General features: G+C 43.1%; 3 protein-coding genes and 1 long non-coding RNA gene across 6 annotated transcripts; 1 reads left to right on the top strand and 3 right to left on the bottom strand.

Annotated features, from left to right (window-relative positions):
* Nucleotides 1-12,384: 12,384 nt before the first annotated feature.
* On the bottom strand, nucleotides 12,385-40,395 carry VXN (vexin). The gene is made up of 6 exons (XM_050941387.1): nucleotides 40,301-40,395; nucleotides 34,246-34,301; nucleotides 20,361-20,508; nucleotides 17,243-17,304; nucleotides 15,902-15,990; nucleotides 12,385-13,226 (listed from the first exon to the last, which is right to left on the bottom strand). The coding sequence occupies exons 1-6, from the start codon at nucleotides 40,365-40,367 to the stop codon at nucleotides 13,040-13,042; spliced, it is 609 nt and encodes a 202-aa protein (XP_050797344.1). The 5' UTR covers nucleotides 40,368-40,395; the 3' UTR covers nucleotides 12,385-13,039.
* On the top strand, nucleotides 23,553-58,543 carry LOC127045428 (uncharacterized). 2 transcript variants are annotated; one of them, XR_007772697.1, is made up of 6 exons: nucleotides 23,553-23,768; nucleotides 34,258-34,435; nucleotides 44,126-44,264; nucleotides 46,897-47,015; nucleotides 50,750-50,831; nucleotides 58,112-58,543. It is a non-coding gene; the product is annotated as an uncharacterized LOC127045428 (long non-coding RNA). The 2 variants fall into 2 exon arrangements; XR_007772696.1 differs by having other exon boundaries at nucleotides 46,897-47,030.
* A 4,655-nt stretch (nucleotides 58,544-63,198) lies between these two features.
* ADHFE1 (alcohol dehydrogenase iron containing 1) lies at nucleotides 63,199-99,206 on the bottom strand. 2 transcript variants are annotated; one of them, XM_050941042.1, is made up of 14 exons: nucleotides 98,795-99,206; nucleotides 92,523-92,560; nucleotides 88,806-88,849; nucleotides 88,570-88,623; nucleotides 85,756-85,910; nucleotides 85,073-85,269; nucleotides 83,653-83,730; nucleotides 80,259-80,364; nucleotides 78,970-79,122; nucleotides 75,482-75,580; nucleotides 74,191-74,269; nucleotides 73,946-74,042; nucleotides 69,805-69,962; nucleotides 63,199-63,348 (listed from the first exon to the last, which is right to left on the bottom strand). In XM_050941042.1, exons 1-14 carry the CDS (start codon nucleotides 98,848-98,850, stop codon nucleotides 63,265-63,267), a joined length of 1,398 nt encoding a protein of 465 aa, XP_050796999.1. In that variant the 5' UTR covers nucleotides 98,851-99,206; the 3' UTR covers nucleotides 63,199-63,264. The 2 variants fall into 2 exon arrangements, with proteins under 2 accessions (XP_050796999.1, XP_050797000.1); XM_050941043.1 differs by lacking the exon at nucleotides 88,806-88,849 and having other exon boundaries at nucleotides 98,795-98,855.
* Nucleotides 99,207-103,939: 4,733 nt separating this feature from the next.
* Nucleotides 103,940-105,427, bottom strand: RRS1 (ribosome biogenesis regulator 1 homolog). Its single transcript, XM_050941169.1, has one exon. It carries the CDS (start codon nucleotides 105,253-105,255, stop codon nucleotides 104,218-104,220), a length of 1,038 nt encoding a protein of 345 aa, XP_050797126.1. The 5' UTR covers nucleotides 105,256-105,427; the 3' UTR covers nucleotides 103,940-104,217.
* Between the last annotated feature and the right edge of the window lie 27,992 nt (nucleotides 105,428-133,419).

Below are 133,419 nucleotides of genomic sequence, written 5' to 3'. Positions count from 1 at the left end.
TGAAGGTACACAGGCATGTGCCCCTCCCCCTCATTTAAAGGCTCAGGAATTTTTGAAATTCCTTTTCCTGTTTGCTTGGTGTGCACAGTTCACACCACATCTTCCCAGCTTTCCACAGTAGATGTGCTCCTGCCTTGAGAACACTGGAGCTGTTGGATCTGCTGGGTCTGTAGGGAGAGGAGGCTGTAGGAACTTTGATACATATGGGCTGATTGCTAGTGGCATGCAGGAGAAAGGGCACAAAAGGGACACACAGCACAGCTGTGCTAAGATCAAGGAGCTGAGGCACGCGGACCAGAAGGCAAGGGAGGCCAACCTTTACTGTAGACATGCCGCTTCTACAAGGAGCTGCATGCCACCCTCTGTGGTTACCCCACCTCAGCCACCAAGAACCCTGTGGATACTTCGGGGAGACTGGAGGCAGCAGCCAGTGGAGTCAACCCCGAGAACCATAGACACTGACTCTGTGGGTGCTCTGGGGCTGGAGCACCAATGGGGAAAAATTAGCGGGTGCTCCGCACCCACCAGAAGCCAAGCTCCCCCTCCTCTCCTCCTCCTCCCCCTCCCCAGTGTGCGCTGTGTCCTCACTCCTCCCTCTCCCTCCCAGAGCTTCCTGCCTGCCACCTAACAGCTGTTTGGCAGTGCTTAGGACTTTCTGGGAGGGAGGGGGAGAAGCGGGGATGTGGTGCGCTCAGGGGAGGAGGTGGCGGAGTGAGGGTGGAGCAGGGGTGGGAAAAGGCAGGGAAAGGTTGGGGCGGCCAGAGTCAGGGTGGGGGGTGTTGCTGAGCACCCAGTGGGCAGAGGGCAAGTCGGCACCTATGCTGAGAACGAAGTGATAGATGAGGAAGTGGAGTTGGAGGAGGATGTGGAACACACAACAGGGTCATCCGGTAGCACGGTAAGTCAGGATTTCTTTTTGAGTCCAGAGTGGTCTTGTCAGTCCCTGCTCTCCAACTCTGGCATGCCTGAAGCAGGGGACATAAGCTCTGGTATGCACGCATTTTGCTTTGATAATGCAGGATGAGAGGAGATTGAGTTCTCAGGTACCTTGTTGTATGGTGGAGGAGGGATAAGGGATAGAAATTAACAAATAAATTATGCAGCTACGCAGTGGGTGGAAGGGCCTGGCGGAATAGTTTAACATACACGAGGATGTCCTGAGAATCCTCCATAGAGATCTCTAGGAAACTTACCTAGAGGTATTCTGCAATCCTCTGTTGAAGGCTCCTTGGCAGAGCTGCCTTGTTTCTCCCCCCACTGTAGGAAACTTTGCTGTGCCACCCTTGCATCCTGGACTACCCTCAGGAGTGAGATTGGGTTCGATTACCCCAGTCTGTGGAAAAAGGTGCCAATATACAGAATAGTCTCCCTAGTCACTTGTAGTGACCCTCTTTGCAAACCATCCAGAACCTTTGTCCTTTCTTACCCATTCCTCATTCCGCGCCCCACCAAACTCACCATTTTCCAGACTCTCGCCAAGCTGTGTGCTAGCCAAGGCACAGTGTGTGTAACTTTTGTGATTCATGACTGTGAGCAAAATACTGTCTCTGTTCATTGTTGCTTTGGCTTCTGCAGCTGTGCCCTTGAGGACCCACTTCTGTATACCGGCGGAGTGCCTCCTTTAGATAAGGCAGTGAACCAGGAGGAGTAAGGAGGATATGATTCGCTCAGTGCTGCAGTCAACAGATGTAGCACATAGTGAAACAGGAGCGTGGAGGGAGACAATTTAATGAAAGACTCAGGCTGGATAGCCTGGAATGGACATGGGCAGGAATCGATGATAAAGCTACTAGAAGGCCAGACAGAGATGCTTAAGTCTCTCATTGCATCTGTGCTCGACTTCCCCTGCAGTCAGTGCAGAACTCTGTTCCATGCCCTTCCCAAACTCCTCCACCACATTCCTCTCGCATTCCCAGTTCCCTCACAGTAACCTGTGCACTCAGCCTTAGTGACTGGTTTCACAATGAAAGCCGGAGTTACACGCAGCTTTGAGAGCCATAACCAAGAGAGTGTTCTTCATTACCATGTCCTCTGTTTCACAAAATTCTTGTTTTGTCCTATTGTTAAACTTTAGTCTTTGAAATAAAATAAGTCTTTATTTATGTCATACATCCATCCATCAGTGCTAACATTCAAACACAGTGGCTAGAGCAAGAATATTTGCTCAGTACTATTAATGCTCAGGAACCAAGCACTACCGGGATAATTCAAGGCGACAAGCAAACATTGCCTGGCCGAAAGCATCACATACACACACGTTACTGGGAATCATTGTCAAAATGCTCCTTCAAAGCCTCCCTTATTTAAATAGCTACCTGCTGTATCTCTCTAATGGCTCTGGTATCTGACTGCTCAAAATCAGTAGCCACCTCAGTGCTCTCCCCCTGGGGAAGCTTTTCCCCCCTTTGCTTCCCAAATGTTATGTAGAGCACAGCAGGCTGCAATGTCCATCGGAATATTTTTTTTCTCATTAAGGTCTAACCTGCCAAAAAGGCAGCACCAGTGACCTTTTAATCATCCAAAGGCACATTCAATGGTCATTCAGCACCTGCTGAGGCTGTTGTTGAAGCGCTCATTGCTTCTGTCTAGGTTTCTGGTGTAAGGCTTCATGAGCCATAAGAGCCAGGGGTAGGCTGGGTTCCCAGGATCACAATTGGCATTTCCACATCCCCCCCTTTGAATCTTCTGGTCCAGAAAGAAAGTCCCTGCTTGCAGTTTTCTATACAGGCCAGTGTTCCTAAAGATATACACCTTTCCTGACCAACTGACATTGATGTCAGTGAAACGGCCCAGGTGACCCATAAGTGCGTGCAAGACCATAGAGAAGTAGCCCTTCTAGCTGATATACTCCCTCGCAAGATGGCCTGGGGCCAAAATTGGGATATGCATTCTACCTATTGCCCCTGCCACAGTTAGGGAATCCCATTGCTTCAAAGCCATCAAGTATTTCCTGCACATTACTGAAAGTCACAGTCTTTCATAACAGGAGGTGAGTAATGGCCCTGCACACTTGCATCACCGCATGCCTTCATCTCCTACCCCCCATGGACTTTCCAACTCCAACCTGATTCATGACTGACCAGTAGCAGTCTGGAGTTACTAGCTTCCACACAGCGATCACCACTCAATCTTCCACAGTGAAGGAAGCTCTCTTTCTGGTCCTTTCTGTGCTGGGGCAAGTTCCACACACAGTTCCAGAAAGGTGGATTTGCACATCCAAAAGTTCTAGAGCCACTGCTTGTCACCCCATACATGCATCACAATGCAATCCCATCACTTGATGCTTGTTTCCCGAGCCTGGCACCATCGGTCCACTGTGTGGAGCTGCTCTGTGACTGCCAACAGCAATCTTGAATTATTTCTTTCCATGGCACGCAGCAGGGCAGGTGCCACTGATTCACTTTCTGATTTGCAATTCATGAAATACTGCACGACCAGCTGGGCTGTGTTCATAATGCTCATCACCAGATTGATCAGCAGTTCAGGAGCCATGCTTTCAGGCAGAGAGGGTAGGCACACAGTTAACAAGGGCTGTTGAAAAATGGCACAAAATGAAGTCAGAAGCCCATGGAATGATGAGATGGAAAGAATTGCATCATGGGATGGTGAGCATGCCCCCATGATGCACTGTGATCCGTTCTCAGAACTCCCAGCAGCAGAGGGTGGCGAGTTGTATAGTGAGTAGCTACCCATGATGCAACACTCTCTCTGTCAATGCACTGACGTAACTTAAGTCGACTTAACTGTAGCGTATACATGGCCTTAGTTGAGATGGGCATGAGCTATTGTTGCTGTTGCTAAGGTTCGAAGTAGGGCTGTCAAGCAATTAAAAAAATTAATTGTGATTAATTGTGCTGTTAAATAATAATAGAATATCATTTATATAAATATTTTTGGATGTTTTCCACATTTTCAAATATATTGATTTCAATTATAACATGGAATACAAAGTGTACAGTGCTCACTTTATATTTATTTTTATTATAAATATTTGCACTGTAAAAATAAAAAATTGTATTTTTCAATTCACTTACTACAAATACTGTAGTGCAATCTCTATCATGAAAGTTGAACTTACAAATGTAGATATGTACAAAAATAACTGCATTCAAAAATAAAACAATGTAAAACTTTAGAGCCTACAAGTCCACTCAGTCCTACTTCTTGTTCAGTCAGTTGCTCAGACAGACAAATTTGTTTACGTTTGCAGGAGCTAATTGTAACCCCCAAGGAGATTACCTAGATTCCTGGAGCTCTGTCTACACACTGTCCTGATGCACACTGTCCCTGAAAAGGAGGGGGAGCTAAGGCAGACTCAGAGTCTGCCTGGCAACCAATAGGGAGTGAGATGCCCTTCCCAAGTAGCTCAGGAAAGGGGAGCAGCCATTTTTTGAGGCAGTCTGGAGCCAGCCAGGGCAAAGGCAGGACTGGCTGTGTGGGGAGCTGGTGAGTCCCAGGTCTCAATGCAGGGTTCCTCCTTAGAACAGGCCTGTAGGGACCTGAAAGAAAGATCCCTCAGCTGGGCTTTTCCCTCTCCACTGTTGATTCCTGGTTTGTAGAGTTTTGCTGGGAAACTTCCCCAGCCAGGCTGAGTTAGCCCTCCAGCTCCCTAGGTGAGACCAGTCACCACATGGTCAGCTGTGCTCTGTCTGCTAGTCCAGGGCTGCTGCCTGCTGGAAGTGTGTCTGGATGCTGGGCTAGGAGACTACAGTTTGGATTTTACTGTAGTTGTGTAATCTGCACCTTGAGCCCTGCACCCATTTGTGGTGAGGGGAAATCCTGGGACCAAAGCAGCCGGATTTCTGCCTGAAGAGGATCCCTGCCAACAGAGATCAGCCCCTCTGCAGTGACTGAAGAGTCCAGAGTCATCTTTGAACCTGACGATCATTCTTGGAGTTTGTGAGTGCACCATCTTTTAGTTAGTCAGGGAAATTGTTCTGGGGACTCCTTACTCCCTGAACTGTGTCCTCAAACCAGGGAGTAAGGATTTGGGGATTTTATAACCTGCTGTGTATTAAACCTGTGGAGGGACTTCCACCTCCCCCGACTTGTGAGTCCTTTGGTCTGACCTGAACCCAGTCAGCCACACTGCTGAACCACTGCAGAGAAGACATCTTTGTCATAGGTCATCAAGGGCCACAACAAGTACGTGTACCAACGGGACACTAATCCTACATTTGCTACATCAGGTCACATGACTGGGGAAAGTCACAGGTATTATCAGCATGGGCACCAGTGACCCTCTTATATTTGTCTCCTGTTTAATATAATTACTGGGTTGAATATTTTGTATGTATTTGTGTTATTTCTTGGGAGTCTCCCAACTATCTGGCAAGTAAGTGGAGATTACCTTGTGGTTAGAATTTTTCTCCCAAGCTGCCCTGGTGACCCTGCCTGGAAGGAGCGAGGGGGGTGGAGGCACTGCCAAATAAATTCATAGGGAAAAATAAAGAAGATACACCCTGCTGAGTGAGTGGCGGGATCCAGAAGAACCCAGACCTGTCCATCAAAACCTGTTAGCAGATTGGTGTTAAAGAAGGTAACCAGGTGGAGAGGGGGCATTACATAATGCTGCCCACTTCATGCTTACAATGTCACCTGAAAGTGAGAACATTCTCATGGCACTGTTCAAATGGCTCAAAATTTGAATCTGTGACCAAACCCCCCAACTCCATGAGGCACACAAAACTTGAAGGCACTCTGACCATGCAGATTGTAGAGCACAGAGTCAAACTTTCAACAGAAAGTTGGTCTTCACCTTAACTATAGCAGAGCTGGCACCCTGCAACATAACAATTTAACCATAAAATAAAAACGCACCAAAATTAGTCCTAAACTGCCAAGTTCAGCTAGACAGTGTTTTATGAAGCATTTACTGTATGTTTAGTGACTCTTGTTACTAGGACAACTGGTTTGACAATGATGTCATTGGTTCCTGAGGTCTACCTTGCTTTCACTGGCACAAGAGGCTAGCAGGAAATGCCTTGGAGGGCTGTTTTGTTTATGAAATGTCAACTCTCTGCTTAGTTACACTCAACTAAGCAAGTGAAGTTTCCTTTGAGGCGCACTACATTTAAAAAGTGCACAGTTCATCATGTGAGGTGGGGTATTTGTGCACTTGCAATTGTGTTGTGCACCCTTTTTCTATTACACAGTTCAGTGCACAACCTAGAAGAGGGAGGCATCGGGTGAGTGTTGCCCTTTGCCATTTCACCCTGATACAAAATGTGACTAGGCAGCAGGAAAATATTAGTCTAAAAATAAAGTGTCGACAAAGTACTTAGGCAGAACTTGCAGGTGAATGTACAATTGATGTTCAGTATTCACTCAGTATCCGACGCAAACCAGGGCATTCAGGGCCTGACAGTCTCCACAGGGTTCAGTGGGCTTCAGATCAAGTCTTCAGGTCTTGGTCAGTGTGCTGAGCCTACCAACAAAGGTACTAACAGTGATGTCGTCTTTTGTGACTAAGACAACCTGTCCCCCGGGAACAGACAAGAAACAGTATAGTGCTGAACTGCTCTGTTTATAAGCTCAGCTGCGGCTCCCTTGGGTTTGTGAGTTGTGTCACTCTGTACACTTTACAGGGTGGTTGGTGTTCTCCCCCACCCTCCAATTTTAGTTCCTCATTTTAATGAGACGCCCATTAATTTAAATAGGAGTCAGCGTTCAAGCCTAAAAGTTGGACCTGATCCAATAATTTATAATGAATAATTTAGTATATTAATTTAGCTTCTTTCTTTTATTTTTGGACTGGTCACAAAAAGTTTATGATTTTTCTCAAATATCATTGGACTTTATTGTATTTTTTACATATAATAGTCTGTAGAGTGTCCACAAGTAGCTCTTTGTGCAAGTGTTTGATATGGGACATTTGAGCTCTGTTCATAGCGTCTGGACACATAGTGTCTTATAGGTCAGGTGGGGTTATAGCTGGTTTTTGACTGGCTGAGTGTCACTGCTGGAAATTAGAGTTACGGTACAAACGTTTGAGTTAAAAATTAACTTTCTGCACCTATTGGTCACAATTTCCCCAAACAGTGCTGTTCCTGTGACCATGCCGGGTTGACTACTCATTCACTAGAGTAGTCATAAAATGAACATAAAAGAGGAAGCTAGGTAGTAGGCAAAGCAAATTTAAGATTTTATTCAAGCTAATGTTTGTGGACAAAAATGTTGAGATAACTTCCCAGCTTTGCTAGCAATATAGTTTATTTCAGCAGTGATAGGCAAATAAGTTACGCAAATTTTCATGAGCAATAGCCCATTTTCAAAATTAAATATTGTGAAGTAGTGATGAAAAACTAGGCCTCAGTTCCCTGAAAATGAAAAAAAAAATACTGACTTTCAATTGCTGGACAAAATAGCACCATACATTTTTCTTGCTGCTTTATAATCCCCTGTATTAATGCACTGAAGCTGACGTACTTGGTCGTTTTAACCTTTTTTCTGTATATTGTCCATCTGGAAATTCATATGTTGTACTGCACACATGCTGGTATTGTTACCAAACTGAAAAATTATGGAGTCAGCTGAATTCCTAGAAAAAGCCAAATGTCCTGGAAAAATTGAAATCTGTGGCTTGAATGATTCATTGAAAGAAAACTCCATCTATGGCATTCTAAATGTAGACCCCACCCATATTGTCCTAAGGCTCTGCAAATCTTTGAAACACTGCTAATGAAAATAAGTTTTAACTGAAGCTGTCTGGGATAAAGGAAGCTAGACTGAAAGATGAGGCCGGTCGTGCTGAATTCACTCGGAAAGTCCAAGTTGTGAGATGATGTCAAAAAGTAGAGATTTTTCATTCTCTGTTACATCCTGAAGCACCAGTCCTGCAGTCAAAACCATTAGCATGGGACTCCCGTCTCAATATGATATCCATGCTGGTGGATCTGACTGTAGGATTGAGGCCACTGATTGTTTTGTGGTTCAGCACAGCTTGTTATGCTTTATTAAGGTTAAGGCACAGAACCAGGAGTTCTGTACTCTGCCACAGTCTTTGTGGGACACTGGGAAACCTTTGCCTTGGTTTTCCTCATCTCTTGAATGGAGAGGATAATACTTATCTCACTTGGGCAGGGGGGAGAGGAGGAGGCAAAGCTGAAGCCCAAGGGCTTCTGCCCTGGGTGGGGGGCACGTAACCTTAGCCCTGGGCAGTGGGGCTTGGGCTTCAGACTTGCTGGGGCCCAGCACCAACACCAGCCTTGGTGACCCCATTAAAATGGGGTTGTGACCCACTTTGGGGTTCCGACCCACAGTTTGAGAACCCCTGTTAAGGTACCCCAAGAGTTGCCTGTATTTTCCATGAAAGGAATACATTTTTTTTGTAAAATAATCAAGACCCACATGCTGCCATGTGCTACCTATTTGTTTTATTTTGTATGAAGAGGACATACTTTATTTCAATCAATAAAATAGATACTTGCTATGATATAAGAAATCACCACAGTAACGTTTGGAGTACAAATTAAATAATTTACACTGTTTGTCAGTCTCCCACTGTCACACAGATCGCAGTTACAAATTAAAAGAGAACATAAATACAACACATTTCAAGATACAGTGACTGTTAGATACAACATGTTTTAGCTCTTCTTCCCCATCCCCCTCTTCCCACACTGCTTAAAGCTGCTATTTAACAGACCCAAATGCTAAAAGATAGACCTTTCAATAGATGTGTTTGATGCTTTGGATTAGGGGCTAACGTCATGGAGCTGTATGGATCAGGTTACCAGATATGCAAGCATTAGCCCTTTCTGTTTCCCCTCGTCCTGTTAGTGAGGTGGTTTTTGTCGTTATGTTTGGCTCAGTTTAAACAGGCTAGACCGAAAAAAGGGGAGCTGATAGACATAGAGCCTGCAAATACGTATGCACATGCTTAACTTTATGCAGCTGAGTGGTCTTGTTGAGCTCGATACAATTAAGCATGTGTATGCTTGCTGGGGCCTATGATAGCACTTCCATGTGCACGGCTTAGGTAATTGTGGGAAGTGGCGTGATGGGGAAATCACTGAAGAGCTGCTGGTGCCTCGTGGAAAAACTTGGGAAACAGCTCTAGTGGCAATAGTTCTGTTTTCAGAATAAGTTACCGTTGTTTCTCTTTTATCCTCTTTTATTTCTCAGGGTATTTGCATTAATGGCTTGATCCTGCAAGGCGCTGAGCCCCCTCAGCTTCCACTGAGGTCAACAGGATTGCAGGGTGATCATCTGATCAGTCCCTAGAAGAGTGTAATCGAGTTAAATTATTAATCTGCTCCTGTCTTCCCTCCCTTAGCAGAAATCGTCTTTTGTTTACTCTGCAACCAAGTGTGGTCACAGAGGATTTTGACTTCAGGTGGGTTATAATGCCCCAGGAGTGTTACAGATTAGGTGTGCAGCACTCCCAGTGCACGAGACGCTTTACAAAGTGGATGTGCCTTTGCAGAATAAAGCTTGTTTCCATACAAATCTCCTGAAGGCTAAATGCTAATGGCATCCTCTGCTGGTGAGACTGCACTCATCTTTCCTGAGCAATTGGCAATAGCTCTGCTCCTCCACAGCCATGGCCCCCAATCTACCTCCTGCACGGCCCCAAGCACAGGCATCTAGGGTATGGCTCAGAGGCTAGGGTCACTGCTACAGTACTCCAGCTAGGATGCTCCTCTCTGGTTTACAGCATTAACTGCTGCAGGTCTTTCTGTGAATAAGTTGCTCAGCAGCAATGTTCAGCCACAGACATCAGCACTGGAGATGTCTCCCTTCATTCAGCATTAGATGCCTTCTCCCATTGCACTGCCCGGCAATCCACCCCTTTAATACCTGGCTACTATCCTATTTCAGCAGAAAGCATGGGCAGCGTCTGGGCCTTTTGAGGCAGGGCTAGAGGCTCTCTTCAATCTTACATGGAGCATGCAGAGAAATCTGCCTCTTTCCCATGTTGGGGATCCACACTTCTGGACTGAGTCCGTGGGTGAATCCCGGACCAGAGAGCATTTTGCCTTTAGTAAGAAAGAAAAAGCAAAGAGAAATGCAAGAAAGAAAATTTCATGTTAGGCGGAATTGTTTCTAAACAATGATTTTCAAAGGTTTTCTAGAGCAATTCAGCACCTCTTTCTAAAGGACGCAGCTGTGAGGGAGGCCAAGTGCACTGGATAGCAGAGGTACATTATGAAGGTCTAGTTTCTCCCTGTTGAAGCTTGACATGAGACCCTGGAGTGGGATCTGTCTATCTGCTGAAAAGGAAACACCTTGGTAGACAGTTTTTAACAAGCACTTTCAAGCTGCTCCATGTCTCTCATACACTCTTCTTGAAGACAATAGGTGTGACGGATTTGACCAGTTTGCTGATGGCTTAGTAAACTTGATCTGTATATTGGTACCCTCTAGGTTGGATGGCCCTAAAAAGAATGGGGAGCTCTTACCACATTAGCTGAGGAGGAACTGGGTGGGGTGGGGCAGAGATGCTAGCTCAAGACAGAGAAGGGGAGTTGCGCAGTCCCTTGCACCACCTTATTTTAGCCTCTGGCTGTAGGAGTCATTCAAAGATTTAAAAAAACAGAGGACATTTTTCCTCTAACAAATGCAAATGGGGACGTGTGTCTTACTTTTCAGCTGTCACATTTCCTTTATTAGGAATAGTCTGATCGCATATTGCTGGCATTTGACATAATCTTTTGATCACTTTCTGACTCTGAGACTCTAGGCTGCCTCTAGCTTGCATCACAAGAGATGCTTGTAGAAATATTCTTTAAAGTGTAGAGTTATGAACACATTTGTACAACTTTTTATTTAAATGTAAGTCTTAGAGCATTAAGAGATGAGCGTTGAGATGCAAAAGCTCATCCTTGTAGGTGTTCATTTTGTTCACAGGGAGGTGCGCGTCAGATAAAATCATGTTGGAGTCCTGCACTGGGACAAATTTAAATCCCTTCATTCTGGCAAATGAAGGACCTGATCCTGCAATAACCAGTAGGAATATTCATGTGATTTAGGGCTGCAAGATTGTGCCCAGGATTTGTCATTCTTTCAGTTTTTGCATATTTTCCTCTGGGATAGAGAAAAGGAAACAAGGTTGGCAGCTCCTAAACTGCGAGAAATGCATAGTCAGCAATTTTCCTCCATTTGAGCAATCCCATTAAAATCATTAGCTTACAGCAGTGTTTCTCAATGACCGGCGTGTTGACTGGCGCTGGTTCCTGTGATCTCCCTGATGCAGTTTAGGAAGGCAGGAAGCTGGTCCTTGGTATCAAAAAGGTTGAGAAACACTGGCTTATAGGATCAGGCCTCTTGTGAACAAACCTACTTTACTGAGTAGTCCAGTTTTGCAATCTACACATCCTTTCTTGCCTCCTAGCATCTCACGCACATGGTGAAATTTTCTGCAGCACAAAGTTACATATTACAATTATACCTAGCACTTGAGCAGGTTCTTCAGAACAAAGTGTCTGCATTTGATGTGCCATTGTTGGTACAGTTTGATCTGGACAGGAAATTTTAATAGACTGATCATTTGTCATGGATCAGAGTTTCAGTAAATGTGCACCTGGAAGTCACTCAGGCCCAGAGCCTCAAAGGTATTTGTAGGTGCCTAACTCCCATTGAAATCAATGGGAGCTAAGTGCTTAAATAACCTCAGTTCTGTCTCTCACTCCCTTTGTTTACCCCTGTCTAATAAGCATCAAAAGAGAATAAAAATGTATTGGTGCATGTCCATCAGCAAAGTGTACCTGATTTAAGGTTTGGTTTTTAACTCCTGTACCTCAGAGAAAATGACATTGGGGAGGGCGTGAATTCAGTGGTGGCAGTGGTACAAAATGAACTGCAGGACTCGACTTTAATGGCACATTGTCATTGATATGAGGTCTCATAGCAATATACAAAGCTTCTTGTAGGCTTTTCTCTTTGTGAATCTAAGGGCTTGGCTACACTGGAGAGTTGCAGTGCTGGTGGTGGGTTTACAGCACTGCAACTTAGTAACTGTCCACACCTGCAAGGCACATCAGCGCTGCAACTCCCTGGCTGCAGCGCTGGCTGTACACCTGGTCTCCTTGGGGTGTAACGATTGCAGCGCTGGTGATGCAGCGCTGCTTATCAAGTGTGGCCACCAAAAGCGCTGTTATTGGCCTCCAGGGTATTAGGAGGTATCCCAGAATTCCTGTCCACAACAAACCGGAAGAATGGCTGAACTCCGAGCTCCCCGGAGCAACTTATCTAAAAAACAAACACAGCTGCTCTTTGCTCCTGCAAGCGATGAGTGGAGGCAGGGGAATTGCTTTGGAATGTTCACAGCTGTTTGCTTGAGGAGAGAGGGGAGTCCGTGTTGAGCTGCTGCTTATGTGGTCTGAAGGCTATTTAGGAGTGCATGATTTGCATTTAGTGAATAAAAGAGAGGTGGGAGAAGGGGTCAAAACTTTTAAAATGATTGAAGGTTGGTGCTGTGTATCTTCCAGTCCTTAGAACTTGCAAGGCAGGGAGCTGAGAACAGTGTCAGCTCCAAAAATCCACTCTCTCTGTCTCCCCCACGCTCCCTGTCACACTCCACCCCACCCCCCTGTTTTGAAAAGCACGTTGCAGCCACTTGAACACTGGGATAGCTGCCCACAATGCACCACTCCCAACAGCGCTGCAAATGTGGCCACACTGCAGTGCTGGTAGCTGTCAGTGTGGCCACACTGCAGCGCTTTCCCTACACAGTTGTATGAAGACAGCTGTAACTCCCAGCGCTGTACAACTGTAAGTGTAGCCATACCCTAAGTTAATTAGGACCACATGAGTCAACAGTAGTTTTAGCATTAGCAAATCAAAAGTGGAATCTGTTACAACTGTACTGGTATCAGAAATATTCCAATAAAATATGGGCTGTTGAATTAACTCACATTCATCTTTTATTTCCATTACCCTTCCATCTATCCAGGTTAGGCAAATGCCCTGAATAGCACAAGTAATGTTATGTCCTCAGATATTCATCAACAGAGTTACATCCATACCCAGGGAAATCCTGAAGCCTTCTGCCCTTCCTAAAGGAATATTCATCCTGCAAAAGCAAAGCTGAGGCTTGTCAGTCGGCCTCAAAGGCACTGTTTGTTGCCCCCAGATATTCTGATTTCTTCTTGTGCTTCATCCACATTTTCCTCAAGATGCCGGGTGTCCCGCACAAGTTGTTGCCAGTCAAAGGTAAAGAGGCATCTGCTTCTGGGGCGAGGGTTAAGTCATGCTCAGCGTTCTTCCTTGAGTGCTGTCTGTGGCTAGAGAACAAAGCAGGACATACAAAATGTTTCTCTCTTGTGGCCGTTTGCGAGGTTCATTTGTATTTTCAATGACTAACTAAACAAGCTGAAATAACCTTGTTTTAACATAAGGAAAAAGGCTGCTTAAACTGGGATGTAATTACATTTGTTATAAGTAGATCCCTCTTCCAGCCTCCTGTTCTTTGGACTCTCTCCAACACTGACCCTCTGCGCCAAGTGAGCAAAATATGGATTAAATATAAATACAATTAAAATAGTGAAACTAACACTGCAAACCTGAGTGAACAGCTGGACTGTATTTTGTGCAAACATCACCTCTTCCTCTGACTCCTCTTTGACCTCATTGTTGTCATGGCTAGAGGCTTGATTCCACAAACCTCCCTGCCCATGACATCAGTCCCAATGGAATCACATCCTACATTACAACCCAATCCTGAAAATACTAATGGGTACAGTGTTAACTACTCCCCATTAAAGCCAATGGACTATGGCAGTGTTTCCCAAACTTGGGACGCTGCTTGTTTAGGGAAAGTGCCTGGCGGGCCGGGCAAGTTTGTTTACCTGATGCGTCTGCAGGTCCAGCTGATCGTGGCTCCCACTGGCCGTGGTTCGCTGCTCCAGGCCAATGGGAGCTGCTGGAAGCAGTGGCCAGTATGTTCCTCGGCCCGTGTCGCTTCCAGCAGCTCCCATTGGCCTGGAGCGGTGAACCGCGGCCAGTGGGAGCTGTGATCGGCTGGATCTGCATACATGGCAGGCAAACAAACCGGCTGGGCCTGCCAGGGATTTTCCCTACACAAGCAGCGTCCCAAGTTTGGGAAACACTGGACTATGGGAAAGGCTACGTTTATGTCACGGAGGTCATGGAAGTCACAGAATCTGTGACTTCCAGAGACCTCCATGACATTCTCTGCTTCAGCTCCAGGGGCTGCAAGACTCTGGAACTCGCAGCCAGTGGGGCCCTGGCAGGGTTCCGGCAACAGGGGCCCCCTGCAAGGTTCAGCGACAGGTGACAGACTCCTGAGGGGCCCCTCAGGGTTCCAGCGATGGGCAACAGCCTTGTGCGAGGGAAAGGAAATGCCTCAGACGAGTGGCTGGGGGTGTCCCATTTTCTCTTTGGGAATATGGTCACCCTGCAGCTCCCAGCCACCATGGCCAGAGGGGGAACCCACAGCTCCCAGCAACACAGGAAGCCATGGAGCCGCAGCAGCAAAAGTCACGGAGAGGTCACAGCTTCTGTGAATTTTTGTTTGTTGCCTGTGACTTTTACTAAAAATAACTATGACAAAATCTTAGCCTTAACTATGGGTATGCCTACACTGGAGCTGGAGGTGTAATTTCCCACATGAGTAGACATGCACATGCTAGTTCTGATCAAGCTAGCTTGCTAAAAATAAAGAGTAGTCATAGCAATGTGTGTGGTGGGAGGGGCTAACCACCCTGAGTAATATCCTATCCCAGACTGTAGGTACATACTCAGGACAGCTAACCCCTCCCACCACTAGTACCACTGCGGGCTTCATTTCTATTTTTAGCACACTAGCTTGATCAGAGCTAGCACAGGTATGCCTATTCAAGCTGAAATTCACATCTCCAACTCCAGTGTAAACAGCCCCTAAGTCTGGTGGTAAGCACTAGGCCCAGTAGTGTTTGTGACATCCTTAGATTGTAAGATCTCTGCAGCAGGGACTATAGGCCAAATCCTCTGCTGATGTAAACTGGCGTAGCTCCATCTATTTCAGTGGAGATACGCCAGAGGAACAGGCCCCAGGTTTATAATTTGAGTGTAAAGGCATGCCCATGACATGTCTAAATAATGATGAGAATAAATATGGGCTGGTTGTTACTGCCTCCACATAGCAATCTATTTATCTACATTCATCTCTGATGTAACTTGATTGACAGATTAATTTACATGAGGAGTCCAATTGGCCCAGAGTAGCCATTTTCTATTTAATATAATTTATCTATTTAGAAAATATAAGGAAACTGCACCTTATGGTGGCTCAGTGCTTTGGGCTAAATTCTGCAGATGACTTCAGTCTGAAGTCATGTAATCAAGGAGTCTGAAGGATGTAATCAAGAACAGAACTTGGCCCAGTATCTCCACATAAGGACCATGGCTATTTCTTTTTCTTTCTAAGGGAGACCTTGGCTTGAGTAAATTGGATTCATGATGTCACACTAGTTAGATGTTTATAAATAATTAACTTTCAGAGTGGCAGCCGTGTTAGTCTGTATCAGCAAAAAGAACAGGAGTACTTGTGGCACCTTAAATTTGTTAGTCTCTAAGGTGTCACAAGTACTCCTGTTCTTTTTATAAATAATTACTCAGACATCATTAACTTTTTTTCTGATTAAGCAAGAGAAATTAAATTGACATATGTCCCACACTTAAAATAGCCTTAAGATCTGAAATGCCTAGGTTTATAGTGCATAATCAATAAAGTAACACCTTAGGCAAATATTTTGGAAATTAATTACTCATCTACTATAGATCATTGAGATTTATTACTCCAGTCATGAGTAATTTGCAACTGACTTTTTGTATGTGTGTGTGAACTGATGACCTATGCTCTGGGCCACCTGCTGCTTTCCATTACAGACAGAGCCTTAAAGCCCCAGGCAGAACTGCACTAGGAGTGGGTGGATGTAGTGAAAGGGGACTGACTTACTCTTCTGCAGAAGCACTGTCCTGTGTAGCTGGCTCTATGGCTGCAGCCCGTTTCACTGTGATATGGGTGACTGGGGATGTCGAAGGTTGCTGGGGAAGAAAAAGGTCATTAAGAAACTTCTACACATTTCTCTAATGAATGGGGACTGCAGGTTACTTGGGGACTTAAGGGGAGAGGTTTTTAAACCCTTAACCACAAAATAATCCTTACTAATATGAATAGTCACTTCTATAGATGCACTCTTGTGAGCAAGGATTACTTGCGTGAACAAGGGTTGTGAGACTGATGCCTAAAAAACCCTGTAGGTTTCATTGCTTTTTGGTAAATAATTTCTTCAGTACTGAGGGACAACTACTCACCTGCTGTTAGTGGGTGCAAATCCATATTGGGCCCTGACTGTGCCTGTAAAGTGGGGATAATGATCCTGACCTCCTTTGTGAAGCACCTGGAGACCTACTGATGAAAAGGGCTAGATAAGAGCGAGGTATTATTACTACCACTACTTCAGGCTGCAACTAGAGTGGCTAGTTTTGCTGAGGATGTTGGACTTAATTCACTGTGGTCACTATTGTTTAGTGGCGCCACTTTTCTTAAACCAATGTATATGTGTCACATAGGATTAAACTGAGAAGACTAGACCTTCCTTCTTGCGTTTTTCTAGGGTTGTTCCAAGAAGCAATCATTAAAAATGTCAGACATTACTTTTGCGAATCTAGTCCAATTTGACCAGTTTAAATGCAGGTAGGTGACGTGATTTTTGTATTGGGCGAAAAAGTAAATTCTCTATTCACTTTTTTCACACCATTCATAATTTTATAGACCTCTACCATATATCCCTTTAGTCATCTCTTTTCTAAGATGAACAGCTCAAATCTTTTTTAGTCTCTCCTCTTACGGAAGCTGTTCCATACCCTTGATCCTCTTTGTTTCCCTTCTCTGAACCTTTTCTAGTTCCGCCATATCATTTTTGAGATAGGGTGACCAGAACAGGGCACAATATGAATCCATGGTATGCCCACACTGTGAATACAGTGCAATTGTCATATTTTCAGTCTTATTTTTTATCCCTTTCCTAATAGTTACTAACATAGTCTAAGTCTTTTTGACTGCTGCTGCGCTTTGAGCAGACTTTTTCAGAGAGCTATCCACCGTGATGCCAAGATCACTTTCTCTGGTTATAACGAGCATTTTAGAACCCATCATTTATCTAGATTATTTGGATAATTTACACTGGATTATTTTTTCCAGTGTACATTAGTTTGCACTTCTCACCATTGAATTTCATGTGCTAGTTTAAAGGACATCACATACAGGTAGCTGGTCTTACTGAATTTTACTTACAGAAGATTTACCATCCAACTGGTTATCACAGGACTTTGATGACTCTTGTTCAGAAATTCCCCCTGCAATGCATAATTAAGATGCTATTATTGGTAATTATTTTTCCCTTGGACTTTGTGTAATTAAAAGATTATGTGGAAAGAGCCAGTAATTAGAGAAATAGTCCTATTAGATTTCACTATGGCCAGTTGCAAAGATCTATATCACAAAAGGGCTGACTACCTTTTGTTATACAGGAATGGGAGGACTTGAAATTGCTAAAGTAGACTTGCAATGCGGTAGGGCAAAATCACTCAATCTCCCATTCTTTGGCTTTTGAAATGGTAACTTCATTAACAATGGTAGCTATTAAAAATGGACCAAACCTTCAGGTCCTTACTTCACGTTTCATTGTGCATGGCCTTGTGTGGAGGCAAAAAAGGAAGCTGCAAAGAACATCTCTCCCACCTCCATCGATTCAGGCATTTCCATACTTTTGAGAGCTTCACTTTGCTACCGTAATAATGTTCTTTTAACATTGTTTTTGTGTGTGTATTTTCCTAGATTTTTTTTGAAAAAGGAAATAGTAAAAACAGATATTCCATCATATGGCATCATATTGACACCCATGTGGTTCATCAGCAGGGTTGGATCTCCTCCATTTGAGCCAGGGAGCCACAGATAGAAGTAGTAGCTTGTCATCCTCTGTGTGGACTAGATCTAGAGAGGTATGAGAGTGCAGATATTTGTTGACAGCAGAGGAATGGTGAGACTCAGGAATCTTGAGTTCCATTCCAGGGTCTGGAGGGGAATGCGTTCTGGTGGACACAGACACTTCTGCCCATTTCCCACAAGCTTGTCCCAGTCTGCTCCATACCCTCCAACCTGTCCTTCTCCTAGTCCTGCCTTTTTCCCCATCCCTGACTCCTTGTACCAGTCTCATTCCCCTCACCTACCCATTCCTCAGGCTTCTCATCCCAGTCCTACTCTCCCTGCCTGCCAGTCCCAGTACCCCTCCCCTGGCTCCTTGTTTGATTTCTCCCTCACCCTCCTCTACTGTCCCTCAATCCAAGTTTTACTCCTAAAACTCTTCATCTGATCTGTGGGTATGTCTACACTACCCACCAGATCGGTGGGTAGGGATCGATCTATCGGGGATCGATTTATCTTGTCTAGTGTAGACACGATAAAATCGATCCCCGATTGCTTTGCCGTTGACTCTGGAACTCCACCACGGGGAGAGGCGGCAGTTGACTCGCTGCCATCCTCATGGCCAGGTAAATCGACCTAAGATACACCGATTTCAGCTACTCTATTCGTGTAGCTGAAGTTGCGTATCTTAGGTTGACCGCCCCCCCGAGTGTAGACCTAGCCTAAGTCTCTGCCTCCTTGCCCCAGCCTCCTACCTCTCCCTGGCTCTAGTCCCAGTCTCTTTGCCCAGCCACTCCCAATTCTTTCGCCACACTCCAGCTCCTTCTCAGATCTGTCTCATTCTCCACTTTCACCCTTCATTGGTTCCTAGTCCGAGTCCCCTTGTCCAGTCAGTCTCCTCTTGAGCTACTATCCTATCTGTTTCCCAACTCCCAGCCAACTGGCTGTCAGTTCCCCATCATTTCCCTTAGTGGCTCCCAGTCCCAGTGTCCTTGCCCAACCAGCCCAGCCTCCCCTTTCCCCATAATTGGCTCCTAGTTCCTGCCTCCCCTTTCCAGCTCCTAGTCTCCTTGCCCAGCTAATACCAGTCACAGTTTCTCCCCACCTCTAGTTCCAGTCTCCCCAGATTCCTTGTCCCAATCTACTCCTTTCCCTCCTTGCTGGCCCAGCTTTTGTCTCTTCTTCATTCAAATCAGATGCTGCCTCCTTCAAACTGCCTGGGTGCAAGGGGCTCACTGAGAGCACAGGACAGAAAGGTTCTCTGCTATCAGTTCCAGTGTCTGGCCTCAACTAGGCCTGGAGTATCCATTACAAGGAAAGTCCTCCAGAGCCCCAGTTGCTCTGGGCTGGAGCATGCTGTCACTGTGGGGATGGTCACAGTGAATGTGCACCCTTGTTAGGCTTGAGCAGGCTCAGTGAAATCTACGAAGTCTCTACTGATCATGTGTGAACTGTGTTTTTTCAAAGGCTTACAACTTGGCCAAATTTGGGTGGATTGTCATGGGCAGCTAAGGGCACATTTATGACACACAGGCCACCTCTCTGCCAAGTTTCATGACTCTGCTGCAAAGCACATGGGCACTTAGAACTGTTAAAAAAAAGTTGCAAGAATCTTTTAACAATGGCAAAAAAAAATTATTTTTCTCTTGCCTGGTTCTCAGAAACAGCTGACCTGTTTTGTACTTCTGGAGGATTTCTGTGCCATTGCACATGTGCAGAATTCATGTGCCATGCAGATTTTTTTTCCCCACAGAAAATACATTCTTCAAGAAAGGTATTGTGGTTATGCCTTTCACCCACCAGGGGCCAGGTTAGGAGGCACAGGATATGGGGGGATGGACAGTGTGGGTCACATGGGGCTGCTGGGGGTCACAGTATGAGGTTCAGAAGGGCTAGTTGGGGGGACAGATGGGTGGGGGCTGAGTAGGTGAGGTTGAAGGGGGAGCAGGGCCACATGGGGTTGGAGGGGAGAGGTATCAGTGTGGGGGTGCAGGGACACGAGGATGAGGGAAGGAGGTGCAGGGACACATAAGGATGGGTGGAGGAGCAGTGGGTGAGTAGGGGTGCAAGGACACTCCCTGAAGCCTTTGCAGTGCCCTTGAGGGGTGTGGGAAATACATTTCTGTATTGTAGTTTAAATTAATTATTACTTGGAGTTTTGTATTAATATGCCTAGTAAGGAATCTATTTGTCAAAAAACATTTTCTGAATCTTTTTTGTTGTCTGTATTGTTACAGAAATAGCCGTTGATAGGTATTTTGAAATAAATTACCAAAAGAATACAAACTGGCATATTTACATTGTGTTATTTTACAAATAAAATATGCAGAATTTTGAAGAATTTTTAATTTTTTGGCACAGAAATTTTTTGAGATAGATACCCATTTTAATGAAAACTTCATGCAGCTAGAAGGCTGCAACATCAAACAATGTTCTGAGCAATCAGCACAGAGATGGCAAAGTAATGAAGTCATAGCTGAGGACTTACTGTGCTTGGCAGGACAGAATCCTTCCTGTTCATTCTGCAAGCGGCCAAAGTTCCTCACCACATCTTTGTATAGGACTTGGGTGAGATCACCTTGGCTTGGAAGCAAGTCCTCTGTCCTATAGGGCCGATAATCAGACACTGTCACCACCTACGGGAAAGAGACAAAACTGTCCAATTAGAAACATCCTTCATTGGAGCTATGTATGAATGTAAGGCATTCGAGTCATTACATTGGAATCTCTGTCATTGGTTCTGTTGCATTTAGTCCTTCAACTTGTTTCCCCATAAATGAAAGGGGAATATTTTGATTTTGAAGTGTGAGCATGAGGAATGATAAACATGTTGGAAAATAACCTGCATTCCCTTTGCAGTTGCAATATGTATGTGCATCTTTCCGTATTTATATCAAGGGCTAAAGTGCACATTTTAAAAATTACAGCTGCTTTTGAAAATGCTGGTTTTTGGATGCCCAACTTGAAACACTGTGGATATAATTATCCATAGCCTTGTACCTTGGGCAGACTTCTTCCCTGTTCGTCTCAGTAGGAGCATCCTCTCCATAGACTACAGGGGTGTTCATGTGGTTGCTTGCTTTAGTGGCCCCTTGAAGAGCACAACGAGCTTGCTTTTGCTTGGAAGAAGTCAAAGGGGAGCTCAGAAGCTGGGCTGCCACAAGAGGGGTGAAGGCACACGCCACAAACCAGGCAGGAGTCTACCATGCACTCTCCCGAGCCATAGTCAGACACATTATCCATTGCACCACTGGCCCCTACAGCTTAGCTTTTCTCTGGGATGGCCATGCTGCCTCTATGAAGCAGAATGGTAGCGTGAGGGGAGACCTTCGTGCTCTCAGCTCTGCTTTCCTCTCCCAGAAGACCAGCAGAGAATGCAAGAAGAAAGGCAGCGGTGGGCAAAGACAACAAATGGGGAGGGTTTAAATTCTCATAGGCTATTTCCTAGATTCCCTCCACCCCGCATTCGGGGCTTCATGCTTCAGCTGCAATGATGGTTCTCGGGACTTGAGCCCCACACATTTGAAAATATTTACCAGCCCTCTTCCAGACAGCTCCAGCTGATTTAAATCCTGATTCCAAGGATGCCAATAGCCGTAGGCCTCTTACTGCTGCTCAAGCAGTCACTACTGGCTCTCATTTAGTTGCTGCAATTTCCCAGGCCCTCTGTAGCAGCTACTCATACTCTGCAAACTCCCAAATGCTGTGCCCACATATTAAGTGGAGTTTGATGATAGGAGCACATTATCCACATTCTTGAGGATCTGCATCAGCTATGACTAAAGGTGCATTCAATCCAAGCTGTAACAAAACCCTGGATGGTTTGGGACCTGGTTATCTGAGGCCCCATCATACACTACCACAATCTGGTCAGCAGAGACACGCAGACTGCACCATTATCAATTGGATGAAGCTGCTGCTGGCAGGGCATTCTCCATTCAGACCCTCAACTATGGATTTCGCTTTCCTCCTTGCTCTGCCAGAGGCCAGATGTGTTAATTTTCGGGCACTCTGCAAAGCCCTTCTTTTCTCCCCGGCACTGGGGACAGGGTAGGGAGTGGATTGCTCTTCCCCGGATGTATGACAGAGGATGTGTCACACTCTTCTGTCATACTGGAGGAACTTCAGATCCTTTACTTTGATGTTGACCTCAAGAGAGTGTCTTTGGTAAGTAAGATGCTAGTTGTGAGAGCAAGAAAGAGTATGTGATTGGTTCTGATTTATGCAATTTATGACATGCAGGTGGATTGCTGCATCTACACAGAGCCTCATTGACTTCAGGAACTACCTAACGTGTTATTGTAAGAAGGCAAGATGTAGACAGGCCAGGAAATCAAACCTACTGCAGCCCAGTTTAGATCTAAACAAGATTTGACACTTCTTTAGGTCATCAGGAACATGTTGGGTAAATCACATGGATTATTTTGAAATCACTTTTCTAAATATAACAGTAAATCAAAATCCATGTGGGTTTTGCAGTTATTCAGGTGAATTGCCAATTATTGGCAGAATCATCCACACCAAACAGCATTACTAAGCTGCTCTCTAAATATTTGATTACTGTTTATACTATGCTTTACTGGGTTATCCTGTTCCCATGCTTGTGAATCCTGAGGCCAATTTCCACTGACTTCTGTTACTGAGTTCGACCACTGAGAGTTATGCTTTAAAAGCAGTGAGGCAGTACATAGCGGTGCTGTCTCGTAGCCCTAGTGTTAAAATTAGCTTGAAACAAGTATGGAAAAGTGGGCAAGGTAGGATCCAGGAGTGCTGTACAGTAACGTGTGGGCTATAGCAACAACACACAAAAACACTCTTGGACAGTGGTTCTCAAACTTTTGTAGTGGTGACCCCTTTTCCACAGCAAGCCTTGGAGGGCGACCCCCTCTTATAAATTAAAAACACTTGAAAAATATTTAACACTATTATAAATGCTGGAGATGAAGCGGGGTTTTGGGTGGAGGCTGATACCTCGCGACCCCCCAGGTAATAATCTTGCGACCCCTTGAGGGGTCACGACCCCCAGTTTGAGAACCCCTGCTCTTGGAATTAACAAACAGCATTCCCATTCCAAAGAGCCGAGCAAACAAACAAAAGTGAAGCAATTAAAGACATGACTTTGATTGCAATTTTGTGGCTTAGCTTCTGAAGATTTATGCAGTCAATGGAAAAATGCCATATTTTATGAGCTACGTTCTTGTCACTGGGCAGATTGGGCATTACTTTTAGCAGTAGAAGTGCTAGACTGTACTGCAATATTTACCACTTTTTTCTGCCATGTAATCAAATGTCAGTTTCAATCAAGACTATTTTTATATAATTCCAGTTCACATTTTGGGGGATGAAGAAGGGAGAATGGGAGGAACAGATGAGGGGTGGAGCTATAGTGAAAATGTCAGAAGGACAAAAACAAGCATATGGAGGGAATGTTTGAATTTTTAAATCATGCATCTTTTTTTTTAATTTCCATGATTGCCCTCTTGGAAAGGATTCATTTTAAAGTGACTGAGGTTACCTCACAAGGTCAGTCACATGAATGTATAAATCACTTAATACAGCACTGGCATGCTCAAGTGCTGCTGCTATGAAAGAACCTGGCAGGTTTCCAGATTGCTTGCTATTTTTGCTCTTGTCTGGGATTAAATTTGTGCATCCACTGTGATTACCAAGGTAGAAGACATCATGCCATTCCAGGCAGACCTACAATGCTAACAGTAGGCAGATGTACAAATGAAAAAAAATATAACCACTCCTTTTCTTTGTGTGGAAGAAAAAGTTAACCATCACAATATCCTCAAAGGCTTGTATTTTCCAGCACATACGATGCTATTGGATGATTACACATTAGCTGCAGTCAACTGCACTAAACTGAAACATGGAAATCAACAACTACAAGGTTGGTGGTTAGTTATTTTTGAAAGCCCAGTTTATGTCCTTATTTGCAGTGCACAGACTATCCTTGTGCTGTGGTACTCTGATTGTAAACATGGGATCATCAGCACTGACAAAAGAGGACAGTCAAGAGGGTTATTCTTTAGGAATGGAAAAAAAACAAACTATAAATAGGCACAAGATTTCTTTAAAAAAGTGACAAGACAGGCACACGCAGCTCAAATTAAATGTTGCAGAAGCCACTGCCTGATTAGCAGCGACAAATGTATATTGAGATTATAATGATCACGTTAAAGGATAAAAATAGCAGAACAGGATTGTGACTAGAGCGGGTTAAAAGTTTCTGTCAGAAAATGCTGATTTGGTAAAATCAAAATGTTTTGCAGGAATGTCTTGATTTTTGTCAAAAATTTCAAAAGGAGATTACCTAAACATTTGATTTTGATCAGGTTTAAACTAATTTAGATGTATTTTGCTTCGACTTTATCATTTCAACTTTTATATTGTATATTAGTCAAAACAATGAAGTCCAAATGAAATGATAAAGTCCAAATGAAGTATGTCACGGTATTTTGTTTACGGAAAAATTCTGAGATTTCAACTTTTTTGTCCTGATTTAGGACAAAACCAAGTTTTGAAATCTCTGAATTTCCCATGGAGTGGAAATTCCCTTTTTTGACCATTTTAAATTATGATTTAGGATTGTAGGAATGCATGTTTGAGAAGGTTTTTACTCAAACACCCTGAATGTAGACTTTCTGCTGGGACAGATCCTTTTGAGGTTCATGTTCCATTTAAGACCATCCCCTTAAGATATGTGGATGCAATGGGCTGACTGAGCAACCAAGAATAGGCACTGGGATTGCAAGAAATGTAGTGTGGTGTTGTTTTCAGTCCATTGATAGGTGTGCTACACTGCAGAAATAGGGAGGATTCCTGAAGCAGAGAGTGGAGCCTGCTGACTCTGGAGCACAGAGTGAGAGAATAATCTAGAAGGGAGGGAGCAGCCGGGGAACTGGAGAAGAATGTCTTTGACAATGGAAGATGGTGGTGAGAGATTTCTATGTAGGGAACTCTGCAGAAGAAACAGGTCTGGGGCAAGCACAAATACCTTCCAGACAAAGTCCCAAAGCTGATAAAGAGGGGTCTGCACAGGCTGAGAGAAAGATAAAGCAGAACTGTCAAATTTGGGTACGTCTACACTACAGAATTATTCCGATTTTAAATAAACCAGTTTTATAAAACAGATTGTATAAAGTCGAGTGCACGTGGCCACACAAAGCATAATAATTCGGTGGTGTGCGTCCATGTACCGAGGCTAGCGTCGATTTCTGGAGTGTTGCACTGTTGGTAGCTATCCCGTAGCTATCCCATAGTTCCCGCAGTCTCCCCCGCCCATTGGAATTCTGGGTTGAGATCCAGTGTTGTGGGTGATTCTGGGTAAATGTCGTCAGTCATTCCTTCCTCCGTGAAAGCAACGGCAGACAATCATTTCGCGCCCTTTTTCCCTGGATCGCCTTTTGTCACTGTCACTGTATGTGTACTGGATGCCGCTGACAGAGGCGGTACTGCAGCGTTACACAGCAGCATTCATTTGCCTTTTCAAGGTAGCAGAGACGATTACCAGTTGTTCTGTACTGTCTGCTGCTGTCATGGGTGCTCCTGGCTGATCTTCGCTGAGGTCGGCCAGGAGTGCAAAGACAAAAATGGGAATGACCTCCTGGGTCATTCCCTCCTTTATGTTGTATCTAAAAATAGAGTCAGTCCTGCCTAGAATATGGGGTAAGTGTACTAGAGAACCAGTGTATCAGAGAACCAGAGAGCACAGCCGCTCCGTGTCAGATCCCGCAGAAATGATGAGCTACATGCCATTCATGGGAGGTGCCCCTGCAACAACCCCACCCGTTGCTTCCCTCCTCACCCAACCTTCCTGGGCTACCGTGGCAGTGTCCCCCCATTTGTGTGATGAAGTAATAAAGAATGCAGGAATAAGAAAAAGACGGTTACTCACCTTTGTAACTGTTGTTCTTCGAGATGTGTTGCTCATATCCATTCCAAGTAGGTGTGTGTGCGCCGCGTGCACGTCCGTCGGAAGATTTTTACGCTAGCAACACTCGGTGGGTCGGTTGGGCACCCGCTGGCATGGCACCGCTATGGCACCGAATATATACTCCTGCCGACCCGTCTGCTCCTCAGTTCCTTCTTGCCGGCTTCTCCGACAGTGGGGAAGGAGGGAGGGTTTTGGAATGGATATGAGCAACACATCTTGAAGAACAGTTACAAAGGTGAGTAACCATCTTTTCTTCTTCGAGTGCTTGCTCATATCCATTCCAAGTAGGTGAATCCCAAGCCTTACCTAGGCAGTGGGGTCGGAGTGAGATACTGCAGCGTGTAGAATCGCAGAGCTGAAGGCTGCATCCTCTCTGGATTGTTGCACCAGGGCATAATGGGAAGTGAAGGTATGTACTGAAGACCACGTAGCTGCTCGACATATCTTCTGGATGGGTACTCGAGCTAGGAAGGCAGCCGAAGAGGCCTGAGCCCTGGTGGAATGGGCTGTAATATGCCCCAGAGAGGCATGAGCTAGGTCATAGCAAGTACGGATGCACGCCGTTACCGATGATGAAATTCTCTGAGAAGAGACGGGTAGGCCTTTCATCCGATCTCCCACTGTCACAAAATGTTGGGGCGTTTTGCGGAAGGGTCTCGTGCGGTCAATGTAGAAGGCGAGTGCCCTACGGACGTTGAGGGAATGCAACTGCTGTTCTCTACGAAACGTATGCGGTTTGGGAAAGAAGACCGGGAGGAATATGTTCTGGTTGAGATGGAAGGCCGAGACTACTTTAGGGAGGAACGCTGGATGCGGACGTAACTGCACCTTGTCTTTGTGGAACACCGTGTATGGTGGGTCCACCATCAGAGCCCGAAGCTCAGAGACTCTCCTAGCTGATGTGATGGCTACAAGGAAGGCTGTTTTCCACGACAAATACAGGAGCGAGCAGGTCGCCAGTGGATCGAATGGAGGAGTCATAAGTCTCGTCAGGACCAAGTTGAGATCCTAGGAAGGGGCGGGGCATCGTACTAGGGGGTATGGACGCTCCAAACCTTTGAGGAACCTTGAGACCATAGGGTGGGAGAAGGCAGAGTAAGTACCTTCTCCGGGATGGAAAGTAGAAATAGCCGCCAAATGCACTTGCAATGATGAGATAGCGAGGCCCTGTTGTTTAAGGTACCAGAGGTAGTCCAATATAGTGGGAATGGGAACCTCCGTGGGTGATGTGTTTTGTGCTTGACACCAGCAAGAAAAACACTTCCACTTGGCCAAGTACGTAGATCGGGTGGAAGGTTTTCTGCTGCCCAGGAGTACTTCTTGCACTGGGGCAGAGCAACGTAACTCCGACTGGGTTAACCATGCAGAAGCCACGCTGTGAGATGGAGGGAGTGCAGGTCCGGGTGGTGAAGCCTGCCGTGGTCCTGCGTTATAAGATCCTGATGCGGGGGCAGAGGGATCGGGTTGGCTATCGAGTGGTCCAGCAACGTGGTGTACCAGTGCTGTCGGGGCCACGCAGTGGTGATCAGGAACAGGCGAGCCCTGTCCCTGCGGAGCTTTAAGAGAACCTTGTGCACCAGTGGGAAGGGTGGAAAGGCATACAGCAGCTGGTCCTTCCATGAGATTAGGAAGGCATCCGATATCGAGCCCGGGGCTAGACCTTGGAAGGAGCAGAACTTCTGGCACTTCCTGTTGTCGCGGGAAGCGAAGAGGTCTATATGGGGAAAGCCTCACTTCTGGAAGATGGAATATAGGACGTCCGGGCGAAGCAAACACTCCTGAGACCGAAAGGATCTGCTGACATGGTCTGCCAGGGTGTTCCGAACTCCCGGGAGGAACGATGCTACAAGGTCTATCGAGTGGGCTATGCAAAATTCCCACAATTGGATCGGCTCCTGACAAAGGGGGGAGGATCGAGTCCTGCCCTGCTTGTTGATGTAGTTCATGACCGTTGTGTTGTCGGTAAGCACCGAAACACAACAACCTTGCAGGTGTTGTAGGAATGTCTGGCACGCCAGGCGGACTGCTCTCAGCTCCCGGACGTTTATGTGCAACGCTAGCTCTTGAGGTGACCAGAGGCCTTGCGTGTGACGATGGTCTAGATGAGCCCCCCAACCGAGAGACGACGCGTCCGTCGTTAGGGTCACCGAGGGCTGCCTCGGATGGAACGGCAGTCCCGCACAAACCAGGGAGGGTGTTAGCCACCAGTTGAGGGAGTCTAAGATGCTCTGAGGAATGGTGGCCACCATGTCTATGGTATCTCTGGCTGGACGGTACACTGAGGCGAGCCAGGTTGGAAGGGGACGCATGCGTAGTTTTGCGTGCTTGGTTACAAAGGTACATGCAGCCATGTGACCAAGGAGGCTCAGACAGGTGCGAGTCGAGGTCGTCGGAAAGGTTTGGAGGCTTTTTATAACGGAGACTAGTGCCTGAAACCAGGGCAGTGGCAGGCAGGCTCTTGTGAGTTTGGAGTCCAGAATGGCCCCAATGAATTCTATTCTTTGAGCGGGTACGAGAGTAGTCTTCTCTTGATTTATCATCAGGCCCAGTCTCTCGAATAGGTCTGTGATGATGGCTACGTGCCGGGTGACCTGGGCCTCGGAGGTCCCTCGAATAAGCCAGTCGTCTAGGTAAGGAAACACATGTATTCGCCGATGACGGAGGAAGGCGGCCACTACCGCCATGCACTTTGTAAAGACGCGAGGGGCCGTGGAGAGGCCAAATGGAAGGACCGCAAACTGGAAATGTTGGCGGTGCACCGTAAACCGTAGGTACCGTCTCTGCGGGGGGTAAATAGTGATATGGAAATATGCGTCCTTCATCTCGAGAGCAGCGCACCAGTCTCTGGGATCCAAGGAAGGGATAATGGTCCCCAGGGATACTATGCGGAACTTCAACTTCTTCAGAAACATGTTGAGTCCTCGCAGGTCCAGGATGGGTTGAAGATCTCCCTTTGCTTTGGGGATTAGGAAATATCGGGAGTAAAATCCACTGCCCCTTAATTCCTCTGGTACCTCCTCTATAGCTCCGATTGAGAGGAACGTGCGAACCTCTTGCCAGAGGAATTGCTCGTGAGAGGGGTCCCTGAAGAGGGACGGGGAGGTGGGGTGAGAGGGAGGAGGCGAAATAAATTGGAGGTGGAGTCCAAATTCCACCGTGCGTAGGAACCAGCGATCTGAGGTTAACTGGGACCACGCAGGGAGGAAGGAGGAAAGGCGGTTGGAAAACTGAAGGGGATCCTGGGAAAGGACTGGTGCTCTGCTTTCGGGCGCACCTTCAAAAGTTCGCTTTCGGGCCCGGCGCCGGTTTGGCGGGACCGGTATTGTGTCCGCCTTGGGACCCAGATTGTCGCCTGCGGTTCCTGCTACTGCGCCTCCTGCCAAAGTCTTGACGCGGTCTGGGCTGGGGGTAAGGGCGCTGGGGTTGGCTACGGAAGGACCTGCGTTGGGTCTGTGGGGTGTGCATCCCGAGGGAATGCATGATCACCCGATTGTCCTTAAGACTCTGTAGCCTAGGGTCCGTCTTCTGGGAGAAAAGGCCCTGGCCTTCAAATGGCAGGTCCTGGATGGTGTGTTGTAGTTCAGGAGGTAGACCTGACACTTGCAGCCACGAGATCCTTCTCATAGTAATTCCCGGGCCGGTTTCTGTGTTGAGGGAGGCCTGCAGGGACGTCCGCGCCACTTTCTTTCCTTCCTCGAGAAGGACTTGGAATTCCTGGCGGGAGTCTGGTGGGACCATCTCAGTGAACTTACCCACTGACTGCCAAGTGTTATAGTTATATCTACTGAGCAGGGCCTGTTGGTTCACCACCCTGAGTTGGATGCCCCCTACAGAGTAGACTTTACGTCCCAACAGGTCCATCCGCCTAGCCTCCCGGGATTTTGGGGCGGGGGCTTGCTGGCCATGGCATTCTCGCTCATTGACGGATTGAACCACCAGGGAGCATGGAGGAGGATGGGTATATAGGTATTCATACCCTTTGAAGGGTACCACATACTTTCTTTCCACCCCTCTGGCCGTAGGAGGGATAGACGTCGGAGATTGCCAGATTGTGTCCGCTTTGACTTGGATAGAGCCTATAAACGGCAAAGCTACGCGGGTTGGGGCATCCGCCGACAGTATGTCTATCACTGGGTCCTCAACTTCAGGGACCTCCTCCACCTGGAGATTGATATTTAAGGCAACTAGCCTCAAAAGATCCTGGTGAGCTCGGAGGTCGATAGGGGTCGGGCCCGAGGAGGATGTACCGGCCATTGCCTCGTTGGCTGAAGAGGAGGACGACAGACTCGGTACAGTGGTTCCTGGAGGGACTCTTGGTCCGGAGGTACGTCAGGGTCCGGGAGGGCCTGAGGGTCCAGTACCTGAGGAGAGTGATCTGTCCCCGCTGGAGGGGGGCGGCTAACAGTGGCCTCTGGTGTGCGATGTTCCGACGCGGCGGAACGTGATGGTACCGTGGGCTTGCCTTGGGCCTGGTGATATGCCCAAGGCGTCCAAAAGGACCGCTGATGAGGATCTTGGTCTGGACCTTGAGCCTCATGGAGAACCCGGCTGTGCGCCTCTGAATCAGGATAGGTGGCACTATCCGTGTGCGATGACTCAGACGCGTGCCTCGATGCCCATGGTGGAGCGGAGGCTGTTTGAGGGTAAGCCCTGTCTCTAGGGTACCGTATGTCGTGCCTCACCGGGGAGCGGTACCGGGATCCGTAACGGTACTGAGAGCGTGATCGGGACCTGCAACCGGCGTAGTGCCAGGAGGTCGACCGGGATCTGGACACTCTGTGATGAGAGCGGCTGCAGTGCGAACAGTGCTGGGAGCTGGACCAGTGCCAGGAATATTGGTCCAGAGAGCGGGACCTCGAGCAGTGCTGCGAGTGCGACCGGTACCGGCAGGAGATCGGTACCGGGACTGCGAGCGGCGCCTGGATCTGGAGCGATGGCGAGATCGAGAGCGCTGATGGGATCTCGATCTTGAGTGCTGTCTGCCTGAGGTTCCGATGGAAGGTAGTCTTTTATGGCCGGCTTGCCTGTCGATTGAATAACCCGCACTGGTGGTGCCAGGGGTTGAGGCAGGGCGGGCTCCGTTAAGGCAATAAGTTCCCTCGCCGTTGCAAATGTCTCTGGTGTAGTGGGAACGAGAAGCTCTACCAAGGCATGTGCCGGGGAGCTGTCATGCACCGGACTCGACGGCTCTTGCACTGCCGGAATCAACGGTGCGGAGGTTGTCGGCGCCGTGGCAGCTGGTGGTGCCGGGCGGCTCAACTTAGATTGTTGCTCAGACTGCGGTGCAGATACTGAGGCTGCAGGAGCTTTAAGCTTCTTGGCACGTGGGGAGAGGGAGCGGTGCCGGGCCGGTTTCTGTGCCAGTGACGGTTGGTGCCAAGCTGTCTTCACGGTGCCAGCACTCTCCGGTGCCGATGAGGCACTTCTCCCTGGCACGGACTGTCCGGCCGGCGGTGCTGAAGGTGGAGGAGTGAGGGCCGCCTCCATTAGGAGCTGCTTAAGGCGAAAGTTCCGCTCCTTTTTCTTCCGCGGCTTGAACGATTTGCAGTTCCGGCACTTGTCTGCAAGGTGGGATTCCCCCAAGCACTTGAGGCAAGAGTCGTGGGGGTCTCCCGTGGGCATCGGCCAGTGGCAGGCCGAGCACGGTTTGAAACCCGGTGAGCCAGGCATGGGCCTGGGCACTGGGAGAGGGAAAGGGCTAATTCCCGATCCTCTGAACTATATACACTAACTACGTTTACAAAAATTTATTAACTAGAACTACAGAAAATAAACTATATACACAGTAAGTATTAGAACGAGCGAAAAGCTAGGGAGGTGGAGATCAGCTACTGTTCCAACGACCGACACGGGCGGTAAGAAGGAACTGAGGAGCGGACGGGTCGGCAGGGGTATATATTCGGTGCCATAGCGGCGCCACGCCAGGGGGCGCCCAGCTGACCCACCGAGTGTTGCTAGGGTAAAAATCTTCCGACGGACGTGCATGCGGCGCGCACACACCTACTTGGAATGGATATGAGCAAGCCCTCGAAGAAGAACACTGACTTTTTAGTGAGATAAAATGAGGGGGAGGCAGCCTCCAGCTGCTATGATAGTCCAGGCAGGACATTAAATGATGGAGGGGAGAGGAGCCCAGCATCCCGCTGCTATGATAGTGCAGGCAGTACAGAATCTTTTCTTTAGACATGAAAGGGGAGCTGGGAGGGCTGATGGAACTCAGCCCCCAGTTGCTATGATGAGAACGGTTACCAGCCGTTCTGTACCATCTACCGGGAATGACTGGGAGTCATTCCTATTTTTACCCAGGCGCCCCCCGGCCGACCTCACCTGAGGCCAGCCAGGAGCACTCACTGGATGATGACAAGGATGGCTACCAGTCCTTTTATATGATATCATCTGCCACCAGGGAGGGAAGGGGAGAGGATGCTGGTATTCAGTGCCGCAGCACTGCATCTACCAGCAGCATGCAGTAGACATACGGTGACATAGAAAAAAGTCAAGAAACGATTTTTTTCCCTTTTCTTTCACGGGGGGGGGAGGGGTGGTAAATTGACGAGATATACCCTGAACCACCCCAGACAATGTGTTTGACCCTACAGGCATTGGGAGCTCAGCCAAGAATGCAAATGCTTTTCGGAGAGTGTGGGGACTGTGAGATAGCTGGAATCCTCAGTACCTCTTCCCTCCCTCCCTCCCTCCATGAGCGTCCATTTGATTCTTTGCCTTTCCGTTACGCTTGTCACACAGCACTGTGCTGTGGACTCTGTATCATAGCCTGGAGATTTTTTTTCAAATGCTTTGTCATTTCGTCTTCTGTAACGGAGCTGTGATAGAACAGATTTGTCTCCCCATACAGCAATCAGATCCAGTATCTCTCGTACGGTCCATGCTGGAGCTCTTTTTGGATTTGGGACTGCATCACCACCCGTGCTGATCAGAGCTCCACGCTGGGCAAATAGGAAATGAAATTCAAAAGTTCGCGGGGCTTTTCCTGTCTACCTGGCCAGTGCATCCGAGTTCGGATTGCTGTCCAGAGCGGTCACAATGGTGCACTGTGGGATACTGCCCGGAGGCCAATACCATCGATTTGCGGCCACACTAACCCTAATCCGATATGGTAATAGCGATTTCAGCGCTACTCCTCTCGTCAGGGAGGAGTACAGAAACCGGTTTAAAGAACCCTTTATATTGATATAAAGGGCCTCGTTGTGTGGACGGGTGCAGTGTTAAATCAGTTTAACGCTGCGAAAATCGGTTTAAATGCATAGTGTAGACCAGGCCAAAGAAAGAGCAAGAGAGACACACAATAAAGGGACTTGGAGGGCACTATGAGCTGGCTAGATGGATTTTGGGAGGGCAAGGGAGGGAAAAGGGGGCCCTAAGACAAGAAGGCCAGGCCCAAATAGCTGTGCCAGAGTATCTAAGCCTGGCAAATAGCCTTTCACAGGGGCTAAGTATGACTTGTGTTATTTCCACTGCAGCAGTGTGGAATAGATACACTCAGGCTTGGGACCCCCAGGAGCTGTATGGACACATAAGTAGACACAGTCCCTGCCATGAAGAACTTACAGGCTATTTAAGGGAAAGCTGCAACAAATGAGTGTAATAACAGTAGGAGGGAAAGGAGAAGTGAGGATGAGGGCAGGATCACACAGCTGCACAAGCTGGTGAGGGTTTTTCACAATAAGCTTTTGAAAAAGTTTAATAACTAACTGCTCAGACTCCTTTGGGTTCACTTGTTAGCTCTCCTTCACACCCACACAAGGGAGTCAAAAGGTGTAAGGATCCCCACTACTTCCCTGCATGGGCTATCCATAATTGGAGCTTATGTGTGTGCATGTGTGTATCTGCGTGTGGGGCAGGGAGGGGGAATCAACTGCTGTCATTCTTTAGCAGCTGGGTGAGGAGTGGGTAATCAGGAGTGGACACAGCCTTGGCTCCAACCCCCAGTGCACAAGCCAATGCTCCCAGTGCACAAGCTAATGGTCCAGCACTGGTACAGAGGGGAATGCAAGCTGTGCTAGCAAAAAGGGCTGGCACAGATTGCATCTCTCTGGATCAAGGAGGAAGTACCAGAGTGTGAGTCTCAGAGGGAGTCACAGGCTGGTTCCTGAGGTGAACTACCCTCCCAGCTCCTTCAGACAATCATTTTCTGAGAAGATATTACATCATTTATTTTGTTATAATGTTTAAAATTAATTTTGAATAATTTTGCTTGGAAAAAAACCAATCTTTTTGAAGAGTTAAAAAAACCTTTTTCTAAATACCTGCAATTTTCCAGAAACTTTCTAAAAGTTTTCCCCAACTCCAGACACCATTTCAGTTCTATGCTCCCCATGCCCCAACCTGGAAAGGTCTGCTTTCCTATGCATGAGACTTTCAAGGAGAAGTTAAGCCAACTTGAATACAAAAAAATGGATACTTTTCTTACTCTCTTTGTTAGGATGTGTTGTGTGCTTTTGGCTTTTCTTCTGGCTGGACTACATGCTGCAAAGAGAATGAAAGAAACACGATCAGTGTGCAATAGTGGCTGACACAAGAGACGACAGCTTCAGACACACATGTATATTAAGTATTATTTAGGTTTTTGTTGATTAGTAATAGAAACTGGCAAATCTCAGGTTGGTGTAACTTGTTATGAGATCATCAAAAATGCAAGCACCATTTATTTGAAATGTCATTACCAGCTCTTATGCGGTGCCTTTGTAACACTAACAGACTGCAGATGGTGGTGGGTGGGATTGAACCTGGGGCCTTTGACGTGTAGTGCATGAGCCTCTGCTGCATGAGCTAAAAACCTTATGCTGCTTTGTGAAGGCTGTAGGGCAGATTCATTTCTCTCACCCTCTCTAAGTGGTCTCAGTGCCATTAGATGGGACAGAGCACCACACCCAGGAGGTGTATGGGTTATATCTTCACTCTGCCTACAATAGCATGCGGTGCTGGGACATGTTTCTTGTTCCACAGAAAGAACCATGGAGTACCAGGCATAGCTGGCAACATTGGAATTGTGTTTTGGTGGATGTAGCTGGCAGCACCACTCTCTCACAATATTTGTGATAGTCTTGAAGTGCCATATAATTACATGAGATTCTTGGCCTTCGTTTAAAAAAAATGTAAATTGCTAGCTCTTGTAATTCAGGAGAGAAGCTGGAAAAAATGTGGTCACAATGCACCCGAAAGACACAAAAACTAGAAGATAAATAAAAAGAAACCAGAAAGTGGCATTAGTAATATCTCAAGCAACTATTTTTAAGCCAATGTCATGATTTTTTAAATTGAGGTTTGCAAGGCTGTAGCAGTGATGTTAGGTGAAATATGCACGTGAAAATAGTTTGTACACATTCCTTTTACTCATGAAATTTAGGAAGTGGATACAAAGTCTCTATAGTAGTAGATGGTGCTGCTAACAACGTCTCCAAATGAAACTGATTTTCTTAGAGGAGGAAACGGGCTAATACGGCTTTCAAAATCTACAATGCATTTACTTACATCAAATGCCACCAAGAGAAGGACCTTCAATTGAAATGACCTCGCAGAGGAAACACAAATCTCTTGCTTTCTTCTAATTGGGAAATAAACACAAGAGGGGACATTGCCTGGAAAAAACATCCCTCCCAGATTTTCAGGATCACTGCGTAGCTGCCATATTGTGAAGTCTTCATTAATTAGCGCTGTGTGAGTAGTTCCTTTCAAATTTCACCTGGTTTCATTACCCAGTTGACACAGGTCAAGCTAATGACATTTTTGGAGAGGGCCTAGGCCCAGACTCAAGTGAACATGGGCCAGTTTATAGTTTTATATGGAGATGAGAGGTAGGTTTGAACTGTGGACTTCAGAGCCAGGTAATCTAGCTGTGCTGATGGAACATATTTGTGACACAGTGTACCTCAGAATGATGCCTTGTAACCCCCATAGTCATACATCACTGTGATATTTTGTACAAATCATGCCATGTAAGGTATCATATGAAGAGTCATGCTCTACTGAAACCCAGTGTTCTGTCCAAATATGCCTATCATTAGCGTGTATAAAGTTATAAGATTGTGTTGTATGGGTGTTACTGAAATGTGCTGTAAGTTTGCTATTGACATGTAAAGGAACTGTGCCTAGGTGGGTATTTCTCAACTGTGTGACTCAACTATCCAAGCCTCACACAATGGAAACTGCTGGATCACTGTGACTTGGGGGCTGCTTGTTCACTGTGGCTCAGCAAAGCCAACCAAGCCATGCCTGGGCTAGGGTCTGCGAGGCACATGGGCTAAGGGAATAAAACAAGTGACAGTAGCATCATGTCTTAGCCTTGCTTTTCCCACACCTTTGCGGGACACAGCTGGGATGCCAAGAAGACAAATATCATCAGAGGAGACTGGTCCAGGTTTCAGGGGGAAGTCTGTGCACTAAGGACTGTAACATCCAAGGAGTGAGAATATTGCTTGATCTAAATACTGTCTAGTGTAATAAGGTTTAAGATTTAGATTGTGTGCTTATTTTTATTTTCTTTGGTAACATCTCTGACCTTTTATGCTTACCACTTATAATCACTTAAAATCTATCTTTCTATAGTTAATAAACCTGTTTTATATTTACCTAAAACAGTATATTTTGCTTAAAGTGCTAGGGAATTCTCAGCTCAGTTACAAAGGCTTGTGTGTATCCTCGCCACATTGAAGGAGGGATGGATTGGGTTATAAACTTACAATACAGGCTTCTGACCAGGGCAGAATGCTGCAGCTCAGGGATGCAAAGTCAGGGAACTGGAGGGATTTTCATGCAATCTAGCAGGGTATGGGGGTCCACCTGCAGTTGTGCTGAGTGATAACAGCTTCCGGAGGGGTTTGCTGCTTGTCACTAGCAAGACATTGGGAAAGACAGCCCAGGCGGTACCTCAGTTCCGGGTTGTACTCCAGGGATCCCATCACAATATTAATGACTTTTTATTAAGCTATGAAAATATATACATTATTGCCCCTTTGGCTTGATCAGTTAATCACTATTCTGGGCCTAGCTGTATTGTTTCTGTTCAAAGAGAAAACTGATAGTGTGTGAGAGAGAGAGCTTTCTTTGGTGCAATCCCTTTTATTTGCAAAAAACGTAGACAAGTCCTGTTACCCTGAACACAGTGGAAATAAAGAACAGCAGGCAGTGTCCTTGCTCACAATTCTAAGCCTGCCACTGCAACCAGCACTCTGTCCAAAAGAAACTCTTTTTTTCTTGGAGCCATGCTATCCATGCTTCTCTCACTGACTGCTTGATTCTGCCACTGACACACAAACCTGCAATCCAGACAATGCACTTGTGTTTTTGCCATTCATTCCCAGAGAAACCCCTCTTATTCTCCCTGAGTTAGTTTTTGCTCAGGAATTCCATATGGCCAGTGCTATGGGTAGTGGCTTATATGCACCTATATCAGTGCATAAATGAGCTCAATTGCTTCTTCCATTTGGCTAGAATGGAAGGCAGCTAGCATACCCAGCTGCTTCAGTGAGGGCTTTGCTTGCCCATAGATCAATGACATGCTTACTGGTAGCCACCAACACCCTCCAGCACATCAGTATGTTTAAGCTGAATGGTCTTGTGTTTCCTCGCCCCATCCCCTACTTGTTGCCTTTCTTTGGATCTTTAAAGCTAGATGGTAAACTTTCTGGGGCAGGTTTGGCCCCGGTCTTACTCTTTGTGCTGTAAAGTGCCTCGCACACATTTGCATGCTGTGCAGTGAGTAGGAATAATTAATCATTTCTCCAGCATTCAGACATGCAGGATTTGGTGTTCTGGTTCAGGCCCATTACAGAGAAAGGTGGTAGGTTGCAGCTGCAAAATTCAAATCCATATCTTAATCCAGAGCCAAACTTTGAGAATGGGGGCGGCATAGGGTTATACGGGCCTGCAAGGTTCATCAAGTCTAACTCCCTGTTAAGATGCAGGATTTGTTGCGTCTAAGCCATCCAAAACAGATGGCTATCCAGCCTCCTTTTGAAAACTTCCAGTGAAGGATCTTCCACAACCTCCCTAGGCAGTCTGTTCCGTGGTCCTACTGTTCTTAAGTTAGGAAGTTTTTCCTAAAGTTTAATCTAAATCTGCTTTGCTGTAGTTGTTCGAGGAGGTTTGGGGTCCAGGGATTCTGTTCAGTCTTAAACTCTGGTCAAAACCACATGAAGCCTGCAGTTTTGGATGGTTTGTTGCAAAATCAGGTATAACTCTTAATCTCCAGTTGGAGTTTTGCTTTGTGTTCTTGGAATCATTCAAATTCAGGGGTTACCAACACAAATGAATGTTTGTAAGGCACTTTGAAGATGTGCTAACTCTCGGTATTATAATTTGACTAATGAATCATTTAATGCTACGATTCTGGCTTTCTCTATACTACTATGAGGTATCGTTAATATTGGACACTCATCTCTCATTAATAACACTTTGCTCTTACACAGATTTTTTTCATCCAATAGTCTTGAAAGGGCTTTGCAGAGATGAATGTGTCTGACCATGCAGAGTTTACAGAGAGGGAAACTGAGGCACAGTGAAGTTAAGATCAAAGTTTTCAAACTTGAGTGCTTAATGTTGGGCACCTAGACCCATATTAGTGGCTTAATTTTAGAGGTCCAGAGTACCTGTAGCTGTCACAGAAAATCAGGTCACTATTTAGATGTCTTAATATGGATTTAGGTGTCTAACTTTAGCAAGCCAGGTTCAAAAATTTTGGTCTGTATTATGTTTCCATGGTTATACAATAAGACAGTAGCAAAGGCAGGAATAGGTCCAAACTCCACTGATTTCCAGGTCCATGCTCTAACCTCGTCTAGACAATACTGCCTCCCTATAACACGTGGTGCTTGCTCACTTGACTCACTACACTGAGAATGTTTTTCCAGGTAAGAAATAGTTACAGGTATGTATAAAATGTGACACAGTGTTCAGCTGCAGGAGGGGGGCTGTATAAGCATCAGTTAAAATAATACACATGCCATTAAGCGGTTATGGCTCCAGTTTCATCAAGTTTATTGAGTGGGAGGGAATTCACAAGCATCCCTACAATCCTTTGCCTTGTGAGGTTTATATTTGAAAACAGTGCAAGAGGGAGACAAAATCAACTGAACAGAGTGAAGGGGATTTTCTATAAATGATATAAATAAGCTATGGCTCGTTTTTGAAGCTGCCCAGAGGTGTCCAATGAAATGAACAAACAACCCCCCCACCCCTCCCCAAGTCTAGATTTCACTGGGTAAGTAACGGCTACATTCACTAATGCCTTACAAACAAAACATTTTATCAAAGAGGAGGCAGACAAGTTTAACTGATAGGTAAATTACCCATGTCTCTCAGGGCAGTTAACCTATTTAATGTCTTACTGGACAGTGCAGGGTAGTGTTGAGTTTCCATATTTTCTCTGATTTGGGAAAATATTTTGTTATTTGAATTATGTCGCTGATGCCCAGATACTCCATGGTGAGTTCCTGATAAATCTGTGGGCACATTTTCAGCTTATTTGTGAGCCACTGGCCAAATCATTGCATGTGTTCTGCCAATGTAAGCAGCAATTAGCCTACATGAGCTGAGGAAAGGAACCGCATGAAAGGGAAGGCACGGTACTGGCAAACATACAGCTACTTGAATAGCCATTGAAGTATGAGTGAATCATGAAGCTAGACATTAGTGACCTACTTGCACAGGAATACAATGACAGCAGGGAAAACAGCGGAGAGACCATTGAACCTTTTTTTCTTGATGGGGGATATAAATTCTAGCAGAAACATGCTTCTGTAATTTGCCTGCTGAAAGGATGTTTATATGAATGATCCACAGAATTTAACAGATGAAAACAGTTACAGTGCTGGCCACATCAGTGAGTCTATTCATGTTGAGAAAATAAGCAGCAGAGTGCCTGCATTTACAGCTTGCAAATGCAGATTAGATCTGTCCCCCACAAATAGTTTTTCATGCTATTATCTGGCTTCTTTTGGTATAAGCAGTTATTGAGTTTAAACTATGTTCTTCACTCAAATGCATACTGTGTTTTGTCTGGTATTTCTTCTTCAAATTATCAGATGTAAGTCAGGTTAATACACATTCATTCCTAAGACATGATTTTGGAAATGTTCCCTTTATTGATCCAGCAGACACTTGCTCAATATATAGCCAGTTCCGGTGAGTGAATAACTCTTCATGGAATTACATTGTTATTTTCTGTGTCATAAACCAGCCTTACTGTTGTGAGCTATGCCTTACTGATCACCTATTCAGAATATAAACCAAATCACATGGCCTCAAGAACATTCATCTCACAGTTTTTCCTGTGGAAATATTTCACATATCTACATTATCCAGGCACCTGCATGCATTAGCTTCAGAGCAACTAGAGAACACAGAAGTGCAAGTACAATACAGTAAAACAAAGAGATGAGTTTATCACTTGAAAGGATTTCTCTACCAGTAAAACATTCTAGATAAAAGACAGCACTGTCTGCTACTCTGCTTTAACACGTACTCACATTTGGATGAAATCACAGTGGTGAAAACTTCTAAATTTTCATCACTACAGCTGTAAATCTGGTGCATTTTTCACCTCTCTCTTCCGACTGCCTGTCGGCTTCATGCAACTGCTCTGAACTTCTGGTAAATAGGTTTCACTAATCCAATCTGGCTCTGTGATCATTGTCCAGATCTACAAAAGACAGACTGATGCTGTGATCTCATCTCATTCCATATTCTTAATTGTAACATTTTCTACTACCATCTGTCTTTATATGAATTCTATGAATGCAAAGATTTAATTTAGCTGTTACTTAAGCCTTTGCCACATTTTGTTTTGTGTCCTTCCTCCTATACAGGTTGCCAAAGCCTCAGGAATAAAAGTGGTTAGTAATGTAAGCAAGCTAGGTCTGTTTTGTACAGCTGGTGAATTATCAAATTGGATATCTGTTCTTTGAAAAGCCACTGCTAGGCATTCTTTTTATGATTTTTCTTAGGTTTCATGTTATATATTCTTTTCCATTTTTAAGTCTCTCCATATAATGGGAATCCAGTAATTGACACATGTAGTAAAAAAGTATATTGTATTTCTAAGTTTCTATAACTGCCTATGTACAGACAGATCCTGGTATCTTGACCAAAATTTTCAAACATGGGTGCCAAAAGCTGGGAATCTAAATCCATATTCAGGCACCTTAATAAATGGCTAACTGCCAAAAGGTGCTGAGCCCACATTGAAATCAAAAGAAGTTGTAGCTCTTCAATGCTCTGAACATTTTTTGGTGTGTAAATACAGATTTAGGTACCTATATTTGAAAATTTTGGCCCTAGCTACCACGTGATGGGTGTATTAGAAATGCCTTGGATAGATTTGCTAGAGCACTCACATAACTAGTGTAATAGCTACCCCTAATTACTGTGCTACTATTATATCAGTCCAGTGGGAGACACATTCACTACCAGCGTGCAAATATAATTGACACAGAAGTTAAGCTAGCCCTCCGCCAGAATTGTTAACATCCATTAGTGTATGCGGAGTTCTTCGTAAGCTTGAAAACTTCTCTCTCACACCAACAGAATTGGTCCGATAAAATATATTGCCTCACCCACCTAGTGTAACATCCATTATTGACGTCCCCAGATGACAGGTGCTAGAGAAATACCGTCTGTCACTGTCATTTTAATACAAACTTTTTTCTTTAACCGCCCCCCGCAATATTTAACCAATTATAATCCTGGACTAAGAATCGTTTCAGCTTTAGGGGTTTCATAAGAGGACGAAGAACAAGCTGGCATCACTCGTTACCTTCCAGGGCAGTTTCCTGCTGTTTCATGGAAGCAAAGCTATTAGGTGATCCATTGTTACAGAAAATGCTGGAGTGTTTAAAACGATCAGCGGGACGGCAATATAATCAACCAAAAGTTCAATTCGTTTTTGATTTATTGTGCCACATGTTCTGCTTGTATGACTGATGTCATTAACATCAGGCTTGGCTAGCGTGTTCATCTGTCTCTCTCCAGACAGGGACACACTCAACAGATGGGGAATTTCACGGCCACAAATGGAATTGTTTATCCTTCTATTGTTCTTGTGTCAAGCAATCAAACCAAATCCATTACCCACCAATCAAAAGATCAGTGCACCATCTTTTCAGCTGCGGAGGAGGTTATGCAGTGGGGATTTAAAGCTTTTTAAAAGGATTTAAAAAAATAAGCAAACCCAACACTGAACTGTAGATATAAATGGAAAGATAGAACAAATTTAGCCTTTTTTTAACCTGCAGATTTTAGGAGGACTAGGAGAGGAGACACTTCAAGGTTTTAGCCAGTAAGTGTTTTTCTAATTTGGAAACTTGAGATTTGTTTTTTTGGTTTGATTGTTTTTTAAATCACATATGTAATTTGGCTTTTGTGTATTTTAAAATAAAACCAGTGATTGGTATTTCACTATTTTCCTCTGGGCTTAGAGGTGGAAACAAAATGTCAAATTTAAGAACAAAAAGCTGGTTACATGTTGGCATAAGGCTTTATAGCCTGGGTCTTGAGCAGGCATCTCTGAACATCCAGTCCTACAAGAGACAGTGGATCACAGTTACCCTTGTGTGGAAAACCAGCACCAGGTCTATGCACCACCTAAGACTGCACAATAGGAGTACAAACCTTAACAAGTGCATAGGCCCTGTGCTGGATCTCTGCATACGGATTGATTTCACCTAGTTCAGAAAATGAGCCTTTTGCTTCATTTTCCTCCACTTCCACAAAAAGATGACCAAGCACTAAGTATACTCAGGGTCTAATGTGACCTCCAGAGCTGAGGAACCGGGAGTCAGGGTTTAACGGATTCTAGGGCAAATCACCTCTCTGTGCCTCAGTTGTTCTAGCTATACAATAGGTAGGATATGACCTATGCCACGAGGATATTGCAAAGCTTGACTGATATTTGTCAGCTGCTTTGAGATCCTTAAATGAAAAGAGCCACAGTAAATTAAATGTCAGGAAAAAATTGCCCATGCTTACTACATGAACATTAGAAGTCTGTTGGTAGAACAATGTCATAGAACTCAGTATGACAACCCTCTAGAATAGGTCACTCTGGGTGGTTTTTAGGTCCAAATGCAGAATACTGATTCTTCTCAAAATGTTACAGTAGATGCTATTCTTCCTGTGGGTAACTAGCCACTGGGACCTTAGGAAGGATATTTGTAACTGTGATTTAAAAAAACCCCCAAACCGGCAAGCTTGTTCTGTGTGTGTACAGCACCTAGCATGATGAGGGTCTAGGCCATAACTAGGGCTCCTCGGTGCTCCAGTAAAATATACAATATATAATTATGTACGAAGGGCCTGATTCTTCTGTCCTTACTCACACCAAGTTTGCCTTATGCTGCATATAGTTCCATTGAACTCTCAGACTTTCTGCCACATTGGGTGGAAAATCTCACAAGAATTACTTGACCAGAACTAGAAAAAAGGCCTCTTTTAGTTCTGGATTTGGCCTGGAACCCATCTTGTAGGGACAAGCTCAGATGAGGGATCTGAATCTGTATCTCCCAAATTCAAAAAAGTCTAGAAAATAAAGTTCTGGTTTTTGCCCATTGCTAACAGTGCTGCTGGTTGGCAGCCTATATGCCAGTTCATGCCAAGGTCCTGATATATCAATTGAACAGTGACAAATACAGAGCTGAAATCAGTCTGGCTCACCTCTGTGTTAGTATTGTCAAAACAGGCGTTAGAATGATAAAAATCTGATTGACGTTTAGACTTTTCATGCTTCTGAGTTGCTCCATAAATTAATGTCACTTACAACATTTGTCCCCCATATTGTGAGGTCATATTTGAGGATTGTGAACCTCTGAGAAAGGTTGATCTTCAACAGAAAGTATTACACCGTTCCCCAGATCAACTATTGTGGCATCTTGCATCTGCCATTTCCCTATGTATCAAAAAGAGGATAAAAGATTGTTTTTTGTTCTGCTTTCCTCTCCATGAAGATGAGTCATGCAAGTGGACTCTCCTATCAGCTGAGTTTGCTGCTCAGAGCACATGGCAGGAGAGGGATAAAAATCCCATACACTTGGTATTGCTAAGCTACTTGGATTTGGGGGAGCAAAGTGGCATAAGCAAGAAATCCCCAGCTGCTTAGCCTCATTTTGGCCTACAGGACATATAGAGCTTGCTGATTATAGAAGCTTCTGTTACCTTTTGAAACTTACGTTTGTAACTCATTAATGTGTGTGTGTATGTATATATATATATATATATACACACACACACACACACACCTGCTTTAACCTTGTAAATAACTCATTTCCTCTTCCTAGTTAATAAATCTTTATATATTTTAGTATAGGATTGGCTATAAGCATTGTCCTTGGTGTGAGATTGAAGGTACAATTGACCAGGGATAAGTGACTGGTACTTTGAAACTGGGAGTAACCTGAATATTGCTGTGATTCCTAGAGTAAGAGACCATATTCCACAAAGGTAAGCTCACTGGGATGGTGAGATACATTGGAGTACGCAAAAGGACTGAGTGTGTCTGCATGTGAAAGTGATAGTTATAGTCAAATTATAGTACTTGAGGAATTTACACTTGATAACTAGTTGGCGAAATCTATGTCTAGACCTCAAAACCAATTTGGGATTTGTGCCCTGCTTCCTAACAGTGTTCCCGGAGTCACACTCCGGAGTCACTACAGGCAGTGTCACAATAACTATAATATATGATTAACATAATAAATTGACTGTGCATGGTTCTGCTGCCTCCAGCAGCGGACTCAAGGAAATGAGTTATTGGCTTATAATGTGCCTTCCTTCCCTGAAGATTCAAAATTCAATCGGGAAGCCAGTGGGCAGGGCTTAAATGTTGATAATTGTGATGGATCTCTGCCCACCCAACACTTTAATACCCAGCAACATCAAAAGATAGCCACTGTGAGATTCAGTGGTGGCACAAGCTTTATCATGTGATTTGATTACGAGGGGCTGGCAATGGGGGAAATGAGGGAAGCCATGGAGCTCACAACCCTCTCTAGATCAGACAGACCTCAGGGTTCTTTGGACTACAGCCTTGTACACAGGCTAAGGATGGGCAAAGGGCTTTACTTTGGGTACAGGGGGATATAAACATGCATAAAACTCTACAGTTGAAAGGCTGATTTTGATGTTTTACAAAATCTTTAAAAACTGCTGATTTATGCAGATTTATGTTCTTTCTGGGCAGTTTGCCTCCCCTCCCACTCTGGTTTCTGGCCCCTTCAGCACAGCAGGGCTGAGAGTGTGATTCTACAAAAGGCACTGAGTAGTTCCATGTCCAGTGTGACTTACTGTTCCATGTTAAATGGGCGCAGTTTACAAATAAGCAGAGGGTTTTTTTCACTCCCTTGCAAGCTCATCCTGGTCTCTAAGACTCAAAGGAGGGTCTTTCTTTGTGAATAATAATGATTCTGCAGGCCAACTTAAGCCCTGAATACCTGAGCAACCTCATTGTCTTACAGCTCTACCCGCTGTGACACCAGCGCAACTCCATTGTCTTCAGTGGGTTTTCACAGGGGTAATTGATTTGACCTTAGCAAACCATTTTGTTGGAGATGCACAAGCAGGGACAGAACCCAGCTCATGCTCTCTTAGCTGTGTTGACACTGCAGGGTGACCATTACTGAATAGCATGACAAATGTCTTTTCTGCGGGAGGGTCATTAAAGTGAGTAGCTACCATGCTGAATTCACACCAGGGGCAGATCTGCTAAGTAAGACGGTACCACTTTTACAGTCACTCTGGCTGCACTTTCAGATCCCCAATTCCACCTCTCTCAAAGGGGGCACGTTAGTACTATTGATCACATTTATGATGGCCATGCTAAGGCCCAACCAAACACGGAGTAGCAGACTGTCCCCACCCAAAGAGCTAACGATCTTAAGTAGACAAGACAGACACAGGGAGGGGATAAGGGACTTAACAAAAGCAGAGTGAACAATGTGGTGGCAACAAATGTGATGTTAATTCCATGATTACCGTCTCCTTTTGAAGGGTTAGGTGGAGGGGCTAAGCTAAATGGAAAGAAAAATGAAGGGAGAAGAGACATTGAAGGGAAAGCAGCTGATTGGGACAGAGCTGGGGAGAAGAGGAGGGTCAGGGGCCAGGTGTGAAGTGAGGTGGAGGTGAAGAGACTGAGAGGGTGGTGGTTGGAGTGAAGAGCCAATCAGCATCAGGCAGTCAGAACTAGACACTTGTCCAGTGTCACAGACACTGTCAAAATCATGCCATTGTCACACCCTCAGAAACTGCACCGTGCAGCCAGGGGACTTCTCTGTGGAATTGGCACTGTCCCGATCCCTTTTTTAGGCAAAGGAGGAGGGAAACCTGTCCTGTTGAATGGGTCATTGTTAATTACTTGGAAGGGAATCAACTTAAAAAAAAATCTCACTATTGAAAAACAAAACAAAACAATGAAATCCATTAGGGAATTAAAGACACTGAAACATCAGAAATCTTCAGGCCCTATTTATGCTGGCTTCACAAAACATGCTAGTACCTCTAACAAACTCAACACCTAATCCTGCTCCCAGTAAAGTCAATGGCAAATATCCCATTGGCTTCAGAAGCCTGCTCAGGGTTTCCCTGGCCTGTGTGGATGGGAGCTGTTACCATCTCAAGTCTGTAACCTCATTGTTCTCATTAGAGCCTATACTCTGTTGCATAACAGGTAAATCTAATCCCTACTGAGCCACCTGAGCCTATTTCTTACTGCTAACTTGGCAGTATGATAAGGCTAAACCACAAGTATTTTTGGAATGGGAGTGAACTCAAATGTATGCACAATTACCCACTTAAAAATAAACTGAGACAAAACTACATATGTATGGTGTTTGCACAGACTCTCTAACACTTGCCTCTGCAGGCCAAAGCTGCAGCGTTAGCGCTGGGTTTTTTGCTGGAAAAGAACAGTTAAGTGTCATCTATTGTTCACAGAAATGTGACCAACTGTAACAAAAAGAAAAATAGTAACAAGTGCACCATGCAAGAATAATAGTATAGACGGATGTGGGAAATGAAGCTAGCCAATACCAGTTACTAATGAGTCAGTGCTAGTCTGACAGTCTGCTTCTTTCTCTAGATAAACGAACATGCTAAAAAAAATTAACATGCTGCAAAACAGTCTTATCTTATTCCTATAATGGCTTACAAAAAAAAGTCTTTCAGAATTATAAGGAAAGCCTCGCAACTCAAAGATTTGTAAGTATATAACAGGTTTGTAAAGTGAGTATTTAAATTTGTGTTAATGTGAGTAAAAGTTATTTAGAAATTTTAAAACCATTCTGAACTTCCCAGTCAGTAACAAGAAGCCGGGCAGGATAAGGCCGAAACGCTACTATTTTAAAGGAAAATACCAACTGAAATACAAGAAAAATGTAAACAGAATCCCAGCAAAAGCTTCAGAGCATCACACGCAATAGTTACATAAAGATATTGCAGGGTTCTAGAGAAAAGCCGCTAGTTGGGTCATCTAAGAAAGAAAGAGGCATAAATAGGTAATCAATGCGTTTACAAAATTATAGCCCCAATCGTGCAAAAGCCGTATGAAGAAGTCCATATGACTACTCATTGTAAGAAGTGCTAGGTAGTTGCAGGTTCAGATTCCTAATAATCCATCCCAGCAATGCCCACATCATTGCGTTTCGAGTTAGTTTTAAGAAAGCTAGAACCCCAGACCGCATGCCCCTGGGAGCAGAACGCCCAAGGAGTTTTGCACATGAAGACCTTGCAGGCTCAGGCCCTGCACTGGTAACGGACTAAAGGCATTTAAAAAAAAAATCACCCAAAAGTCTGATACATTCAAATAATACTGTACTAACAAGCCATTACAATGCTGCTGGAAAACAAACTCTCATTAAATCTTTCAGACTTGTTTTGTGATTTTTTTTTAAAGCAGCTTCATCTATATTGATCCAGTGATGACTTTTTCCCAGTCAGCAGGAAATCAGGATCATTTTGGCACCTATTGGACACATTTTTTGCACTATTCTGCTTAACCAAAGCTTAGATAACACTGAGTATTGGCTCATAATGTGGATGATGTCATTTTTTAGAACAGTTGGGAATGTGGTTCCTGCACCTGTGTAGTTGGAGCTATTTGGCATAATGACACATTGGGCCCCATACCACATGGCTGTAAAATGGACTGCTTGTATACCTAGGCAAAGATCACTAAATGCCACATATTGCTCTTCCATGGACAAGCCCAAAAGATGATGCAACATGAACTGAAACCGCTATCTTTGAATTTACCGACTGCCCGGGCTGCCTTCCCCTTAGAGTGCAGGATTCCACAGCCACATGCTGGGGATGGGCATGTGACCTTTGGGGTGAGCAGATATGTTGGGAATAAAGAGGAGAGGCCATTCTCATGGGCCTCCCTTCTACCTTGCTGTCCAGCCTCCCCTTTCCACAGGGTAGAATGGCCTGGAAGGGAGCTCAGCTTCACTACCTTGTGGTCCAACCTTCTCTGTCCCCGTCAGCCCATACTGAGGATACGATGCTGTACATGAGAGGAGGGCTGCATGCAGCAAGGAGCAGGAAGCGTCAGGAAACCTAAATCCCACATCAATGAGCCTGCTGCCAATTTACCCCCTTCTTCTAAGTGTCTCATTTGGTTCTCATACATCCATATTTCCTCAAATGTGCCCACATGTGGCTGCCCCTTTCCCGTCCTGCACAGCTGCAAATAAGGGAATAGGTGCGCATTTTACCATAGTATAAATAAGAAGCTAACTACAGAAAATAAACAATGGAATTGACACTTACCGCCACTTGGCTGCCTGCACCTAGCATGTCACCTTATTCGTGCCCATGCATGCCCTCCTGTAGCAGCTGCATGCTTTCTGCTGTATGCCGCACAATGACATGCAAGATCAAGAACGGTGTCTTTGTAGGACTTCAAAGCCGGTTTTCCCCTTTTGTTTGTATTCTACTGTTAAAATAAGACAAATGTAAAACAAGGATGTGAAAAATACCACTGAGAATGTCACTAACCGTTGGCATCAGCACTTAGATACCACAGTAAAAGGTGCATTAGAAAATACCTACCTTGGAGAGAAGCATTACACCCACAAAAGAGCATTTCCTATTAAGGCTAATGTTCTGTCCTTAACTTACCTCATGGTGTCTGAATAGTGAAGCGCAGATGCTATGGGAGATCACCCAGCGTTATCAAACCCCTGCAATACCTAGGCACAGTTGGCTGAATTTAGACAGATTGGTGGAGAATCTCCTTGTCTTTGAAACGTTAACCTCTTATGGTAGTTTTTGCACAGTTTGTATGTCAATACCATATACTGCCATCAACCTAGGGGGAATTCTCATCCTTGTTAGTGAACCTATACTCTGTGCTGAAAGGACTGAGATGGTTATTTGATTTCTTCGCTGATTCAGTCCTTGGCAGTATCAGGAGAGAAGCTAATAAAGGTGTCAAAGATCTTACTTCTTTAAGTACATGACTTGTTTCTAGGAATCGGATTAAAGTAAATCTCCTCAGAGAGAGATTTGTTAATGCTGCAAATACATAACAAGGAGGATTTCCAAGATCATAATCAGGGGGTGAGCCAGTCCCTTTCAAATCTCCTTGCCCCCAAGATTTTTGATGTACAAGGAGCTGATGATCCTTACTTGTCATTTTCTTCTGACTCATTCGCCATTAAACTTAAAATGCTTATCCTTATTTATCCCCTATGGTAATCCATTCAGTTACTCTATAAACCCCACTGCAACTATTGCACAGAGCTCAGTTTAGGATGGGGTTTACTAACATAAAACAGTAAAGGGCTTGTTGGCTGTATACCAGTGATGGCATCTTCTTCAGAATAATTACAGATTTGTAGATTCTACATCCTTTGGATTTCAATGTGGTTATCTGTAAACACCTGGTGCGTTCCTAGAAATCCTCCTAAAGCACAGCATTGTCACATTGCTCCTTGTTATTTTTCATTCCAGGCCTAGGCAAAGTTTGAAAATCATCAGCAGTCCAGCCAATTGAATGGTGATAATAAATTGTAAAGTATGAGGTTTATTTTTAAAACATGTTGAGACATATTAGCCCAAAGAATAAATATATCACTGGATCCTTCAGTAGGAGAAAAGTAAATGCCAGTCATCTTTACCTAGGTGGGGACAAGCCCTATTTTTAGTGCAAACTATTCCCCACTTTCCCACTGTGCCCTGCTAGGAAGCTATGTTTTTCCAATGGAATTCAAAGCCAAGTCTTCCTTTTTTATATATAATTATCCCTATTTGTAGCTTTGAAACGCCTGGAGGAATAGGGAGGGAGTTAGGGATGAGAGGCACATGGAGCTAATCCTCTCCTGAAACACACAGAACTTATCATATCACATTTAAAAACGGATTAAAGAATAAAAATGCAAGAACTTGAACCTAAGTTCTCATGAGGCAAAAGGAGAACATGTGGGACATGTGATTCTTCACTACCCTGCACAGTCCGCAAAAACTTAAACCTGCGTAAAGTGAGCGGCTGTATAACACTTCTCATTCAGAACAGCAGCCTTTAAATCCACTTTATGCAATGACTACATAAATTGCAGTGCAATGGAGAACCAGGGCCATTAGCTTTACTGTGGACAGCCTGCAAATCCCCAAATAGTTCTGATATTAAAGAACAAGAACATCCTGTCATATAAATTGTAGACATCCATTATAACGATCAAAATGCATTAAGAAAAACTCTGTGATATTTCACTCAACTAATTGCCAAATTACAGTCAACTGTGATCCAAATTAAACAAAAGCAAACTGTATCAAAACATACCTAATCATGCAAACAGACATGAATCAACCATGTCAATAACTAGGGTGAACAATGAAAATGCTAGGTCAGTGCACTGCAAATCAACAGCTAAACAATGGGAACGTGGTTTACCTTGCATGCACCAATACCAAATGGATTCTTCTTCTTGCAGATGAAGCATCACTAAGGGTCTAATCTTGCACCACTGCAGTCAAGGAGAGTTTTCCTATTGACATTAATTGGTGCTGTATCAGGTAATAAAAGAACACTGTTTGGTACAGATCAGTAAATTGCTCCTGTCTTCACCACCATTACCACCAAGTCCGGAACCCTTGGAAACATATTAAATCTTTAGGATCAGATGTTCAAGCTGTGAAAATTCCACACATACCTGTGGGTGCATATTACTTGATTGTACAAATGCCTCATTTGTGTATCAGATATTCACATGCATGTTATGCACATGCAAGTATATGCTCACCTTGCTTTGAAAATCTCTCCCTTCCTGTTAGTGCTATATTTTGTCAATTGCATCATTGTATATAGCCTTGTTAATTACATCACAAGGGTAGATCTTATACTTTAAATATAAAAGGAATGCTTATGAGATGTGCCAGATTGACAGCATCAGAAAGTGACCTGGGGAGGGGGGCAAGTCTAAGATGGTGGAATGAGCTCTCACATGATCTAAAAACTGCCTTAAATGCACAACTTTCCATTCCAAATGCAAGGCTATTTCTTTGACCTTGCCTTCAAACATCAACACACACAGCAAAGGCCAGAGAAAATAGTTGTTTCAAAAACAACAACAAACAACAACAACAACAAAAAACTCCCAAAAAAAACCAAAAAAAAACCCAACACCGATTTATACTTATGCTTCAGATCACACTATGGAAGGACCTGTTTTAATTTAGCTGGAATAAAGTCACACAGAGTCAAATGTGTTAATGAGACGCTGTCATTGTCCTATATCAAACAGTGACAAACAAGGTTTGGTATACAGAGAAATCAGTCTGCATAGTACCATGGCAAACACATTAGGAAATTCATGTCAAAGGTTAGAAATGTATTGACTGAAACACACAAAAGGAGAGGAACCAAAATGAGGCAAAGAGTACTGAAGCTGAAACCGAGTGATTATGCAAAACAATCAATCAATACCTAACAAAGTCCCTTTTTGGAGATGATAAATATTCGTTATTGTCTTTTATTCAGTCAAACAGTCTTTGGTAAGGAAAAAGGGTTAGTTCTGTTGTTCAATTCTGAGTCATTTTCCTGACTGGAACAAATTGATAAATTAAACAGTAATAAGTCACCAGGACCAGATGGTATTCACCCAAGAGTTCTGAGGAAACTCAGATATGAAATTGCAAAACTACTAACTGTAGTCTGTAACCTATCATTTGAATCAGCTTCTGTACCAGATGACTGGAGGTTAGCTAATGTGACACCAATTTTTTTAAAAGGCTCCAGAGGCGATCCTGGCAATTACAGGCCAGTAAGCCTACCTTCAGTACCAGGAAAATTGGTTGAAACTATAGTAAAGAACAGAATGATCAGACACCTAGACGAACATGATTTGTTGGGGAAGAGTCAACATAGTTTTTGTAATGGGAAATCATGCCTCACCAATCTACTAGAATTCTTTGAGGGGGTCAACAAGCATGTGGATCTAGTGTACTTAGATTTTCAGAAAGCCTCTGACAAGGTCCCTTGCCAAAGGCTCTTAAGCAAAGTAAGCTGTCATGGGATAAGAGGAAAGGTCTTCTCATGGCTCAGTAACTGGTTAAAAGACAGGAAACAAAGGATAGGAATAAATGGTCAGTTTTCAGAATGGAGAGAGAGAGAGTTAAATAGTGGTGTCCCTCAGGGGTCAGTACTGGGACCAGTCCTGTTTAACATAGAATCATAGGACTGGAAGGGACCTTGAGAGGTCATCTAGTCCAGTCCCCTGCACTCATGGCAGGACTATGTATAATCTAGATAATTCCTGACAGGTGTTTGTCTAACCTGCTCTTAAAAATCTCCAATTATGGACATTCCACAATGCCTTCCTTAGGCAATTTATTCCAGTGCTTAGCTACCCTGACAGTTAGGAAATTTTTCCTAATGTCCAACCGAAACATCACTTGCTGCAATTTAAGCCCATTGCTGTGCATATTCAGAAATGATCTAGAAAATGGGGTAAACAATGAGGTGGCAAAATATGCAGATGATACAAAATTACTCAAGACAGTTAATGCCAAATCAGACAGCAAAGAGTTACAAAGGGATTTCACAAAACTGGGTGACTGGGCAACAAAATGGCAGATTAAATTCAATGTTGATAAATGCAAAGTAATTCACCTTGAAAACATAATCCCAACTATACATATACAATGATGGGGTCTAAATTAGCTGTTACCTCTTCAAGAAAGAGATCTTGAAGTCATTGTGGATAGTTCTCTGAAAACATCCACTCAATGTACAGTGACGGTCAAAAAAGCTAACAGAAAGGGATAAACAATAAGACAGAAAGTATCATATTGTCTCTATATAAATCCATGGTACACTCACATCTTGAACACTGCATGCAGATTTGGTCACCCCAGCTGAAAAAAAGATATATTGGAACTGGAAGAGGTACAGAAAAGGGCAACAAAAATGATTAGGGATATGGAACAGCTTCCATATGAGGAGAAATTAAAAAGACAGACTTTTTAACTTGAAAAAGAGATGACTGAGTGGGGATATGATAGAGGTCTATAAAATCATGACTGGCATAGAGAAAGTAAATAAGGAAGTGTTATTTACTCCTTCTCATAACACAAGAACTAGAAGTTACCAAATAAAATTAATAGCAGGTTTAAAACAAACAAAAGGAAGTATTTCTTCTCATAACACACAGCCAATCTGTGGAACTCCTTGCCAGAAGATGCTGTGAAGGCCAAGACTATAACAGGGTTCAAAAAGGAACTAGATAAGTTCGTGGAGGATAGGTCCATTGATGGCTATTAGCCAGAATGGGCAGAGATGGTGTCCCTATTCTGTGTTTGCCAGAAGCTGGCAATGGGCGACAGGGGATGGATCACTTGATGATTACCTGTTCTGTTCATTCCCTCTGAAGCACAGGACATTGGCCACTGTTGGAAGACAGGGTACTGGGCTAGATGGACCTCTGGTCTGACCCAGTATGGCCATTCTTATGTTCTGATGTTCCTACTTTAGATAAAACAGACAGGAAGAAGGGTGATAAGAGATATGTTAGTAAAGATGGAGAAAATCCAGCTTTTGCTGGGGTGGCTGGTCAGTCACAGACAGATGTTTTAGGCTGGCAGAAGAACTATGAGAGCTGTTTTTCTGGTTGGTTTGGTCAGGTCCCTCTCCTTCACTAGTCCTTCTCAGGCTGTGCAGAGCTGGACCGGCTGTCTCATCTCACCATGCTGGTGCTGTGCAGCACAAAAGCCAAGAGAGAGAGACTGGACAGGAGGCAGTTAGTGGGGGAATGGAAAAGAGCACACAAGGGAGGGGATTCTTTATGTGTCTGGCTGGGGTTCTTGCTGGTGCAGTGATGATGTCCTGGCATCCCCATGGGAGTAGCAAGGTCTGGTGTCACGGTGACAATCCTTTCTGCAGTGATGGTAAAAAGGTTTTCTTGTCCTTCCCAAAGTCTCTTCCACCAGGTCCCCAAAAAAGGCAATGTGTGGAATGGTCCATCCTCTCATTATTTTGCTCACAATTAGGCCTAATTTCTGAAGCACCAATTTTGGTCCATTAATTTCTGGTCCTCTGCTCCTCTGGTTTACCAGTCATAGTCTTAAAACAATCCTTGAGTGCTATTAATAAACCCTTTAAACGAGTCCAGTCTTCTTACATCTTTTCCTTACACAATTTTATAACACAGTTCATTGTGACCATTCATAAACCTTTACCCACCTTTCACCGGTTAGGCTAACAATTAAAGTAGGCTCCATTTATTACAACAGACTACCTCAAAGGGAGAGTGACCCTGCTTCCACTGAAGTCAATGGCATAATTCCATTGGTTCTAATGATGTAGGAGGAAGGAAGTTCAGTCTCTGTACCCATTTATTCCTTGGCCTCTCTCCTGAGACTAGCCATAAGAGCACCAAATGTGGCAACTGTGTTTATGATACAGAGACCTGTCTGCTGGGAACTGGACTAAGATCACCAACCCACCGCACAGAGGCTACTCAGCAGCCATGATGGTCATTGGAGACCTAGATAGGATCTGTGTTAATGACCTAGGGGTGAAAAAACAGCTTTGTTTATTGTTCCCAGTGGCATCCAGTTCCCTGGCTAGAGTAGGATTTCTAATATAAACAACCATTAATCTTTCTTAAGATGAAAAAGGTCAGAAAAGCAAAATTTGCTATATGTTGTCATTTTGTTTTTATGGAAGAGGAAAGCAGTTTTTTGCCCAATATCTATTTAAAATATACATCCATATTTTCAGTGATGATTTATTCTTTGTCCAACTTTCATTTGAGAAGAGACAAACTCTACACAAAGAGTAAACCCCCCACAGCTGTGTCCACAGCAACATTAACAATGCCACGCAATGGCATCCTTTAATCGCATAGAAGCAAGTGACACCACCACATAACGAGGCAGCAATGTATTGGCGCCTTTGACAATCAATCTTTAAAATATGTTATCCATTTGATTGCAGATGTAAATCAGCATCTCAATGTTACATAGCTACTTTTAAGCTTTATGGTTAAACATTTACAGAAAGCCTCCTACTAAAAGCACAAAACTACAACTGATGCACCATGGAGGTGGCTAAATTAAAATGACCAAAGGTCAGAGTGTAAAAGTTAAGGTTCCAATCTATACTGCATATTCTGTTTATATTCTGATATATATTTTATGACACAAAAATATTAAGCTAAACCTTTAACCAGAAAACAGGAACAGAACTAGGACATAGGCCTGATACACTGGTGTAACTATTGATTTCAATGGAGGTTAATACAAGGCATTAATACATTTGCCCCAGTGTAGCATAGAATCAGGTGCTATGTCTTTACAATGTACCCACATTAACCTTGCTTTTGGAACTTTAACTTTTGCACTTACCGATTTTTTTTTCAATTTATTTTTAACTGTGCAACCTTCATGTTGCATGAACAGTTTTTGCCTTTAATTCCCACATTTAGAGAAAGGAGGGGGAAAACCTGCAGCTATCTAATATTACATTTAGAGCTGGTCAGAAAATAAGTATATTTTGAGATTCTTAAAAAAAATTCCAATTTTTTGAGAAAACAAAACCAATTTTTTCAGCTTCCATTTTTAAAACAATCTTTTTTCATTTCCTCCCTCCAAAAATATAGAAAATTTTGACACTGCCCCTCAGATTTCTAAGAAAATTGAAAAAGGTAATTTTTCTCAGAAAGTTTTGAATAATATTTTTTGACTTGCTCTCATATTAGCCTGAAAATGGTTCCATTTAGACTTTGAAATTAACACTGCATTGAGATGAATGGGATTATGGAAGATTGGTTCTTGGCTTTTTTAATTTGGCTGTGAATTTTTTTTAACCAGTCTATATTGTGATTACCATTACAACATGAATTTTTTTTTTAATGGAAGTTTAGAATGTACAGGATACAGAAAATTGTCAGGAAATGTTCATTTCCAGCAAACTGCAGTTTTTCTCCTGTTATTGCAGGTTTTTTTAAAAGTTGTCTTGTGTTTCATTAGGACATTTAGGACAAAATTTTCAAACCGTGGCTTCTGCTTCATCACATGCACAACTGTGTGAGGGAATCCACTGTGCACCCTGGCACATAAGTGATAGAATATGCATGCGCAAACTTTTCTTTGAGCAAAGTGAGTCTGAATGAATTACTGTACAACATATGCATTCTAAGAGACTAGTCTGCAAAAACTGCATGTGCAGTTTGAGGCCAGATTGTCTGGAGCCAAATATTCAGAGTGTTAATCTCATTCCCACTAAGTGTCCCAGCTGCAGCAGCCTCTGTTCCTGCCAGTGGAGTTAGTTTATTCGCAAGAGCATGTGCAGTGATATGGCAAAGGCTTTTCTAAAAATCACAACAGCTCATAAGTGATTTCATAATTTTTTTCATTTTATTTTTAAATCTTTTTATCAAAACCAAGTGACAGGCCTTGTTTAGGGCTAGTCCAATGTCCTTGCTTAATTTCATCTTTCAGAAGTTTTTGTTACAGCTCTCTTTTTAAAATAGTGTGGTTAATATTACACATATATTTATTATGGGATAACTGCATTTGTTCTCTGCCCCATGATTCAAAAATTGTAGAATGGACTCTGTTCAACCTTAATTTAACAACAAAAAAAAAAAGCACCTCTGCCAGCCACTTCCCTTTGAAAGTGTCCAGTATCAGTCAGGGTGATTATGGAAAATAATGTGCAGGGAAGGGGAGATGTGATCATGGAAACTATCAAATGCTTCCTGATTCAGGTTTGATACTTTTAGTTTAATAGGATCTGCTCCTTAAAAATATATGGTCTTGAGTCAGGAAAGCCTCTAGGCATTTTCTTAACTACATCCTTATTCAGGACAGCACTTCTTTGCTTAACTGTAAGCACATGCTTAAGTGCAGCCCCAAACAGGTCCTGACTTGGGGCCTACCAATGGACAGTGTTACCTCAGGCACAATTCATTTGTAAGTCCAACATTAGGATTTTTGACTAGTATTGCTTTGTACTGGATGGGGCTTAGATGCTTTGAGAGCAGCACCATACAAATAGGTTAAGTAAATACATCATAAAAATATAAAATGGCTTAGAAAATGTCAGCTTTAATAAAAGCTCTGTTTCACAGAAAGGATAGTCACCTGCAGACCAGAGCCAACATTAGTTATAATCACATTTTACAAAGTTAAAAAGAGTGTTAAGATTGCAAAAAATAAGCTTGCAAAAAATAAGCATTCAATCTGGTATATAGTGCCTATGAAATATACAATATCTGTTTGCACCTATGTATATTTTATGGGTTGTACTAAGGGATGCTTCAAATGCATCTGTCCTGTACAGGAATCTGGGCATGCAGCAGAAAGGGTAGAGGACATATAATGCTCCCTCCGCACACTATCAGCGGAGATGTCGTGCCAGAAAGGGACCCGTCTCCTCTTGAAATGCTGCCAGAGCCTGTCAGTGCTTGAGGAGATAAGGAGCTTGATTTTTCTTTTATTCATTCAATAGTGTTTGTAAGCTTTTGGTTTTGCCATTTGTTTTCTGTCTTTGTTTGCTTTGTTTTGTAGCTGACCTAAGTTTCCTTCCCTCTGTGAGCCAGGAATGGGCTGAGCCCATTGGGAAGACATACCTTTTGGTCCTTCAGTATCCTGCAGCAAGTTGTTCCTGCCCCCTGCCCCACCTGATGCAGTGAGGCCCCAGGGGTTTTATTGCTCCTTGGACAGGGTGGTGGGAATGATATACATGAGTGCTGGAGCACCATAGTAATGTACATAGATATAGTTGGGAGAGTAGTTACTTAGCCTTGCTGTATGTCTTTTCATTAACATCTCCCCTGTCCTTTGTTTTTCAGATCTGCAGAATGTGAGAAATGTTGCTGACTCAGCACCTGGCCAGAGGCTTATAGCCCTGGCAGCCCCATTAAAGTAAATATGTTATGATGACTACGTGCAGGTCTAAACTACTGCTTAAGTCGATTTAACTGGCATTGTTCAGGGGTGTGAAAAATCCCCCTCCCCCAAATGACGCAAGTTTTGTGCTGTCTACACCGGCACTATGTCAGTGGGATATGCTCTCCTGTTAACATAGCTGACACTTCTCATCGAGGTGGAGTAATTATTCTGACGGGAGCGTGCTCTCCTGTCGGCATAACATGTCTTCACCAGATGTGCTACCGTTAGGCAGCCGCGCCAACGAAGTGCTATAGTGTAGACTTGCCCTAAGTGCATGTGCTAACTGACCTTAGATTTTGCCCTGTATTTTCCAGAGCTACTCACATAAGACAAAAAAGGTTGTCAAAGATTAACCTGTGTTAAGTGTTTTTAAATAAAAGTATTTGTCAATCTATTTTTGTCTCCTTTGCTGCTCTGGGCATTGGACTTTTTTTAAAAATAAAGATCCTCAATATACACTGCATCTGATGAAATGGGTTTTAGACCACAAAAGCTTATGCCCAAATAAATTTGTTAGTCTCTAAGGTGCCACAAGAACTCCTCATTGTTTTTGAGATTTAAATGTAAACTATCCATAAGAAAGTCCTTGAATCCACGTAAACATCAATCAAGCTCTACTGCTAACAATATGACATTCAAAATATGCTGATCTTGTAACCATTTATAATAGGACTTAAACTCTCTATATTGAATATTCAGTGTCCAAGGCATGGTCTACACTGGAGGGCAGGGGAAATCAATCTAAGTTACTCAACTTCAGCTATGTGAACAACATAGCTGAAGTCGACATACTTTGATCTACTTACTGCGGTATCTTCACTGCGGTAAGTCGATGGCTGATGATCTCCTGTCGACTTCGTCTCTCACCCTGGTGGAGTACCAGAGTTGACGGGAGAGTGCTTGGTGGTCGATTTATTGCATCTAGACTAGACGTGATAAATCAACCCCCACTGGATCCAACTGATCCAGCTGCCCGTTGATCCAGTGGGTAATGTAGACAAGCCCCAGATAAGTGTTCAGACAGAGACAGTACAGTAGATAGGATGCTCTTTATTTTTGGAAATTGGACATTCTTTTCAATTATCCACAATGCAATGGTTTGTCAACATACTGTCAGCTCATTGAGTAAGCATCTAATCAGGAATAATCATATTGCCCAGTGAAGCTAATGAAATCTTATTTCCTCTGAATGGTTTGGATTCACCAGGTACATTTCAAGATTCAAGTTAACGTGACAGTTAAAACACAGTTCACAAACCTTTTCACATGTTTATATTTGTAGGAAATACATAATTACTTATTTGTATTGCAATAGCTCCCAAAGGCACCATCCAAACTATACAAGATACATTATGGAAGGCCTTAGAGTTTGAGGCATTAACATTTTTATAAATCAGATGATGAACAAGTGGCTCAGATTTTCTACACGTGCCCAAACAATGAGTGTTCATGAGTTGTAACCACACATGCACAAGTCCCATATTCATGAGTGCAAACTGGACCTGCACAAAGATATATGCACACTTTTGAAAATGTGGACCTTCAGGTACGGAACAGTATATTTTATTACATTAAAAACCTGTAACTCAGTGGCAGATAAAACTGCCAATAAACTGTACTCGTATCCTGGATCCTGTTCTGAATTTAACACCACTAGCACTGTTAAACTGTTACTATTTGAATAGGATGGTGTAGACATGTGGACTCACCCCTGCAGCACCTCCTGCTGGTGACTTCTGGGAATTAGCTCATTCCAGCTTGGGAGTGCCCTCTGCAGGCCGGTGATCCACCTTACCTGTGGCCCCCCATGTCCCTCCCAGGACCCCGGTGCCCCATTTACCTGGGGTGCTGCTCCCTGGCAGTAATCCCTTTTAACCTCAGGGTCTCCCCCTCACAGGGGAACCCCCACCCACTATCGCCACCTCACCTCAGTATATGGCTACTGCCAGTCATTGTCCAGCCCCACACCCTGGGGCAGACTGCAGTATCAGCCTACTCATCACAGGCAAGGTTGGGTTTGGACCTTCTGTCTTTGCCTACCTCTGGGCTGCCCTCTGCAGTCCCCAGTACCTGTTGGCCTTGTGCTAGGCCACAGCCTGGGGCTTTCCAGGCAGAAGCTCCCCACCTCCTCTGACCTGCCCCAGCCCCACTCAGGTACCCTGTCTCTAGCTCTCTGCAGCCAGGCCCATCTCCCTCTACAAACAGAGAGAGACTGTTGTCTACCCCGAGCTTCTCTGCTTTTATAGGGCCAGCTGAGTCTGTTTGGGGCATAGCCCCAGCTGCCACCACTTCCTCCAATCAGCCCAGCCTTTTAGAGCTGCTTTCTCCAGCCACAGCCCCCTTCCAGGGCTGATTTAAGTCCTTTTGGACAGGAGCAGGGTAACCACCCTGCTACAGATGGATTCATCTCTCTTGATTCTTCTCACAGAGTTTTCAGCACTGGCTAATAATTTGTAGTAGAAGGATGGTCTTATGGATAATGCGTAAGACTAGGTGTCAGCAGACTTGGGTTCTATTTCTGACTCTGCCACAAGCTTCCTGTGTGACCTTAAGCAAGACATTTAATTGCTCTGTTTATCAGTCTCCTCATCTATACAATAGGGGTAATAATATTAGCTTACCTTACAGGCTGTTGTGAGGCTTAATTCATGAATGTTAGTAAATTGCTTTGAGTTCCTTCAATTAAAGGGGTTATATGTAAGTGTAAAATACTATTAGTAGTGAAGCCATTCTACTAATTACTTGCATACCAATATAAATGGTAAATAAGAACCATGACAGAATGAAAGACCCATTTTCCTTCTTACCCATCAAAACACCCAGGAGAAATAACATACCTAACAAACTCATCCGCTGTTCAACTGGAAGAAGCTACATCCCCTCCAATTCCAAAATGTCTGGCTAGAAGATAGAGTCCCACAAATATTGTCTCCTCAGTGCATTGTACCATTTCTATTGCATAAGATGAAACTTCACAGAGAGGAAGAACAGAAATTATGTATAAATGATGCAACAAAAAGGTTAAGTGCAGGGTGAGTCTTTGTTGAGATAACAATGTAATATAGAAAATAAAATCCACACGTGAAACCAGCTTTCACAATTGACGCTCTTGTTGGCGTTTTCACTAGAATGAGCAAGGAGGCAATGGGTATGAAGTGACAGGGAAAATGAATTAGCTTCTCAGAATAGGCTGAGGGATATTGGCAGAGCTGTCTGTATAACCACTGTCCATGCTTTACTCATACAGTGGATAGACAGAGGACCTTCTGTCTGCATCGCTATCCATCCAACCTTGTACCAAGCACTAAAGGGATCTAAAAACCCCACACCCAATATACTTACATCATAAGGTCCTAACGTGGTTGGAAGGCACGAGTCTTACTGAGCCAAGATTAATAGCCATAAATGTACAAGACATCCTTCCTTTACTTCACTGGAAGAGTTGCATGTGGGGTGGCTGCAGAACAGAATTATAATGAGGCAAAGAGTAAAAGTAACTGAGTAAAGGAACTAACTAGCATGTTATGCTTTTCCTACACTGAGCTTGTGCTATGGCAACTGCATGAAATTGGATTTATTAAACATCAGAATTTGTTTTTAAAATGAATACAGTATGAGTATTGTATATACTGCTGCCGGTGTGCAGTACAATGCCAATGAAATCTGTGCCTAATAGAAATATTTTTGAATTAAAAAAACCCTTTTCTCTCTTCTGTTCTGTGATATAGACATGTGCCAACTTCCAGAATTTGCTGAAGCAAACTGTGACTATGACATGACATTAAAGCCTTGTCTAGTTGTCTAGTACAGAGAAAACATCTTATAATGACTGATATTTTTTGCTTAAGAAATTTTTGAAAACTGATCTTTTTGGAAAACTTTCTGCCAAATTTGTCAACATTAACAAAATTTTCTATTTTGTGTGAAAAAACTTGCTGCACCATTTTTAATTGCTATTTTTATAAAAAACATTTCAAAATGATTGATAGTTTTCTTTTACAGAAAACCCAGTTTTCAATAAGACAACATGGCTTTCAATAAATAAAAAAATTGGTAAAAGTTTGATAAAATATTGATTAAAATAGCAACACTAAAAGTCACAGAGTTTTTGTGAAAACCAGTAAATGGATTCAATTTAAAACTCCACAAAACAGAAAAACTTTAAAAATCTCTTCAAAATAACTTTCCTGTTTTCCAATATTCTCTGTATAAGACTGTTGTGTGAGGCAGCAAATGCTATGCTATGCTACGTAGGCAGCAAAACTCACTACCCCAAAGGGACTCAGAGGATGAAAAATCCAAGAAAGTTTTAAAAGATTTTAGTACTTACATATGAATTTTATCCCCCTTCTGCCAGTTTGCTTTCTCAGTTGACAGGTAATCAGTTAGCTAACCTGTCGGAACAAGCAAACTTATTCCCATGCATAACTTCTGAATGAAAAGACAAAAATGCCTGGCAAGCCACTTTAAAAATAAATACTGTGAAACAAAAGTGTTGTGATGCCTTTTTCCACTTGTTAAAAAGTTATATATATTTTTTACCCATGAGGTTAACCATCTTTATATATTAGGCCCCAAATTGAATGAGATGGTAGAAAAATCGTAAGGTGAACCTTCTGAATTGAGCAGGTTCAAATTTTTGAGAATATTGCCTGAGGAAGAGTGGCCTGTTTTTCCTACACAGTTTATAGTTTTGTTTTTTTTTAAAGACAAAAATAGTCATAGAATATTATAATACAAGATAAAATTCACCCCCTGAACATTTTCAAAAAATGTCCATGACAAATTATCTCCATTTTTTGTCCAGCTCTCAAGCAAGAGAAAGTCCTTTGCAAAGCTTAAGATCTGAGCCAACAACCTTTACATGAGTAGCCCCTTTGATTACACAATCAGCCCCTAAATCACAAAAACAGTGTTGAACTGAACATGAATTACTTGACCCGTTGGCAGCGGATAGTAAAATACAAGCATCAGAGTTCCATGTTCCTTCATTATCTGAACTGGTTTAGACCATGTTAGTTTTTATTACTGAAGAACGTGCAATATATTTAAACTAATAAAGTTTCATGGATGCCTCAAACAGGGCAGATAGCTCTTCTTCGGTCTGGGGACGAGGTGATAGTTTAGTCACTCTTTCCTGAAATATTAAAGTAAAATTGGATTACATAAGGCTTTTTGCAAAATAAACAGTGTTGAATATACAGCAGAATGTCACACATTACTCAGCATTAATGACTGAAATCCACACTATAGATTGCACAGAATTTTGCAAACCAGCAAAGCATTTAATAAAAGAAACAAGGATAATGCATCACCAAATGTATTTTAATCAGTTATTTTAACAAAGTGTATTTTAGTTTACTTTACACACACACACACACACACACACACACACACACACACACACACACACACACACACACACACACACACACACACACACACCATTAAGTTTGTGAAGTCAAAAACTAGGAAATGCCAGAGATAAGGTTGTCTTTCGAACCTTCTTCCACATATGATTAATAGATTCCAAGGCCAGAAGGGACCATTGTGATAATCTAGTCTGACTTTCTGTATAACACAGAACAGAGAACTCCACAATAATTATTTTTGAACGAGAACATATCTTTTTAAAAATAATTCAATCTTGATTTAAAAATTGCCAGATCCACCAGAAACCTTGGTAATTGTTCCAGTGGTTAACTACACTCACTGTTAAAATTTTACTCCTTATTTCTAGTCTGAATTTGTCTAGCTTCAACTTCCAGACACTGGATAAGGCATGTTTTCTAATACTTTAAATCATCCTTGTGGCTCTTCTTTGAACTCTCTCCAATTTATCAATACCCTTCTTGAATTGTAGACACCAGAACTGGGGATGTCAAAAGGCAAATATCTGTCATGAAGGCCACCTGCCTGCCAGGGCCAGCTTTAGGCCTATTCCACCAATTCCCCCGAATCGGGCCCCACGCCCAATAAGAATCCCTTCCCTGGTTAGAGGCGCCTTTCTAACTTTTACTCACCCGGCGGCGCTCTGGGTCTTCGGCGGCACTTCAACGGCGGGTACTTTGCTAGCTCCAGATCTTCGGCGGCACTTCGGTGGCGGGTCCTTCAGTGCCGCCGAAGACCTGGAGCGAGTGAAGGACCCACTGCTGAAGTGCTGCTGAAGACTTGGAGCACTGCCTGGTGAGTACAAGCCCCACGTGGTGATTTTTTGTTTTTGTTTCTAAAGTCATTCCTGCTGGGGCCCTGTTGAAACTGTTCAAATTGGGCTCCACGGTTCCTAAAGCCGGCCCTGCTGCCTGCCAGATTTCAAGCCTCTGCTCCAAAGTACAAAGGAACTAGAGCTATCCAGAGAAAAGGTTGGCAGAATTTACATGGACAAGGCCAACATATTTTCCCCTTGCTTTGTTCTTGAAAATGGCTGGATCATTTTAGGTAGAGAACAGGTACAGTATAGCGCAGGGTCTCAAACACGCGGGTTCCTGTGGCCCGCAATGACACTCAGAATTTGTAAAATAATTAATAATGCAAATAGGACTTGATACCGTACATGAATTTCATACGTCATTGATCATTTTAATAATAGAGCAGATAAACGTTCAGACGGCCAGGGACCAATTCTTAGCAAAAATACTGCTAACAATGGCTGGTAACAATGAATTTATGCACATAACATTAACTGAAAATGATGTTTCAGGTGCAAAACTGACATTCTTTAATTGAAAAGCACTCTAAAATCCAGCTGAAAAGATGGTTAGAGTGTTGGGAATTGAAGCATATTGGGAATAAGAAGGAACTTGTCGAAAGGTAATGTACACTGGCATCATCGTTGTTTACATAATGTCGAGATTGTTGAATGGGGAAAAAAAATCAATGAGGATTATTGTTTATGATGAAATTTATTTACTGCTAATATTTGTTATTAAAAATATTCATTGCGGAGTGTGATTCTCGTATAATATTATACAAGTACAGTGAAAAGGCCAATGCGCTACAAGAATTGTTGTCCGAAAAACATGGAGGACAGTGCACTGCATCATGGTCACAATTTACCTGTAAATCTATACACCTCTACCCCGATATAATATGACCTGTTATAACACGAATTCGAATATAACACAGTAAAACAGCACTCCTCGGGAGTGGGGCTGTGCGCTCCGGTGGATCAAAGCAAGTTCGATATAATGTGGTTTCACTTATAATGCAGTAAGATTTTTTGGCTCCCGAGGACAGCGTTATATCCGGGTAGAGGCGTATTTAGAACAGTCAATGTACAATATCGAGCCCTATTTTTAAGTGTGTTTACTTAGTTAGTCTTTCTGATGATAATGCCATTTTGAACTGAAATAATTCAAAAGTAAATGTGTGTTTTGTCATTTGAGAGAGGTGCATTACTGAGTGTTTATATTTTATTAAAACTCCTCGGAAATGACTTCAGCGTCAAAAAAACTAATGGAAGAAAAAAAGTTTTCCAAGATAAACAGGAGAATTTATATTTTTTTCTGCAGAGACAAAAGATAAAATTCAATGCCTTATTTGACAGCAAACGATTGCTGTTCCCAAGGAGTATAACGTGGGTTGGCACTATGACACGATGCACCGTGAAAAATAGGATGCATTCGCCCAAAAAATCTGAGAGGAAAAAGTTCAGCAACTTAAAGCAGCATTTGCCAAGCAAAGAAATTTCTTTTCAGAGATTAACAAGTCTAGCGAAGATTCATTAAGAACAAGTTTTGTGATAAGCAAAATGATAACTAAATCATCACAACCTTTTACAGAAGGCCTATTCTTGAATGCCTTGTGAAGGCCAGTGAAATTTTATGTCCTGATAGGAAGAAAGTTTTTGAAGGCATAAGCTTGTCTGCCAATACAGTTGCCTGCAGGATAACTGATTTAGCAGATAATGTGCAAAAACAATTGATTCAAATGGCAAAAGACTTCAAAGCATTCTCAACTGCTCTTGATGAGAGTACAGATGCATCAGATACTGCATAGTGTGCAGTGTTCATTAGAGGTGTAAACTGTAATTTGAATACAACTGCAGAGTTGCTAGACTTAATGCCACTGAAGGGTACCACAATGGGATGCGACGCATTTCAAGGACTGGAAGAGTGCATTGAAAAAGCTGCGCTGCCATGGAACATACTTGTATCTTTGGCTACAGATGACGCGCCATCAATGTGCTCTGAAAACGTTAGTGTGGTTGGATTATTGAAGACCAAACTGAACAGGCTCAATATACCAGGAATTAGCTTCACCAGCATACATTGCATTTTGCACCAAGAAGCTCTGTGTAGTAAAAGTCTAAAAATGAAGGAAGTTATGGATGTAGTAGTTAAAACCATTAATTTTATACATGCACAAGGGTTGAATCACAGACAGTTCACTTCTTTTCTAGCAAGTATGGAGAGCGAATATGGGGAACTTCTGTATCACACTGAAATTAGATGGCTGAATTGTGGAAATGTTTTGAAGGGTTTTTTGCACTTAGAGAGGAGATTGATTCCTTCATGAAAATGAAAAACAAGGAGGTTCCACAGCTTGCTGATTCCACTTTTATCTGCAACCTTGCTTTTCTAACAGATGCAATTGATCACCTGAATGCACTGCACTTGAAGCTTCAGGGTAGAAAACAGGTGATAACACAGATGTATGACAGTATTAAATCATTCAAAGTCAAGCTTACTTTGTGGGGGAAAACAGTTGACTGCTGGCAAGTTGGTCTATTTCTCAACTCAGAATGCCTTAGGAAAACTTGAACTCAAATCCTTGAAAGAATATGCAGAGATCATTTCGAACTTACACAAACAGTTTGATGTGCAGTTTAAAGATTTCAAGGCACTTGAGCCACATTTTCAATCTTTCTCCACACCACTTGCTGCGGAAATTGACAATGTTGCAGAGGAAATGCAGACGGAGCTAGTGGAGCTTCAGGGTGACACCATTTTGAAGCAGAAGTTGACAGATTTTGGAATTCCAGAATTCTACCAGTTTCTTTCACAAGAAAGATTTCCTATGTTATTCTCTGCTTCCGCAAGGGTAATGGCAACGTTTGGAAGTACATATATACGTGTGAACAGTTTTTCTCTTCCACGAAGATAAACAAATCTGTGTTAAGGTCAAGGCTCACTAATGAACATTTGCAAGCAACACTAAGATAGGTCTGATATCCTGAGACAAAACAAATACTGATGCTCTGGTTCATGCAAAACGCTGCCAGCTAAGTGGCTAAAAATGAAATGACTGTCAAAATTAGCACTGACTTTTTGCATTACAGTTTTTGAAAAGTTAATACATTGACTTTTAATAGCATACTATATTACTCTTTTTTTTTCATTTTTGACTATACTTTTGTATCGTTGTATGAAAAGTGATGCAGCTCTGGGGCCAATGTGGCCTCTGTGGCCCTCGTGATTTGAGTTTGAGATCCCTGGTATAGAGAAAAAGCTAACACGCCTTACACAGTGTTAAAAAAAGGCTTCACATTACTTAGGACAAAACCTAAGATTCTACCTAAGTTTACCACTAGTTTAACACTAAAAAAATTAGTTATTTATGGTGCTCAATGGTGTCATCAGGCCAATTTTCCTGCCCATCAGTGGAGCGCACAGATGGGCTAAGAACACCTGTCCAAGCAGATGATGGGAGACATGACAACTGTAAAGGGCCACAATGTTCCCAATGACTCTGGATGGAGTGCAATGAATAGAAGCTCTTACTATACCTTCAAATAGATGCAGCTTGCACTCCCTTAACACAGCCCTGGTAATATTGCCTGTACACAGAGAATGGAACTGTGGCTCTGTCCTTCTGAGCTGGTAAATTCTTGTGCCAAGGCTAGTCATCCACATCCCTGGTGCTCATCAGTGGTTGCAGCCAAATTATGGCTGCCTCTTGTATCTTGTATGTTTACATGGAGGCGAGGTGGGGCTAGCAAATAGGCCCTTGCTGACGTCTCCTTTCAAATCCACCCTTCCCGCCCCCACAGCCAGAACACCCACACAGGACCAGCCATTATTTTGGAACATAAACTACTTCTCCAGATTTCCTTGCTGTGTCATAAGCAGGATCATTTTCAACAGGTTTTCTCAAAAATGAACTATTTCAAGTGTAAACATTCATGCTCCAAGGTTTCAAACCTCCAAACCGGCTGACTAAAACCTGTTGATCATTTTATTTCTCTGCGGCATGCATTTTATGGTGGTAGTACATTTGGCCATGTTTGTTTATTTGTGGTCTCAATCTGGACCAAGGTGTTTTGCGAATATTAATAGGTGGCATTGGTGTTCCAAAGAAAACTGATGGCTGGATCAAAAGAAAAAATATCAAAGTGTTAACTGTTTGAAATCCCCTTGTAGGTAACGTATTACACAGGCAGTAGCAAATGAATTTGGACCACATTATACTTTATATACTAAATCAGGGTTTGAAAACACATTAGCTCACCCCGTTACACATGCAATCACTAATTACTGCTGCAAAAGGACAGTAAATTAAGATGGGCTTTTGAATTAATAATCAGTTACAGATGAGAAAAAAAAAACAAGCCACAGGTGAACCTCAGCAAAGCAACAACAAAACATATACCTCCTTGGGATGTTGTGTTTATAATTATCTGTAAAAAGTAATATTTTAAAGGACCAACATATTTATTAACACAAACTGTCAAAAAGGCCTGTCACACACATTTGGCAGGACATCAGATTGGGAGCAAGAGACCTCGGTTTTATTGCAAATTTGCCACTAATCAGTTTGACAACTTGATCAAGTCTTCCCCTCCTGTAAAATGGGAATGAGGACATCTTTTTTAACAGGCTTTGAGGTTTATAGATGTTTCAGAAAGTGAACATTTTTTATTTTTTTCAGCATGACAAATCTTCATAATATGTCCTCATTTACTTGGGAATTAATGAATTTTCCTCTAATTCCAGTTCATCTTACTTGAAGTGTTTTTTTGTGAGTATAAAAATGTAAAGGGTATTAAAAGTGTAAACTGTTTCATTCCAGGAGGACATTAGATCAAATTCAGCTGGAGGGTAGTGGAACAAAGCCATCTAGGAGAGCATTGAAACTCTTTGGTAGGGAAAATCTAACGCAAAGCAAGTTTAATCATTCTTAGCACATAGCAGTCTTATAAAAGCATCAGATAGAAACTTACCTGCCTGTGTAATTAGAACAGCTAGATAAAAAATGGGAACACTTTTCACAAAAAATTCTGCAAAAACATGTTCCTTTTCTCACCTGAAAAAATGTGCATCTTGGATTATTTGACCAGCTCTAATAATTAGCCTGTCCTTGTCTTCAAACAAAACACACACACACACAGATCTGGTTTGGGCATTGGCCTGCTAAACCCAGGGCTGTGAGTTCAATCCCTGAGGGGGCCATTTGGGGACTGGCCCTGCTTTGAGCAGGGGATTGGACTAGATGATCTCCTGAGGTCCTTTCCAACACTAATAATCTATGATCTATGAACAGACTTTCTCTATCATTCTCTCCATTTAAAACTGCTAAATGGAACATTTATGTTAAAAGAACATATTTTAAAAGTTTGCTTTTTAAGAAGAATCACCTGTGCTTTCTGTCTTACCTGAGGGAGAGTGCCTTTGACTAAAGCAGGGATATCTGCTTTAGAATAACCAATTGCAGCTAAGCCATCATCAACGTTCAGATCAAATAAGAATTTCCGGAGCGTGTCTGCCAAAATAAGCCCAGCATCTTTGATTTTGGCAGCGCGGATGTCAGCTCCTAAAATAAGACAAAGGCTTGACTGTAGGGTGGAGAGAGAGGAGGAAGCTGTTCTGGATTTAATTTAATCATAATAGCAGCGGCATATATCCACATATAACAGCCTGCTCGCTAAAGGCAACCCCAAATAAAAAAGGAGAATCTCTATCTTCATTTTGCAGTTAGACTAGTTTGTAGAGATGGAATAAAACAAAATCAGGAGAGACAAGTTCACTGCTGCTAGAAAGACTAACTGCCCTGTCAAGTTAACTTCCTCTTCCACTGTGCTTGCCTGGAAAAGCACTTCTCAGTCAGACTAATTGCTGGAAGCAGCTGTGGAAAGGAAGTTAGAGCAGATCAGTGTCAGTGGATTGTCCCTAAAAATGAATATTATGGCTAAGTGCTATATACTCATTTTTTCAAAACCTTGAGTTTGCTGACATCTAGAGGATGTGTGAACCAATGACTAATGATTCCCTCCCACTTCTCAATTTTATGTTGACAAGCATTCAAAGAGAGAAAGGGGGGAGCAGATGGAAGGGTGGAGCTACCTCAGGTGTTTGGATAATATATTAGTTAGTATGATATAATAAAATATATTAGAATAAATAGGTAGATTAGATAGAAGATGAGGAATTACAGTCCTAGAAACAGCTATGAAAAGGAGGTGAAAGAGTCAACATTTATGGAAAAGCTACAGATGTTTCTTATAAAAAGACTATTCCCCCTCCCTCCCTGGGTGTCCATAGCTCCTTTAGAAATGGGAAAGATGTACATGCATAAAGGCAAGAAAAACACCTCAAGTTTTATTTTTAACCATTTGGGCCAAATTCATTCCTAGTGTAAAGTCAATGGAGTTACACCAAAACTGAACTTGTCTCATGCAGTTTACTGAAAGACGAGTAAATGTGAAACATAAGTACAGGAAAATGCACTCTGCTTTTCCAAGAACTCAGGACAACAGTCAAAACAGTTCAAAGCTAACAGGAGGACAACAAACTCATTTTAGGAGGCGTAGATGTTTGGATAGTAAAGTAGCAAGATGGCAGTGGCTATAAGGGATTAGGCAATGAAGCACAATGGAGTCTTATATGAAGTTTCATGCTACCGGAATTATTGTCACGCAGTCAATGGCCATTCTCTGTGTTGCAGTATAAAGGACAGTTAGAATATAAGGGCTTCAGGGAACGATCAGATAGTAGCAAAAGAGAAGGAAAGGAAAGAAAAGAATGAGGAAGAGAAGAGGAAGTCTGAAAAGACAGACTAAAAAGGCGATGAAAAACATCCCAAATGTTATTGTTCCAGTGACCAGTCTTTTGCTAACCTAAAGAATGCATCACTCTTCAGGCTGCACTTATATTTCCTTTACCACAATAAATCTATGGCCACACACCCCTATTTCTATTAGGAGAGGCATTAAGCTGTTATTTGGCTGTACTCAAATCTGCAGCTGTACATACACATAAACATGGCTGTTTGTTACTACTTTACCGCTAGGCATGGTGTTTGGCAACTTAATGTATTTGAATCAACTACTGCAGCCACTTGGACATCGAATTATGGTTCCAAAGTAAATACCCAAGATGAGAATCAACAAGTTCACTTATACACACTTGATTCATTTTATACAGAATCCTTTATATAACAGCAAAGCAGACAGTAACCAGTTGAATTTCCATTGAGGAAGTCAAATATAATTAAGAATTGCAATGCCAGATACTCTGAGCTGGCCATATAGGATACATATTTTTAGTATTTTCTCAAACAATGTATGAGACAGAGTATTACCGTTTGAGTTATAGGTTATTATTGAAGGGCTTCTTGTAGGGACGTAGGAATTGCTATATATATAATCAGACGATTTGTCCATCTAGTCCAGTATCCTATCTCTGAGTGTGGCCAATAACAATTGTTTTGGAGAAAGGTGTAAGAAACCCCATATCCAGCAATTACAGAATCATCTGCCAATAGGGGAAGATTCTTTCTAACTCCATGAGTCAATGAGTGGCATATGTTCTGAAGTGGAAGTGTCTAAATCCCTTCTGTTATATATATCCTTTTTAAAGTAAGTATAGACATTCTCACAATCCATCTAAAGGTCTAATCTTTTCTTGAAACTTACCAAGCTCTTGGTCTCTGGATATTTGGTAGCAAATGAGTTGTACATGTTAATTATCCACTGTGTAAGAAAATATTTCCTCTTTCAACATGTTTCCTGCTTGCAAGTGTTTATTGTATTTGTTTTATAATCACTTCCTTTTAGCTAATGCAGATGCAAGTACTTAAAGCTCCCTATGCTTTATACTATCTACTCCTAAGTGTCTTCCTTTCTTACACACCAGAGACATCAGTCATGACTAATCTCTGCTAAATGAAATCAAGCTAATCTTCATTTCATACATGAGTTGTTTTCAATTTGAAAGTTTTCCAGTTAGAAAGAAGATTTCTAGGGTTAGCTCCTCTGCCGTCATGTGCTACATTACCAGCAGATTCTGCCTGTGAGCCAGCACACCCAGCTGCAGGATGATCACCCCAGAGCAAAGATGGAACAGGTGGGAATATAGAGCTAGAGCAGACGTTCTGATATGACCTAAGTTTCCAGCATAAGAAGAGTGGCCAGCGGAAAGGGGAGCACGGCTGGGATGTCCTTATGCTGCACCACTTCCTCACTATAGTGTTGGCCCCTTGGAGTGTAAGTTGAGGTCTAAAAAGACAGAGGATGAAACCTAAAGGCTCCTTTAACTTCTGCCTGGAGACCCATGGATCCAGGATTGGGGGAAGTGACAAAGGTGAGCTTTACCCCATCTTTACACAAACTATCCCCCCTTGTGCTGTGCCCAGCCAGACTCCAGGATCTAGCCCTAATTTTTAGATTCTGAACTATCACAACCCACTTTTTAATTCTTTATATATCGAGATTCCCCCCCCGAAAACTAGTTTTGAAAGAACTTTGTGATGCATGGCTAGAAAGGGGAAAACATCCTGCAAAATAAATAACCCTCAAAAGACATGTGGGAAGATAATGTTTGTGTTTTTCTGTTTTTACATATATATGAGTAGGGTCAAGGATGTAATCAACAGTCCCTGTCTATGCTGTATTCTGATAATTCAGAGATCAGAAGAACATCCTAGCATTTAAATGAATTGTAAACACGGGATATCTCTGTATTTATCTCTCTTTGAAATGTATTGAGAATGGTAGAGGAACAAGCAAGTGGCCTTATGTTAATTCTATAGCTAAGAACCAGTGATGGACTGCCTTCAAAGTCACGCTAATTAGCTTTTGAACTCCAGCTTCTCAATAAGGACATGAAATTGGATAAAAGATCCTTGGGTCCTGATTCTGTTATCTCAGATCTGCTTAGGCTTTATCAGGGGAAGTTTGAGTCGCAAGAATGAGGTCCCAGTTATGCCGGTATGCCCTGAATATGATGTTTGGACATTGGACTATAACCTATGAACTATATCTAAAATAACTCTTTGCAACTACAGAGCTTACCATCTCGGATATAAATCTGCACCTAAATGAACTGAACTCATGTCTGTATATATATATTGATCCTTTAACCATACTCTCTCTCTCTTTTGTTTTTTAATAAAGTTTAGTTTAGTTGTTAAGAATTGGCTGTAGTGTGTATTTGGGTAAGATCTGGAATATTCAATAACCTGGGAGGTAATGTGTCTGTTCCTTTTCTTTTATGTGATAAATAAGATTTTCAGGAATCTTCATCATATGTGATTTAGGTACCTAGATAGAGGCCTGAGGCTGGATCACTTTAAGGGAACTGTGTTGTTTGGACTTCTGAGTAACCAGTGAGGTAACAAAGAAGCTGTTTTATGCTGGCTTGGTAAATCTAAGTATTGGAATATCTACCAGCTTTTTGGGGTTTGTCTGCCCCATTCTTTGCAGTTCACCCTAATTGAGTGATCATAGCTGGCCCCCATTGGGACCCTGGTCAGAAACTTGATTTGTACCACTAAGTTTTATGAAGAGAGATTCATACCTAGTATCTCTGCAGCCTCCAAGTGCCGTTCGGGGCACATCTCTGCTGTGAAAGTAAATACTGCGGGGGAGGTGAGTACCACAGAAAGACCATGTGGCTGGAGAAAAACAAAACACAGTGCACATTAGACAGACTTCTCACTGCTGCCACAATAAATTTGTTAGGCTAACAATTTAAAACTTGTTAATGTAAGATAAGTATAAGAGCTACGAATATGTAGGAAAATGAAAATAATCAGTTCTTACCACCAGAGGATGATCGACATTATAATCCTTTGCTCTGTAACTCTTCACCAAGCCAGAAATAGGGTAAGACATTCCATGGCTGGAGAAGAAAGAAAGTGGTCAGGGAATGGGCCTGGGACTCAGGAGACCTCAGTTCAATTCCTTGCTTTGTAACACTTCCTGTGTGACCTTGGACAAATCACTGAAGGGCAGAATTTTAAATGTATTTAGGCGCTTAAGTCCCACTGAAGCCAATGGGAACACTTCAAAAATCTTCCCTTAGTTGCTCTGTGCCTTAGATCCTGATCTATAAACTGGAGATCACAGCACTTCTCTACCTCACACATTAAAAGATCATGAGGAGTTCAGATACTGGGATAATGGGGTCCGCTCAAAGTACTGTAGACATTTTTCACCTTACTATCAAAATCTGGGAGCTTCTTATCATGCTAACAGTGCTTAAGGGAAAGTTTTGAAAGTTTATTTACAAAGGGGATTTTACTTGATCAAACCAAAGGAGTGCAGAGACAAGTTCAGAATAGATTAATATTTATAAGAATTTGCAATTATTTTTTATAGAATTTTGGGTTTAGGCCTTGATTCAACACATTAAGCCCATACATAACTATGAGCATGGGAGTGGTGCCACTGACTTCAATAGGAACAGTCATATGTACTTTACTGAACTGAAGATGTGACCGTCATTAGCTCATTTGGATGGGCATTAACATTTTTGTGGATATAATTAAAGAGCTTTAAGTAATTACAGCTCATTTTAGCCTGCAAAACAATTAACCCAGTAACAAGTTTTATTGCATGTGGCCTTGATTCACGAAAGGCAGAAGATTTTTCCTCTGGGTATGTTCACTAGCTTGTTATTATAGGGGTGTTATTGGTGTTTATTACAGGGCTGCACAACTGAGAAAGTTAAAACATATTATTTATTTTTAGAAGAGTGAACAATGACATTTGATTTTTTTATATAAAAAAGAAAAACATTATGCAACCTGTGCCTACAAGCAAGGTAAAGTAGGTCAAATTTTGGTCCTAGAAACTTTCATAAGACTGGACTGTGTTATTCTTATGAATAGCATGTACCACCTTACTCCACAAAGGGTCCTATCAACTTCAATAGGATTACTCATGATATAAAGGTACTCTTTCACGTGAAAAGGGTACGAAAATCTGGCCCAAAGCATCTTATCACATGACTAGCTCAGGGACTGCTCTTCTGAAAGCTTCCTACGCAATTTGAAACAAACACTAAAGAAACAGGGTTTTAGAAAGGGGCTGACACACATCCTCTACTCACCAAAGATGAACACCAGCATTTCCAAAGCCGATGCCAGCAAAAGCACTTGCTAGGTGCATGTTAGCCCTTGCTTCATGATCATCTGGCATTCTGACAGCTCTGTGCACAAACATTGAACACTAAGAAATCCATACCTGCATTGACACACTCAGGAGAGGGGAAAATGCTCATTTGGGGGTAATACAATTGGAACTAAAATAAAAATGGAAAAAGAGCTGGGCAAAGGATCAGATAGAAAGAGAATCAAAGAGAAAGTCTGTTTACACTAAACTGCTTCAGTAAAGGCAAAAAACTTACCCTTCACTGTACAGCAGTTGTGTAAATGAGATTGTAGTGGGGTGGCTGCCCCACTCCAGGAGAGCAGGGGTTAAAAGCAGCCCTTGGAGAGGGCTGTGGCTGCGACCCAATTGGAAAAGGGGTGAAGAGCTGCCACAGTTGCGGCCACACCCAATCAGGCCACACCTGGCCCTGATATAAGGGCCAAGGGAGGAGCTGGGTCAGTCTCACTCCAGCCTTGGAGTGGGAAGGACCTAGCTGCCTGAAGGAGCACAGGGTACCTGAAGCAGAGCAGTGTTGGGGAAGGGCAGGCAGAGCTGGGGAGCTCTGGCCTGGCAAGTCCCCAGGCTGAGGCCTTGTTGAAGGCCAAAGGAGGTACTGTGGCCACAGAGAGATGGCTGGGCCAACAAAGGCAGCAGGTTCCCCCCTTGCCAGTGATAAGTGGTCATCACAGACTGAAGTTTGCCCCAGGGGAGCACTCCGAGTGCTGGAATCGAGCTAATTCCCAGATGACCAGCAGGAGGCGCTGCGCCGGTGAGTCTGCAATCTGCTACAGCAGGGGTGGCCAACCTGAGCCTGCAAAGGAGCTAGAATTTACCAATGTACATTGCCAAAGAGCCACAGTAATATGTCAGCAGCCCCCCCGCATCAGTTCTCGCACTGCCAGTGCCTCCCACCCACCGGTAGCCCTGCCCCTTTCTTTCCTCCCTGCACCTCCTGATCAACTGTTTCATGGCTTGCAGGAGGCTTGGGGGGGCAGGGAGGGGGGAGAAGGGGTAGAGTGGAGGCAGCGCCTGTGGCAGAGCCAGGGGTTGAGCAGTGAGCACCCCTCTCCCAGCAAATTGGAAAGTTGGCACCTGTAGCTCCAGCCCCGGGGTCGGTGCCTATACAAGGAGCCGCATATTAACTTCTGAAGAGCCACACTTGGCTCCAGGGCCACAGGTTGGCCACCCCTGTGCTACAGGGACACAGTCCTCTATGATTGTTGTGATGATCAGGGTCCAGACGCCCCGGGGGAGAACAGGGGACTGAATTCCCAAAAATAAGCAATTGAATCAACTGACTGTATACAGTATTACTGTACTGCAAACGTGTATCGAGAAAGGTTTTTTCCGAAAGACGGTGATGCACTGGTGATTAATATCATTGTGAAATGTATGTATTAGAATTGTATGGGGAAATATTGATACCTTTTAATATTATGCTCTGAAATCTGTGACCAAACAAAAGGGAGAACCAGTTGTCTACCAGCCAGGAGTGAAGGCAGCTATCTACCTGTCTCCAGTGTAAATTAAGCTTTATGGAATCAAAACAATGGAAGCCCCATTTACACACATCAGTAGGGGACTTGGAAGTCAACAGGAAGGGTAGAACAGCAGAAGATCACCCTGATGGTGGGGACAAAACAATGAATTTTTGGTAATGGAAGGGGGACAAAGAGACATTTTAGTTATCTGTCACTTAGGGAACAGCACTCTGATTCTGGGAATGTTGGGCTAGGGATGCTGGCAACTTGTAAGAAAGAAAACTGCTTAGACAAAGATTGTAACATGCTGAGATTAAGTTTTAGTTATGAGAAAGTTTTAGTCTGATGTTGGTTTTATTTGTAACCTTTCCTATCTCTTTTCACTCTTATTTGTAATCACACCACTTTGTTAATATACTTATTTCTGCTTTATCACAAAACCATTTCCGTGCTGACAGTTAAACTGAAACGTGGGTTTTCAGACAAGCCACCAGGCTGGTGTGCACTCTGTCTCTTTGGAGGCAGCGAACTTGATAATGTCTGTGAGGGTCCACTGAGAGGGGCTGAGCACTGCAGGGGAGACGGTTCTGGGGAGATTCAGGGCTGGAAGGGCAGTTGGTGTCACCCAGCAAGAAGTAACCAGGCTGGTGGAAGCCAGGGGGAGGGTAGGTGCTGTGAGTAGGCTGCTGGTGCCAGGGCTCTGAGCTAAAGCTGCACGGAACAGCAGCACCCAGGGTTGCAGGATAGATGGTGACACAAGCCCTTTCTGGTCTGGGTGATCTTCCAAAACATTACAATTTTTATTATGGTATAGAAACTGGAATTACGGCCACTGTTCCTTCCCTTCCCTGGTGTAGGGGTTCCTCCCTACTAGCATAAGTGCAGATCCTAGATCTCCCCCAGCTCTTCCCTCAACAGCATCTGATTTGGTGCTGGCATGGAGCCCACCTTCAGAGGATTTGGCCACTCTCCCCTCCTCGGTCTGCTTCAGGACTTTGATACAGAGACTCTCATTGGCAAATTCAACTCTAAAGGTATAATAAATAGGATGTCAGGATAACTATGTGCTATAAAAGCCTTTTAGATGGAAAAGTGTTGATTCTCAGATTATAAAAATCAGAACAGCTGAAAGTTACTCACAGGCTCAATCTTTGTCTCTCATTGAAGTCAACAAAAGCCTCTCCATTTGGCCTGTACCCTAAATGAGCTACTTTCAAACATACATATAATTTTAACACCTCACAGGTGAACGTTTACTTCACCTTGATGTACTTGCATAGTATTTTGTATAAATGTCCTTTCACTACATTGAAAGCCATAGAGACAGATGATAGCAGTACTTATGTGTCCTGCCTAAGGTTGTTATGGAAATGTGAATATTAAGAGGTACATTGCTCTAGGATTTAGCTGTGCAACTCATGACTATACATTGGAGATTCTCAACTAAATCCTCATGCATTGCTTTAAAAAGTCACCGCTGAAGATCAACTTTGTTCAGCCAAACCTAGTTCCAATTTTACTGGGCATTTTCTGCCATGCTAAGAACAAATCCAGAGTCTAGGATAGAAAATGATGTCCTAATATAGCAATTCACCTAATCTCTGTGTATGTCCACACAGCAAAGAAAAACCCATGGCTGGCCTGTGCCAGCTGACTTGTATTTGCGGGGTTTAGGCCACAGGGCTGTTTCATTGTGTAGACTTCCAGGCTTGGGCTGCAACCTGAGCTCAGGAACCTAGAAGGTTCTAGAGCTCGGGCTCCAGCTTAGCCCAGATGTCCACACAGCAGTGAAATAGCCCTGTACCCCAAAACCCCAAGTCAGCTGGCACAAGCCAGCCATGGATTTTTCTTTGCTGTGTAGACGTATCCTCAGAGTCTAGCACTCAGGTCCTCACCAGCATTCTTCTTGGCAGATGTTCAGGATCAAACCTATCATCAAGGTGAAAGGTTGCTAGGCATACATTACCTTTTCAAATACTCTGCCACAATGCGCAGTGCGTGGACAGCCCAGACATCACTGATAGGGTTGCTGCCTTGGTAAGCAGGCCGATTGATTGGATTTGAAGGGCAGGGACTGCGCATCTTGTAAGGAAGAGCAGTGTACGCTTCTAGTGCGTGGCTAAAAGGAAAAAATACTTAAACAGAAAGGTTCCATTTTTCTCCTATACACAATCTGTCCTGCAAGGGATTCGGCATTTTACAAGCTCAGTTCCATTGAACAACATTGAGCTCCTGAAAAAGGGGAATTCCCTTCTTACAGGACAAGAGAGATTTAAAGACTCCAGGACTATCATTACCTTCTTTTAAAGGCTGACCTTAAAAAACTGAGAGTATGATAGTCAAGAATACTGGATGGACAAGTCTCCTAGGTATGGCAGTCATGAAACGTAAGCATTATTTACATTTTTAACCAATCAAAAAGCATTTAAAGACAAACCATTTAGAGCTTAAAAAATAAATAACTAAACTCCATTAAAAATAATGAATTTTTCCAGACAGTATAGTCAGCTAATAGTTTGAGAAATACGACAAATATAACTTTCAATACATTTGTCATCCTATTTTAACATGCTATTTCCTTAAGGTGTGTCTGCATAAACTAGCAGCCATATCAATGAATCCAATCTTCTGCATATCTTGTGCAGTTAAAATACTTAATCTATGATTGTTCCAATGTATCTTTCAAAACTTTGAAGGATTTTTGTGCTAAGCAACATAATAAAAGCACTGGTTTGGAGCAGCTATAACACAAACTGGGCCAGTCTTGTGAGTTGAGGGAGATTGAGACCTTGTCTGCAGCGCTCAGCACCTCACAGACTTCCACAGAAAGGTTTGTCAATGTGCTTCAGTCCTGACCTGTTAAGTCCCTGCTATTCTAGTCTCCGCTCATGAGAAGCAGATGACTGTCAGACAGCCTAAATTAGGTTTGCCATGTGTTGCCTGTGCTCCAGCAAAGCATTTAAAGCTTCAAAGCTGGCCTCAACAATTCACACTTCTGATAGTTGGTATTTTGGTCCATGCATCCAATGTACATTTCATCTTATACAATGGAGTGAGGCACTTGGATTTGTTTCAAAGGGTGAGAAGGACTGAGGGGAATGGTGCATTGAAGAAACAGGAAGGTGGGACTGAGACAGACTGAAAACGGACATGTTAGGGAAAACTGTCTTTTTCTCCCTCTAAAGTACCGTATTTGTTTTTCTAAGTTAAAATGACTCCTCCCCGCAAATCCAGCACCCCACATAGGCTACTTACCAAAGCACATCAAAGCCACTGTTGGCCACTACTCGCTCTGGCATATGGATTGTATGCAAAGGATCAATCATACCCAATGTGGGCTTAATGGCTCTAGAAGCAATGCCTAAAACATGTGAATTATAAAAGTGTGTTAATAAAAAGGATTGTCATAAACAGCACAGAAGAAAGAGTCTTAATACTCAAATTGTAACAGAAAAGTTAAAGTCTCAGGACAAGTGATTGCCATTAATAATAAAAGAAGGAAAGGGAGAGCCTGAAATGCATATGCATCTAAATTCTATTGAGAAAACTGACCAAGATTCTGAAAAATATTCACTTTATCAGTCTTAAAAACAATCTTTCTGGGGGTCTGAATTACACAGGTAATGGGACAGATTTTTCACCTCTAAATCAACTATTCAAATCCATTTTAGGAAGGTTGGTTGCTGAAGAGTGCTACTAAATGCTGGCTGATGAAGACCCTAAAGTGAAATGAGCTTATGCTCTTCATCTTGTCCCAGGTTTCTACATCCCCAAAAAGTGCACCCTCACTGGCAGACTCAGCAGAAGGGTGAAGATACAAAGACTGAATGGACACAGAAATTGAATTATCCACTCAGCCCTACAGTGATCCATATTTTCTGTCCAAGCATAGGAGAAGGAGGAGACTGTCAACCAGCAGAAATAGAAATTGATTCCTTCCAAACAAAGAAGTCAGACTTGGTGGAAAATAATTCAGATGCTGATTTACCAATCATTTCTGCACACCTATACAAGGATTGCAGGTCTCGAATCCAGGTCTGCAGCCAACACCCAGCAGCTCACTGCTATCAGCAAGGAATGTGGGCTGGTGGACTCTAGCTCACCAGAGACACTACCCATAAAGCTCCTGATTGGAGGAGACATCTGTCCTCTATGATTGGCTCAAACTCACTATTTAATCCAGACAGAGGCTCAAGATGTTGTATGAGCAGCTAAGTGAATTCCTGGCTGATTTCTACATTGGACTCTGCCCTCCCACCTGAATCCTGATCCCTGCTTTGTTCCTGCCCTCCTGACTTTCCAGAGCCCTGCTTCTGTGTCCCCGTCCCCAACAATTGACTCTGACCCGTGGCCTGACTCCTAACTGCCTTCAGCTCCAACCCCTGGCTCCCAACTCAGACTTCAACCACTAGTCCTGAGCACCACCGCTGCTCTAACCACTAGAACTGACTGCCTACATCCCAGTCTTTGACAATCTACTTATTAGAACCCCTTTACCATTCCCAGCTAATGTAGGAACTTTGCCTTTGTCATGGCCTAATTCCCCACTCTGAACCTTAGCGTCCAAAAGATGGGGTACGAGCATGAATTCCTCTAAGCTCAATTACCAGCTTAGTACTTGTAGTGCTGCCACCAACCAGGAATTCCAGTGCCTGGTACACTCTGGTCCCCCCAAAACCTTGCCCGGGGACCCCCAAGACCCAGTCCCTCTGGATCTTAACACAAGGAAAGTAAACCCTTTCCCTCATGTTGCCTCTCCCAGACTTCCCCTCCCTGGGTTACCCTGGAAGATCACTGTGATTCAAACTCCTTGAATCTTAAAACAGAGAGGAAAATTCACCTTTCCCCCTCCTTCTGTCTCCCCCTCCCAGTCTCTCTCTGAGAGAGAAAGTAATCCTAACACAGAGAGAAATTAACCTCTCTTTTCCCCTTCCCTTCTTTCTCCCCACCAATTCCCTGGTGGATCCAGACCCAGTCCCCTGGGGTCTCACCAGAATAAAAAAACAATCAGGTTCTTAAAACAAGAAAAGCTTTTAATTAAAGAAAGAAAAAACAGTAAAAATTATCTTTGTAAATTTAAGATGGAATATGTTAGGGTCTTTCAGCTATAGACACAGGGAATACCTCCCAGCCTGAGTATACAAGTACAAATTAAAATCCTTTCAGCCAAATACACATTTGAACTCCTTCCAGCCAAATACACATATGTAAATAAAGAAAACAAACATAAGCCTAACTTGCCTTATCTACCTAGTACTCACTATTCTGGACATATAAGAGCCTGTATCAGAGAGATTGGAGAGAAACCTGGTTGCACATCTGGTCCCTCTGAGCCCCCAGAGAGAACAACAACCAAACACTAACAGCACACACAAAAACTTCCCTCCCTCAAGATTTGAAAGTATCCTGTCCCCTGATTGGTCCTCTGGTCAGGTGACAGCCAGGCTCTCTGATCTTGTTAACCCTTTACAGGCAAAAGAGATATGAAGTACTTCTGTTCTATTAACTCTTACTTATCTGTTTATGACAGTCTTTATTTCTGATTTGTCTCATTTATTGACTTTGGTCAAGGTTACTAGCCCTCGCAATGCAGCTGATTTTGCATGCACAAATAAAAATCCGAGGGCACAGGATGGTTATCAACTGGAAACTTGTAGTTTTTCTATGAGCTTAAGGGGTCTGCTATACTGGAGACTAGAATGTTTCCTGCAGCATGGAGCCTGCATGAGTGGTGACCCTTGCCTGGAGTGAAATCCCCAGGGCAACCCTTTGCCTCTCAGCTGGAAACTCTCCATAATGCCCCAGCAGCTACATTGTCAAAGTGATTGTGGAATGGCCCAAGCCACACTGCTTTTTAACCTAATTGCTCACAAGTAAGCAGCCATCAGACAAGCAGAAGGAAAATTTGGTTCATTTTCTAGAATGAATTGATGTTTTGCTGCATTTGGTATCTGTGTCTTGATACTTTCGTGATGGCTCTTTAGACATGCTAATAATAATATTTACATGCTTTAGACTGACTGAAATCACAACTAATCTGAGTTAAAACTCCTTAATCTTCTCTGCTGGGCCACCATATATTGCAACATACATGGTACATTAAAGCCACCCAATGTTAAAATGCCACAGCAAAATCTCAGACTAGCTATAAAGTTTTCAGATGACATTTTAGCCTTAATCCTATTTTCCAGGGATGAAAAGGTCAAAGTAATACAGTGTCCCTTTCTTTTGCTGCACTGCTGCCATGAGGTCCCGAGAAGTCAGGAAAACAAACATTTGGACCCAATTATACAACAAAGAACTAGGGGTCTTAAAAACAGGAAGACCAAAAAAAAGGAAATAAGGAACAATTGGCTGAACCCAAACATAAGCAGAATTTTCCTGTGAACTTAACATATTCCACCAAAGATTTTACTTTTCCTTATGCCTTCAAATCATGAGCTGCTGTATTATAGATGCATATCATTGCTAACATCCTTTAAAATGTCATTCAAGAGAGAAAGCTTTAATCTGCTGAGATTTGTCTGTAGCTGTTGAATACAGTGACATGAGACAGCTGACATTACAGAAGGTGTTTCTTTATCTTATAGCAGAGGAAAATGATGCAAGTTTGGAAAAGAGTCTAGGTAAGTAATAGACAAAGTCTTACCAGTTTTTACTTTTAGTTCTTCGTAATCAAAAATGGCAATGCCAGTGGTTTCACTTCCAGTTCCAGCTGTCGTGGGAACTTAAAAAGAACAGACAATTGCAATAATGCAACAAAAAAATGTTACTCACCTGTCACCAGAGTTTTTGGAAATATACTCTTCACAGTCATGCTCTTTGGATATGCTGACAGTGCAACTGATAGCACTATGGAAGCATCCCAGGAGCAGGAACGTGCACTCAAAGAAGATAGTATTTTAAGTTTAAACTTAGCATAAAACAAAGCACAATGTTATATATAGAGTAGCACAGCATTTTTATCAACTTTAGAAATGGCTTTTCTAGCATAGGTGCAGTCCAGGACTATTACATACTTGTATTGTGGTAGCACCCAAAAGCTATAAAGAGTTTTGTGGCTCCATAGTGCTATGTGCTGTACAAAGGCATAGCAAGACAAGGGATGCTACGGACCCTTTAAATTACCATTAACATCTACTGCTGTGCATCCAACCTTAAACCAGGTTGTATTCATCCCTGGTGGAAGCAAATGAACATTTTGTTAATAAAAGCAGCTCTCTTCACATTTGGAAGCTGGAACAATGATGATTTGGGCTTAATGTGTCTCAGTTTGTATATTTAAGCAGCTTTTAAACTTTACTAATCACCATTCTTTGTTAATCGTCCACATCGTGGGATCAATTGCACACGGTTTTATAAGTGTGAAAGAAAGGGAGGGCTGTTTGAAATGGAAGATAATAAAGGTGGTATGAACAAAGAAATGTGTCCATTACTTAGAGATGATTCAAGCCCATTAAAGTCAACAAGAGTTTTTCCATCACTTCAATGGATTTTGGATCAAGCCCTAAAACCAGAATGTAATAGGTAATGAACTGGTTAGATAAATGTATCACCAATTACCGTATTTGGGACTAGGCAGGTCAATGCTGATATACTGAACCCTGAAAACACACAGTGATCAAAAAAGGAAAGAAAATACTGTCCAATTACATAAGTAATAAAATGCATTCCTTATAGCATAAGGATTATATAGTTACTAGTGGGCTGTACAGATCAGAGTATTTTATATTCCTCCCATCACAATGTACTTTGGTTTGGTATTGTATACCAGAACCAGTTAACAGATCTAGGTCCAACGGATCAGACAGAAGCAGTCATTTCATCCTCTGATCCCCTGAAAGGAGTAAAATAACTAACTCAAAGACGAGCAGCTGGTGATGAAGAAGAAGATCCCATTCCCATTTAAATCAATGGCAAAACTTCAATTGAACTCAACTGGAGCAGAAGCAGGCCCAAGGGGAGGGTTAAATGTCAAAGGTAAACTTACTTCAAGAGGAAGACCTTACACAGAGCCTTGAAGGAAGAAAAAAACAAAACAAAACCACACCGCATTTCTGCTTCTTTACCTGCAATGAATGGCTTGAGAGGCACAGTAACAGACTTTCCTTTTCCAATGGGGGCATTGACGTAATCTAAGAAATCCGATTCAGGACTGGATGAATACAGGTTGGCAGCTTTACAAGTGTCTATTACAGAACCACCGCCCACAGCAACATAGGCATCAAACTCCCCCTTTCTAGCAAATGTGATGGCATCCATGAAACTTAAGGAAGAGAAGATTTTGTCACTAATCATGCAATTTACAGACTTCTGCAAACACTGTTAAGCTCAATGTACATGTCATTGACACATCAGAGGCACTATGGGTACGTCTACACTGCAAAAAAGATGCTGCAGCAGCAAGTTTCAGAGCTCAAGTGAACTGACTCAGGCTCATGCTATCGGGCTAAAAATAGCAGTGAAAGTAAATATTTAAGTTCAGGCTGGAGCCCAGGCTCCCAGACCCTCCCTTCTCCCCAGGTTTCAGAGCCAGGGCTCCAGTCTGAGTGTCTACGCTGCTATTTTTAACTCTGCAGCGTGAGCCCCATGAGCTTCTGTCAGTTGACCTGGGCTCTGAGACTCATTGCTGGGGGTTCTTTTTTGCAATACTGATGCATCAAAAGATACTACAGTGATATGTATAAGAACCTAAATAGATACTTTGAGAATAGAAGCTTTTGGAAGCATATAAAAAAACCAACAACAGTACCTCTGATCCGTTGGCTCCACTCGGACATCATCATACATTTGAAAAGTGATTCCATTTTTTGTCAAGGAATTCAATACTGCTTTTACTGGAGGGAGCTGGCAGAGGTTCTGATCTGTCATCACACAAACTTTTCTAGCACCCAGATTGTGCAGGTCCTACAATGTCAATTAAAAAACAAAGTCTGAAATCTAGAACTACATTATTTAAACCCGAATCCAATTAAACTGAATTATTTGATACAAAATACTAAATTTGTAATAAGCTCTTTCATCACAAATGTATATAACATCTATACAGTAAAATAAAATGTTTCACACATGCATATACGGTTATAGAAAAAGGTGTAGTTTAAAACATAACTCAAGCACATAGAATTGAGGACACATGCAAGATAACGGAAGTACACTAGTAGCTGCCCCCATGAATGAACAGCCAGCAAGCCAAAGCCACAGAGGTGCTAGTTAAGTTTATAGAAAAAAAAATCATCTTTGATTTCAATCAGTATTTTACAATTACATTTATTTACACAGTCCAGGAGGTCTAAGAGGGCAACACCAGAGAATTGATCTAGCCTAGATTTTCAAAGAATGCCTACAAACCAAGTACCTAAAGCCCAGATTAAACAGAGTATGTGCCTAACTGTAAAAGTTAATTTTTCTGACATAATGTGAACAAAGTGGACCAGATCATCTGGGTCTATGAATTGAAGCTAGGTCTCCTATATGGCAGTAACTTTGCATTGCAGCATTAGTGAAGAAGTGTGTCACATTGCTCAGCACTGTGTGATCATGTATTTGAAGATCTTATTACAACACATACTTGCAAGGGGGCCAAGTTAAGGTTGCTATGAAGACTAACACTTGCCTTTCCTTAATTTTACAAAATTAAAATCTGAAAAATTTAACACTGCATTGATAAAATATAGCTCACTGTATGCAATTTAATTTTTTTTTAAAATAAGTGATTGGAAAGAATGTGAAAATAGAATACCAGCTCAGCCTTCACTACAATAATTACTGCTATAGAATTCTATCATCTACATAAATTCTGAAGTTTTTACTGATCATGGTACAGTATTCAGTCCTCAATACTATTGTCCAATGACAGCAGCTATATTTAACTTATTCTTGCTATGTACAAAACAATTTCATTTACAGTGTTTACATTGAAATTAAAACTGGCAATGCATAAGTGTCAAGAAGGGGTAATAACTGCAGAACCTGATAACAAAGACGGTGCAAAACACAAGAAGTTAATCATGACACTTGACTCATCCTGCACCATTGATAGCAAGGTGGGGGAAAAGCCCTGACTTCAGTGGCACAGGATCAGAGCTCAAGGTGAACAAAAATTAAGGGCCCCAATCAATGCCCAATAAAGTTAATGGAAACTCTCCCATCACTTCCATGAGCAATGGCTTAGGTCTTAAGTGACTGAGGTCTTGACATTAAGGCTGAGCTGGGATTCAGGAGATCTGAGTTAATTCTCCAACTCTCGTTGAGACTTCCTGTGTGACACTGGACAAGTCAACTCAATTCCCTGACAACGTGCAAAGTTGATGTAAAATGCTACTATTCTGATTTGATGGTATTTTACAACCATTTTACAATATTGCAAATGACTATGTGGTGCAGGGCAACAAAGAATCAGGCCCATTATATCTAAGCCTCGTTTTTTCCATCTATAAAACGGCTTGATAACACTTCCTTTTTCCTCCACTGTGTCTGTCTTCTCTATTAGACTATAAACTTTTTGGAGCAGGGAATGTCTCTCACTACAAGTATATACTACATCTAGCACAACAGAGCCCTAATCTTTGTTAAATAATTCTTAATGTTAAGAAATCTAATCTAGGGGCAAATGGAAATTTTGCTCTGAATCTAAAAGGAAAGGCAGGGCTATGTACTGTGCTAACAGGTGAATATGGCTTTTTCTGTCACTGGCAGTACTCTAGTGGCCTGTTTCCAACATCTATTCCCTACCCCTGCAAGTGCAACTGATATCAATTCCCGTAATTTATCTCATCCAGAATGTGTTTATACATCTCTTATTATTTGAGTTTGACACACCATTAACTTTAAGATTATGTAAAATCTTCTGCAGGTGACAAACTGAAAAGTTCAAGAGAATTGTTGTTGTAGGGGAAGTGTATTCAGCAGGCTTACCCTGAGCAGGAACTCCACACACTAGAGGGTATACACACTTAGTATGCAGTGTTTAGTATGGTCTCACCGTCTTTCCCTTTAGGTTCCTTTTTCACATGCGCATTGTATATTCAAATAGCTTCATAAACATCTAATCAGAGAAATGCATGCGCTATATTTTTTTATATTAAAAATGTATTTTTCTCTTGGTCTGGAAAGCTGAGAAATATTTTTAAATCTCCTATTTATTGTTTTTAAAAGGTTTCCAAAATTTCACTTATAGGCTGAAGATGGGCAATTTTCAGCCCCAAAAAGCTTTTTTTTTCTTCTTTTTAATCATTAAGAACAACAGAGTATATGGGTTAAGAATGAAAGTTTCAATACTATTATCTAGGCGCTATGGCAAGACAAATAATAATTAATGACACCACCACACTTGTGTTTACCACTACATATTTGCATATGTGTAACTCATATTATAACTATTTGTTACAAAAAAGTATATTTTCAGTTCCTGATACAAGATATTTAATCTTAAGTCTTTTAAATTTGATGTACAATACAAACATTTCTGTAATCAGCTAAAATTAATGTCAGTTGCTGGTAAATATCATCATTTCATTGGAAAGTAACATTTCATAGGTGAAAGATGTACCAGATAAGAGCTTACCATGCCTACTTCTTTAGTAACACCTTCTCCATATCTGATATTTGACACAGCCATCTACAAAAATAATTGAAGAATAGTTGTTTTAGAAATATAACTACATGGAACTCAATCCAAATGCTTCAATTGTGAATACACCATTTTAATAATTGAAATACCTTTTATAAAAGGCCACACTTAAACTTATATAACATACCAAATCTTCTCTCTAAATGGAAAATGGTATTTGTTAAATCTACCTCAAAAGCATAGTCTGTTCTCCTCAAAGCAGCATGTTCAGGAGCTGGAATGGAAATTAAATAATAGCATTAGCAGGAAATTTGATATGTAAAACAAGTCTCCATTACAATTTTCAACAGTTTCAGCTAAGGAACTCCCTGGCTTTAAAATGTGATTTTTAAAAAATGTATTTACATATTGCTCCTTGTTTGACTTTTATATTTCCATTTTTTTGGGGGATTTGCTTGTTTTGGGTCTGAGTTTTCCAGCCCTTACTCATGCTGAACACTGGCTCGAACCACTACTGGTCCTGCAAACCTATCCATATAAGTAGTCCCATTGACGGGCTAGTTTGATATATGTTGACATAATTGAATAAGAGTGGAATTTTTTTAAAAAGTTAGTTCTTTGTTCTTACATGCTCTGAATAAGTTATCAGCAATTTTGCATGTATTTATAGCTAAAATATTTGCTAAGAATCTCAAAAGATGAAAGATCCATTTCAAATGATAATACAGACTCCAGTATTTGCACAGCACTTAGATTCCACGACATGTGTGTTATATCCAGATCTAGGAGATAGGTATACATTGGCCTCCAGGGCAATATTCATTACATATAACACAACACATACTTGGGTAAAAGGCACTATTTGTACACAAGAAACTGAAGAAAGATTGGAGTCAGGATTTACAATGGCCCCTTGCTCTGAACTAGTATGGAAATCCTACACTTTCAGTCATCTCATCTCCCCATTGCCAAATCTTTCTCGTACAAGCTATGGAAAGATCTGCATACTCACAAGTTTGCCACAAAATTGAATAAAGAGAGTTTCAGAGAGACAAAAAACAAAACAAGATAAAATATTCTGCTCTCCCAGCAAAAGATCAAGTCATTCCATATGAATGGTATATGAAGTGGAAACTTACTATTTGGATTCAGATCCAATGAATGAAGCCATGATAGTGAGCCTACAAGTGCTTTGCGTTGCATTTGAGTGCTGATCCACAAGAACAACACAAACATTAGGATCCCTTTATGTGCGCTCTATTCAAGCACAGGCCTGCTACAACCAGTTCGTCCATTACTGCCCCTTGCCAGGCTGTACACGTTTCACCTTTTCTAGTATGGGACTCTGTTGCTGTTTCAGTAATTAATTTGTCAGTCTGAGGACAAGTCCAAGCCCCTTACATCCATTTCCTTTTGATGGTAAAATAGAAGTTCTGCTCTTGTATTCTTTGGTACAGCTTAACTTTCATTAAGGACTTTATTGTGCCATAAAAACTGTATTGTTTCTGCAGAACACTGGCATGAAACAGACATTTTTCAGGCAGAAGTTGCTATTAAGTCATTCCCCACTTTTTAGAGATCTATAAAACTGATAATAGCCTTGCTACTCTGTATCATCAATTTTTGCTGTAGACTGTTGAGTATACAGGTGAGATTCCTACACCATGTAAACTTCACCTTCACTCAGACCTGTCTTGAATTAACTCAATAGGCCACCAAACAGTTAGTCAGGAGACCTCAGATCTACTTCCAGCTCTCCCATTTTCTTGCTGTGTGATGTTGGGCAAATAAATTTACCCTCTTGGTGCTTCAGTTTCTCCATCAGCAAAATGGTGATGGTATGCATCTTTGTAAAGCTCTTGGAGATCTCTGACTGAAGTGAATTGTATAAGTGTTAAATACACCACTACCTCAATATAATGCTGTCCTCAGGAGCCAAAAAATCTAACCCGTTATAGGTGAAACCGCGTTATATCGAACTTGCTTTGATCCGCTGGAGTGCGCAGCCCTGCCCCCCGGAGCGCTGCTTTATCGCATTATATCCGAATTTCCAGAGCCCCAATCCTGCAACTAGGTGTATCTGAGAAAGTACTTTCCATGTAAAACTCCATGGCACAAGGATCTACTCTATTGAAACTAGGGTGACCAGACAGCAAATGTGAAAAATAAGGACAGAGAGTAGGGGGTAATAGGAGCCTATATAAGAAAAAGACCCAAAAATCGGGACTGTCCCTATAAAATCAGGACATCTGGTCATCCTAATTGAATCTGATTGCAAGATCAACAAGGCCTAACACTGGAGATGAAGAGTTAAAGACGCAGGTTCAAATTTTCATAAGTGGCTAATGACTTTAAATGGCTCAATTTTTGAGAACCCAGCTTGAGTTGCCTAACCCTTGACTCTAGCCCTAAATTGACCCATTCAAAATCACTAACCACTTATGAAAATGTAGGCTATAGTTTTAATTTCTATTTATAAGAGCAGTCTATTCCAATCTCTTGGCATATTTCCAGCATTTTAAAAACATACTTACAGGATTTATTCAATGATTATGAAAGGACACTTCATATATAAAAATGATGAAAGCAGATTTAATACTTATAGAATTAAAAGTGAAATATATATATATATATTGTATCTGTAATGTTTATAATGTTCCTTTATACATGATTGGGGAAAATATCCAATTTCATATTAAAATTAGGGCTGTAAATTAATCACAGTTAATGCATGGGATTAACACAAATCAAAATAACTAGATTAAAAAGGTCATGATTAATTGCAGTTTTAATCGCACTGTTAAACAATAATAGAATGCCAATTTAAATTTATTATAAATATTTCTGGATGTTTTTCTACATTTTCAAATATATTGATTTCAATTACAACACATAATACAAATATTTTTCAATTCACCTCATACAAGTCCACTCAGTCCTACTTCTTGTTCAGGCAATCAGTCAAACAAGTTTGTTTACATTTACAGGAGATAATGCTGCCCTCTTCTTATTTACAATATCACTTGAAAGCGAGAACAGTACTGTTGTAGCCAGTGTTCCCTCTAATTTTTTAAGTCCACGTGCAAAATGAGTTTTGATATGTGCACCAATATGGAGGTGATGTATGGCAAGGGTGGGGCCAAGGGGTTCAGATGTGGGAGGGGGCTCAGCGCTGGGGCAGATGGTTGAGGTGCCTCTCTCTGATTGTGGCAGCTCCAGTGGGGCTGGGCTGGGCCAGGCCAGGTCAGGCCAGGGAAGGGGCTCCTCATCCTGCTTGCGTGGCCCTTGATAGCCTGCTGCGTGGCTGTGCAGCTTAGAGAGAACTTAGGTTGTAGCCAACGTTGCAAGGTATTTAAATGCCAGATATGCTAAGTATTCACATGCCCCTTCATGCTTCGACTTGTAGGCTCTGAAGTTTTATATTGTTTTGTTTTTGAGTGGAGTTATGTAAAAAAAAAAATTCTACATTTGTAAATTGCACTGTCACAATAAAGAAATTGCATTACTATACTTGTATGAGGTGAATTTAAAAATACTATTTCTTTTGTTTACCTTTTTACTGTGCAAATATTTGTAATAAAAAAATAAAGTGAGCACTGTACACTTTGTATTGTGTTGTAATTGAAATCAATATATTTGAAAGTGTAGAAAAACATCCAAAATAGTTATAATAAATTTAAATTGGCATTCATTATTGTTTAACAATGAGATTAATTGCAACTATTTTTAAACTCATGGTTAATTATGATTTGAAAAAAATTGTTTGACAGTCCTAATTCAAATGGTTTTTACTTGTCTTTGGTATCGATTACATACACTTTCTAAGTATGCTATATTTATTATCACTTTGCCCTACCTTTGTTGTAACTTTTATTGAATGCAAGCCTGAATTTGAAAAAGTGAAAATGCAGAATCATTTGGGACACACACATTAAGGATAATCTTACCTTGAGAGTAAGTGTGGGAATGAGCCGGACACTGGCATCTAATTAAAAGCAAAAGAAATATCTGTTTAAAAAAGAAATAGGAAAGCAAAGACTTTAACAAGTCTACATCTAAGAGCAATCGTCATGACTTGTAAGGCCTGGTCTACACTACGCGTTTAAACCGATTTTAGTAGTGTTAAACCGATTTAACCCTGCACCCGTCCACACAACGAGGCCCTTTATATTGATATAAAGGGCTCTTTAAACCAGTTTCTGTACTCCTCCCCGACGAGAGGAGTAGCGCTGAAATTGGTATTGCCATGTCGGATTAGGGTTAGTGTGGCCGCAAATTGACGGTATTGGCCTCCGGGCGGTATCCCACAGTGCACCACTGTGACCAATCTGGAAAGCCATCTGCACTCGGATGCACTGGCCAGGTAGATAGGAAAAGCCCTGTGAACTTTTGAATTTCATTTCCTGTTTGGCCAGCGTGGAGAGCTCACCAGCACAGGTGACCACGCAGAGCTCCTCAGCACAGGTAACAATGCAGTCTCCTGAGAATCGAAAAAGAGCTGCAGCATGGACCGCATGGGAGTTACTGGATCTAATCGCTATATGGGGAGAGGATTCTGTACTAACAGAACTCCGTTCCAAAAGATGAAATGAAAAAACATTTCAAAAAATTTCCAAGGCCATGATGGAGAAGGCCACACCAGAGGCTCAGTGCAGTGCTGTGTGAAAGTTAAGGAGCTCAGACAAGCCTACCAGAAAACCAAAGAAGCAAACGGAAGGTCCAGGGCAGGGCCAAAAACATGTCACTTCTACGCTGAGCTGCATGCATGCAATTCTAGGGAGGTCCGCCTCCACTACCCCACCCGTCCATGGATTCCGAGGTGGGGGTGGTAATCTCAGCCATAGCTGAGGATTCTGTGGACGGAGAAGATGAGGAGGAGGAACAGGAGGACCAGCTTGCAGAGAGCACACAGCACTCTGTTCTCCCCAACAGCCAGGAGCTTTTTCTCACCCAGACGGAATTACCCTTCCAGCCCTCCCAAGCCACTAGCCCAGACAGTGAAGCCATGGAAGCGACCTCTGGTGAGTGTACCTTTGTAAATATAAAATATGGTTTAAAAGCAAGCATTTTTTAATGATTAATTTGCTCTGAGGACTTGGGATGCATTCGCGGCCAGTACAGTTATTGGAAAAGTCTGTTAACATGTCTGGGGATGCAGCGGAAATCCTCCAGGGACATCTCCATGAAGCTCTCCTGGAGGTACTCTAAAAGCCTTTGCAGAAGGTTTCTGGGCAGGGCAGCCTTATTCCATCCTCCATGGTAGGACACTTGACCATGCCATGCATGTAGCAAGTAATCTGGTATCATTGCATGACAAAGCCTAGCTGTGTATGGTCCCGGTGATTGCTGGCATTCAAACAACATCCATTCTTTATCTCGCTGTGTTATCCTCAGGAGGTTGAAATTCAGGAATTTAATTAAGGGGACAGAGATGGCCATTCCTACTGGGCTGTTTGCCTGTTGCTTAAAAGAAATCCTTTCCTGCAGGTAGCCAAGCAGGGGGATGGGAGGGTGGGGGAATGGCGCTGAGCTTTTTCGCGTTTGGCTAGCCGGGATCTTCCCAGCTACCAGCCACGCGAGGAGGGAGGGGTAAAGCGATCATCCCAGAGAATTGGATGGGGGGTGGGGGTGGTTTCTGCTGCTGCATGTTAACAGGAAAGAAGCAGCACTGAACGGGATTTGCTTGGTATTTGGGAAAGGAGGGCACTGTGTATATGAAGGCTGCAGAAGCCGAAAGACAATGGCTTACCATGGCTGCATGCAAGCTGAATTCTGCTGCCTGGACCTGCATCTGTGAGATCTCTAACACCAGAGCCGCAGGCACTCAATATTAAGATGCAAAATGCGACCTTGTAGTCAAATCACATGTGCTATTTAAGGTGAATAGTGCTGTTCACCATGAAAGAGAATAAGCATTGTTCTGTAAAATGTATCTTTTTAAATACTTCTCTTCCTTTTTTCCCTCCTTCATGCAGCTGCAAATTTTTCAAGCCTCCCTACTCCATCCCAAAGGCTATCTCAGATAAGGCAGAGGAAAAAAAAGATGCGAGACGAAATGTTCTCGGAAATCATGGAAGTGACCCGCAATGAAAGAGCTCATCTGAATGAGTGGAAGGACATAGTATCAAATTACAGGAAAGATGCCAGTGAACGTGAGGACAGGAGGGGCGCTTGAGATGAGAGGTGGCGGAAGGAAGATCAGAGGTGTAGGCAGGAAGATCAGCGGTGACAGGATGCAACGCTGGGGCTGCTGCGTGATCAAACTGACATCCTCCGACGTCTGGTGGAGCTTCAGGAACAGCAGCAGGGTCACAGAATGCTGCTGCAGCCCCTGTGTAACCACTCTCACCATGTTCCATACCCTCCTCACCCAGACGTGTAAGAATGCATGGGGGGAAGCTCCGTGCACCCGCCCCCTCCACCCTCGTTGACAGCCCAACCAAAAGGCTATCATTACTTTGAAATTTTTTTAGTGGCCTTTTCCTTCCCTCCTATCCTCCTCCCAAACCACACCCGGGCTACCTTGTCAGTTCTCTCCCTCTTTTTATAATGACTTAATAAAGAATACATGATTTTTAAACAATAGTGAATTTATTTGCTTAAGCAAGCTGTAATCAAAGGGGGAGGGTGGGTTGCTTACAGGGAATGAGTCAATCAAGGGATGGGGTTCATCAAGGGGAAACAAACACAGCAGTCACACCGTACCCTGGCCCGTGAGGAAACTCGTTTTCAAAGCTTCTCTGATGCACACCGCTTCCTGGTGTGCTCTTCTAATCACCTTGGTGTCTGGCTGCGCGAAATCAGCTGCCAGGTGATTTGCCTCAGCCTCCCACCCCACCATAAAGGTCTCCCCCTTACTCTCACAGAGATTGTGGAGCACACAGCAAAGCAGCAATAACAATGGGAACGTTGGTTTGGCTGAGGTCTGAGCGAGTCAGTAATGTGTGCCAGCGTGCCTTTAAACGGCCAAATGGACATTCTACCACCATTCTGCACTTGCTCAGCCTGTAGTTGAACAACTCCTGACTACTGTCCAGGCTGCCTGTGTATGGCTTCATGAGCCCTGGCATCAAGGGGTAGGCTGGGTCCCCCAGAATAACTACAGGCATTTCAACATCCCCAACTGCTATTTTCTGGTCTGGAAAGTAATTCCCTTGCTGCAGCCGTTTAAACAGAGTAGTGTTCCTGAAGACGCGAGCGTCATAAACCCTTCCTGGCCATCCCACGTGGATGTTGGTGAAACGTCCCTTGTGATCCACCAGTGCTTGCAGCACCATTGAAAAGTATCCCTTGCGGTTTACGTACTGGGTGCCCTGGTGCTCCGGTGCCAAGGTAGGGATATGGGTTCCATCTATTGCCCCACCACAGTTAGGGAATCCCATTGCAGCAAAGCCATCCACTATGACCTGCATGTTTCCCAGAGTCACAACCTTTCGTAGCAGCAGCTTAATGATTGCTTTGGCAACTTGCACCACAGCAGCCCCCACAGTAGATTTTCCCACTCCAAATTGATTCCCGACTGACCGGTAGCTGTCTGGCGCTGCAAACTTCCAGAGGGCTATTGCCACTCGCTTCTCAACTGTAAGGGCTGCTCTCATCTTGGTATTCTGGCATTTCAGGGCAGGGAAAAGCAAGTCACAAAGTTCCATGAAAGTGCCCTTACGCGTGCAAAAGTTTCGCAGCCACTGGGAATCATCCCAAACCTGCAAAACTATGTGGTCCCACCAGTCTGTGCTTGTTTCCCAGGCCCAAAATCGGCATTCAATGGCTAGAACCTGCCCCATTACCAGCAGGATCTCCAAAGGGCAGGGGCCCGCGGTTTGAGAGAATTCTGTATCCATGTCCTCATCACTCTCGTCGCCGTCCTGCCGTAGCCTCCTCCTCCTCACCTGGCTTTGCAGGTCCTGGTTCAGCATAGACTGCACGAGAATGCGCGAGGCGTTTACAACGTCCACGATTGCGGTCTTGATCTGAGTAGGGTCCATGCTTACTGTGCTATGGCGTTTGCACAGTTCACCCAGGAAAAAAGCACAGAACAGTTGTCTGCTGCTTTCACGGAGAGAGGGGCGAGGCCGTACCCAGAACCACCTGCAACAATGTTTTTTGCCCCATCAGGCACTGGGATCTCAACCCAGAATTCCAAGGGGCGGGGGAGACTGCGGGAACTATGGGATAGCTACGGGATAGCTACCCACAGTGCAATGCTCTGGAAATCGACACTAGCCTCGGTACATGAACGCACACTGCCAAATTAATGTGCTTAGTGTGGCCGTGTGCACTCGACTTTATACAATGTTTTACAAAACCAGTTTATGTAAAATCGGAATAATCTCGTAGTGTAGACGTACCCTAAGTAATTTATCTTGCCACAACAGCTCACAAGATTTGTCAAAAACAGGGACTGCCATCTAGTGTTCCACATGGGTAACGATGTTTCTTTATTACACAAATGCTGAATTGTTAGACCCTAATTTAAATGTGTCTGAGTGCAGCTTAGGTCTGATTTTGGTGCAGTTTAAATTAGTTCCTCAAACCATTTATGCTTAAATTGTACTAGGAGAATAGGTGCCTATGGAAACACCAGAGAACATGCCTAAAGTAGAGAGAACACTTCCCTACCTCACAGGAGTCAGAGTACATAGTGATAGAGGCCACAGAAGAGGCTAAATAGGCAGATTACAAGAGGGGCGAGGATCCCAGGGAAGAAGAATCACTCCACTGGAGGGTGAGGAAGATGGGATGGTAGTAGCATGAAATTTGCATTAAGCAAAAGCTTCTTGTGTTGTACTGATGGATCCCTAAGGAGATGAGTGCGGAGCAAGCCCTGCACTTCTGTCGGGCTGGTGTGCAGCAGCCACAAGGCACAGTTAGGTCTGAGTACTGTGAAAGAAGATGAGGAAGTAACTGCTGCTAGTTCTGGGGACACGAAGGGTATCCCCTATCTGAAGATGTTAAATGATAAAAAGATACCTTTCCAAAGCTCTAGGTGCTCTAATGATTAATTAGACAATACACTGATTTTGATTACACTCAGTTTTAAGAGTGGCCAACTATACTGAGACCATCAATGCCAGTGTCAATTAGAGGTGATGGTTTCTGTGATGCACACAACTGGGAAATATATGGTTTCAGCTGTCACTTACCATTTCACTACTACTGCATTTACAAAAGAAAAATAATCATAGTATGTCCAATATTGGGTTACTTGCCCTTCTCCAGATTAAATAAGTAGTCTTAAGAAAAATGCAGACAGTGTTACACAGAGGTTGGATAATCTGCACTGAGGAGTCTGGCTATTAGCCAGAATGGGCAGGGATGGTGTTTCCCTATCCTATGCTTGTCAGAAATTGGGAATGGGTGACAAGGGATGGATCACTTGATGATTACCTGTTCTATTCATTCCCTCTGAAGCAGCTGCATTGGCCACTGTCAGAAGACAGGATACTGGGCTAGATGGACCTAGTATGGCCATTCTTATGTACTTTGGCCCAAATCTACACTTATGTTTAGACTACTGAGAGGCAGTCAGAATGGACAGATGTATGATTAGATTTGCTCACCCTGGCTTTTTTGAGAGAGTATTTCTTCAGGTGATTTTGTATTAGTAGTTTGTAACATCATGTTTGAAAGCCTTCATATGACACCCGTGCATTTTCCTACTTTGACACATGCAGTGCACAGGCTAATGCCAGCAGCAAGGCCTGAGCACAAGGTTTTGAGGTGAATGAGAGATATGATGCAGATTTGGATTAAACAGCAAAACTAGTTCTGTCCATTGAGAACACCACGACACATAGTTAAAGAGACTTTCTTCCTTTCCTGCAGCAGGCGTACCTGCTCCTGCCCCTTCACAGCAATAGACATAAAGAGAAAAGGCAGCTGAGGAGTTAGTCATTTCCCAATGCAGGACAGAGGAGGCAGACACGGTTTGCTGGATGTGGGGGTGGGACTCTTCTCCTATGCATTCACGCTGCTCCCAGAAAATACCCTACAAATGGAACAAGTCTCTAAACTGCACACAGTCCTGCCTCTGTGGAGCTTGCAGATCTATGAAATGTGTTGCTTGCATTCTCTGGCTCTTACTAAAGAGGCTTCCAAAATTGACTTGTCAGCCATCTCATGTCACCTACTCTTCCTTCCTTCCCTCCCTCCCCCCCCCCCCCCCAAGCCCGGGGGATCAGGGAAGGGGACCGTGGCAAGCCCAGGGGCAAACACTCACGCTGCGCGCTGCAGCTGCCTCAGCAAGTGAGCGACTCTTTCCCGTCCTCCTGCCATCGCGGCGGCTGCTGGGTGACGGCAGGGCACCAGCAGGGCCTGCCAGGAAAGCGAGCGGCAGCAGCTCAGCTGCACACAGCATGCATGGGAGAGCGAGGGGGCAGGCGGGACTGCAAGTTATTTGCTGAACTCTCTCCCCTCCCCTCCCCTCCCTGTGGGCTTTCCCTGGATCTGGCCTCCACATGACAAAATCGGCTGCAGGGACACAGGCTAGCTGGATCGCTTTGAACACCCGTCTTTGGCTACCTGCTCCATCTGAGCTAAGGCAGAGATTCGAATCACTGATCTATGTATTTGGCTATACCAGGGTTTTTCAGCCTTTTCTCATTTGTGGACACCTTTAAAAAAAATCAAAATAGAGGGGCAGATCCCTTCGGAAATCTTAAGTCTGCAGCCCCTCATGTGTCCACAGACCAGAGGCTGAAAACCATTGGTGTTTACTACTGGCTTGTTCACCCCTAGCAGAATAGGGTACTTACAAAATTTCAACAAGTTTATATTGTTATAAGACTGTTCATAAAACACTTTCAGTGGTGGATAGGTCCTTACATTTTGTTTGTTTCAGTGTTATAAAAGGATGGGAGAGGTCCTGAAGCTACCAAACAATGTTTTAAGTAATTTATGGACAGCTCCTATCTGAGAAAATCTCTCCTCCCAAACAGAATCCTTACTTTTTCCTGCACACCTCTGCCTCACTTATTGTTCATTTCATAGTGAATCAAGCATCTGGTGACGCTGTAATTAAAGTTTTGATTTTTCCCCTCTAAAACCTGCCTATATAAACTCAAATTACCAAAATAGGGCTCCAATCCTGCAGAAACTAAAAGTATATCCATAACTCTAACTGCCTTAGTTTAGCACATACATACCTGTTGGGTTCCGGAAGCCCACCCACTGCTAAAGGATGCCCCCCTCAGCCTAAGGGGAGGGTCTATAGGACCTCAAAACCCAACTGAGTTCGAGGGACAACTAATAAAAGAACAGGGACAGGAGTGCGGTCAGAGGGATAAAAGAAGGGAGCCTGACAGGGACACTGAGCAGAAAACCCTGGACAGCGCCCACTGCTCCTCAAAGGCGTTAAGGGAGCCAGTAGATGCCGCCCAGAGGAACTCTGCCAGGATACGTGAACGGACAGAGGATTGGAAACAAGTCCCACAGTCACAGGGGTCTCCATTGGCCAACCTCCTCTCCCTGGTTGTGTAGATGACCGTTTTAGCCAGGGCTAGGAGGAGGTTGACCAGGAGATCGACCAGGAGCTCTCATGACTTTGTGGGGCCACGGATAGGGTGTGCATAGAGAAGGAAGTGTAGCACATACATATGCAGGCTTGAGGCCTTAGACTGCCATGAGGCAGAAAGCAGTTTTTAAAAAATAGGTATCTCTTCCTTCCATAAAGAGATTAGTCAGAGGCAAAATTTAAAAGCCAATGTAAAAGACAAATAGCAATCTCTCAGTTTAGGAGACTGACCTGAACAGCGAAAGAGTGCCAATTACTTAGTTCAAAATGTGGACTAAACTTTTAAAACCATGGGTCGTATTTGAATGCAGACAGTAAGTGGATAGAGATCCCTAGATAAAATGTGAGATGTACTTTAGAAATAAAGGCACCCCAGAAATGCAATATTAATATTAAAATCAACACACATCAGTTTGATTAGTTCAGGTGACAGGGCCTACAATTAATTTTTTAAAAATAGGTATGTTCCATCTTTCAGAATCCAGCTGATACTTCTGCATTCTAGGAAGCAAAGGGGTGTCATACTCAGAGGTACTTATAAAAGTAGCATGGGAAGAGAGCAAATGGAGACATTACATTAGACCTGATTAGGGTTTGGATATCCCTTCCATTCCCTTGGAGAAGCAAAACACAGTATCCTAAAATAATATACATATGGTTGAATTGTTGGTTACAGAAATATAACTTTTTTTTAACAAGTTATTATCTGCTACAGACTGCTATAAAAAAGCCAGTGTGTAAATTCATGGAGGTGGTGTATTTTTTATAATAGTATTTGCTCAAAAAGCTGCCTCCATTTTAACATTACGATCTCAATTATATCAGTAATCAGACAAGTCTTTTAATTAAGAGTATTAAAGGTTTTCAGCCAAAAAAAGTCTACCCTAGGGTAAAAAAAACAAGAGCTCTTAATACTTCTCCCATTTATTTCTGAAATCTTTTAAACACTCCAGTTTTCACAACTAGCAACAGCCCTGGGGGTCCCACTCCCTATCTTCTCCCAGTATAGCCTCTCAGAGATCCATATCCAGAGCATTTTTAGCTCTACAATGCTAATAATTAATGGCTATACCATCCCTCCAAAATTCTTGCGACTCTCAAAGATCTGTTGCATTCTGGCTGTTGTGCAATCCAGACTGAATTTTACAGGATATGCTGAGACTAGAGCAGTGGTTCTCAACCTTTCCAGACTACTGTACCACCTTCAGGAGTCTGATTTGTCTTGCATACCCCCAAGTTTCACCTCATTTAAGTACTTGGTTACAAAAATCAGACATAAAAACACAAAAAAGTGTCACAGCACACTATGACCAAAAAATTGCTTACTTTCTCATTTTCCTCATATTATAAAATAAATCAATTGGAATATAAATATTGTACTTACATTTCAGTGTATAGTATATAAAGCAGTTTGAACAAGTCATTATCTGTATGAAATTTTAGTTTGTACTGACTTTACTGGTGCTTCTTATGTAGCTTGTTGCAAAACTAAGCAAATATTTACATGAGTTGTACCCCTTTGAAGACCTCTGCACATATCCCTGGTTGAGAACCACTGGACTAGAGTTTAAGCCTGGGCTTGAAACAGTTGTCCCTTTTACATGGCTACAAGTGCTGAGTCACCTGTTGTCCTGCCAATGACATAGCTTCAGTGACTACATCCAAATGAACTCTACAGCAGGTGGCAAGTTGGAAAGTAGTGACACACTCAGTTCCAACCACTTGACACCAGAATGATGGTACTTACAGCAAAACCATTAAGTATGTGATGTTTACATAAGTTACATGCAGTAGATAGTTTTGAAGGCTTGAGTAATAGAGTGTCATCCAACCCTAATCCCAATCCTTCAGCTCCCTCAAACCCCTCTCTTTTCCTCATCCACAGTACTTTTGCTAAGAAAAGCTGGGCCTATGTAACATCTGACTGGCTTGTGTCCAAAGTATGTGAACTGAGAATCTGAAATCTTAGGAGTAACAACTTTTTCTGATAGTGTTAATATTTTGAAGTATGTAAACCCTTCCAGTATGAGCTTTCACTTGATTTTTCAATTAAAGAGCAAATACATAAAAAAAACCAAGTAACATTCCTTGTGGAAACAAGGAAGTTGTGGGAACTAGAGTTCCTATTACTTCATTTAAACATTAAAATGTCACTTAATTCCAGTCTCTCCCCACTAGACTCCTGCCCCATCCAACCTTCTGTTCCCTGATGGGCCCCCTGGAACCCCTGCCCCATCCAACCACCCCTTCTCCGTCCCCTGGAACCACTGTCCCTGACTGTTCCCCCATCCAACCCCCCTCCTTCCTGACTGCCCCCCCAGGACCCCTCCCCCATTCAACCCCCTGACTGCCCCAACCCCTATCCATACCCCACCTCCAACCACCACCCCAACCCCCCCTGCCCTCTATCCTACCCCCCCCCTGCTCCCTTACAGCGCTGCCTGGAGCACCAGTGGCTGGCATAGGTTTACCAGATAGCAAATGTGAAAAATCGGGACAGGGTGGGGGGTAATAGGAGCCTATACATGAAAAAGACTCCAAAATCTGGGCACTGATCACCCTAGGCTGGCAGCGCTGGAGCCGGGCTATGCCACCGCCACCATGCAGCTCAGAGCACTGGGTCAGCCCGGGCTCTGTAGCTGTGCTGCCCCGCCTCAGGAGCTCACAGCCCAGCCACCCAGAGCATTGCGTCAGTGACAGAGTGAGCAAGCTAGCTGAGGCTGCAGGGTGAGGGGGCACAGCAGGGGAGGGGCTGGGGGCAAGCCTCATGGGCCAGGCAGGACGGTCCCATGGATGGACATAGCCTGCAGGCTGTAGTTTACCCACCTCTGCCTTAGAGACTAAAATTTATTTGGGTGTAAGCTTTTGTGGGCTAAAATCTACTTCATCAGAGGCAGGGAGTGGAAAATACAGTAGACAGGTATATATACACACAGTACATGAAAAGATGACTCCCCACTTGGTAAGGCAACTCCCATCTTTTCGTGTATATATACACACCTGTCTACTGTGTTTTCCACTCCCTGCCTCTGATGAAGTGGGTCATAGCCCACAAAAGCTTATGCCCAAATAAATTTTAGTCTAAGGTGCCACAAATATTCCTCATTGTTTTTGCTGATACTGACTAACACGGCTATCACTCTGAAACCTGTCACCATACAGGCTCAAGAGTTGCTTTTATTCAGAGATTCACCCTTTCAACTCAAAGGTGTTAAATGTCACAACTATCCAAAATCTTCTACAGCCCTCCCATAGAAATCAGATGAACATTTCTGCTGTTTCTAAAAAGGCTAAAACAGTAGAAGCCCCATACACACTAAGATAAGGAGCGCCAGAGAATGTTTTACACAGTCAGAAAAAAAAATTTTGGCAGATCACCTCTGAAATATTGCCCACGTTCCTCCAGAAAGAGAAAGCATGAGCACATGCTCTACAGCTAGCTGAAAATGTGTAACTCCTGCACAGTCCAAATCAGTCAAGACCACAGTACAGTAGCAGTAAGGTTGAGTGCACATGTTATTTTAAATATACATTACATCCCTTCTTATCCAAATCCTAACAGCTGGGGAAAGGGAGTGGAGATGAACCTGTATCTCTTATCTTATTGGAACTCCACCTCCATCTAGCTGGGTGAGATACCATTTACTCTCTGGAGAGCAGAGCCCAATCCTGTTGGTGTAGGCAGCACTACCTGTTCTGCCACTAGCACACAATACAGCTACATGTTTTATACTTGTAAAGGACCCCAGCTCAACTGCCGCAGGTCATTAGGGGCTCCTGTCCCATCTCTCCCTCATGCCATTAAGGAACCCCCCCCACACACACACACACACACTCCCACTGACGAGCAGACAGCTTGACAAAGGCAGGTTTTATTGATAAATAGGAGGGCGGGAAGGGGCGCCCCAGCAGCGAAGATCCCTAGGCCTGGGGAGCAAGCCAGCCCCTGGGGTCCTTAGCAGCTACAGACAGCACAGCTCAGTCCCATGCAGCCCCTCGGAACAGATGGAGGAGGCTCAGTGTCCCGCGAGCTCCCCAGAGGCCTCCCTGGAAGCTCAGCGTCCCCCACAGACCGCGGCAGGCCCCGTGTCCCTTCGGGCTCAGTGTCTGGCAGGAGCCCTGCGCCCAGCTCAGCTCCTCTTTCTGCCCGCCGGGCGCCGCTGCTGCTGACGCCGGGCCCCGCCTTTCTTGCCCTTGCCGCCTCCCGGGCGCTGCCGGCCCCGCTTGCCCCGCTGCCCGCGCTTCTTGCCCTTGTCCGCGGCCGCCTGGGCGTCCTCCTCGCGCAGCTGCTTGTTGACGGCGCGTGTCAGGTCGAGCGGCGGCTTCTTGCTGCCCAGGCCCCGCAACAGCTCCAGCTGCCGGCTCCTCTCGGCCGCCAGGTCACCGAGCAGCGGCTCGAAGTGCCGCTTCTTGCCGCCCCTGGGCGGGGGCGCGGGCGACTCCTTGGGCAGCCGGGGCTGGAAGCGGCCCAGGGAGGCGGTGGAAACGCGGGCCACTTGCGTGGCGCGGCCCAGCTCGGCGCGGCTCTGGTGGCCGGTGGGGTGGAGGCCGCGGCCGGGCAGGGCGCCCCGGGCGATGTTGCGGAGGCGGTTGAACTCGTTGCGCGCCACTTTCTCGCGCTTCTCGCGGAGCCGCTTGGCGAACTGGTCCTCGTTGGGGTCGGCGCCGGCCGGCACCTCGATGAGCCAGTCCCGGGCGGGGTCCCCGCCGGCCCGCTTGTAGCCCCAGCGCCGCCGCCACTGCTTGGCCGCCTCGTCCCACACCAGCGACGTGCGCTTGCGCCGCCGGATACCCTTCAGCCGGGCGAACTGCTCCCAGCGGGTGGGCGGCCGGGGCCGCGGCAGGGGCTTCTCCCGGGGCAGGCGGTAGGAGGGCTCGGGCAGCTGCGCCACCAGCGGCCCCGTCGCCCCCTCGGCGCGCTCCGCCGGCAGCCCCCACAGCTGGGCCACCAGCAGCTGCGTGTTGTCCCGGGCCAGCGAGCGCAGGCGGCTCTCGCGCTGGGCCCCCGCGGCGCGCGGCATCGAGGGTGGCACGTTCCGGTCCAGAGCGAGCAGGTTCCCCAGGTCGAACTCCAGCTCCAGTTCCTTCTCCACCGCGACACTCGGGTGCGGCTCCGCCGCGCGCTGCTCCGCGCGAGCCAGCAACTCCTCCACGCACAGCGCCGCCATGGCCGCGAGACACCGGCCAGCCGCACCCCACGTGCGCGAGGCTTCACCCGGCTGAAGAAAGGTTAAAGGGTTCGGTTCCGGCTGGCGTGGAGGCACCGGATATGTGTATGGCCCAATGGGCGCGCCCGTAACCGGGAAGGCCCCTTTACCCAGAAAAACAACTCCCAGAATGCACTGTCTCAGGCTGTGCTTTACCGCGTGGTAACGGTGCCTCGCTGCCCCCTGGGAGCTGTAGTGCGCTAGGGCTAGCTGCTCAGGCCAATAGTGTGTATTGCTGCTGGGATTTGTAGTCCGGCTTCCTGTCCTGGGTGCGTGTTGGGGCTTGAAGTCTAGTGTCCGAGGGTTCGGGCTAGGAAAGCAGTGCGTTACGGGTGCACAATCTGCGCAGCTTTGCTTGCTGGCTCCTGTAGTTTCCCTTAGCCATAGTTGAAAGGGAGACTAAACCCTAACCCCCCCTTTGTGGTGGCTGCTTAGAGTGCTAAGAAAGGGGGGGTGGCCGTAGGCTGCCTGTAAAGGCTGCATGGAAATGTCATTTTGGAGGCCTGGGGATTAGGAGCCAGAGCCTGGTTCTGCCTTGGTCCGCCCCAGACACTCAGTAGGATTTATTTCTGGAGGTTTCAAAATCATCACATGACATAATCGTTAATTAAAGATTAAGCTTTGATTCCCGGAGACTCGGCAAACCTACAATAGTACACACACAGGTGTGCTGTTATAGCTGCAACTGTGTCTGCCGCATGCTTCCCTGAGGACTGTATCTGCTCTGCTAGTGCTGACCTAACATCACCTACACATTTTATCCTTTCTGGTCTGCCTCTCTAAATGGGTTTATCAAACTTTGTCAAAATATTTCTGCCTGAAAATGCATACATTTTCCAAGTCTTCACTTACTTAATTTTTAACATGTTCATTCCATGTATCACAACAAAAACATCTATCTATTCAAGCTCACCCAGCCCATATTTACTTAGGGCCAAATTCTTCTGAGTTACACAAGTAAGATTCCATTGTAACAGTGTTACTGAGAGCAGACTTTGGACCTAAAATCTGTGGCAGGATCCAAAATGAGGATGGGGAGGGTGAGGGAAGGAACGTGTAAAATAAATCAGGGTATACATGAACTACAGACACATGAAACACCACACACACTTCTTTTTGTAGATTAGAGGAAACTGCTCTGCTCATATTAAAAGGCAGTGTCCGATCATTCTCCTTAATCTTTTTAAACAACCACTACTGGCATGCAGTTGGGCAGACTGGTGACAGGTAGTTCAGATTTGTCTTTCTTGTCCACCTTTCTGTCTTGCTGCTGTGAAAGTGATGTCGGGGATCTCTCTTATCCCAGCCGGCTCAGGTTTCGTTGTCTGACCGCAAAGAGACAGGCAATGACCAGCAAGAATCCAACTAGCAAGTTCTTTATTGTAGCATACCATACAACAGAGAACTGCCCACCTCACTCCATACAGAACCAGCCTCCCCTCTGCAGATGCGAACTGTTTTTATTAGCCACTTGGTTGCATCATCACTTAGGTCGTGTCGTCACTGTACCTTCCCAGCATACGTTCCCAGCATACAAGAGAGGAGCAAAGAACAACTGTTATGTCCTGATAACTTCATAGTTAGTACAGAAAAGAATACATGTTACTTCAAAAAGTGTCTGCAAGCATTTTTTCCCAGCCTCTACAAGCATTCTCTTATCTAACAAGGTCAAGCAACCAAGCACCTGACTGTTTCAGCCAGTATATTTTTTTTTCAGTAGGCATTGCTAAGCAGAACAGAGCCATCAAGGCAAACTCATCAGTGAGTAGAAGATAATGGAAGTACCTATACTCTGCTAATGAAGAACAGAGTTTTTATCCTATGTTCTCAGAAAATATATAGAAGAAACAGAAGATAGCCAATGCAAATTATTAGCGGCATGGTATAATTATGATGCAGTTTTCTTTCTTTTTAAATCAACCCACATACCACCTGACTGTTGCTCATATATCAAGTATGAGTAAGGCTGTGATTTAGTTATGGAGGTCATGGCCGTCATGGATTCCATGACTTTACCGGACCTTCATGACTTCTTTGGCTTCAGTTGTTAGGGGATGAAGCTGGGGCTTGAGGTGGGACTGTGTGCCCCTTCCCTGCAACTGGGGCTGTGTCATAAACAGATAGTTAAGGGTTAATAGAACAGGAGTACTTCCTGTCTCTTTTGCCTGTAAAGGGTTAACAAATTCAGTGAGCCTGGCTGTCACCTGACCAGAGGACCAATCAGGGGACAGGATACTTTCAAATCTTGAGGGAGGGAAGTTTTTGTGTGTGCTGTTAGTTTTTGGTTGTTGTTCTCTCTGGGTTCTGAGAGTGACCAGACGTGCAACTAGGTTTCTCTCCAATCTCTCTGATACAGTCTCTTATATGTCCAGAATAGTGAGTATTAGGTAGATAAAGCGAGTTAGGGTTATGTTTGTTTTCTTTATTTGCAAATGTGTATTTGGCTGGGAAGAATTCAAATGTGTATTTGGCTGGAAGGAGTTCAAATTTGTATTTTGCTGAAAGGATTTTAATTTGTACTTGAATACTTAGGGTATTCCCAGTGGGAGGGTATTCCCAGTGTCTATATCTGAAAGACCCTGTAACATATTCCATCTTAAATTTACAAAGATAATTTTTACTGTTTTTCCTTCTTTAATTAAAAGCTTTTCTTGTTTAAGAACCTGATTGTTTTTTTATTCTGGTGTGAGACCCCAGGGGACTGGGTCTGGATTCACCAGGGATTTGGTGGGGAGAAAGGAGGGAAGGGGGAGAGAAAGGTTAATTTTCTCTCTGTGTTAGGATTACTTTCTCTCTCAGGGAGAGTCTGGGAGGGGGAGAAAGAAGGAGAGGGGAAGGTGAATTTTCCTCTCTGTTTAAAGATTCAAGGAGTTTGAATCACAGTGATCTTCCAGGGTAATCCAGGGAGGGGAAGCCTGGGAGAGGCAATGGTGGGGGAAAGGGTTTTCTTTCCTTGTGTTAAGATCCAGAGGGTCTGGGTCTTGGGGTTCCCCGGGCAAGGTTTTGGAGGGACCAGAGTGTACCAGGCACTGGAATTCCTGGTTGGTGACAGCGCTACAGGTCCTAAGCTGGTAATCAAGCTTAGAGGAATTCATGCTGGTACCCCATCTTTTGGATGCTAAGGTTCAGAGTGGGGAATTATACCATGACAGGCTGGAACCAGAAACCTGCAGCCCCTACCCTGCGGCTTGCAGCAGGGGCTGCAGCTGAGGTTGCACACCCCTGCCCCATGGTTGGGCTGTAGAGGAATTGTGCATCCACCTCGCAGCTTCCTAGGGCCATGCATTTCCCTTCTGACTGCACACCACAGTTGCCAACTTTGACATGGTAAATAAGCACTCCAACTTTCACAATAAGCCAAAAATCAAGCTAATCCTATTTCAAAACAAGGCCAAGACAAGCCAATCCCTAAGAACCCCAACACTCTATATATGACTGCATTTTTTCTGTGGGTTTGGCATGTCAGCTGCGCATCCCTATCTCACAGCTGCAGCCAGCTCCAGAGCGGGGAACTGGCTCTGCCCTCCACTATGGTCACTGGAGCCAGGGCTCGGCCTGTTAGTCCCCCCCCGGGACTCTACTCACTCTCGCCTCACCTAGCCCTGCTCCCAGTTATTTTTAGTAAAGTCATGGACAGGTCACAGGATCACTGAATTTTTGTTTATTACCGATGACAAAATCTTAGCCTTAAGTAGGAGAACCACTGACATAGGAAATGTCCTGGGTATTTAAAAACAAATCAATGCCTCTCTGAACAATTTTCTTGGTTACCACAAGAAGGCACTATAATACATATAACATTGGGTTCACTTCCCTGGACAACTGATGTTTTCAGCCAGAATTACAGATTTAAGTGACTTTAAGGAGAGTTCTCATCTTTCTGAAGGCTTATGGGCACTATTTCAGAAACATGGGACATATTCACATCTGGCTCCTGCATCAGAAAGTTCCATTGCCATGTTTTATTTTCATCTGTTTTACTAATGCTGTAAAGTATTAAACATTGGAGCAGATTCAGTGGCACACTTTGTTTTGTGCTGCTCCAATGACACAAAGCAGCCGTAAATCTGCCCTCATCAAGTTTATGGTTGTTTTGTATTGCTGGAACAGCACAGAGCACCGAAAGCATGCCAATGCATTTGGCTTACTTTTTGGAATGGTAGCAAGGATCAGTTTGGAAAAAAAAATTGAATTCCTGAAGGCAAAAACTCCAGTTTTGGTAATTCCTATTTAGGATTTAATTCCAGCACTCCTATCTGCTCCGAGTAGTATCTAGTGAAGTCAGTATCTTGCTTATCCACTTCATTACACCAGTTTTACTCTGGTATGATTCCACTGCTGGAGCAACAAGGCTATTGCTTGAGATTCCCTATGTCTCACACACCTCTGACAATCATTTCAGCCTAGAGTTGCCAACTCTGACTGAAGCTATTGCAGGAGATTCCTCCCCCCCTAAACATGACATAATGTAATTTTCTTGAAATATTCTATTAAAATCTCCTGGATTGCTTTCAGTAGTCATCAGAAGATCAATGCTGATTCCAGGAGACTCCAGGTCAATCCTATAGGGTTGGTAACCCTATTCAGGGCCACCCAGAAGATTTAGGGGCCTGGGGCAAAGCAATTTCAGGGGGGCCCTTCCATAAAAAAAGTTGCAATACTATAGAAAACTATATTCTTGTGGGGGCTCCTGCAGGACCCAGGGCCTGGGGCAAATTGCCCCACTTGCCCCCACCCTACGCGGCCCTGACTCTATTTCAGCCCCTTGTGATTGTTGGCTGCCAATGTAATTTATGCCGGGGAATAGACCTGGCACACAGCTCAGGGGTGCAAAGGTGACCTTTACACCCTCTTTTTCATCCTCCCTCTGGTTTGTGCTAAAGAAGTGGTTCAGTTTGTAAGTCTCTGAATACATGATTATACAGAAACCATCATAAGCACTTGTAGACAAGACCTTTTTCTATTTACAAAGAAATTACATGCCCAGCACATTATATGGAGCTTTGAAGTTGTGGTACAAATAGGTCTAAAAGTGTTGTAACAATTTTTTGTGGAAATAATACACCTCATGGTTTGGTAATAATACAAGTTTTTACAATGATCTAAATATGTATGTACCAAAAGGCTCTGAAGGAACTGTTTGAATCTTTTATATATCAACATTTAAATCACAGCAAAACTTCCTCTGACTCTAGTGCGGCCATAGACTTCAGTCGTGTCAGATTTCACTCCGTATACATTTTTATATAGTGATTCCTTAGTACTGCACATACCTGTTTCCTCTGTGTGGGATATATATCTGCTTAATTTACTGACGAAACCAAACTCTGAATGCTGCAAGCACTGAAGAACCTGTATAATGTAACTGAAGAGCAAGCTATATTCTACTCTGCCTCAAGTATCATCAACTAAATTGCTAGCTATTAAACCTCTGACTCCAGAATCTTTATTGGTTTTGATAGGGATGATGCAGACAGGAAAAAAGTTTGATTTTGTGATAGCAGGATGTGAGTGTAATCGTGGCTGTTGGAAAGATTGTAAACCAAATAAAATTGGAGAGTGGAAGTCATTGATGATGGCCTGGGAAAATATGAAACAATGAGCTGTGATTTTTAGAGATGGTCGTTTTTCAACCACAACCACACTTTAATGTTAAGGTCATAACATAAAAACAAACACATAACTCCCCTTAAAGTGTATAGGAGCCCATCCATATCCAAGGGAAGAATCTGGCTTCTTATAAAAGAGGGATAGATAATCTTGTGGTTGAAGCATGGAAACGGCAGCTAGGAGATGTGAATTCTAATCTCACTTTTCCCCACATTTCATGACAACTATATAGGCTTCTTGGGCAAGTTATTTAGGCAGAAATTTTCAAAGGTGCCCACTATTTTTAGGTGTCTCAGGTCTTAGGAGCCCAGCTTTAGAAACCTAAGTCTAATGTTCAGAGGCGCCGAGCACCGATAGCTCCTACTGATTACAACTGGAGTTGTAAGTACTCAGCACTTATGAAAATCAGGCCTTGGTGTCTCAAGTTGGGCACCCCAAACTTGGAGGCCCTCAAATTAATGGACACTACAAAATTTGGCCTCTCTCTGCCTGAGTTTCCCCAGCTGTTCCATGGGCATAATAATTGTTACTTCACAGAGTGTCGTGAAGCTTACTTTGTTATTGTTTGCTAAGTGCTCTGGGATTTTCAGGTTGTATTTAGATGCTATGGTGATTCTGGTTTATAGGTTTTTACTCACTTATCACCGTGATATATATCTGAACACTGGTACAAAACCCTAAGATAGACATAGACATACAAAATTAGACAGATGAGAAAGGTGGAAAATGCTATAGATATGAAAAGTTAATTGTAATTTTTAAACACACTTTGTTATACGGATGTATTGCAGTGGTTTCCTAGTCACTGAGGCTGGGATTTTCAGCAGACCTAATGGGGTTAGGCACCCAATTCAGATTCTTTACTCTTCCAGCTATGTAAGATATTAATTATGAGACTAGTGAAAACACACATAGAGACATGAAGTTTTTATTTAATATTTAGATACAAGAAATTATAGAAAAGTAAGAGAAGTTCGGGAACATGGAGGTATTATAAAGCACTCTTTAGCCCCAGGCATTGCATTGTGAATGCTTACAGCTTAGGCTGGTACAAGATAAATCAATTCTGCAATGTTGACATGCTTACAAGCTGAGGGAAGCCAGTGGAGATGAAGATGAAACAAAGTAAGTGGAGAGTGCATCATAGGAGGAGGTGACAGTCCAGACTTCTGTCTTCTTGTCATCCAGTGGCCTCTCTTTGGTGTATGCCAGGCATGGATGGCATGCCCCAGTTCCGGCTGTGCCTGCAGGATTATACCATCTGCCCCCCAAACAAAATGGCGTAGTGCGAGATCACGCCGCATAGGGTGTAACACTGCCTGACTAAAAATGCCACACCATGCCACTGTTATCACCCCAGTGTTCCAGCTGGGGATTGGCTTGATAACCTTTTATACATCTTTTCCCATTCCACTCACATACATCCAGGACCACATCTGATCAAGTGTCAGTCCATATTTATATCTGGAATTCCGGGAGACCAATTTTAGGGTTCTGGTTGTCCATATGTGGTATTCTGGTTGACTATGATTCCATTTCCAACTGTTAATCCAATCATTCATCTCAGTCCCTTTCCCAGTAGTTTTGATGTGTCAATGTGGTTAGCTCTTACTGCAAAAAGCCCTTAAGATGCTACCATCTGTTTATGGTTTACCTAGTTATCACAAAGTGCATTGCTAAACTATCACAGGATACATATTATTAACTTCTAGGCCTCACTATAAGCCCTTAATACTTAAGACCTATACCCGAGCCTGTTTTTTAATAAATATATGTTGGTTCTTCTACCTGCTGTTACAGATTCAATAACTTTCATCATTATTTTATCCAAAACTATAGGCCCTCCAAGATCAGGTAAAGGGTCGATGGTCAAGAAAGGGTAAGATGATAAGATGTCAGCATCTGTTTTCCTGTGTTTTAAAATTTTTAGCATCAAACAGGAAGAGAAGAAAGGGATTATATAGCTTAATCTTGAATTTCTTTCTTTCTGTTGGATTGTGTTACAATTTGAAGGTGCTATACAATAGGGCTTTTCTTGGTATAAATCATAATATTCATGTTCATTCTTTTTCCCCCTCTGGTGACACTCCACTAATTTAGATTTACTCTCCAAACTTTTGTCAGTTACCTCTGGAGGGCAGTAGATGTAGTTACAAGATGATTCAACCAATTCTTAAGCCTCCTCTGAGAATAGTACTAAGAGTATTTTTTTCAGGAAAGCTCAGTGTACCAGTAATTTAGTAAAATAGCTGAAAAGGGGCCCTTAAAATACGTACACTCTCTCCAAATCATTGCTCTTTATTAAGTTATGATTTTAATTCAATATTGCTTGAAGTAAAAGTTTACTTTTAAGGATTCCCTTATATGACAGACTTTATAAATACTATTTGCTCATTTGGATCTAGATTAAATGCTGAAATCTGTGGGCCAAATTCTGCCCTGCATAGCAACACTATCCTAATTTACTACATTGTACAGCTCCTAACATCAGGGGCCTGTACATGCTACTGCAATCCAAATAAATAATAATAATGAATTTGGCTTTAGATAATACTTTTCCTGTTTAGCATAACCTCTAAGTACAAATATATTGACAGGCAAAAAAAAGTGGGCTATTGCAATTTAGATTATGATTTTGCCTGAGAAAGGACTGTAGGACTAGGTCCTAATCAGCACAAACAACAAAATATATTTGGGGCCAAATTTTGCTGTGATTTATACCCTCTTCAGTCTCCTTTGTTAATGGAGTTGCAGAGGATATACATCAGTTCAGAATTTGGTCCTCAATATGGTCTGTAAAAAATGAGGATAATACTTCCCTACCTCACTGGGAGTGTTGTGAAGATAAACACGTTAAAAGATTGTGAAGCATTTTGTGATCTACTGATGAGAAGGGATATCTAAGAGCTAGGCCATTATTATTATTTTATATTTAAACTATCCCTGCAAACAGAATTACTGAATACACTTTCAAGGCAGTGTGATCAGGGGGGAAATACATGCACAAGTCCAACACAAACAGCAAAATGTTCGTATGTGTGAGTGTACCTCCCACACGCTACTTTGATAACGTATCCTGTAGGTGTCCACGTAAAAGATACTAAGTGCTATGTCACCAATGCGATGTTTCAATTACATCAGTTACAGTCACTTGCTAACCTGTTTTCTGTTGACAATTATCAATGAAAGGAAAAAAACCTTTTGGCTTAAACCTTTTTACACACAGTATTGCAGCACTTTATGTGTTTAATCCCGGTTATTAGGCAGCAGACAAGCAGGGTTTCCATTCACAGACAACTTCAAGTGACTCATGGAAGATGAGAGTCATTTACGAACAGTTGTATGCTCTGGTACCAAGTATATAAGTTGTTCTCCACTTTAACACAAGAAGAGTTGTGTTAACACATAAGTTATTTGACTTTAAATTGCACAACCACCTAACAGCACTCAAACCAGCAGGGAGCTCTCTGCTCTGGCCAGCAGTCAGTGCTTTGCTTTCTGTTTAAAGGGTGACACTTTGATCTAACAGTCAGCCCCCTCCACCCTGCGATAAAACATCAGCTATTCTGCACAGTAGTATTTATTCCACATTTCCTCTGTAGCATGCGTCTGTGTCTTGCATTGTGCTCATCTACTGCTCCATTCTGAGTGTACTGGCAGTACAGTAAAATGGACTAAAACCTCAGTATCTGAAGTGCTCTACACTGGTGCTTCAGAAATTGGAGTTCTAGCCACTTCACTTCATTCAGTCCCGGAACAGGAAGCACAAGCAGTGAGTAGTGGTGAATGGAGCAATACAAGTAGGGGACTGTAGAGGAGACAGAAGGTACATCTACAGTGCATGCTTCCGGCGGCATGTAGAGTACATACTTGGATACAGGTATACAGGTATAAATAGCAACGTAGATGGTGAGGCACAGCTTAGGCAAGTAAGACCCACCTGAAGCCTGTGAATATGTATCCAAGTACATACCCTATAGGGCTCTCTACTTGCCCAAGCCCTGCCTCCCTGTCTAGAAGGCCACTTTTAGCAATGTAGTGTCCCACTACCTCCCCCTTGCTGGAGCCTTCTCCAGGGAAAGACTCCAACAGTTGGGAAAGGAGAGGGAGAAAGACCTCAGGCTGAGGAGAAAGACCCAGCCACAGTAAAAACCTTTAGCAGCAGGAAGCTGTCATGTACTTCTGTGCCACATATGCACTGGCTACAAAGCTTGCTTATACACACCACATGTGTTCATTATAAAATCTGTTAATGCTCTGCCCTGGCTAAGGTTAGCTTTAAATAATGTATTTTACACACAGTGCCACCTAGTGGCTGAACAGTATAATGCCTTTTAGCATTTTATGCCAGAGCCTTTCACTGATACAGGCAGGTTTGCACCACTGTGTGGGTGCAATAGGCTTTTCACCACGGCATGTAGCTACACATACCCTACATGCCACCACCTTTTTGTTCTGTGTTTGTACAGCAGCTACCACATTAGCACCAGGGGGTACATGACTACAGCAATACAAATAATACATAAATAAATATGTAATATACAATCTCTTTGTAGCTTGCAACAGCATTGAGTACAAATAAAACATCTCCTGAGGATACAGTTGGAGTAGATTGCTCAGCATTACAACGACTCCATTCATTCTTCTCAGACAGGATGCAGCGATTGGTGATGGGTCCTCCCTTCCACCCCACTCCCCTGTAATTTATGCAGAGACCTATTCTTTTCAGTTTCCATCTGAGCCCACTGGGAGAGGTTGTGAGATGCCATGGGCAACACCCAGCTGTATATTTCCTTCTTAACAAACACAACCAACTCCATCATCAAGGTGTGAAAAAGCCATAGCGTCCCCTTTCTGTCACCATCTTGCAGTCACTCAGATTTATACCCTGAATGTCAACTTTGCCTCTGCTCTCTATCAGACCTTGAATCCATCCCCAATAAGCAAAGCACTTCCTTAAGCACATATATAACTTCTTTGCTGAAGAGAGATGGATTTAGAACATGCCTAAATGCTCTGCTCAAGCTGTGCCTCTGAACTCCCCCAGCTAGGCTATGTCCAAATCTCCTGCTCCTACCTCCATAACATTTGCAAAATCTGGCCTCTGTCCATACAGCTAAACTTCTCTTCCATGGCATTGCCATCTCCTTTTAACTACTGCAGCTTTCTTCTCTCTGACACTCCCAAGAACCACCTTGTCCCCATCAAGTCCATCCAAAATACTGCTTCTAAGATATTCGTCTTAGCCCATCATTCTGATCCTGTTACTCCTTATTGCCTTTTAATCCTCCACTGCATTCAGTTCAAATTTCATGTCCTCATGTGTAACCCTCTTGCCAGTCAGAGTTGGCAGAAACAAGAGGCAGGTTCAGTATCTAGGGGTTCCTTTTCAACAATACAACACAAACCTGGCTTGAGCCCCCACCCAGTGACCTAAGACAATTACACACCATCCTCTGGGTGCCTCTAAGAGGCAATACTTCCTCTCTCACAAGCACAGAGTCTGAGTGTAACATAAGCTTTTAATAAAAGGAGGGAAGTAACTCAGCACTAATTTGGGAAAACACTGCAACTAGAGTTCATAAACATAAACCATGAGCAAAAGACCACTCCCAAGTAAGTTGGGCAGTGTCCTTTCCCCAAGGGTGACAATAGGCTTGTATGGGGCGGTACGGCGTACCAGTAAAAAAACGGTACTGGCCTGTATGCAGCCGACGTTAAAGTGCTGCCGCGGCAATGCTTTAACATCACTGCCCTTTTTGCACCCCCCTGTCAGTGGTCCTGCCCTGACCCGGAGCTCTCAGCTGCTGCCTATATGGTTGGCTGTGTAACGGCTCTTACCAGTACACCGGACTGTATCATACCAACTTACTTTCACCTCTGTCCAACACCAGCCACAACTGATCATTTGGGCAAGCAATCCCACCATGCTGAGCACCTAGACAGGGTGGGTGTGCCCATGCAAACAAGATCAGCTCCTGAATTCCTTTTCCACAGCTCACCACTAGATGTCAGGGGAGGGCTCATTCAGACTCTGGTTACACATGTATAAAGGCCCTTCACAACTGAGCACCTCCCTACTTATCTACTCCTGTATCTTATGCCCCTCCATCTCCCTCCATCCCCCACTGAGCTGTGCATGTCACCTAATTAACTCAATAGGGCACTGACCCAGGTGTTAGGGAACCCGGGTTCTATTATCACCACATGCACTGACTTGCTGGAAAATCTTGGGAAAGTTGCTTAGTCTCTCCATGCGGTAAGTGTGGATGCACCAATACATGTGAAATATGATTGAATTAAGCTTACAACTCAACCACGTTTGTTGCTGTGATGTGACTTGGCACTCTGCTCCTATCTTCTTGTATAAATTGCTCTGACCCCTCTGGTCTGTAACCACCGCTGTGTACTTTATTTGTATTTTATCAGCCACCACCCCCTTACAGTCCTGTGCAGAAATTCTTATTTCCAGTGTTATGCAATCATAAGAGAGGGAAGAGCTCTCCCTTTACTGTGGCTCTGCTGGCCTTTCTCTCTCTCTCTCTCTTCTCCCCTCACACTTCCTTCCCGTGCTCCTTTTCTACTAGGGCAATTAATGGCCTAATTAGCTCCTTAGCTGTCCCCAACCCAGGCTGATCTAACAATTAGCCACTCTTTCCCTCAGCTAGGCCTTCTCTGGGGGAACAATTGGATTTACAGTGACCAGAGTGCTGGTTCAAAGGCTTGGTCTCAGCACTCTGACACAGTTGCACTTATATCAGGTGAGAGGGTCACAAACTAGTTACAAAGCCCTGGTTGTACATGGAGTGCAAATAGAGCTATAGATTGGAAAGCAGTTGTTTTTACTTACCTGGAAAGTCTTTGCTTTTCTGTATTTCTCATGCTACATCAATGACACCACAAATGTGTCCAGGCATAGAGAATATAGCAAAGGAGAAGGGAAGCCAAATGGAAAAGTACTTTATAAAAGAGTTGAAAAGGATCAGTAGGGGAGGAGGAAGAGAACAACATCTCCTAAAAATGAATGGTTTGAATGATTGCAGCATTTCCTTCATTCCAATTTACTCAAGCTGTGCAAAACAGCCCTAACTAGAGAACATTCTCATTATGTTTTCGCTGATTAGTGCAGGGGGGGAAAAGCTGTAGTTGGTATGGGAGCGGTTGTGGCTATTCAGAAATCTTGGTATGCAGTTTTATTCACACTACAGGTTATTATGATGGGGAAATTACCTGATACTAACCCAGTCTTCTAAATTAATCCTCTAAACTCAAGCAACTGAGTAAAGAGAAAAATAAATGGATACTATCAATCTCTCACTTGCTAAAAACTGTAGTTTCAGATTGGAAATTTACTGATCCATGTTTGTAATCTTAATGGATTCAACTGTCCTCAGTGCTTCATAAGAAATAACTGCTGTATGTATGTATGCATGCATAGACACAGGCATCATAGGAAATTTATATCGCACTACAAACTTAAACACTGCAATTTGAGGTTCTTTGGAAACAATTTATAGTGTTGTTTTATACATTCACATGTGATGTTCACCTATTGTATTAAACATAGCACTGTAGATTGTAAATTTTTAAGGAAACGTTTGTAAGCCTGAGCTTCCCCATTAAGGCCCACATTCAGCAAGGTCCTTATGCATGTGCTTAACTTTAAGCACATGGGTAGTGCCTTTGATTTCAAAGAGATTATTTACCTGTTTACAGTTAAGCACATGCTTACACATCTTAGTGAATCAGGCCCTCAATCCCTCTCTTTTGGAAACCCTGATTATGTGTTCCATGACATATGTAGATGTAACTGAGCAAAACACAGCCCAAGATCTTTATCTGATTTTCTTTATTATCATTCTGTAAAATTCAACTAAATTATTACAAACCTACCCCTCCATGCAAATGTCTGAGATAGTCAGGTCCCAGAATAAGCTGCCCTAAATATTCCATTCTGCCCTCTTTCCAGGGCCGTATTATAGCATTGATTCTTAAGCTGAAGTTCCCATCAGCATAGGAGTTCTGCCTAAAAATTAATGGCATGATCTAGCCTTTGCCCCATGGGATCCAGAAGTCAAATATTACTTTTAGGTACACCAGTACCTAGGGTAGCCCCAGTGAAATGAGTGTAGTTAAGCCGGGTTTCACTTCAGTGTACATGAGAGCATTCTCATTTGGTACCGTTGTCCATATGGTCTGCCAGGAGGGAATCTGGGGCTTTTGATGCAAAGATAAAAAATGACTAAAGCTAGGCTAGTGCTAACTAAGGGAACCAGTAGTAAGTTGTCTTCAGCTCTGTTATACCTCCAGCTCCCACTGAACTGACTGGAAAAATAACTGTTGTCTTCAGCCTTTATTGTAAGGGTGCCAAGCACAGGCCTACCTTTAAGCACATGAGCAATCTCATTGACTTCAAAGCTTATAGCTAGGTATGTGCTTAAGGACAGGTTGCCAGGTGTCCAGTTTTCAATGGACACAAGAACAAATGGATATAAACTGTACACTAGGAAGTTTAGACTTGAAATTAGACAAAGGTTTCTAACCATTAGAGGAGTGAAGTTCTGGAACAGCCTTCCAAGGGGAGTAGTGGGGGCAAAAGACATATCTGGCTTTAAGACTAAGCTTGATAAGTCTATGGAGGGGATGGTATGATGGGATAGCTTAATTTTGGCAATTAATTTGGCAATTGACCTTTGATTATCAGCAGGTAAGTGTGCCCAGTGGTCTGTGATGGGATGTTAGATGGGATGGGATCTGAGTTACAACAGAGAATTCTTTCCTGGGTGCTGGCTGGTGAGTCTTGCCCACATGCTCAGGGTTTAACTGGTCACCATATTTGGGGTCAGGAAGGAATTTTCCTTCAGGGCAGATTGGCAGAGGCCCTGGAGGTTTTTCGCCTTCCTCTGCAGCATGGGGCACGGGTCACTTGCTGGAGGATTCTCTGCAGTTTGAGGTCTTCAAACCACAATTTGAGGACTTCAGTAACTCAGACATAGGTTAGGGGTTTGTTACTGAAGTGGATGGGTGAGATTCTGTGGCCTTCATTGTGCAGGAGGTCAGACTAGATGATCATAATGGTCCCTTCTGACCTTAAAGTCTATGAGTCTATGAATCTATAAAAGGGACCTTCCCCAGCCTGGTGAAAATGAGTGAGTGAGTGAGTGAGGGTGAGAAAGAGCAAATGATGGAGGGAAGGGGGCGGGACCTTGGAGAAGGGGCTGAGCAAAGGTGTTTTGTTTTGTGTGATTAGAAAGTTGGCAACCCTAGGTCAAGCCCCCCTTGCCTGATTTTCAAAAGTGCTGAGCACCTGCAGCCATTAAGCCTTGATTCAGGCAAACTCACAGAAGTCAACAGATTTAAACACATGCTTATAATTAAGCACATACCTCTGTGCCCTCCTGAATTGGGGCCCTGTTGACTGTAGTGTGAACTGGGGCAGGGGTGCCGGAACAGGGGGCCATGGCTCCATCTCCCACTTTTTACTGGCTGTAAGGACGAGTGATGGGGGGAGAGGGCAGAGAGGAGTGAGCAGGGGGCAGGGTTTTGGGGGGGTAGAGCCAGCCTGGGGATGGGGCCTTGGGAGAAGGGGCAGTGTGAGTGTGAGGGCAAGAGGAGAAGGGGCAGTGTGGGGGTCTCAGGGGAAGGGGTGGTGTGGGGGCAGGGCATGGTTTAGGCACCGGTGGCCCCCCACTTTTAGAAAGCTTCCACCTCTCCTGAACTGGGGTTGCATTTTCTTTGAACAGCTCTAGTGCCCTGATGTTTGGAACCAGGGACTTGAAAAGTGGCAGAGGAGTCAGGGATGTGCGTTTTTTTTTTTTTTTTTTTTTTTGCCATCTCCATGAAAATCTGCCCAAATCCAGACTCTGAAAAAAAAATCACCATTTGCACATGCTCAATAGAGACTTCTTTGGCTTTAGCAGTTAAAATCTCCAAGATTCTGTCCACACTGGGCAGGTTCCAGGCTGGGTCTGAGCAGGACATTTCCTGCAGGTGCATCTGTGGGATGTGCCAGGGCCAAGGCACCTGAAGGGAAAGCTAGAATCCTGTCTTTCCTGTGCTCTCAATGACTCCTCTGCTGGGCCCAGGCAACATGGAGGAGGAAGCTGCCTCATTCAAAGATAGGGGGGACAAGAGCAGAACCTCTCTATGTGGGGAGGGGCAAATTGGTACAAGGACAAGAGGGAAGGAGACTGAGATTGAGGCTGGTGGCAAGAAGGAATATGGGACTGGGAGTTAGTATGTATGGAGACTGGGGCAGACTAGGGAGACAGGGAGTACTGTGAAACAGAACTTGGGAGGTGACACAGAGACAGGACGAGGAGTCAAATGGGCAACTGAGACAGAGAACCAATGGGCTGTGAGGTAGTGGTGAGAGGAGGCAGATTTGATGAGGAGCTAGGGTGCCAGGCGGAAACTGGGACTTGGGCTAAGAGACTGGGACAAGGATGCAGAAGGGAAGAAGGAGAACTCTGAGATTGGATGAAGAACCAGGGGAGGGTAATTGGAACTGGAAAGGCTTGGATATGGGGAATATGTGTGGAAGGAGGTAAATGGAGACCAGGGTGGGGAAGAGAGACTGATTGGAGGAACCAGGAGAGGATGGGGACTGGAAATGGCTGGACAAGGAGATGGGGTTTGGGAGGTGGAAGTCTGAAGAGGTCAGACTAGACTTGCTGAACGAGAAGACTGGGATTGGGCTGAGAAGCCAGAAAAGTGTATACTTGAATTGGCTGGTTGAGGAGAGTGGGAATGGGATGAAAGACGGAAGGGGAAAAGACAGGACTGGAAGAGAGATAGATTGGAGAGAACGGGGCATATTTAAGAGGGAAAAAGGGCAGAAGAGTCTTTGCCCACTACAGCACAATTCCCTGTAGAGACTAGAATGGACTCAAAATTCCTCTGAGGTCAGCTAATATCTGTGAAACCCATTGGCAAAGTGGCAGAATTCATGCCCCTCTCTGCTTAACAAGCAACTGTGAGATGATTAGTGGAGTGCTAACTATGGAATGAAAAGTTTGGATTTGTGACATTATGAGTAAGTCATCCTCCCCTATTCATATTCTCTCCTTCCCCATAAGGACTGCGACATCACGTCAGCCAGACAGCCAGCGATCACTTGTGAACCATACATGACCTCATCAGCTATGAAGAACCTGATCTGCATCATTGAGACCTGGCTGGCAGACTCTGAAAATCCTGTGCTAGCCCACCTTGTTCCCACAAGAGGCATGCTACATCGCTGACCCAGATAGGCCAAGAAGGCAGGTGGCATTGCATTCATCTTCTCTGCAAACATCAAATCCAAAAGAGGTGCCTCAGGTTCAAGTTCATTCAAATTAATTCAGCTGACAAAAGAAACCAAAGTCAATGCTAACAGATTTTACACTCACTCACAGACCACCACAGATTAAATTATTCTTAAAGGAGCTCACTCCCACCTTCTTGGCTTGTTGTCCTGGAAGATTTCAACATGCACGTAGGCAAGGCCACAGATGCATAAGCCCAAAAACGCATCTGTTCTTTTCCTCTCTAGGATTTTCACAGGTCATCTTTAGTCCAATCCCCATACTTTGGATCTGATCTTCAGCCTAGATGTCAAAGGTGCAGTGTACCCCAGGTTACTAGTTTTACCTTAAACCACCACTCCTGTAAACCCCATAGCACTTGTGAGCACTTATAATAAAACAAAATAAGGTTTATTTAAGTAAGAATACAGGTTTAACTAGAATTCAAAGAGTAGTGGAAGCAAGTGGTTACAACACAAAACAAAACATAAAATGCAAACCTGGGTCTACCCGTATTAATAGTTACCTTTCCTATCTAATAAAGCAGCTGTTCCCTAGAAAGTTCAGTCTTTTGCAGGGCTGGCTGGTTTCAGCCAAACAAGGATCCAGATGTTCATAAATGCCTCCCTGCTCCTCAAGGGGTTTCCTCAGTGAATGCATCCAGAGTGTCTTTCCCCATATTCTGTTATTCTGAAAATAGTCTTTTGTTTCTATTCACAGACAGCGTGGAACCACTCATCAAAGTTTCTGAAGTGACTTTGACTGTTTGTCATCTCTGATGGTTTTCCCATTCAAAGTCTTAGTTTTGCACAAGACTAATCAATTAAGCCTTTCATTTCATCACCAGCCAGTCAGTGCGGGGTGACAACTCCCTCTTGCCCAAACGGGCCATAATCAAAACATCTTGGTGACTAATCTTTACTTTTCACTCCAAGTCCATAAAGAATACTTGGTTCCTCGTATATGACCCTTATGTACATTTCACAATTATTATGAGTCTTGATAAGTTACAAGCTTTCTGTTAAAAGCAGCAAAGAGTCCTGTGGCATCTTATAGACTAACAGACATATTGGAGCATGAGCTTTCGTGGGTGAATACCCACTTTGTCAGATGCTTTCTGTTGACATCTCACATGCTATCCCTTATTGATAAAGACCCTGCAAGATATGTGTTTGGTGTAATGAGTTTGTCAGGTCTGAGGTGACAGCTGTTTACAAAGAGTAGGGGACCTTTTGCCAAAGTGTGTCTGTGTCACAGTAGTGTGCACTTCATGGGGCATATTTGTCCATTGTGTTATCCTACTGAAGTCAAAGTTACAAGTAGCCTCTTTTGCAGGTCCTGTATTGGGAAGGTCTTTCTTCTTTGTACATTTTCCCTTGTTATTGGCTTCCCCATAATTATTCTTCTAAAATTTGCAGATTAGAGCTGGCAGAAACTCGGAATTTCTGTTCTATGGGAAATTTTGACATTTCACAATTTGTTTTTGTCACAAATCAAAATGATAAGTCAAAATTTTAAAATTTATCTCAAAACATTTTGAAATATTTCATTTCAGTAGTGTCAAAGCACCTTGTTGAAATGTTTCATTTGACTTTATTTATATTGTTATATATTTTATATACATTTTTTATTTTGATGTTGTCAAATCAGCATTTTCTTGCTCACGAAAGACTATTCCGTCTCAAAATTTTTGACCAGGCTGCCCTTCAGATAGACTAAATCCTCCACCACCTTCAGTTGGTGCAGCCTTTATTTGACTCTGTTTTAATGGAACTAAAGACAAGTTAGTGAAATGAATATGCCAAAAGGAAATTGGTATGATGGTCATTAATTTTCTTGCTGCAGTACCCATATGTGTAATATTATGCAAATATGCTATTTGTTTTAAAGAGTATGTCAGGTGAGTTCTGCTGTATCATAATATAAAAATATAGGAACATAAGAATGGCCATACTGGATCAGACCAATGTCCCATATAGGCCAGTATCCTGTCTTCTGACAATCACCAATGCCAGGTGCTTCAGAGGGAATTAAAACAACAAGCCAATTATTCAGTGATCCATCCACTCCCAGCTTCTGGCAGTCAGGGGCTAGGGACACCCAGATCATGGGGTTGCATCCCTGACCATCCTGGCTAATGGATCTATCCTCCATGAACTTATCTTATTCTTTTTGGAACTCAGTTATAGTTTTGGCCTTCACAACTTGCCTTAGCAGCAAGTTCCACAGGTTGACTGTGCATTTTGTGAAGAAGTACTTCCTTTTGTTTGTTTTAAATTGGCTGCTTATTCTTGCTTTATGTGAAGGAATAAATAACACTTCCTTATTCACCTTCTCCACACCATTCATGATTCATAGACCTCTATCATATCCTTCCTTAGTAATCTCTTTTCTAAGCTGAAAAGTCCCAGTCCTTTTGATTTTTCGTCATATGGAAGCTATTCCATACCCTTAACCATTTTTGTTGCCCTTCTCTGTACTTTTCCCATTTATATATATACCTTTTTTGAGATGAGGTGACCAAAACTGCTTGCAGTATTCAAGGTGTGGGCATTCCATGGATTTGAATACTGGCATTATGATATTTTCTGCCTTCTTGTCTTTCCCTTTCCTAATGGTTCCTAACATTCTGTTCGCTTTTTTGACTGCTGCTGCACACGGAGTGGATGTTTTCAGAGAACTATCCACAATGACTCCAAGATCTTTTTCTTGAGTGGTAACAGCTAATTTAGAACCCAACATTTTGTCTGCATAGTTGGGATTATGTTTTCCAATGTGCATTACTTTGCATTTATCAACATTGTATTTCATCTACCATTTTGTTGCCCAATCTCCCAATTTTATGGGATCTCTGTGTAATTCTTTGCAGTCAGCTTTGGACTAACTATCTTGAATAATTTTGTATCATCTGCAAACTTTGCTACCTTTCCCCCTTTTCCAGATTATTTATGAATATGTTGAACAGTACTGCTCCCAATACAGACCCATGGGGGACATCACTATTTACCTCTCTCTTGGGTGACCATATTTCCCAAAGAGAAAACAGGACACCCCCAGCCACTCGCCTAAGGTCCCCATTCCTGAGATTGTTGTCCGTGGCTACAGCCCATGGCTAGAACCCCTCAGAACGCTGTCAGCCTGTTGCTGGAACCCTGCGGGGGCCCCCTCAGGAGGCTGTCGGCCTGTTGCTGCCCCCACCACATTCCTCCATTTGTCCCGTTTGCTCTTGCCAACTAATCAAGTGAGCAAGAGCAAACGGGACAACTGCCTCCCTTTGGAAAAAAAAAATTGGGACAGGGCTTAAAAAAGGGACATTCCCAGCCAAAACAGGACGTTTGGTCACCTTATCTCTCTCCATTCTGAAAACTCATCATTTATTCCTACCCTTTGTTTTCTGTCTTTTAACCAGTTACTGATCTATGAGTGGACCTTCCCTCTTATTCCAGGACTGCTTTAAATTTAGAATTTAATATAATTTTAAAGTATGAAGCTCATAACAGATGCATATAAATTTCTAGGACTGTAAAAAAATCAAGTTTTGACAAATTGGGATACAATACTGCTTAGCCATAGCAAAAGTACACTGTAAAACAATACATTAAAATGTAAACAATACAAATGTTCATTTGTTTAACCTAATATGCTTTATTATTTTCCCATTTCCTATTGAACTTCTATTACTTTGTTTGCAAGGCCAGTGATTTTACTGATAAAACCTGGTCTACACTAGAGAATTTTAGTGTTTGCAGAACCAGTTCAAGCCCTGGAGTGCTTTTAAAACACATTATGGCTGATTCTGACATCACTTAAATTGGCATAAGCCAAAAGGAACTCAATTTATCTCAATGACAGTGTCCCAAGGGTCTTTGCAGAATCTGCAACATCCTTTTTGAACAATTCTAGGCTTTTGATAGTTTTAATATTTTTCATTCCTCTTTTACTGCTCACCTGCACAATTGTTGGCTATCAATCTGCTCTTGGTGGTTCTGGGGCTTGGACAACTGGCTGTTGTTCATGTTCTGCCACCTGCTTCTTGTTCTTGATCTTCTTATTCCTCTTTCTTGTCCCCTTGACTATCAGAGTTCATTATGTTATTAATGTCAGCCCCTCAGGTAAGTGCATTCCACATCTCATGGAAATGCTGTGGAACATACAACATGCCAGGAATAGTTAGTTAATCTTTCAGGAACGTATTGTAATTTGCCACCAGTCCAGTACAAACACTTGGATCTTATTTTAAGAAGGCAAGATGCCTTCGTTATGACCATTCTGGTAGGCCTAGGATCGCTGTAGTGTTTGTACTGTACCCTTATTGGAGCACTGTCATAGCTCCCAAGCCCCTTAGCTAGCTATTATTTACTTTGTCTGCCTCTGTGCCCGACAGTCTCTGAATCTTTCTCTCACATTTATGTTCTCCTTCACGTTTGGGTTTCTTTTAAAATTAGTTTGGAATGGAGTTCCCTCGTGTGTTGCACAGAGAGCACTCCGTAAGTGGATTAGCTTGCACCCTGGCATAGCAGCGTCTCTGTGACTATTGGTCAAGAGCAGCTTGCTGAGGGCGTCTCTCAGTGCTTTTGAAAACACTAGTCCCACCATCTTGGAGCGATCAGCACTCCAGAAACGCACAAGGGGACTTGAGCAGCACTAAATGTCTGTTCTGAAAACTTCCTGAATGCCCAAGCATGCTGCTCCCCTGCTGGAACATGCAACAGGCCACATGCACTAGAAAGCAGAGGCTTTGGAACTCTTGGCTTTGATGTTTTAGGAACTTTCAAGATGAGTGGAAATTTTTAATAGTCAAGGCATTCACTGGAATGTGGTTAATGTTAGTGTATGTTTAAGCTGCTAATTGTTATACTGTGGATGGAGGATTCTTTGAGCATTAAATTCTGAAAAATGCATCTGAATTCTCTTTGTTAAAATAATATCTCATTGATGTGAAATAAAGATTAAAGGTCAGCAGGGGTGGCTCCAGGCCCCAGCACGCCAAGCACATGCTTGGGGCAGCATGCCGCAGGGGGCGCTCTGCCAGTCGCTGGGAGGGCGGCAGGTGGCTCCGATGGACCTCCCGCAGGCACCTCCACACCTGCAGGAGGTCCACCGGAGCCGCGGGACCGGTGACTGGCAGCGCGCCCCCCGCGGTGTGCCGCCGTGCTTGGGGTGGCGAAATGGCTAGAGCCGCCCCTGAAGGTCAGCTGTCAAATGTAGCTGTTAGAAAAAAAAATCTCCCATGGGTTCGTGAAACATTTTAAACACATGACACTTTTGATGGATAGAGAAAATCTGATCAATGAATCATTAGGAGCATTATGCCTGATAACGGAAGCCAGGCATGTCACTGGGACCCTTTTGAGTTCTTTTTGCTCATGTGTTTCACGCACTTTTGTTAACCTGTAGCATCATAGTTGATAGCTTGCTAATGTGATGATACTCTACCCCGCACTCAGATTTTAAAATATTTAAAGTTCTTTATTGGGAAATGCTTACTTAATAAATTAGTTTAAACACTATTGAGACTCAAGATAGTTCTTTAATACAATGGGAATGCCTGCTCTTGTTCTATACAATGATCACTATGATAAGTATAATTAATAGAAAAATATCCTGCTATGCATGAATGTGGAACTATCTGGGCTTGATTCTCGTGTCACACCAGTTTTACCTCAGTGTAATTCTACTGATTTCAGTGCATTATTTCTGATTTACACTGGTGTGAGAAGAGACTCAAATCAATCTTTATTCAGGTCCTGAGGAGGAAAACACATTTCACTGTTAATTCTCATTTACACAATGGCATTTACACCTCTCTGGCAGTTACAAATTACATTCATGCTCACTTAAAGGTCCTTTTTACATAGTCATAGAGATGTAAAGTGACCTTTTTTAAAATGAAACTCAGAGTCCTTTAGCTTTGAACTTTCTCTGCTTTTTTCCCCCTAACTGATGTTTAGGGCATGATTCTAATCTCATTTAGACTAATATAAATAAGGAGTAAATCCACTGACTTCACAATAAAATCTTATGCGTTGGAAATACAGACAATTGCCATCAGCCCACTACCCTTTCTTTATAATTTCTTAAACTTAAATTAGTTTCTTTTTTAGAAGCATGATGGGATAGTCACTGTCTGGAAACCAAAGTTCAAAGAGCACAGTAGTTCAGATTTTTTGAAGAACAGGATGTGATATACTTAGTAAAACAGCTGTCAATGTGTGGAAACTGAGCACCTCCTTCTCCTCCGCTTTGTTTAGTTTAACAGTTGTCCCATAGCAGAATTATAGAATCACAGAAATGTAGGGCTATAAGTAACCTTGAGAAATCATCAAGTCCAACCCCCTACACTGAGGCAGAGTCATATAACCTAGACCATCTCTGACAGGTTTTTGTGCAACCTGTTCTTAAAAATCTTGAATGATGGAGATTCCACAATCTCCCTTGGAAACCTATTCCAGAGTATACTACCCTTGTAGTTACAAAGTTTTTCCTAATATCTAACGTAAATCTCCCTTGTTGCAGATTAAGCCCATTACTACTTGTCCTATCTTCAGTGGACATGGAGAACAATTGATCACAGTCCTCTTTATAACAGCTCTTAACATATTTGAAGACTTATCAAATCCCCCCTAAATCTTCTTTTCTCAAGACTAAACATACTCAGTTTTTTAAAATCCTTTCTCATAAGTCAGGTTTTCTAAATCTTTTATCATTTTTTTCTCTTCTTTGGACTCTCTCCAGTTTGTCCACAGTTTTGCTAAAGTGCGGTGTCCAGAGTTGGAATCAATACTCTGGCTGAGTCCTCACCAATGCTGAGTAGAGCAGGATAATTTCCTCCTGTGTCTTACATACAACACTCCTGTTAATATACCCCTGAATGATATTAGTCATTTTTGCAACTGCATCACATTGTTGACTTCTATTCAATTTGTGATCCACTATAACCCTTAGGTCCTTTTCAGCAGTACTATTGCTTAGCCAGCTATTCCCCATTTTGTAGTTGTTTGTTTGATTGTTCCTTTCTAAGTGAAGTAATTTGCGTGTATATTTACTGAATTTCATCTTGTTGAATTCAGACCGATTCATCAAGGTCGTTTTGAACTCTAATCCCATCCTACAAAGTGCTTGCAAGCCCTCCCAGCTTGATGTTATCTGCAAATTTTATAAGCCTGCTCCATTCCATTATCCAAGTCTTTAATGAAAATATTGACTAGTACTGGACCCAGGACTGTTTCACTAGATACACCTTCCCAGTTTGACAGCGAACCATTGATGACTATTCTTTAAGTAAGATCTTTCAACCAACCTCATTTTCTAGTGCAGACTAGGCCTAATTATCTGCAGTAGTTCCAAGATTTTTCCCACTTCATGTTTTTTTCCAACAGGGTATCCCAATTGCACTTTTTCATCAAGAACCCAAAAGAATAAATAAAATAAAGCTATTCTTTTGGAAATTCTGACATTAAGGCTAAAGGGTCTGATGCCGCAAAACCTTACTCAGGTCATTAATCCCATTGTGCACAAATGTTGGGTCAGAGCCTCAATAAGTGAAAACTGGTATAGTACCATTGGTGCTACACCAATTTACATCTGCTGAGAATCTAGGTCGTAGATCTCGTTGTATGAATGGGACTGCTCATGTGAGTAAAGGTTTGTAAGGATCAGGCCCTCTGTAGCCACCCTGGTGCATTCAAATAACTTTTTTCAGACCCTGTGAAAAGTAGTTCATACTGTGCTGAAAAAGGTCACAATGACACTTACTTTTCAACAAGTGTTAATTAGCATATTATTTGGTTCTTCATGTGTCACGTCTCATTAAATAATCTATGCTGCTAGCAGTTATACAAGTACTGGGCTGTGCTAATGCTATCAGAGTAAAATTATGTTAAAAAACCCTAAGAGCTGCATAGTGTAGTTAGTAAGTAATATATAAGTGATTTGTGAATTTCTGATTTTCTTCCTTAAAGCTTACTCTCAGGGTGGAATACGTTTTTTTAATACAAAAAAAAACAAAAACAAATCCTTATAGGCAGTTAATGGGTAGTATCTCTATAAAAGCAGACAATGTCCTGAAAGCCTTAGTGTTCCATTGATATATATTCTTTTTATTATTTAAACTGTCTTATGTCTAGATTTCAAATCACACAATAGCTGAAATTGAGTAACACTGTCTTTTATTGCAGACTTTTTTCTGAAAAATGTAATTGCTCCAAAAACAAGTTTTATACTTTACTTTTATTTTTTCTGTTCATGTTACAGCAGAACTCAAATTAGAAGAACGTTGCCCAGAAGTTTGTTAAAAGATAGGACAAATAATCGGTAAAAAATACTTGATGTAACAAATTTGAAAAGGTAGAAAGAATGGCAATAAAAATGATTAGAGGTATGGAATAGCTTCCATATGAAGAGAGAGAAAAGACTGGGACTGTTCAGTTTAGAAAAGAGACAACTAAGTGGGATACGATAGAGATCTACAAAATCATGGTGCGGAGAAAGTGGATAGGGAAGTGTTCTTTACCCTTTTACATAAAAACAAGAACCAGCAGACACCCAATGAAATTAATGGGCAGCAGGTTTAAAGAAAATGTAAGGAAGTACTTCTTCACACAGCATACAGTCAACCTGAGGCATTCGTTGCCAGGGGATGTTGTGAAGACCTAAAGTATAACTGAGTTAAAAAAAAGAAAGAGATAAGTTCATAAAGGGTAGGTCCATCGCTGGCTACTAGCCAAGTTGGTCAGGGATACAACCCCATGCTTTGCGTGTCCTTAAACCTCTGCCTGCTAGCAGCTGGGAGCGGATGCCAGGGGATGGATCACTCAATAATTGCCCTGGTCTGTTCATTCCCTCTAAAGCACTTGGCACTGGCCACTGTCAGAAGACAGGATACTGGGCTAGATGGACCATTGGTCTGACCAAGTATGGCCATTCTTATCTTCTTTAGTTTCAATTCATGGGCAGAAAAAGAAGTAGCTGTTGTTCGGAATTATTTTTTTAATAATTGTTGCTCTGAAGCTTGTTTGTGAAAATTTGATTTAATCTGGTCTGATTGGGTCACATGATAGCTTTGTTTCATGACTGGAGAAATATGAATAGCCTATGTCTATATAACCCATGTCTGCTGAGTGTGGCACTCTGTCCCCTCTAGTGGTGGCTAGACCACCTAAAGACTGATGAGCCTGCTACACTCTTAGCTAAGAGACACGTGTCTTTTAGCTCACTCACTAGAGGCTCTTGCACTAAGCTGCAAAAGGTCCCAGATTTGATATTGGCTGCTGAAAACTCTTGTCTGTCAGTGTTAAAGCTACCCTGCCATAAAACATCCTCAAGCTGGCCCAGGTCAGGTGACTTGGGCTTGCAGGGCTTGGGCTGCATGGCTATAAAATTGCAGGGTAGATGTTCTGGCTCAGGCTGGAGCCTGGGCTCTAAAACTCCCTGTGGGGGGAGGGTCCCTGAGCCCAGGCTCCAGTCTGAGTTCAAACATCTACACAGCAATTTTATAGCTCTGTGAGCGCGAGTCAGCTGACTTGGGCCAACTGCTAGTGTTTTATTGCAAAGCGGACATGCCCTTAGAATCAAATTTCTGGTGCAAATACTCAATTTCAGATTTGAAATTCACCTTTGTGAATATCTACAATTGTTTAAAATTCACTGATTCCGTGAACATTCCTTCCAGTTCAACTCATTCACTAGAATATCTATCGGAAGTGATCCCAGAAGGAGACTTAACAGGGTCAAATTTGTTTAAAAATTCAAATGGATAGTCACAGAAGTTTTTTGTAATATGTGTTAAAGTCTATTTGTTAGCATTGAGCTATAAACAACAACAAATGAAGGCACAAATGAAGGCACATAAAATCATAAATATGCCATCAAAGATGTTTTAATGTGCACTCACTGCTTGTGAAAGGATAGGAGAGGATAAGAAAAAGACAGTGATCCAACACGTTGGGTTATAAAGTCCATTCTTCTCTTTAGTTACAGCCCTTTTCACTACTCTGAGTATTATTAGTCCTACAAGTAAATTGCATCGTTTATAAAGAGTTGCAAACAATATGGTGTCATTCAGTCCAGTGAACTATGGAACCTATGCTATTGTTGGAACAGAAAAAACTATGGATTCCAATCTTACCTCTATTGAAAGCAAAGGGAGTTTTCCCATTGCTTTCAAAGAAAACACTGGATTGGGCTATAAGAGGTAAACTTTCAAGAATAGAGGATGAGGGCCAAATGCCAAACATGTATATAGAGGCACCTGCAACTGTTTGCCCCCACTGGTTCATTACACTTATAGATATCTATTAATGTATACTGTTAACCCACTGGCATTTGCGAATAAATGTACAGCCCACATTCACTGTGTACTCTCTTCCGGGGAAAAACTGTCTCCCCATTTGAGTGGCTGGCTGACAGCCTGGGTTCCATATACCTAGTTCCCTAGAATAGACCACAGTATTTTAGTCCGTCATGTCACTCATTACACATAGGTCAGGACCACTAGTCCAGCAGCCATAGCTAGAGTTGATAGGAAAAATTCTGATGAAACAACATTCAGTTGGATTTTGCCCCTTAGCGGAAATTGAAATGTTTCGCAGAGATTTTTTGATGTCACTAAAGTTCTGATAGAACCTCTTTGCCAGGAAGGTTTTAACCCGCCATCTGGCTGTTTGCTAGCCTAAGTTGTGCATTGCTGGGGATCCCAGGAGTCTGCAGCACAAAAGCAGTCTGCCATGCAGCCTGTCCCAAGGCTTCCAGGATTCAGAGCCCTGGAGGAGCTGCCATACAGACTGCCCCAGAGCTGGGGCTCCCTTCAATTTTGTGCAGAATTTTGAGGGTTTATTCCCAATAGGACTGAAACTAAATTTCACAATATTGAATCCTCTGTTAAAGAATTACCTTTCTCCACCCAGTTCTGGCCATCACATTTTGTTTTCAGATGAGCCATAACACTCTGGTCCCGATGACTGTAATACTGAAAGCTCCAGGCTCACTTTGTGAGAGTTGGGGTGTTATCTTTAGTGTCTTGGCTAAATGCCATTTTAGGTAATTACATTCTGCATACATATATGCCCCTGAAGTTTCATTTGGAAAGGTATTTTCTTCAGTTCTGTGACATTCCCCAGGGTACAATCTGGACTGTTGAAGAGCTGTGTCCCCTCACTTCTCCAGTGTGGGGTGCCTTTTACACTGATTCGCTGTGAGAGCAACCGCTCCTGGTCAGCTCCTACACAGCCTC

The sequence above is a fragment of the Gopherus flavomarginatus genome, chromosome 2, assembly GCF_025201925.1.
Source record: "Gopherus flavomarginatus isolate rGopFla2 chromosome 2, rGopFla2.mat.asm, whole genome shotgun sequence".
Taxonomy (NCBI): Eukaryota; Metazoa; Chordata; order Testudines; family Testudinidae; genus Gopherus; species Gopherus flavomarginatus.
The sequence above is the reverse complement of the archived record's forward strand: the minus strand, read 5'-3'. Positions and strand labels throughout refer to the sequence as shown.

Excerpts from the sequence above, each read along its gene's own strand:
- ADHFE1 (XM_050941042.1), bottom strand. The coding sequence starts at position 98,850 with ATGGCAGGAGGACGGGAAAGAGTCGCTCACTTGCTGAGGCAGCTGCAG. Across the intron at positions 74,270-75,481 it reads AATGCTGGTGTTCATCTTTG|CCATGGAATGTCTTACCCTA; the intron begins GTGAGTAGAGGA and ends TTTCTTCTCCAG. Across the intron at positions 63,349-69,804 it reads TCAAAGGCACTCTCCCTCAG|GAAAGAGTGACTAAACTATC; the intron begins GTAAGACAGAAA and ends TTAATATTTCAG.
- RRS1 (XM_050941169.1), bottom strand. The coding sequence starts at position 105,255 with ATGGCGGCGCTGTGCGTGGAGGAGTTGCTGGCTCGCGCGGAGCAGCGC.
- VXN (XM_050941387.1), bottom strand. The coding sequence starts at position 40,367 with ATGCACCAGATTTACAGCTGTAGTGATGAAAATTTAGAAGTTTTCACC. Across the intron at positions 20,509-34,245 it reads AACACATCCTAACAAAGAGA|GTGGTGACAGTGTCTGATTA; the intron begins GTAAGAAAAGTA and ends TCTTTCCCGTAG. Across the intron at positions 17,305-20,360 it reads ATTCTGTCCTGCCAAGCACA|GGGGAATTTCTGAACAAGAG; the intron begins GTAAGTCCTCAG and ends TATGCATTGCAG.